The 121,896-nt window shown below is 37.5% G+C and overlaps 1 protein-coding gene and 1 non-coding gene across 5 annotated transcripts; both read left to right on the plus strand.

Annotated features, from left to right (window-relative positions):
• The first annotated feature begins 4,680 nt into the window (after positions 1 to 4,680).
• Positions 4,681 to 102,854, plus strand: TNIP3 (TNFAIP3 interacting protein 3). 4 transcript variants are annotated; one of them, XM_055273952.2, is made up of 14 exons: positions 4,681 to 4,743; positions 15,592 to 15,677; positions 49,472 to 49,592; positions 68,903 to 68,989; positions 72,398 to 72,478; positions 74,932 to 74,997; positions 76,412 to 76,561; positions 78,972 to 79,100; positions 83,715 to 83,831; positions 86,742 to 86,867; positions 91,205 to 91,255; positions 92,067 to 92,165; positions 95,285 to 95,345; positions 101,305 to 102,854. In XM_055273952.2, exons 1-14 carry the CDS (start codon positions 4,741 to 4,743, stop codon positions 101,334 to 101,336), a joined length of 1,209 nt encoding a protein of 402 aa, XP_055129927.1. In that variant the 5' UTR covers positions 4,681 to 4,740; the 3' UTR covers positions 101,337 to 102,854. The 4 variants fall into 4 exon arrangements, with proteins under 4 accessions (XP_055129927.1, XP_063494012.1, XP_055129928.1 ...); XM_063637942.1 differs by lacking the exon at positions 101,305 to 102,854 and adding an exon at positions 95,951 to 97,078; XM_055273953.2 differs by lacking the exon at positions 95,285 to 95,345 and having other exon boundaries at positions 101,305 to 101,806.
• LOC129481406 (U6 spliceosomal RNA) lies at positions 39,058 to 39,164 on the plus strand. Its single transcript, XR_008657409.1, has one exon. It is a non-coding gene; the product is annotated as a U6 spliceosomal RNA (small nuclear RNA).
• Positions 102,855 to 121,896: the final 19,042 nt, after the last annotated feature.

A 121,896-nucleotide genomic window follows, 5' to 3' on the forward strand; every position in this document is an offset into this window, starting at 1 on the left:
GTTACATAATCTTTTGGGTCTTTTGGGATAAAACAATGAGGGCTCTTCTCAAACTTCAGCTTAGTGAATGACTTTACCTTAAAATATCCATAAACTTAATCATTTTAGTAACTGTTTTTATAGTTCCAGAGTTCCTGTCTATTCCCAAGTGCATGAACCCCACAATACCGTAGAGCTGGAGTGAAGATCTGAAGATCGTATAAAAACAATTGACTGTAAATGAAGGTCATAGAAGGTGGAAACCACAGCTTAACATGAGAAGTTATTTTTCCATTTCAGGTTTTCAACTGAAAACAAGAAACTGCTATAAGAAAAATGTCCCTTCAAATGTCTCTGTATTAAAAACAAAAAAGGATACAGATATGGTGAGAGTAAAAGTCAAAGGGCCCGAGTGTCAAAGAGTTCTCTGGGGACTTCTCTGTCAACACCTGGGATTGCCTTTTAAAGATCACCATGTCTTTTGGGCCTGGCTTACAGTGATAACTGGACTTTGGTCCCAAACAGCTGCATTTCTGATTTATCTACATCCATGGTTCATCTCCTTTTTTCATCCTCTTTAGTAAGGAGATTTATGCCCATCCTCTGTCCCAATAGTTTACATGATATATCCTCCTTTTGGCAGCATTTTACAGAACAAAAGTTGACTACAGTTTTTAGGAAAAAGCAGAACTGTGATACTTTAATGATTTAAATCATGTGTTGTTTGCCCCTTTGCTATCCATATCAGAGTAAAGACAAAAGCACATATACAGTAATGGAAGAGAATGTAGCAAAAGTGCATTGAACAACTCATTTCTCTAAAATAAGAGTCATCAGATATTGAAATCAGCTAGCCATACTTCCAGTTGTGATAGGAGTTTGCATCTGTGAGAAAAAAATGCCACTCTTTTTTATGAAGAGCAGAAAGCCCAAACTAACACTAAAGTTTGTTCCTAATAAACTGAGCCAGGAGAGAGTAGAACACAAGCCCATATTACCCTTTCTAGTTGGATATCCAGTCCAGCTGAGGCTTCTAGCACAGCCACCCTCTGTCCTTTAAGTAATATTACAGGTGATGTTCTGAAGTTGCCATGGGAATATACTCTCTAGTTTGCCTCTCTCATCAAAACAATAAAGACCAAAGTTTGGCAAGAGGCAATGGCCTCCGTCTTGAAAGACCCTGGAGGGTCATTAAATGTCCCTAATCCACAGAAAGCTCTCACCTAACAGACAAAATCTAGCATCGAACACTTCCTGAGGAAACTGTACTTAAATGGGACAAACATTGCCAGGTTGGCATTACCACACTTTGTAGAAAAACCCTATGGTGGTGAAGACTTTTAAAATAATTTCCTCAACTGTGACAAGTACATTTATTGTCTCCACTCAATCTCCATTTCTTACCCATGATTTGGAACTTGGATGTTGGGAGGCCGAGAGGGAAAGCAGCCTGAGTCTGTGGTGGAGAGGGAGGGAGGAGAGTGCCTGGAATCTCGCCAGAAAGTAAGCATGTGGAAGCACTTTGCCTGTCTTCTCGAGGACACCTGTGGACAGCCTACACACGAGGCACGCGGTGAGGTCCATGGGATCTTACTCTTGAGTGACGCATTCAGCTCATCTTCAGAGACAAGTTGGATTTGCCCTTTCTCAAGCCTAAAGCTTGGAAATTTTCTTATCTTAGGCTCTTTAATACTCTCACTGAATAAAAGAAGAAACATTGAATATGACTGCTTTTTTTCCCCCCTAACTCTAAATGGCCTTGTCTTACTTCGCCAGTCTCATTTTCTCCTTTCCTCCCCCATTTCCTTCAGACACTTGTACCCTCAGACATGTGAAATTAATTTTGGATCGATCACTTTCGACACTGGTCTTCAAGTTTTATTATTTTCCTAACTCATTTCCTCATTTTTCCCTGAAGGTAAATCACTAAACAAAATACTCTATTGTGAACAGTAAAAATCATTTAGTTGGCATATTGCCAGTTTCTGCTCACAGTTGATGTCAGGTGGCTTAGATGTATACATGAAGCAATACAGCGTTTTATGTACAAATAATGCATTTATTTCATGGTGGCATTCAACAGAGTCCAGTTTCCCCTCTACAGTTAGAACGGTGAGAAGCAGTGATAACAACATCTGTCTTTCTGTTTTATAGACGCTTCTCCTCCCCCAATAACAGTTCCAAGAGGTAAATAAATATGGTGTCTTTCTACATTTTCATTTGACTAGCATTACCATCCTCACCATCCATCTCATAGTTTTCGTTTTGTTTGTTTGTTTGTTTGTTTGTTTTGGAACGGAGTCTTACTCTGTTGCCAGGCTGGAGTGCTGTGGTGCGATCTTGGCCCACTGCAACCTCTGACTCCCTGGTTCAAGCAATTCTCCTGCCTCAGCCTCCTGAGTAGCTGGGATTACAGGCAGGCGCCACCACACCCAACTAATTTTTGTATTTTTAGTAGAGATGGGGTTTCACCGTGTTGGGCAGGATGGTCTCGATCTCCTGACCTCGTGATCTGCCCGATTACAGGCGTGATTTTTTTTTTTTTTTTTTTTTTTTGGAGACAGAGTCTCACGCTGTTGCCCAGGCTGGAGTGTAGTGGTGTGATCTCGGCTCACTGCAACCTCCACCTCCTGGGTTCAAGCAATTCTCCTGTCTCAGCCTCCTGAGTAGCTAGGACTACAGGTGCATGCTGCCATGCCTGGCTAATTTTTTTGTATTTTAGTAGAGATGGGGTTTCTCTGTGTTGCCCAGGCTGGTTCTGAACTCCTGAGCTCAGGCAATATGCCTGCCTTGGCCTCCCAAAGTACTGGGATTACAGGCATGAGCCATCGTGCCCTGCCACGGGTGTTTGTTTTTTTAGAGACAGAATCTCACTATGTTGCCCAGGCTGGACTCGAATTTCTGGGCTCAACAGATCCTCCCACCTCAGCATCCCAAGTAGCTGGGTTATCCCATAGATTTTGATGGAAATAACTTCTTACTTGGATCAGTACTCTCTGAAATATGCTTCTGTGCTCTCTCTCCACACTTTAATTGATGTGATCCTCAAATGAAAAGACATGTGGCTTAAGACGAGATCGTCTTTCAACACACTTTGGGAAAACTTCAGTTCTAATAATAGCAATCACATTGTGAATTTGCATAGCATTCTGTAATTTTAAAAGTACTTTCAGGAAAGAAAGACATTAGTTAGATCTGAAGATTCCAGTCTGTAGGGATGGCTTAACTTTTAACCCCCTTGCTGTTGGCTGATTAATTTCTCCTTGTTCTTTTGATATTGCACTAAAATAGCATATTCTTATGAAATATTAAGTAATTAATTTTCTCACATTGAAAGAAACTAACAGGGTAAATGTCATTTTGTGTTCATTTAAAAGGCTTTTTAAAAGACATATTCAAAATGCTTTAGGGGACCTTGAAACAATGGAATTTTCATACCAGATGTATTTAATTTAATAACTCAGGTTAAGGATGGACTGTTGACTTCCTAAGCTCTGTTTTGATTTTCTTTTTCAGTTCACTGCATATGCAAGCTATATCATATAATAGACTATTTTTTAAAACTTTTGAAAATACAGAAACATAAAATACAGTACAGAAAAAGAAAATACAGTAAAGAAAAATGTAAGAAACAGTTACGGCTTTACCAACCAGGATTGATACTTACAGCATTTTGTAATGAAAAAGATAATGTTGAGGCCCCCTTTGTCTCACACTTCCCAAGGCATGTCTGTAGAAGTGGAAGTGTAGAAGGGGCTCATCATTGTCCATCTGCTTTTCTGGAGTCTCAACGCCTGTTGTGATGAGAGTTAAAGTAGAGCAAACAACCAAACTCTGGGACAATGTCTCCTCCAGCAGATCGCCAGTATGCTAGCTGCCATTTTCTTAATCTTACCGTGCCTATCTGAAAAATGAATACTTCAATATAAGCAAATGGTATAACTAATCAATAATAATCACTATTAGGCCCTTCATCAGCAAACATTTTATTCCCAAACTGGTACAAATGTCTTTAGCACTTTGGAGAGGTTTGCCACTACTAATGATTATGCAGACTGTTTTCTGGTATGATAAGAAAAATTCACATAATTCCTAATGATATAGTGCCAGTGAAGCCACATAGAGACTCTAAATATAATTTCCCCTCTAAGTAAGAAAACACTCAGCAAGTCCTATTTTTAAAAGGTAACCAGCTTATTTCTAAATTACTTTAAAGGGTGACTGTTTAAATGTTAACCTGGGTGCTAGCTCTCTCAGGGAAAGAAATAGGAAGATGAAACACAGGAACATTCCTAGAAATGAGTGTGTGACCTATGTGGTCCTTACAGTAAGTTATACTAATTCTAAATTTATGTTTATGTGTTGTGGCCCTATTAAGCTGATATAACTTTTCCATTAAGTGGGCAGGTAGATTTCCTGTAGTACCCCTGATTGCCTGAAGAGGTATATTGTTTTCTTGTGTTTCCATTACAACACAGAGACTAAGAGGGAATCCTCTGTGGTATTTTCACATAGGTTGTGAATCTTTTATCTGTAGGTTGTATTTGTATCTGAGAAATGAATATTAATAGCCTCTTGGCAGCAGAATGACTTTCTTAAAAAAGGGGTTTCCCTGTGTATGGGTGGATTAACCTTTCAAAATACATGTTTCTACTTAAACCACTTAGTTACTGTTTGATTCAAAGAGTCTTAAAGACAGGTCTCTGTATTAGACCTTGTAGTACGCTTACCTAGATCTGAGAGGGACTTTCAGGATAGAACATGGTGAGTAACATAATGTCTTGTGCCTTTACTTTCATTTCGCTTACTTACCAGAGTTGGTTGTAACTTAATTTCTTTCTTAAAATGCATAAAGTTCTCCTATTAAAAAGACATATATAACTGATCAGGAGCTCAGTAATATTAACAATTAAGATAAGGTTTTATGTGTTCCCGGTGAGAAATAAGATAGAACTTGTTGTAAATGTAATAATGTATGCTGTTTCCTTCAAATTTTTTTATTTTAGAGCTTTTATCAGCCCCTTTGTGCACATCAGATAAAATAAGCTTTGGAAATGACACATTTAACTATGTGGATGTTACCTTATTTGCTTTATTACTTCTAAAATTCCTATAAATAATAACTAAATGTAAGTACTTATACGAATAATTATGCTTTCCTTCTTGGGATATTACAGGGTTGAACAATCTTGATTAAGCAATGAGCAGAGCCAGCATACATTTAGTGTGTTCCTCTGCAGGGGACATTTTTCACCGTGTTCTTCATGGTGCTATAGAATCACATCGATGGGGAGCATAAAACATTCTAAAAGAATGTATTTCTGAATGGAAAGTTACCGGACTGTTTTATTTAAACAGTCAAATTTCCCAAACGAGATTACAAAATAAACTTCCCTAGGAATAATTTAAGTGTGAACAGTTAAACTATCCTGCAAGGAAGGTTAGTTTTAAAAGCCAGCAGTAGACAAAGGTAGACTAGATGCTTACAGGCGCAGTGCTGGTATCTCTTGAATCTGATAACATTTGCTTTCTGGCTTAACCACAAACTCCCTGCTGTGAAATGCTGAGAACTTTGTTCTTCTTAGGAATCTCGATCGATGCCCTGTGGCAGAGACTCCCAGAGTGTCCTTTCAAGTGGCACTGCATGCATAGACCTGTCCCCACAGTGGAAGGCCTGAATCGGGCCTTAACCTAATGAGCAAAAAGCAATTATTTGTGGAATGGATCAACGTTAACAAACTATTTTCAGATATGATCTCAACTTTTTTAGTCTATTTTTTATATCAGAATTTTAATGAATTTTTAAAATCTAGAAGAGAAAATTATGTCTTTTCATTTTCTCCTTTCCTTTTCACTCTGTCTTTCTTTGTGCCTCTGTGGCTATCTCTCTCTGTCTTTCCTACGTGTACCTCTGCCTCTGTCTCTTTTCCTGTCACTCTCTGTCTCTGTCCCCCTTTGTCTGTTTCTGTTTCTCTCTTTTTTGTCTTGATCTCTCATTGTGCCTCCGTTTTTCTGTCTCTATCTTTCTGTTTCCCCTTCTGCTTTGTCCTACTGTCTCTCCAAGTATATATTTAATTATCATTGGCTTCCAGTACAATTCTCTCAATGAAATTTGCAGTCATTATACAATTTCCCAATTTTAATGACATTAATGAGGCATGAATGAGGAAGAAATAATTATTTTTAAACATGGGAAACTGGCTGTTAAATACAATTCCTCCTGTTAAAGGAACCTAAAGCACATAGCTGGTAAAGAGATCTGTGGCACAGCGTAGAAGAGACAGGCAAAGTTCCCATTTATTTCATCAATCAAAGTCCCTGATTCCTCAAAAGTCTTGGGGGCCTCTTTGTCCAGGTCGGGGGCAAAGGTAGAGAAGGTGTGAGGAGGGGAAGGCAAAAGGTGCTTACTAAGTTTCTGGTCAACTAAATACTTCCTGCTGAGGATAAAACCTTAGACCTCACTTTAACTGTTAACTTTTAAAAATTGCTCTTTAACACTTTATTCTTTAGCTCTTTTTCTAAACATTGCTTTCTTGTTAAGGTCAGATAATGATGAATTATTAGAGGAACACCTATTAGTGATAGTTGTACTCCCATCTGTTTGGAGTTGTGACAGTTTGGATCTTTCAAATATTTATTTCATGAAGGATAAAGACCTTAGAACAAAAAGAAACCTCACTTTTCACATGTACGTCCACAAGTCTTAAACAAAAAACCAAGAATAAAAAATGCCTTTCTCACGAAATTGCACAGAGCATGAGTAAAAAATCAATTATATTTGAAAACACGGCCAAGATTAAGTATCTCCCTCGTTTTGAAACAAAGACATCATATGGGGGGAAGATATTCTAGTGGTTGCAAAGCACAATCCAAACAAATGAATCTCTTGATTAATCTAAGTATGTAAAAATCCTTGGATGACAGTCACAAGAGGCAGTTAGTGCATAGTTAATAGATGATTGTGGTAAGTAATAAAAATTAATCATTCTTTACCATTGCTAGTCTAACATGTATGGATTCTGCAAGAAGAAAGGATATAGGATGCAATGTAGTATTAAGCAGTATAGTTAATAAAATACATTTGAAGGCAAATGATCCCTTTCTCAGTTTTCAATTACATCTTAAATTTCAAATATGGTGAAATGTTTCCTTTGGATGTGAATAAATATAGATACATAGATTACAGCCAGATGACTCTCAGACACAGTGTATGCAAACACACTATATTCAGTATGCTGTTCAGTATGTTGTCATTTTTTTTTCAATATTAGAGAATATGTTGTCATTTTCCCCTAAACTCTTTACTTAGAAAGGTGTTCAAAAATCTTCTAGGAAGATAGTTCATGTTTTTTAAATTACGAAAGGCAAAACAATTATAGATATTAAAATAAGAGAAAAATCATTCAGCTTAACTTTAAGCTATAAAAATCAAACTTTATTTATAATGAAAAGAAATACCTAAAATCATTTAATAGAAAAAAATGAGTAGAAAGATTATCAACTTTAAAGAGTTTAATGTAGACAAATTAAAACCTGCCTAAATATGGGTGAAAACAAAAAGATGAATTTCTAATTAGAGAGTGTTCTGTCACTTGTTTAAAAGCAAGAAGAATATCAAAAAACATAACCATGAACATGAACATTAAGATATAATTAGTCTGAGACGATCTTGAGCTTTACAGGTAAAAGCCGAAGTGCGGATTCTGTATCGGAAGTCCAGTGCTCAGGGATCAAGTCTCATCTCAACTTTTCTTTTTCTTTTTTTCTTTTTTTTTTGAGACAGAGTCTTCCTCTGTTGCCCAGGCTGAAGTGCAGTAGCATGATCTCTGCTCACTACAACCTCTGCCTCCTGGGTTCAGGTGATTCTCCTGTCTCAGCCTCCCAAGCTGGGATTACAGGCGCCCACCACTACACTCGCTAATTTTTGTACTTTTAGTAGAGACGGGGTTTTGCCACATTGGCCAGGCTGATCTCAAACTCCTGACCTCAGGTGATCCTCCCGCCTTGGCCTCCCAAAGTGCTGGCATCTCAACTTTTCATTATCAGCGGAGAGTACTAATTAAAATCACAGAGCTGAGATCATTCATTATTATTCATTATTATAATTGAGCAGTCTTCCATTTATTTTCATTTGAGGAATTGAGACAGCATAGTTCTTTGTACTGATGTTTGTTAATCTGGGGATAATCACTGTGTAGCCTCCGGTGGTTAGATTTAGCACAACTGATTGATTTTAATAGTAATAATATATGTTTTTTTTGAAAGAACAGTCTCTGATATGGCTTCTATTGCTGAAAATTTGATGGAAATCAGAATTCATTATACTCTTTCCTCTTAGTTGCTAATGATCTGTTGACAGGAGTAGAAAAACTAGTATTACAATTATGCATATACCTACTGTGCTAATGGATAGGAAAGCTAAGAAAGGTGTTCAAGGACACAGCTCTGGCTTCTGCTCTTTATGCTCTGAATCTCATTAAGCTATGATGAAATGCAAGTGTGATAATGAGGCATTTTACCTTTTCTAGTTTCTGTGGAGCCTTGTAAGGTCTAAATAAATGTGGTGGAATTTAAATCTTGTTTGATATTCAAAACTCACTGGAAAGCAAGTAGCAAAAGTGATTTTCTTATAGGACCTGAATATTATTGTGTTATTATTTAAAACCATCTTTCAGCTACTTTACCATGGAAATAATGAGAACGAATCCAGCATTAAAGTTTGAATTGTTTTTGTACAAGACCAGGTTTAAGTTTGGTCATTGCTTGCTAAGCTGCATTCAAAATTAATGTATAGCTATAAAACAAAATTTATTACTTCAGAACAAAATCCTGGTGTGCAAAGATTTCTGATAAATTGGCTCAGGCTATCCTTTACTTCCCTTTCAAGCGGGTGAGCATCTGCCTGGAGGAACTGGTACAGTTAGCAGGAGGCTAAGGATGGGCCGAGGCTGGCACACCTGTAATGGAACTGAAAGCGATCCATTACTAGTTTCACCTGAAGCATATTCTCATAAAAACACACACACACGGCTGGGCACAGTGGCTCACGCCTGTAATCCTAGCACTTTGGGAGGCCGAGGTGGGCGGATCACGAGGTCAGGAGATCGAGACCATCCTGGCTAACACGATGAAACCCCGTCTCTACTAAAAATACAAAAAATTAGTCGGGCGTGGTGGTGGGTGCCTGTAGTCCCAGCTACTCGGGAGGCTGAGGCAGGAGAATAGCGTGAACCTGGGAGGCGGAGCTTGCAGTGAGCCAAGATTGCGCCACTGCACTCCAGCCTGGGTGACAGAGCAAGACTGTCTCAAAAAAAAAAAAAAAAAAAAAACCCACAAAAGAAACACCCTCAGCTCCACATTTTCATGATTTTCAGCAGAACAACCAACTATTAATAACTAATAACATATATAATAACATTTATGTCCCATAAAAATCACTTTATCTATAGGCTTTCCAGTGAGTTTTGAAGATTAAACAAAATTTAAATTCTCTCACATTTATTTGGAGCTTACTATCTGCCATGCAACACTAGAAAAGTCATCTTATAGTGCAACTGAGGTGGAAGTTGCTCGCAAATGCAGTATCTTGTTTAATCATTATGGACTTTTCTCTGAAGAGGGAAGTATTATCCTTACTTTGTAGGTGAGGACAGTGGTGCTTAGAGTATTTAAATAATATGCCCAAAGACATATAGGTTGTTAAACGTGAGAGACAGATTGGAATACACATCTTTTGACTCTAAACCCAATCATCCTTCCAATACACGTTTGAAAAAGCGAATTTGTAATTTGGGGTGCTTTGATGAAATTTATCAGTAGAAATCCGCAATGCAGGAATATTCCCAAATAGAGCTGAATAAAGACTCAGAACAAGGATATGCTCATTTTTATTTCGAATGAAGGAACATTCTATGAAAAACTAGATCCTCTTCGCAGGGTAAAAAATTCACTAATATTTCACTAAGCCTCTAAGATGCATCAAGAGCAATACAGCAACATTGCAAAAATCCTAGGATGACCAGTTTTCATAACACTTAAGTATTAGGAGCACTCTTAGCTACTATAATGTACAATCTGTTCTCATGTCAGAGCCGGTGATGGACATTCAGGGACAAGCAAATGTAGTGATAGCCCTGGTGACAGACAGAATCTTAGTCTCCCGACTCCTGGTTCAGGAACATTTTTAGTTTCAGTCCTCAAATGTCAGTTTCGCATACAGAAGAAATGCAGGTGTTCTGATGTGATTGAGCTGTAGAGAATCTGTGGTGGTAAAAAACTTTATTGCTATAAAACAAAAAGACTTCTTAGAAGGAAATAGATGATGAAAGTCCCCTGATTTGACACCTTTCTCAGAAATATGAAAAGGAAAAAAAAAATAGTTACAGCTCTTTTGGGTAGTTCTTTCTTTTGGTTTAGCCAAACGATGTGTAGCCAAAAATCTCTTTCTTGTTCTCAATTTCCCTTGAGCCATTACTGTAAATGAGAGTGGTGTGTAATTTTCCTCTCCTCCAGTTTCTTCCACACTGTAATCAAAGGTCCTTAAGTACCTGTTGGGTATAGGAATCTTATTTGCTAGAGGAAATAAATGAATTAAAATGTGTAACATATCCTTTTTATGAATATCATTATCATATTCTTAAAAACACTGAGCATTTGCCTCATTTTGCATAGAAATTATCTGAAATCTTTTATTGCTGTTTTAGCTTTGTGCTTGTAAATTCAGGTTAGTTTTCTAGTCACGTGATCTGCTTTACTGTTCCTGTTTCTAGGCTAAGTGAATTCCTGTTTCTTTTTTAATATTTATGGAGATAAAATGACTGATAGGGAGCTTTAAGGATAAAGCTTCTTGAACATACAAACTGGCTATTTTGTATATTAAGAGTGATTTAGACTGAATATTAAAGATATTATTAGAAAAACATAACCAAGATTTTATACTAAAAATGTTATAGTTCTTTACATTTCTTTCTTACCAATAATAGCAAGGATCTCAAAATGTTGTTCATTATCATCCACGTATTGGCAACAAATATCTCAAGCTTTGGAAATTACAAAAAGCCATGAGAATTGCTAACAGTAAACCAAAAATTTTTAAAAAGCATTGTGTTTTATTTGTTCACATTGATTTTTTTAAACAGAATTTTAATACCTTTGGGGAGGATATTTCTTCACTTACTCACCACAGCCCCTACCACCACTTGTCACCAATTTATGTCAGCTTCCTGACTCTGCAGGCATTTTCCCACTCTTGACTGAACCTATTGCTCTTTTTCATCCCCTACTCAGCCAAATCACAGCAGGAACGAATCCTGCTGTCCATTAGTTCAGTAAAACACACAGACTGGCACTTAAGGCACGCTGAATGCTCACAGCTAAGGACATTCACCTATTTCTGACTCTAAAAGTTAAGTGGTACATTTACCTAGGATCATCTTTGTTTATTCCCCCACACTATTTATGACAATTTTACTGTTTTGCCATTACATATTTAAATAAAATGCATATAAGCCGATGATACATGAGTACCAAAAGGTTAAAAAAAATTGTTTCAATACAAGCTGGTTTTAGCATCTTGGAAACATCTAGTAAAGGTTAAGTTACCAAATTTGAATTGGATGTTGGTGAGGGCAAATACAAAAAAAAAGTAGTTAATTATCATAAAAACCTAAAAGCATTCTATTGAGATTGCTTTGTGTCTTAAAATTTTTGCTCCCTTGTAAAGAAACCAAAACTAGAATTCACCGAGGATTTATTGTGGGCCAGAAGAGACATGTGGACAACCATTAATAGATCTCTCCTTAGAAAACAGAGCTTAGCAATGATGTTCACCTATATATTTTCAGTGACATTAAATTAATATGGTATTAATGTACTATTCTTCATGAGTCCCAGCTTTGATCAATATTTTGATGAACTGACTGCCTACCTGTAGGTCTCTCATGTGATCAATAAGAAAGATTTTCACGTATTCTTAAATGGTATAACGTCACTTCTAAAAAATTAATATAAGTGCTTTTATATCTGTAAGCATGTGAATGTACATATATGTATGGTTTTCAGCCTATTACTTTATAGAATCTTTATTATTTATTATATATGGATACAAGGATAGTAATTTTCATGATGGTTTAGTACCTGATGAAGACATTTTATCCTAAATGTATTGAACCTGGTTAACATTTAACGTTAATTTAGTAAAGATAGTGAAATGAAACAGTTTCCGGGAAGGTATTATGAGCTGTAAATTGTATGACCCAGAAAGAAACACATTTTATATAAATAAATATGCCTTGTCAGCTTCTAGTCCTTTCTACCTTAAGTGAAGTTTTCATGCCTTTGATTGTATATAAATTACATTTGGACACCTCTCAATGTATAACATAGACTTGACCAACATAAATGTAAACAATAGTATAAGAATTCATTGGTAATGTTTTATATAACATTTTCAAGGTCTGTAAAACCTATCTGAGCAAACTTTGACTGTAACTGGTAATACTAACACCCTGCCCTTGAATCTGACTTTAGAAATCCAAGTATCTTAAAAGCTGTCACCAGAAATGTCAAAAAGCTCATAAAACTTGGTTTACTTCCAAAAGTAAGTTTATCCTTCAGAGTTGGGTTATTTTGGAACTAGGGATTGTGTAAACTTCTGCTTAAACAATCAAATAGCTTATGATCTTCACTGATGGGCTGAAATGAATACAAGAATAGAGGACATCTTTTGGCTAAGTTAAACAGAAAGCAACAGCTGCTTCTTTAGCAGTATAGGAATTCCTAAAAAAAGGGGGAAAGGAGGAAGAGGGAGGAAAAAGGAGAAGTAATCAAATGATGGAAACAAAGACATGTGTTTGCTTTTAGCTTCAGAGGATGATCAGCCAGTTGGGTACTCTTACTTCTCTGGGTTTTTTGTTTGTTTGTTTTTTTGTTTTTTTGAGATGGAGTTTCATTCTTGTTGCCCAGGCTGGAGAGCAATGGTGTGACCTCGGCTCACTGCAACCTCTGCCTCCCTGGTTCAAGTGATTCTCCTGCCTCAGCCTCCTGAGTAGCTGGGATTACAGGTGCATACCACCACACCCAGCTAATTTTTGTCTTTTTAGTAGAGACAGGTTTTCTCCATTTTGGTCAGGCTGGTCTCGAACTCCTGACCTCAGGTGATCCACCTCCCTAGGCCTCCCAAAGTTCTGGGATTACAGGTGTGAGCCACCATGCCTGGCCACTTCTATGGTTTTTAATTGTAAATCTTTTTGTTCCCAGAAATTGTATGTGGCTGTATCTAGGGAAAGTAGTGCACACCTGTAGTCCCAGCTACTCAAGAGGCTGAGGGAGGAGAATTGCTTGAGCCCAGGAGTCCCAGCTACTCATGAACCTGAGGGAGGAGAATTGCTTGAGCCCAGGAGTTCAGAACTATAGTGAACTATATAATGGTGCCTGTGAACAGCCACTGAACTCTAGCTTGGGCAATATAGTGAGACATCGTCTCAAAAGAAAGACAGAGAGAGGGAGAAGGATAAGAAGAGGGACAGGGAGAAGGAAGAAGGAAGGGAGGGAGGAAGAAAGGAAGGAAGGAAAGAAGGAAGAAAGGAAGGAAGGAGGGAAAAAAACTATTGGAAATTATAATTATGCCTGGGATATTGACTTTTCTGATTCTCACTGGTTAATATTTTTACTTCCTGGATAGAATAATAACAAATGAAAAATTCTAGCCTAGGAAAAGGCAATTTAGGAAGGAAATACAATGTTCAGTAAACTAATTAATGTCTTTGAGACAATTTCCATCTTGTCTGTTTCCAGTGCCTCCAAGATATTATTTGTAAATCTTAAACTGTACAATATTAAGTCTGGAGATTTCCCTTTGCACAGGCCATTTTTGGGGTGTTTACTACCAGAGTTCAAATAATACAACGCCATTACCTAAGAAATATAGTTTTATGGGTTTGTATCTGTAATGTAAAAATTTTGTGGGTTAGTTTTAAAATATATTAGTATTAAAATATATCAGTACCTAATTTTATTTTATTTCAAACTTAACATTTCACTTGTATAATTTTCAATTATGGAACAACAATAGAAGATCATGACTAGGAGTCAGATGATTTGGTGTCTAATCCTAGATCAGTCATTAATTAGCCAAGTCATTTGTTTTCTCTGGACTTGTGTTTCCTCTACTGTAAAATGATGGCATTATAATTCTTAGCGTGTTCTCCACGGTGTCAGATTCTATGATTCCCTGATACTCCAGGACTCCATGTGTAATTTCGCATATGCTTGGAAATTAGCATTTTAAAGGTAATTTTTGAAATAGTGAAAGAATATAAGACATTTTAAAAACCTTACTACAAATTTGTTTATTAATTAAATATTTGAGACTTCATGTTTCAGAAATGGGCACTTATTGTAGTCACTCTATCAGATGGTTACCACTTGGTTTCCTCTTCAACATATTTGCAGAATTGTGTAATATCTCCAGCGTGCCATATAAACAAGATGGGCAGTTTTGCAATTTTGCATATTTAAAAGATAGCTGTACTAGTTGGTGGTCCAATTCCTTCAACAGTCCAGAAAGGCATTTGCTTTCATCTAGTAACTGGCTACCATGGTGGTAACAGACGATTTTTAAACAGCTGTCACAAGCTGAAAACAACACAAAACAAAATAAAAAGCCACCCTCCCACACTATGTACAGCCAGCTTGCCAATAGCTGAAATGAATCTTTCCTGGAGCATTTTAATAAACTTTTTTTTTTGGTTGTTGTTACAATTAAACAGAAACACATGAAACTCAGACAAACTGGCTTCATGTTTCCCATGGGCCTAACTCCTAGATTTTCTGATGGGGTCACAACAATTGGTGGTTTCCAGATGAATTTAAAATGTGTTAATTGCCTGCAGGAATTGGCTTTTAAAGCATACACAAATCTTCAGATTCTTCAATCTCAAGATTCTACTGTAAGTCCCATGACGTACTATGTAGTCTGTATAATGTTTGTCCACAGTTTGGTGCTTAAGTTGCACTAAACTTAAGTGAAACTTAATGATAAATTTAAAAAATGAGAAACAAATTCTGTTGCAAGTGCAGTTTTTTTTTCTTTTTTTCATTGTCCCATTACCACTTCCCTTGTTACCCTGAAAATCATAGAAATAATCAATAACTCCTATTGGAGAAAAAGCTGGCATGAGTGGTCTTCCTAGAAGAAAGCTGCTGGCGTCCTGGGGTCAGTAGGCACTCCTGGAGAACTCATTCTTAGACTGGGGTTAATTAAACTACAAACATGTCAGTCTGACAACTTTAACCGTTCATGCTGTATGTATTAGAATGTCTAGCTTTCTTTTACTTGCTCCTGGACAATTTCTCCCTGTCATGAGATTCTTCCTTAACTCACTGAGCCTGTGTTTACACCCAGTGTTTTACCTTTCATTGAAACTCGGCAGAAGGCAGGCTTGTGGTCTGTCTTCTCACGTCTGGCAGGGCTGAAAACAAGACATGAGAATAAAAACATGGCTTTTGATGAAAAATGCATTTAACGGGTGGTTTTCTCCTTTGGTGACTGACATAGTTAACTTCCCTTGAGGTACATCTGAGCCTCATGTCCTTCATATTTTTTTCTTTTAGATTCCATGTGGATGGCTCATGAACAAAAATGAGAAACACGATGATAAACTGGTAATGTTCACCAATCAATCTGAAGATTCTGAAAGGTAATAACAGTTTATTTGGAGATTATATGCTTCTAATACTAATATTCTAATGAGAGCACTTCTGCTCTGTGGCAATGATAGTGTATTAAGAGTAGAAGAGAAGCTGTCTGAATGGAGCTATACAGAATAGAAAAGGAAAAGAGGATGGGTAACAGTACAGCCTATCTATCTGAACATATTTTCTTTTATTGCTATCCAGAGGGCAAAAGTCACGGTAGGTTATGAAGATTATTTGATTTTTAGAGTATTTGTAAATTTCCATTGACAAGCCTTGGTGGATGGTTTCTCTGTAATTGCACAAATTTTTCTCCTAGGAAACAACTGTATTCCACCAGTAAGGTGAAGGAGTAGCTGTATATTTTCTCCTGATTTGCTTAATCCTTAGCTCACCTGAAGGAGGGTGAGAAGTTTACTAAGTTCCTTATGAAAAAAATTCCTTACTCAGGCACTTTCCACATTCTATCAATCTTTCAATGTTTTTTTGAAGTCTCATTCTATTCGTTGGTTCATAGTTATTTCTTTCTTTTTTAATGTGGCACCTTTTACGTGCAAGATATTGTGCTTGCTCCTTGCAGAAGAGGAATCAGATTCAGACCCTATCCTCAAGCTGCTTGAAGTTTAGAAGTGAAAAGCCATGCAGATGCCTAAGCATCATATATGGTAGGATGTTCTGCCTCATGAAAGAGGCACAGATAAACTGTTCCTCAAAATCTGAGGAAAGTGAGATTTCCAGAGACTGGGATAGAAATACACAAAGAAACCTAATTTCTGGCAAAGAGAAACTGGGGAGAAAGATGGAAAAACAGAAGGAAAGGCTATTCCAAGCTGAAGGCAGAATGTGTACAAAGATGTGGTGGTAGGAAAGTCGTGTATTTGTGTCTGGATCAACTAACTGTTCTGGCTTCTGCAGGTGGTGTGTAGTAAAAAGAAGGAAACTCAGTTGATATTCTCTCTCGAGTGAGAGTAAATAGCTGAGAATTTCTTCTACAGGCCAAGATTTCTGTTTATAAAGACAAAACTCCTATTTTGTGATACCTTTCAAAGGAAAGATAATTTCAAGAAATAATCAAGTTCTTAAGTCGGTGTTTCTTAAACTAGGGTTCTGAGATCCTGTGCATCTGGAGTCATATTCTCAGATTCTCTATGAGAACCTTTTCATTAAAAGAGGCCCATCTGTACTTTCAGTGTGAAAATCATGACTGGACAACTGGTACCATTAAAAATTTTGAGCCAAGGATTTCCAGTAGGCCTACTCTAACAATAGTGTTTAAAATTAATTGGAAAGGGAAAAGATCTGAAGTTCAAATAAATATAGAAATATTGATTTCTCCCATTCACCTCAATCAATTACATTCAGTATCTTTAACAAGAATTTTAGCCTTCAATTGTATATAATTTAGCATTTTCCTGTGCACTATATTATTCTAGAACTGTGCTGGGTCTACAATAAGCATCAATCTATTTTATATACATTTTAATAAAATATTAGTAAAATTGAAATTTACATCACAGGAGTCATTTGAGGATGAAGTTATTATACTGACAACCTCTAAGATACTATAGGCATTACAGAAGCAAAAAATATATGATGTGATGTTGAACAACTTCTAGGAAAGATGATACCCATCCTCCTTTGGTAGCAGAAGCATATGCTTGGCAAAATTTCACCGTGTAGACAAGAAAGAAAGGAAGGAAGGGAAAAAGAAAGGAAGGGAGAAACCTATTATTTCTAAGAGATAGGGGCTATCCTCACCCGGCCGCCTCTCCACATTCACAAGCCATTTCCTTCCACATGGAGGATTCTGAGGACTTTGTGTGAGCTCCTGAGTCCCATTCTCTTGCCTCCTTTCCACAGCCAGCAATGCATTTGACTGTTTAGTTCTATTTACCAATGATGAAAATTATGCAGAATTTAGTAGTTAACATTTTTTCTACAGTGGCTAAAAATTTGTATTTCTGAAAGAAATAGATAGGGTTAGGTTCTTTGATAGTAATCTAAAATGTTCAGAAGATGGTTTTCAAGTTGCCTTCTAGGGCGTATATGCCCGGAAGTGCAGAAAGAAGGATGAGGGATGAGGCAGTGAGGCAGGGGCCGCAGTCCATGTCTTTGTCTGAGGGAAGTGAGAAAGAAGAATAAAGAAGAGAGGTGAGAGCGAACAGGGCGGGAAGAGAATAGCGAGAGCCTGAGTCATCTTTCCCTCTATCACTCCTGAACTGACTCCTTTCTCATTGAAGTGCTTTAGGTCCTACGTATTGATGTTATGGTTGCCACACCAGGTTTCCTTTCAAAGGAAAATAAAGGAGCGGAAGAAATAATTTTGATTGTCAGTGTGGGGGATTATCAAAGTAAACATGGTGTTTTATAGTTTTTATATTTCCCTTTAACACAGTTTTGAAGCATATTGTTATTATAAAAGTGGTCCCACTCAACATGTATGATCCTGGGGTCATCCTTTTTTTGAAGTACTCTTGTAATACCAGTTCCTCATTGTAATTTTTCTAAAGCAGATGCTTTCCTGTCATAATATTGTAAGAAGAATGTCTTTTTTTTTTTTTTTGAGACGGAGTCTCGCTCTGTCGCCCAGGCTGGAGTGCAGTGGCACGATCGACTCACTGCAAGCTCCGCCTCCCAGGTTCATGCCATTCTCCTGCCTCAGCCTCTCCGAGTAGCTGGGACTACAGGCGCCCGTCACCACGCCCGGCTAATTTTTTGTATTTTTAGTAGAGACGGGTTTCACCGTGTTAGCCAGGATGGTCTCGATCTCCTGACCTCGTGATCCACTCGCCTCGGCCTCCCAAAGTGCTGGGATTACAGGCGTGAGCCACCGCGCCCTGTCAAAGAATGTCTTTTTTAAAACAAATGGATTATGCATTCAGAAAATTGTAATTATAACCTCGCAAGAAAAACGACTACGATTCATTTTAGCCTGAAGTAGAGCTCATCTCAGAAGAATGAGATGACTTTATGTTCTCATGAAGTGACCCTTTTACCTGGCATTAAACTCATTCACAACAGCAGTCATTCAACCTAATATTAAACAGGATCGAATGCCATGAGTTTTTCATGACTTCTGGTAACGATATAGTGGATTTCAGATGCACTTAAGGAACTCTGCGTCTTTCTTCATATTCAAATCATTCAAATGTCTTTATGCAAAGCATTGGTGGACATTAAGAAAATTAAACAATACTTTTGTCTTTTTTTCTCCATGTGAGTAGCATACTCTCTTCCAGATGCAACATTGAGCAGCCAAACAGCTGCTGGCTATTAAAAGTCCCTTAAAGCTCTATAATTTTTTTTCTCATAAAAGGAAGAGAAGTGTAGGAATGTTTATGGGGTGACAGGCAGATGTTTTAGTTGTACTGTTTATGTGGTAAGCGAAAACTAAAATGATCTCTTTTATGATATCGTCGGCATTTTTACAATTCTTTAGGCCTATTTATTTTTAACCCCCTTCTTACCTGACTCTAAATTAAACTATTCTGGAAAGGCAGAAGAAAGAACCATTTATACAATTGCTGTAAGTTAAGGATATCTCACACCTTTTCATAAAGACAGACATCCCTGAAAATATATCTTCCGTCCATTCATATTGTTTTGGTAGGTAGAAGAGAACCTTATAGTTTGAAGGGCTAAATAAGAGTATTTTTCTTTTCACTAAACAAGCAGCAGCACTGATGAATAAGTATTTTTAATGACAAGCAAAACATCATAGACCAATCATAATTTTTTAGTAAATTTTACTAATTTATTTATTTGCAATTCAAATTTGTTAGTTTTTCAGAAATTACGTGTCTTCAAACTAATAAACATCAAAGTCACATTGGGTTTCTGGACAATAGACTAAGTTTCTTCTCTTTCCACACTAAGAAAGCAGTCTCTCAACCTTATTTATTTATATGTAATATAGTAGATGAAATTAAGTTTTATTGGATGGATAAATTCACAGAGATTTGTGACAAGGAGCTTTGGGACAACTTGTGCTTTGAACCAGGCTCTGTAAAGCACATTTCAGAAAAGAAAGCCTCTTCCATGCAAACAACGCCCATGGGATAAACACAGATTTCCATATTCTGAGGACTACCTTATCCAGAAGGTCCAAGAAGATATTTAGAGTACACCTTTTGTTCTGTCTGCCTTTAATACTTTATGCTTGCATAAACTCTTTGATTCAAGGTAGAAATCACTTGTAAGGCTATTACTGTATGCTAGAAAGTGTTTGGGAGATGTTGTTGAAAAGAATACCAAATTAGAATTTTCCGAAGAATCAACTTAGCATTTTTCTGGGACGTACTGGTACTAGCATAAAATTTGTGTGTCTAGAGACTGGAAATCACTCAGCTTTTACCTCCGTGGAAATGTCTTTGATAAAAGCTGTGGTGGCACAGAGCTTGCTTGGAGGTCTGTACGAGGCCCCAGGCAGGCCACAACCTGCAGCCAGCTGAATGAATTTTAAGTCTGTACTTTCTGTGTGTGGCAACTCTAAGGAGTTGCTCTCTTTTTGCAGAAGGCTTCAGAGTTTATGCTGAAAACATCTCCTCCGAGTTGATAATTCAATATACAGACCCTCCATGGCAGTACATTCCATTTCTGTGGCTTAAATTTGAAGCAGTTTCAAAGCCAGTTAATATAATAGAAGGTATTGCATTAGCAAAATTCTAGTTTTCAGGGCAATTTGGAAATACCAAATTCACAACTCTGTCTGCTACTCTGACAGGAATTTGTGTAAATGCACTAAGTGAAGAAATAATGGGGGAAATGAAGAGACTAGAGTTTGGAAAATTCAATTTGGCTTTGGTTTGAATCTTTTTGTTTTTATTCCTTCACATAAATTGAAAATTTAAATGTAATACCCTCAGCGAGTTGGGTTTTCATCTCTCGTAGGCTTCGACTTGGGATACTACTTATGTCCCTGCTCAAATACGAGTTTAGAGAGTGGGCAGGTTATATTGAGGATTTGTTTCAAATACCTTTTTATTCCTCTTTTTAGTATTTTATATCATTTGCTAGTATTTATATTGACGTAAGACTCTAGCTGTCACTTCATATTCTAAATATTCTTCTTGGTTAGTTAAATCGGATCATAATTATTTAAATCACACATCACCCCTCTTTCCAAGCCAACTGAACTAGAGAATCATTTTTCAGTTTCACATCTAGGAAATATTTCTATGCCAGGGGCATTTCTGCTTTCCAAGCCCAGTTGTTTTCATTGTTCTAACCATGTAAGTTCCTTTATTTTCTTTATATTACCAGATCAGGGTTTTCAATTATGGCAGAAAATACCAGCATACTAAAATGCAAAATAATATTTATTTTAAGATCCAAACCATTTGATGATTTCTCTTTTTTGTTTTCATTTTTTGCTGTGCTACATCATACTTTGTTTTAGAACACAACAGTGGGACTGAATTGTGTCCCCCTAAATTCATATGTTGAACTCCTAAACCCCAATGTGACTGCATTTGGAGATAGCGCCCCTAGGAGGTAATTAAGGTTAAGTGAAGTCATAAGGGTGGGGCTCTGGTACAATAGGATTAGTGCCCGTATAAAAAGAGACACCAGAGAGCTTGCTGTCTCTTTCCACACGTGCACAAAGAAGAGATCATTTGAGCACACTGCAAGCCTTGAAAAGAGGCCTTAGAATGAAACCTACCTGCTGGCACCTTGCTCACAAACTTCCCAGCCTTCAGAACTGTGAGAAATAAATACCCACTGTTTACACCCAATCTATGCTGTTTCCTTATGGCAGCTCAAGAAGACTAAGACACCTATTTATGCTACAGGTACTTAATAAGGATTTTATTTGCTTTTCTTGTTGATCTATAGTGATTTCAGAGGCTGTGTGAAGGAGTTTGGCTTAAGCAGCTATTAATATCTAATAGGCATCTAGAAGTCCAGGCAATATATTAGAAGATATTTCCTTAGGGGACCACCAATACTTCTGTTATTCAAGATCTCATTACTAAACCTGATTCAACTTCAGGCTATTAAAAAATATTCCAGAGAACAAGGACTTATTTTATCTCTATGTAATAGTAATTTTTCCTTTCTTTATTATAAATTATGATTCATTAAAGGATGGTGAAATACCTTTTCATCCATGGGCTCAGGGTACCTCATACCTACCCTTTTGAACAAAGCTGATAGCAAAAGTTCTTATTTATTTAGAAGTGAAGAGCATCCACTATCTCAATGACACCATTTAAAATCAGTATTGTGGTTAAGAGTGTGGTTTCTTGAGTCAGACTCCCTGAGTTCATATCACACTTCTTAGGTAAGTCATTTACTCTAAATCTTTAAAAATACTTCAAATTTTAATAATTTTCTCTTTTCTTAGAAGCACTCGTGTAAAATTCAGCAAAACTCTATACATTACCAAAAAAATGTGCCACCAACTAGTTTTTTACAGTAAGAAATATACTATAAGAAGTACCTAGAATAGTTCTTGGCCTGTAGTAAACTTCAATAAATATTTGTTGAGTGAGTGAATAAAAGCTGCATAACTAAAATGATCAATAAAACATCAATAAGATAATATAATTGATATTTATCTCTTCCTATTTGGAATAAAAAAATAGAAGATCTTGAATCTTCTGTATTTGTTTAATGGAGCTTCAGAGGTACAAGTATGTGTGATATTTGCCATAACTTTATTGGTCTGAATTTACAAGGCTAATCTGGAGCCTAATTATTTCCTCTGGGCTCACTATTCCTTCTAGGAATAATGCTGCTTGCTTGAGTTCATTTAAGCATCCATTATACCCAGTGTGAAATTTTTTTCATGACCGCAAATGCGTAGTTTTTTTCCCACAACTCTCCATGCCAACTACGTGTCCAATAATTCAATTCGGTTTTGACACTACCAGAAGTTAGTACAGACCCCACATGTTAAGGCCTCAGTCCCACAAGACTGCCTGCACTTCAGAGGCCAGTTACAAGTCCAGTCACCACCCATACTTCTGACCAACATGCTACAAATTCAGAGGTTACCACAACCCCGTCCTCAGGTTTGGTAATTCATGAGAAGGACTCACAGAACTCAGGAAACACATGTTGCCAGTTTATTATTAAGTTACAACTCAGGAACAGCCAGATGAAAAGAATCCAAAAGGTGAGGCATGGGGATGCTGTCACACAGCATCCTTGCCCTTAACAAACCTGCCATCTTCCCAGCACATCAATGCGTTACCAACCAGGAAGCTTTCCAAATCTCCTTGCTCAAGAGTATTTATATCCATACTGAACCCAGTAGACACAAAATTTTTTAAAAGAGTATTTACATCCCAATGTCCAGCTCTCTCCCCTTCCTGGAGATTGGGGAATGGGGCTGAAAGTTCTTACCTTCTAATCACAAATTTGATCTTTCTGGTGGCCCCGCCCTGAAGCTCTCCATGGACTCCACCCTGACAGACTTCATTAGCACAAACTTAGGTGTAGTCCAGAGGACTGTATAGTTAACATAACAAGAGACAGTCCTTCCTATCACTTAAGAAATTCCAAGGGTGTCAGAAGCTCTGTGCCAGGAACCAGAGACAAATAATATGTTTTTTATTATATCACATCCACTTGTAACAGCCCAATGGATTCTCCTTGCCTGTTGCCTAGACAAAACCAATTTATAAAGACAGAGGAATTGTAATAAAGAAAGGATTTATTTCAGGCACAGCCAGCTGAATGAGAGACCAGTTTTATTCTTACTCAAATCAGTCTCCCTGAAAACTCAGGGATCAGGGCTAAGGATAATTTGATGAGTAGGGGATTGGGACGTGGGTAGTGCTGATTGGTTAGGTTGGAGATGAACTCATAGGGATTTGAAGCTGCCCTCTTGTGCTGAGTCAGTTCCTGGGTGGGGGCCACAAGACCAGATGAACAGTTTATTGATCTGGGTGGCTCCAGCCGACACATTGAGTTCAGGGTCTGTAAAATATCTCCTCTTGGGTTTTGCAATAGTGATGTTATCCCTAGGAGCAACTGGGGAGGTTTCGAATCTTGATGTCTCTGGCTGCATGACTCCTAAACCATAATTTCTAATTCTGTGGATAATTTATTAGTCCTATAGAGGCAGTCTGGTCCCCAGGTAGAAGGGGGTTTATTTTGGGAAAGGGTTGTATATTAGTTCATTTTCCTGCTGCTGACAAAGACATACCTGAGATGGGGAAGAAAAAGAAGTTTAATTGGACTTACAGTTCCGCATGGCTGGAGAGGCCTCAGAATCATGGCAGGAGGCGAAAGGCATTTATTACATGGCGGCAGCAAGAGAAAATGAGGAACATGCAAAAGCGGAGACCCCTGATAAAACCATCAGATTTCATGAGACGTATTTATTACCTCAAGAACAGTATGGGGGAAACCACCCCCATCATTCAAATTATCTCCCACTGGGTCGCTCCCGTAACACGTGGGAATTACGGGAGTACAATTCAAGATAAGATTTGGGTGGGGACACAGCCAAACCATATCAGGTTGTTATCATCTTTGTTTCAAAGTTAAACTATAAACTAAATTCTTCCCAAAGTTAGTTTGGCCTACATCCAGGAGTGAACAAGGTCAGCTTGGAGGTTGGAAGCAAGATGGAGTCAGTTAGGTCAGAACTCTTTCACTGTCATAGTTTGCTCAGTTACAGTTTTTGTAAAGGCAGTTTCAAATTTTTGGTCTCCTTGTCTAAATTGCTCTCCTCTGTGTGGCCGCCATGCCCCAAATCTGCAGGCTTATTGTTTTTATTAACGAATACCTTAAGTCAGTGTTAAAGTAGTTAAATAAAGCATTTAAACATCACTGAAATTATGAAATAATACAGAGAGTAAGATTTAAAGATATAGCATCTACATATAATTAATTGCATAATCCATTAACATTTAACTATTATAAATCATTCATTGACATATCCTGGTTTCTACAAAACTTTAATAGATTTAAACTTAATGGAATTTTCTTGATTTTCCTGGGACTTGTTAGTTGCTCTTTTTAATTTACAAGTTTCTGCTTTACAACTGTCAATGCTTAATGTCTATTTTATGCTTTGAGTTAAAATATGTCATTGATCATTGTTTATTACTGCTCTTGAGGCTTTTTTTCTGTACTTCTGAACAATTCTCTGAATATTCAGGCTTCCTTCCTCTTTCTTCTTCAATTTCCAGTCATTAACAACAGCAACAAATAAACAGCAAACAAAACAAAACAAGGAACCCCAGATCACACATACTATATTTTCACTAATGTGATCTTCCATGACTGTTTTTTTCCAATGAAAACATTTTCCTCTACCTGATCACATTTTTTTGCCTTAGCTGTTTGCCCTTTGGAGTCTACATCTGAACTTATTTCTATTTTAAATGGAAAAGTTGACCTTTGAATTCATGTACAACTCCCATGAATTCAAAATTAGATAGCTCTGTACCCTCAGGAGCTTAGTGCAAGAAATAAAACATGGCTGGGCTCAGTGGCTCACACCTGTAATCCTAGCACTTTGGGAGGCTGAGGCAGGTGGATCCCGTGAGTCCAGGAGTTTGAGACCAGTCTGTGCAACATGGTGAAACCCCATCTCTATTAAAAGACAAAAAAAGAAAAAATTAGCTGAGCATGGTGACATGCACCTGTAGTCCCAGCTGCTGTGGTCTCAGTTACTCAGGAGGCTGAGGTGGGAAGATCTCTTGAGTCTGGAAGGCTGAGGCTGCAGTGAGCTGTGATTGCACCACTACACTCCAGCCTGTGTGACAGAGGGAGACCTCAAAAAAGAAAAGAAAATATAACACACACACACACACACACACACGAAATGTATACAAATGTAACATCTCAACACCTTTAAATACATTTATATTTTAAAAGTCAGAACAATAAATTTATGATAAAATTCCTGTGAGAATAATGAATAATTTATAGATTATTTTTAAGGAACAAGTTGATTATCATCAAATTTAACTTACCTGAGGATCAGGGAATAACAGCTCCTTCCTAATTGTGTTAAGGTGAGGATTAAATGAGATAACACATGCAAAGTGTTTAGCAAAAGGTTCATTTTGATTAAGACTTGTGTATTCATCTACCTAATCAACATGTCTACTTGAGAAGTCTAAAAGACATCCCAGGTAAGACTCTCCTAAGACTAGTCTCAGTTCGCTCTTCTTTTGATCTTCCCTGTCTGATATTGTTTGGCTATGTCTCCACCCAAATCTCATCTTGAATTGTAGTTCCCATAATTCCCAGGTGTTGTGTGAGGGACCCAGTGGGAGGTAATTGAATCATGGGAGTAGTTACCCCCATGCTGTTCTTATGATTTTGAGTGAGTTCTCATGAGACCTGATGATTTTACAAGGGGCCTTTCCCCTTTGCTCGGCACTTCTCCTTCTTGCCACCCTGTGAAGAAGGTGCCTTTCTTCCCCTTCGCCTTCCGCCATGATTGTAAGTTTCCTGAGGCCTTTCCAGCCATGCAGAACGGTAAGTCAATTAAACCTCTTTCCTTTATAAATTACCCAGTCTCAGGTATTTCTTCATAGCGGCATGAGAACAGACTAATACACTGTCTCAATAAAGGGCAACTTTATTATTTCCAGTTTCTTAATCTGAAAGAACTTGGAGGCATCCTTGAACTTTTTCTTTCTTTCCCTTTTCCCTCCTACTGGCTAAATTCAAATTACGCCCAGAATCCCACCTTTTCTCTCCACATCCCTCACTACCATTCTGTCCAAACCACTAGCATCCCTAGCCTGCATAATTTCAAGAGCTTCTTAAACTGTCTCAGTACCTTTACCCATGCTTCCCTACAGGCTGTTCTAAACCTACCAACGAGAGTGTTCTTTCCAAACTATGTCACATCATATCCCTCCTTTGCTGAAAACCCCCATCCACTCAGAGTAAAATGCAAAGTTTTTACAATGCCCACGAACCTCCTTGAGCTGGCTCCCTTTTACCTTTCTAGTGTAATCTGCTACAACTCCCCTTCTCACTCCCCCAACTCCAGCTGTATTTTCCTTCTTGCTGTATGTCGGAAAAACCACACAAGCTCTAGCCTTACAGATTTTGCATTGGCTACCTTTACAGGGAATGTTGTTTCCCCAGTAAGCCACATGGCCCATACTACACCTCTTTCATGCCTTGCTTAATTGTCACCTTTCAATAATTCCCACCTTTGATCACTCCATTTAAAATTGCAATTCCCATCTCCCCAGCTAACACCTCATAACCCTGATTCCACTTACATTGCTCTATATGTCTTCTATGACACCTATTACCTGTTAAAATGCTAACTAGACAAAGAACTACTACAAATGGGAAAGGGAAAAGACACCCATAACGAAAAATCAGTCAAGAACCAGAACGAACAATTATAGAAGAGAAAAGCAAATGAATAATGAACATACTGAAATATGATCAATATCACTGGTAATTAGGAAAATACAAATTAAAACAACGGAATTCTTTTGGTTGGCAAAAATACCAATAACACCTAGGACTGACTTCAGTTGTAGGAAAATAAGAATTCTTACACATAGCTGATAGAAATGAAAATTATTGTAACCAATTTAGAAAATAACCAAGAAGGACTATTAAAAGTTTTAATGTCCATACCCTTGGACTCAACAATCTAACATTGGTAAATTTATTCTATATAAATAAAATACTAGTACGTAAGACTATATCTAGACAGGTATTTCTATTGTGCATTAATTGTAGTGACATCAAGAGGAAAAAGTAATTAGAAACAACTTGCTATTCCAGCATAGAGAAACGATTTAAGTTGTGAACCCTGAAAATCTGAGACAGGTCTCAGTTAATTTAGAAAGTTTATTTTGCCAAGGTTAAGGATGCACCCCTTAGGAGGTCCTGATGACATGTGCCCAAGGTGGTCAGAGCACCGTTTGATTGTATACATTTTAGGAAGATATGAGACATCAATCAATATATGTAAGACAAACATTGGTTTGGTCTGAAAAAGGCAGGACAACTTGAAGCGGGGAGGGAGCTTCCAGGTCATAAGTAGATAAGAGGCAAATGGTTGCATTCTTTTGACTTTCTGATTAACCTCTCCAAATGAGGCAATCAGATATGCATTTATCTCCATGAACAAAGGGGTGACTTTGAATAGATTGGGAGGCAGGTTTGCCCTAAGCAGTTTCCAGCTTGACTTTGCCCTTTAGCTTAGTGATTTTGGGCCCTAAGGTTTATTTTCCTTTCACAAAGTAAATTTGGTCCATTCATAATTTTCAAATATTATTTGGCTATTTAAAATAATTAGAGCAATATGTATGAACTGATGGAATATTCAGAGATGTTTGCATAAATGCAAAATAACCAAATAATTAGCAGAGTTATATATAATACAATATTTGTTTTAATATTAAATATTTAATTTATAAAATATATATATTTTAAAAAGAAAAATATTTTGTGTATTATATATATACATATATTGTATATATACTCTACTTATATTTGTATAAACACAGAGACAAATATGGAAGAATGATGTTAATACTAATTATCAGAGTAGAGTGGAACTGAAGGAAGCATAAGAATATTGTTAACTTTTTGTGTTCTCTAGTGTTTGCTTGTTAGAATGGGTGTATTTCTATAATGTAAAATATCCATTAAAAATAAAACAGGCTACTATTTGAAAATACATGGTCCAATAACCTGATAAATAAGTGTATGTATTATATCAGATGACCTAGATTGTTTTGAATGTTTAATTTTAATTTTAATTTTAATTTTAATAGGTTTTTGGGGAACAGGTGGTGTTTGATTATATCAGTAATTCTTCAATGGTGAGTTTTGAGATTTTGGTGCACTATCACCGGGGCAGTATACACTGTACCCAATGTGTAGTCTTTTATCCCTCACCCCTGTCCCATTCTTTCCCCTGAGTCCCCAAAGTCCATTGTATCATTCTCATGCATTTGAGTTCTCATAGCTTAGCTCCCACTTGTGAGTGAGAACATATGATGTTTGTTTTTCCATTCTTGAGTTACTTCACTTAGAATAATGGTCTCTAATTCTATCCAGGCTGCTGTGAATGCCATCATTTTGTTTCTTTTTATAGCTGAATAGTATTTCATGGTATCTATCTATCTATCTATCTATATCACATTTTCTTTATCCACTCATTGATTGATAGGCATTTGGGCTGGTTTCATATTTTTGCAATTGTGAATTGTGCTGCTACAAACACGCTTCTACAAGTATCTTTTTCATATAATGACTTCCTTTCCTCTGGGTAGATATCCAGTAGTAGGATTGCTGGATCAAATGGTAGATCTACTTTTAATTCTTTAAGGAATATTCACACTGTTTTCCATAGTGGTTGTAGTAGTTTACATTCCCAACAGCAGTGTAAAAGTGTTCCCTTTTCACCACATCCACGCCAACATCTATTATTTCTTGATTTTTTTGATTATGGCCATTCTTGCAGGAGTAAGGTGGTTTTACATTTTGGTTTTGACTTGCATTTTCCTTATAATTAGTGAATTGAGCATTGTTTCACGTTTGCTGGTCATTTGTACATCTTCTTTTGAGAATTATCTATTCATGTCTTATGCCCACTTTTTGATGGGATTATCTGTTTTTTCTTGCTGATTTCTTTGAGTTCCTTGTAGATTCTGGATATTAGTCTTGTGTTTCATGCATAGATTGTGAAGATTTTCTCCCACTCTGTGGATTGTCTGTTCACTCTGCTGATTATTTCTTTTACTGTGCAGAAGCTTTTTCGTTTAATTAAATCCCATCTATTTATCTTGTTTTTGTTGTATTTGGTTTTGGGTTCTTGGTTATGAAGTCTTTACCTAAGCCAACGTCTAGAAGGGTTTTTCCAATGGTATCTTCTAGAATTTTTATGGTTTCAGGTCTTATATTTAAGTCTTTGATCCATCTTGAGTTGATTTTTGTATAAGGTGAGAGATGAGGATCCAGTTTCATTCTTCTGCATCTGGCTAGCCAATTAATCCAACACCATTCGTTGAATAGGGAGTCCTTTCCCCACTTTATATTTTTGTTTGCATTGTCAAAGATCAGTTGGCTCTAAATATTTGGCCTTATTTCTGGGTTCTCTATTCTGTTCTGTTGGTCTATGTGCCTATTTTTATACCAGTACCATGCTGCTTTGGTCAGGTCACTATGGCCTTATAGTGTAGTTTGAAATTGGGTATTGTGATGCCTCCAGATTCATTCTTTTTGTTTAGTTTTACTTTGGCTATGTGGGCTCTTTTTTTGGTTCCATATGAATTTTAGGATTGTTTTTTCTAGTTCTGTGAAAAATGATGATAGTATCTTGATTTGAATTGCACTGAATTTGTAGATTGCTTTTGGCAGTATGGTCATTTTCACAATATTGATTCTACCCATCCATGAGCATGGGATATGTTTCCATTTGTTTGTGAGATGATCTAGATTTTTATCTCAATGCTTCAAAATAATGTGACATGTAAAATAAATTATATGATTTGAATGTTGGAGTTTAGGCAGTTTCCTTGATTTACATATTAGGAAAATGAGATCCTCACGTACTGATACATAGCAGATTCTTGGTATATAACTGTTGAATAAATGAATATGTGTGTATTAATTAATATACAAATGAATGAGCTAAGTAATTGCCCAAATCATATCTAGTTGGTTAATCTAGAATACAACTCTTCTGATTCCAGGTCCAGGGCTCTTCCCATCATGACACAAGCCTGGGAGAACAACATGCAGACATGTATTGCATGAAGCTAGATAGGTTTAGCTAGAAAACTCTTACAAACTTTCTAGCTCTAAATTTGCCTAAGGCAAAAATCATGATGCTCATGCTGTAGAACCATATTTATGTCTTCTTAGAAAACCTATTGTCTTTTATTTTGGGAGTTTTGTTTGATTTTGAGACATACAATATAAAGCTTAAAAACTAATTTTAAACACATGAGATACAAAACAATGCCTAGTAACCAGATGTTCCACTCTGGAGCCTGCTGCTCTGTAAGAAGCCAGCCATTGACCACACGCCATCTTGCATAGAATGTCCTCATGGTTTCTGCAGTAAGCCCTCCTGTGGTCCTTCCAAGCACTAAATAAAGCATCAGTATGGCCACCCAGTTGTCCCCTTTCATGGAACATTTGATTAGCACGTTTTCTGGACTTTCCTCATACCTCAAAACTTTCTTTCCTGCCCCCTACTCATCCAGACTCATCAGAAGCATCCATTTACATAGCTTAGAGTCCATTCATAAATTAATCATGGTTATTGCAGCCACCAAAGTTCCCCTTGACCTTCAACTCCTACTCTCTTCCCCAGCACACAGTTCCACTTTTGCTAATATTCAGAGTATCTTACCAAAAAGTGACCTTTACTTTCACTCTCACCAAGCAGATCCAAAAAGCCAGTTTCATTTTGTGACACTTCCCTCCGGGTTTATTTCTACCCATGATAAGTGATTTTCCAGTACAGTTTTGTTTGTTCTCTTAACAGAGCCTGAACAGAGGACTTGAAATGGCCAGCTGAGCTGGGATTCCAGAAATCTGCTGGATAAAAAGGAACAAAAAGCTCTCTGAGGAAATTAAAACAAAAATAAACAACAACAAAGAATCTGTTGAAAAAAAGGTAGCCAAGGTGCCTGATTACTGGCAGTAACTTCAGGATTATTAAACCAATAGCTTTGGCAGTAAGTGTTTGCCACAGTTCTCTTTGAACTAGATTGTTCTATCATAGGAAAAGACAGCAGTTTGTTGGTGATTACTAAAAGCACCACAGGAGTCCGCTGGGCAGGGCATGTGTGCTCAGGGGTCCCTATGAATCCAGAGACTGCCAGGGACCCCACAGCTGCCAACTGTCAAAGCTCTGCGTAAAGATGAAAAACGTTGCTCAGAAGTGTGGAAACCCCCTCGGCCTGACAAGTTCTAACTAGGTACAGTTTTGAGACATTGTGTCTAAATAAAGTCTACTAAGGTCCCTACTATAAAGTTTTTGAGAAATCTTGGACTGTAAATATTCCTCTTCTTAGTGGATTATGCAAAAGGGAATTTGTAATTTTGTAGCATCTCTGTTGAAACTCTTCTGCAGTTGTCTCAGTGAACCCATTGTTCAGCATTCTCAGGGGTGGTTGGTGTTGCCTATTTGGGTGAGAACCAAGGCAAGAGGAAGCTCCTTTAACATGTCTGTGCCCATTTGGGGGCAGTAAAGGAACCGAGTGAACGTGGTCACAGTGTTGCAACATACAAAAGAAAGAAATGCCAAATGCCATCTCAATATTGACAGGGAAGGGCTCTGCCTCTGACCGTGGTTTTTGAGGGGATGCAGTTCCCAGGGCAATGCTAGCTTGCGTAGTGCCTTTGTATAATTGAGAAAAAAGCACTCTTTCTTCTGGGCGTATGCAGCCCCACACGAGGTCTCTTGGCTGGGCAAGTAGAGAATGGGCTGTATCCCAGCCTTCGCTCCTAAGCCACGTGCTCTTACACAGCAACCTACACAACCGTCCTCAGGTACCTACCCTGACAAGTTACCTACTCTGATGCCACTTGAAAAGATTAGGCTTCCTTGGTTTCCTTTCTTATCTGAGGGTACCAAAAGAATGATGCCTCTCTTCTGGGCATTGTGAATTTGTGTTTACATGATCAGCTTTCTCTTCTCCAGGCCATTCTTCTTAGGCTGTTGAAGCTTGGCGCATACACTATTCTTGATTCCAGTGAAGAATAGAGGAATGTGGGAGATAAAGATCAATTCAGTGATAAGCTTAATCTCAGATCTCTCAGCTTGTCATGAGATGAAATCTTTAATCAATAGTTCCCAGGCATCACTTCCTCCTCCCATTCATTGATCCCTGCTCATAACCAGGGCCTTTGAAGACCTTGTTTTTCCTGCCCATCTACGTCTGCCAGAAAGGGGTATTTCTGGGCTAGAAACATAATAATATTGTTTTCTTATAGACCTCATGTCCGACTTCTTTTAAGTGCAAACTGCTGTCTAAGTAACAACTAGCTTTATAGGTATATCTTGAAGCTTAGTGTGCTGCAGATATTATCAGTACTTTACCAACAGTTTCCCAGCTCTAGCATCCATCCCTTCCCGGTTCCCTGAAGTTGTATCGCCACCATTTCCATGAGTGTGTCCCAGGTTTCCCTAAATTTTCTGGTTTTGTTTTGTGTTTTGCTTTGTTTTTTTGTTTCGAATTATCTGTCCCCTCTTTCTCCTTGCTCAGTGCTTTCAACTGAACCTGCCGTGTCACATCTGAGTTTTCTCAAGTCCTTTTGTTTGTTTGGTGGGTTTTAGGATTTCACTAAACTTCCTCTTAATTGTTTACAACTTTGTATCTCTGGCCATCAAAGAGGATCTATACCCTTTTCAAAGATCTCTTTTAAAGGTTTACATGTTAAAGGCAGCCTCTTTCTCATTATCCTCTCTAATTCTTCATTTTTCTTTAAAAATTTTAAATACCTCAGAGCTATATGTATACTTTATGACAGCTCAGGCCATCATTACTTTGAAAGAACAGCTTGTTCTCATAACATATTCCATGATTTTGTTAACACTCTCTTTGAACTTATATTTTCCAGACACATAAACCAACTTTTAAAAATTTTGCCTTAAGGCAACCCATCTTCTTGATCAGTTGAGTTGGCCTTCACTAGATCTTTCAAGCCATGTTTATTAAGGAAGTTGAGGGTAAATTCACTATAACTTTGTTTAGAGGCAAAATAATGCTATAGTTTTTGTTGTTTTTAACAGAAACCTTGAAATGTAAGCTCCATGAAAACAGGGATTTTTTTTCTGCTTTGTTCATTGACATAATATGCTCACCACCAAGAAATGCATCTGGCCCATAATAGGTGCTCAATTTTTATTTGCCAAATGAATGATAAAATCTAGTCATTGAGAAATTTTGCACTGTAGCTCTGTGAGAATGATTTCATAAGCAAATAATCTAAATGCCTTGTAAAGCTCTTTGCACCAGAAAGTTTATGCTATATATATCAAATCCATATGTTTTGGGTTATTTTCTTCTCTAAATGCAATTCTTTACAATGAAGGTCATGTGCTACTTTTCAGCCTATTCCTATAAATTTGTGCATTGTCTCTGTAGCTTATTCCTTTTGCTTTAGCATTTTGGTTTGAAAAGTCCTAAAAATGTCATTGCTTACTTTCCCTTACAAGTAATTTCTAAAAAAAAACAAGAATGAAACTTCTCCTAGCCAAGGTCCTTAAGAGAAAACAAATATTTATACTCACACAGAAACACGTCTATTATCCTCATCCTCTTGTTCTTTTCTAGGATCTATTTTTAAAAACATGACAAATATTTTCATAGTTACTCAATGTTTAAAATTGCCTTTGCCTGTAATATCAGTGAATCTTTCATGTGTGTGTTTATTCAGTCAAGCAAGATTTGTCATTAAAGAAACTTTTCTTTCCATAGTGCAAAACACTTGAATAGTGGTGAATCTATACCATGATATTCCACTGCTCACTGATAAGGGCTTTGACTTTCTTATATGGCTCTCCTTATTTACAAGAATAATACCAACAAATCTTCATTTCTCTTTCATGGTGGCTAATGTATTTAGAGGAGAATTTCTAAATTTGCCCCCAAATTTCTTCAGAATTCTTGAGTAATTCCCAGTTTTTTGTTTATGTTTAGTTTTCCAGCTGGGTTTGGAATTGATTTACATGTTAAAGATAATCTCTTTCTCATTGCTTTCTTCGATTCTTCATTTTTATTTAAAAAATTTAAATACTTCAAATGTGTATTTTAGCTTGAACTTAGGTGTTCTTTTTTACTGAGACAGAGTCTCGCTCTGTCACCCAGGCTGGAGTGCAATGGCCTGATCTCAGCTCACTGCAATCTCTGCTCTGCCACCGAACTCAAGCGATTCCCCTGCCTCAGCCTCCCGAGTAGCTGGGATTACAGGCGCCCGCCACCACACCCAGCTAATTTTTGTATTTTTAGCAGAGAAGGTGTTTCACCATGTTGGCCAGGCTGGTCTCGAACTCCTGACATCAGGTGATCCACCCGCCTCGGCTTCCCAAAACTCTGGGATTATAGGCATGAGCCTCCATGCCTGGCAGGACTTAGGTGTTCTTAAAGAGAGCATTCATGTAAGAACATCCAAAGTCTTTAACAGTTAAGCTAAACAACAAGTTTCTTAACTCTTAGCAGCTATCTACTTGTTATTTATGAGTACAACTTTTATATTGCACTGATAAATAGCCCACTGCTTTCTAGTTGATTTTTTCCCATTTTTGATGTATTTAACATATTGTGTTTAAGTTCATTAAGACTTTGAGTCAAGTCTATTTGTGTTTGTTCTTAAATGCTTTAAACTGAATTCTTATTCTACCCATGGTTCTTTGAGTAAAAGAAGGAGAATTTTGTTTCTTATTTTTTTAATGACTGATGAAACACTAATCAGAAAAAATAAAATATAAAACACTTTTTATCTCTAATCTCAATTTTAAAAATACATATATAAATAGAAAGGAAATAGAAGCAAATCTATCATAATTTTATTTTAAATTTTCTACATTGAAATTGTATTATTATAACAATTATTATAAAAATCTTTATACAAAAGATTAAAGTACTTGTTTTTTCTATTTATTTATTTATTCAGCATTTGTTGAGCCTTTGCTAAATATTTATAGTTATCTTTGGTATTAATGTATATTACTAAGCAATTGTTAATTTTTTTCATCTTCAAAGCTGTATATACTTTATGTCTCAGGTAATTTGTAATTCCATTAAAAAAATAAATGTGACAAATTCTTTGGTTTCCCAAACTGGGAATTTCACATTTAATTGTTATGATTTCTGTCACATAGTCAACCACACACAATTACTTCCTATACCAATTGCAGAATTTTAGCTCTTTAGAGCCAAATATTATATTCATCCATTTATTTTCTTACTTAAAAAAAAAACTATACTTATTACAGGAAAAAACTTATTAAAAAGACCTACCTCTACCATTATCACTAGTTGATCTGTCTTAATTCTTTACCTTTAGCAATTTACAAACACAGGTTTAAAATGGATTTTTATCACAGTATTAGTTTTAGACACAAAAGCTATAAAAAGAAAGTATTGTGGACCTTGTCAATTTATTTCTGAGTACAGAAAATGGATCATTTATTCCTGAGTAAATGCAGTGGTTAAGAGCTCACCGTGAGCAAATTACTTAATCTCTGTGAGTCTCAGTTCCCTCAACTCTAAGAATAGGGAGACAGTTTCCACCTTAAGAGGGCCTTCTGCAGACTGAATAAAATCAAGCATATGGTGTTTAATGCAGTGCCTGGCTCCATGAATCCTGCCATCACTGTGACTAGTCTGGGCAGGAGGTCTGTTTGTTTGTATGTATTTCTACAAGCATCAGCAACGTTGAGTGTAAATGTCATTTATTTAGCAGAATGCTACTGCTTCCCATTCATCCTATCGTCACTCACAAAACCAGTTCACTTCACTCCCTGCTGGTCCCTGTTCTTACTACCGAATGCTATCAGCCCTGGTCAGTTTATTTCTGAAATGCCAGCTATAGTGAGACTTGCCGTTGCTGCCAAGTAATCTAACTTACCCAGTTTTAGGAATTTGTCTTCTAGCCTTTGTATAGCTGCATTACAACAAATACTAGATTTACTTTTATGTCAATCATATAAAGAGGATTATGAAGAACAACAAACAATTTTATCCAAATAACTTTTAATTTCCTGGTCTCTTACATTGTCATGACCCTTGTTAATTCCCATCTGAATTCGATTGTTTGACATGTTATAATAAACAAAGAGAACCCAATGTTTTTGACATTTCACCTGTGAAAAAATGGTCCACTCTCTATAATCAAAAATAAATAAACAAGGTCCATAATACTTGGGTTTTACAACTTTTCTAGCTAAAGGTAATGCCGTGATATAATTCCATTTTAATCCATGTAATGCTGTCTGATGTCAAGGCTCATACCACTGTTGTTTAAAGAATAATTTTAAAAATTCTTCATTTATATGCACATTTCTTCCTTTTGTAATCCCATCTAAAATTATGAGCATACTGACAGTTGATTTTGAAGGTGTATGGGGGTTACACAAAGAGGTTTTTAAAAAATATTTGTTGACTTAATTGAGAAGAAGTCTTTTTTTTTTTTTTTTTTTTTTTTTTTTTTTTTTTTTTTTTTTTTGCTTTTTCACCCAGGCTGCAGTGAAGTGGCACAATCTTGGCTCACTGCAACCTCTGCTTCTGGGGTTCAAGCAATTCTCCTGCCTCAGCCTCCTGAGTAGCTGGGATTACAGCCACCTGCCACCACGCCAGGCTAATTTTTGTAATTTTAGTAGAGATAGGGTTTCGCCATGCTGACCAGGCTGGTCTCGAACTCCTGACCTCAGGTGATCTACCCATCTTGGCCTCCCAGAGTGCTAGTATTAGAGGCGTGAGCCACTGCACCCTGCTGAGAAGAAGTCTGTGTGTGTGTACGTTTTTTTTTTCTATTGTTCATGGATATTAGCACTGACTCACATTTCCAAAGGCAGGTTTCTATAATCTGAGGATTCCAACAGAGCCTATTTGTCTATTATGAGAAGTCTGCAGGGAGGTGAAATGCCAGCCATTAAGCAGAGCAAAGATGAAGACACTCAAGGTTTAGGGGTTTTGTTTATTTTGTGTTTTTTACTATTTGAACTTTAAATATTATAGTGAGAGTATTTCATTTCATTTTCTAGAATCCTTGGGCTAGAATATGCCATCACAGTAATACGATGCACACAAATGCTCTTCCTCCACATCCTTTTAGAAAAACAAAACAAAAACTAAATCATCTTAGTTGCTTTGGTTTGCACTAATTTCGTAAACCCCAAGAAAGATTTATTGGTCTGCATCTTAGTTCCCGCTACATAATGAAAGGCTAATTTCATTTTTATAAAATAATTTCTACATTGAGCAAAAGATAATTTTAAGATCAAATCAGATCTTATTTTTTAGGTTTAATATTTTAATTGCTTTTTTGCACTTATAAAATAACTTTAAACTTATCAAAAATTTTTAAGAAGTGCACAAAAATATTTTTTTCCTCAGCCATTTGGAAATAAGTTACCACTGGAAGTTTAAAGTCTGCTTTGTGAGAAAGAAAAAAAATTTAAAAAGGTACCACTGGATGATTTAGTATGCATATCCTATAAACAAGGACATACCACAAGATAACCATCAAAATCAGAAAATGAACATCAATACAGTACTACATCTAATCTTCAAACCCCATTCAGGTTTTGCCAATTATCCTATTAATATCTTTTGCATAAAAAAGGCTCCAATCCAGGATCTTACATTACATTTAGTTTTCATAAATTTTATTCTCTTACAATCTGGGTCAGTTTCTCAGTCTTGGCTTAACTTTCATGACCTGACACTCTGGAATATTATAAGCTTGATATTCTGTAGAATGTCTCTCATTTTTCTTTTGGCTAATGCTTCCTTGTAATTTGACTCAGGTTGTATAATTTTGGCAAGAATATCACAGATGTGAAACTTTTTTATGCATCTTGTCATATGATCATAGTTTGGATTTTTCTCATCACAGGTGATTTTAACCTTGATCATTTGATTAAAGTGGTACCTGCCGAGATTCCCCAATGTAGCGTTGTTCTTTTACACTTCCCCTAGTATTCACTACATACTTGGTGGTGGGAGTATGAAATTATGTAAAGATCCCATTTCTTATCAAATTTTCAGCCACCAGTCTTAGCATCTATTGATACTTCTTACTGAGATTATTACTATGACGGCTGTCAAATAATGATTTTCTAATGGGATAATGTTCTCTACACTTATCAGTAGGCATTCTAATGTAAAGAAAAGCCTTTTCTTATCCCCATTTATGTTTATTTTAACATTTGCATCAGTATAGGTTAGTAATTCCTACTTTATTTGATGAATTATCATGTATTCTTACTGTTACATATTTTGAGATTGAAAGTATGCCATATTTGATCAATTCTTTGAATCCTACCTAATTTCTGGCACAAAAAGAAATTCCAGGCTCATCAATTTCACATCCATATGAAGATCACAGAAGAAGAGAATGAATATGAATTATTGCAATTTTTTATAAAAATGAGCTTACATATGACAACATAATGTCTCTTCTCATCTCTGATAGCATGTCCCAATCCTTTTGTATAGCTGATAAAGCAGAAGCCACTTTCTGTCAGACCCCTTGCATTAGTTTTGTTAGAGATGATACGACATATTCTGAATCAAATCATGATCAGTTGTTATTACGTATAGGGTAATTCTACATATATATAAAATGAGAACTGTTTCTGAAAAGCTTCTACAGAGCATATAGGAGGAAAGTTATTGGATGTAAGTCTATTATATAAATGTCCAACAATGATTGCAACTTAAAAACCAATTTATTAAGGAATAAATAATTGTGCTCACTTCAGCAGCACATATACTAAAATTGGAAGAATACAGAGGCAATTATCACGGCCTACATGAAAGGATGCAATGCAAATTTGTGAAGCATTACATATTTTTTTTAAAAGTTTTAACATAAATGAGACAAAGGAAATGAGCTAAAATTATTACTCCCATGTACACCACAAATTCTCTACACCCATACCCCTTCTCAGGAACTCAAAATTCAAAATGAAAACCTTGGAGAAAAGCGCAAGCAATCTTAGAAACTATTTTCGACCTGAACTGAGTGCAGAGTGCCCTCTAGAGGCGTCATTAAATCAATGCACTCTTTCCAACGGCAGATGAATTGTTTGAAGCTTTTCAGAAGCAGTTCTCGTCAAATAGGTAGAATTACCCTACACATAATAACAACTGATCATGATGTGTTTCAGCATATTCTGTACCATCTCAAACAAAACTAATGCAAAGGATCTGACAAAAAGTGGCTTGCGCTTTATCAGCTACACGAAAGGACTGGGAACGTCTCATCAGAGATGAGAAGGGACGTTAACGCTGTCCTATGACATTTTGTAAGCTGTTACGACGTCTTCCAAATATTTCACGCAGAAAGAATGTCTTCAATAATTTACTCCATTATTTCTTAACATTCCTTAATACCCAGAGACAGTTCAGGCGTCGACTGAGATTGGCAAACTGCTTCAGCGGTCAGACTTGACTTGGCCCGGCGTCTCCTTTCTGTATACACACGAACTCAAAAGACTCTGGTGAGGTAGAATCAAGACTTGTAATCATGTCTTGAAAGGAAATTCCAGTACAGATGTGAAAAAAATGCACATTTAAACTGTTGTTTCAAATAAATGTTATTTAATGATTAAATAGAAAGGTAATGCATTTCTATTATACAATTTTTAGACAGCTCTTAAATATATGGTATCTAAATAACTTAATATGCCAGATATACTCATAAAAATTATGTCTTTCTCACCACCTTTGTCATAATTTCCAAAGATTTGAATAAAATTATTTTTATCAATGGCTGTGTCTTTTTTTTTTTTTTTTTTTTTTTTTTTTTTTTTTTGAGACGGAGTCTTTGCTCTGTCACCCAGGCTGGAGTGCAGTGGCGCAATCTCGGCTCACTGCAAGCTCCGCCTCCTGGGTTCACGCCATTCTCCTGCCTCAGCCTCTCCGAGTAGCTGGGACTACAGGCGCCCGCCACCATGCCCGGCTAATTTTTTGTATTTTTTAGTAGAGACGGGGTTTCACCGTGGTCTCGATCTCCTGACCTTGTGATCCGCCCGCCTCGGCCTCCCAAAGTGCTGGGATTACAAGCGTGAGCCACCGCGCCCGGCCAATGGCTGTGTCTTAAAGAAAAAGTCCTTTCAAATATTTGTCCCAATGAAACTCAGCCTTAACAATATTGGTTTGGGTTGAGAGAATAATTTTAAGATAGTAGTGTCTTGTTATATGATAATAATCTTTACTTAAATACATAGTTAATAAATAACAATGAGATACTTGGGAAAATTATTAGACGTGACTCAAAATGTAGTCTTCTCATATTTCTAGAGAATGTCACAACTTGGAACTGTACCTGTCTAAAATTCAGGTAGAGATTTGAGAGAAACATTTTGATAAGTTAAAGGACAACTATAGTTGACACAGGATGTGGTTACATGAGGTGAATGTATCAGACATAACTTATATACTCTACTTCATTTTGCAACGTAGACACAACTGTAAAATACATCATTTAAATGTTCTTGTTGAAATGCCTATTTCCAAGAACACTAACAATAAAATACATAATTTTTCTGTGCATGTATAGCTAGTTTAACTTTGTTCTCTTCCAGGTGTTTATCAATAAACCCATCTGAGTGTATTTCTACTGTAGAACAATGGTGCAAAAGCATTAACAGGTGATACAAATGTTAGATCAAATGCCAAGTTTTTCTTCACCTAAATATAGGGGCTCAGCCTTGTTCATAAAGTTGATTAGGAGCCAATGTTTCCTATTCTCTAAGTCTTTGATTGTGCATTCCTTATAGTCTCTGCTTCTTCACAAAAATAGAATTTCAAATAAATAAAAATAACCTTAATGATAGCATGCCATACTAAAATAATAATAACAACAAAAACAAGGAAGCTTCCCTCTGTTGACCCAAAATGCTATTAAGCTATGTTCTTCCTGTGTCCCTGTCAGAGGGTAAATTTTGTGTAATTTTCAACTTTGGAATAAACGGTAGTGAGAGTAACAGTGTTTGACCCTCTTCTTAGTTTTGTCCTTTTTCTCTACTAGGGTCCTGGCTCCCTGGGTAGAAGATCACATCTTAGCATAACTTGGTCTTCCAGGCTTACCTTACCCATGAAATCTAATGTGACATCATTTTTCTTTGAGCTTTTATGAAGAAACTCTCTGAGAGTTTGTTTGGGGAGTATTGAGCTCAACACTTACCTTCAGTTAAGGTTCTACCCTTATTCATATTCATTTCGAGTATTGGCCTGACTACAGCTTTAATTCCAGGGAACTTGGAAAGGACTTCTCAACTCCAGTTTACCTCCAGATCCCTGTTCACTGACATTGACATTCTATGGCTTGTAGCAGACAGGTGTGTCCCCTGTTATGCAACTCAACTGTTAAGCCTTTGTCAGCTCCTTTTTCCAGCAGTGGATTTACTGAGGCTGAGAAGGAAAAACATAATATGGATAACGTAGATAGAGTGCATCTGAAGAAGACAGGGGACCAACTTGCACAGGACTTTTTAATGGGAGCTTCTCCTCTTCCAATTTAGATCTAGTTATTCTTGTCAATTTACTCTCGTCAAATACTTAATAAGTATGTGAGGCTCTGAAAAATACAATGATTAGGCTCTGTGAGGCTCTGAAAAATACAATGATTAGCAGGCTAAACCTGTCTCTGCCTTCGTGAGGTTTATAATCCAAAGGATACTAAATATGAATAAACACACCAGGAAAAAAGGCCAAGATATGCATGTATCAGAATATCTTCTGTTAAAACACTGTGTTTTCAAAAGCTCTATATTCTGTTTTAATCTGTCACTCTGTTTTGTGAATGAGATTGTTTCACCCATGCAGAGCAGTCCCAAGAAGAAGGCCAAACCTATGTCAGCAGGATGCCTGTAGGAGGATGTGGTTTCTACACAACTCTGTTCACTCCTAACCTCTCACTGGGGCTAGCACCAGCACCTGCAGCCGCACTCTATCTCTGCTCCAAACTGGCTCCTCTGCCTGCACGGTCCTCCTGGGCACAGCCACAAGAGGTTTGGACCAGGTTTGTGGCATCAGTATAGTGAGCTGGCACATCACAAAAGCAGAGAGGAAATAAACAGGGAGCTAGCCAAGAATGCAGATTGAGGGCAGTAACAGAGCCCAGGTTGATAAGAAACATTCCCCACCCCGTTCTCTGGGCTTTCATTTCAGACACGCAAATACAATTCTTCGATATCTATTTACATTTTTAAACCACATAGCCTTGGGTAAAACTTTAGAAATGTTCCTTCTTGTCCGAGGAAAATGTTACTTTCAAAATTCTCTCAGCAAACCCTCTCTCTTCTACTACACTCTTAAGCCACAACTGTTAATATTTCCAATTACTCAAATAATTAAGACACCTGAACTCAGTCATCTAAAACACACATACACAGAGTAATTTATGAGTCACTTGTTTCTTCCCAAAATCACCGGGAGCATACTTAGAGTAAATCATAGTAACAAAAAGTAAAACCTAAAAATTGCTGCTTGATTAGCATATTTTAGACAACACTTCTCATTCTGGGTCACCCAGATTCCTGATGTTTGAACATCTGGAAGCATTTCCATTACAGAAGAATCCACTGTCAATTCTTCCTTTTCTCATATTTGAAGATGAGCTTTGTTCTCCAGGGTCTTTCTTGAAAATAATGGTTTATGACATAAGATCAAAGCAGAAAATGTGACCTTGGTAATGGACTGGAAAGAAATGTGGCATTTGAGGTAGGTGAGTGTGTGGAGGAAGAAAGAACACTAACATCCTAAATTCTTATTCTGGCTTTGCTGTCTATCACTTAGCCCCGCTGAGCCTCATTTCTTTGTTATGTTAATGCAGGAGGTCAATTAAGTGATTTTTGAAGTTATTTCTAAGACTGTGGTTATGTGTTTTTCCTATTGAATGTAATTATTTTCCTCTAGAATTTACACTACTTGCCAATACTAATGAGGCAACCATACCATGCAACCATAAAAACCAAGTCTGGTGGTTTGGGGTTGCATGCTCACCAGGCATCATTAGTGTCAACTCGAAGTTCAGTGGTCTTAAAGTACTGATATCCAGGAGTGTTAATGTATAATTTACAAAAAGTTAAAAACATGATGTTCACGCAAACAAAATGAACCCATGTCCAAGGTTTTATTAATGTATTAATTAATGAGGTATCCTGAAACATGAGACAGCTCATTTCAGGAGCATTTGAGGAGCTGGGTATTTATACGCAATTTAGTGGAGAAGTGTTAGAATAGGATGATTAGATACAAAACTGCCATTCAAGGCAGTAAACCATAACTTTTAGATTATCTTCTCTACCAGATAGGATTCTACAAGTTTAGAATCCTATTGATTTAGGTTCTAATCAACTAGTAAAATTTAAATAAACAAACTTTAGATGAGCTCATTAAACAATGACATTCAACAACATATTGGACCCTTTAGATAATTTTTTGGAGACTTCTGTACTGGAGACCTTTGAATAAGTAACAAAAATATGAGGGCTCCAAACACCTGAAAATCATTGATCTCTTCCTGTGTCCTCTCTGGCTGCTCACGGAGATTTCAGGGCAGATTGTTATTTCCCAATGTTAGTCTGGGAAAAACAGTTCACAATAATATATAACTTAGGGGAAAGTTTTTTTTTTTTTTAAGTTTCATTGTCAAATTGGTGAAACCTACTATCCTATTGATAAAATCCAATTCATATTAATATCATTTCTATTTAATTTCTATGTTGATTTATTCTTGTGAGTGAAGGGCAGGAAGGAAGGAGGTTTCTGTCCATGTAAGTTTAAAATAAGCTGTGAAGAAGCCAAGACCCAACAGGTATTTACTGAATTTCATTTATTTCTGTCACTCTCACCTCAAACTCTTAGCCTAATAATTTTGCCTCCATAATTCTCTGTTCATTTATAATTTAGTCAAGAGGCCCCCTTAAATCAAGATTTTAGTAATAGTATTTGGTTCAAAGAGTCATTTCTGAATTTTTATAATTCCTGCATGGTTAAAAAAAAGGAAAGAAAGAAAGCATAGTAAAAGTGTACTCTTAGACCAAAAAGAGTAGTCACCTGTGAAAGTAACTAAAGTTGGGTCAGGGCTTTTAAGCTTTTGAGAGGTCCAGAACTTGCTAGAGACCCTATCTTCAGGAAGAGACGATAAACACATAGCACACATATTATTTTGTATTTAATTTGATTGAATCCCATCCATGGACTTTGGTCAAAAATATGGAAGATAGACTTGATCCCTATATGTTATCTCCCAAGCCTCTCTGAACAGCTGACTTTACAAATCAGCTACATTTCAGTTGGAGGGACCTATAGTTATTTTCTTTAGAACTAGAGCAGAAATGCCTGTCAAAATGGAAAACCTAAAACAAATTCTTTGGAAATAACATAGCCCTCCACGGTCCTTCTTTATTAACAATGGCTGAGGTCACTAAGATCCCAGATGTAGAGTAAAAAGTCACGAGCATCAGCATGAACTCTTACCCTGCTCTTCATGAGTCAAGTGACCTGGGAGAAGGTGTCTAGCCTCACTGCTTAGCCGCGCTGACGCTCAAGCTTCCTATCTGAAAAATATGTATGAGTAAGAGGTAGGGCCCAGAGCAGAGATCACTGGAGCCATAACTCTCAATCAGTTGAGCAGATTCTTGGAACAGATCCCAAGGTGGGAACAACTATGTACCCACAGAACTAATGCAAGGATTATATAGGATCTGTTCTATTGGTGTGTAAAAATTTGGTAGGGTGTTTTTTGTTTGTTTGTTTTACCCTCGGGTCATAGTGTTGTATTAAGAACACAACACTGTTGGATGCAATTATTAAGTGATCTCAAGAAAAAAGGAGGATTTTTCAACTTTAATTAATTCTGCCTCTCAATTGTCAGAATGTTGAGCTTTATAGGAAAAAATGAACTTTGATAAGCACTTTCTTCTGTGAAATAAATCTAGGACAAATCGAAATTTATGAAACATAATTAATTTCACTAATTCAAAAGAGAATGTAAAATATTTTCATGTACAAATTCCTACATTAATTAAAGAATAATCTAAAAGATTTCCTAAGAATGTTATAAAGCCCAAGTTGGTGACATAATTCTCATTTATTTGAGGTGTGACTAAACTTCTTGAGAATATTTTGAACCCAACGAACATTTTTTTGTGCTTTTCTTTTCTTTATGGTGGTATACTAAATTTATGGCTCCTACTTTCTAAACTCGTTTGTTAGAATGTTTGGTAACTATTCCAGACCCTCAGAATAATAATGATAGCATCAATCACAGAGCATCCATGGCATGCCTGGCACTGTGCTAAGCATTATACATATGGCATCACTAATCCTACTGTCAGCATCACAATATTACATTGTCTTCCTCTGTTTACAAAACAGGCCAAAAAGGTTCATAGAAGCTAAAGGACTTACACTAGGTCCCACTGTTATGTTCAACTCTAAAAGCGTGTTGATTTTCTACTGCATCACAATGCTTCTTTCAGAGGGTTCATATGCAAGTTCTGAGGCATATTCATTATAGTGACAGTGACAATGTCAATCATATTGGCAATGAGAAAAGACAGTGAGTGCAAGTCCTTACTGTGCTACAATCCCTGGAGCTCCACCCCTCCTGTGTCCTTTCAGTTCCCAGCTGGATTCCTGAGTGCTCAAAACCTATCCCTCCCACAGTGGTCAACACTGACACCCACTCTCTCCATAGGTGTGACCAAAGCCCCCACGTCTGGTCACCACCATATGGTTCTCTTTTTCTTTGCTGCCACTTCTCCTCCTTCTGTAGTGACTGAAGTTAGTGAAGCTGTAGTCACCACGCTGAGTCTCACTGTGCGCCAAGCCCAGAAAACCACTATCCTCTTGAGGGCCCGTCCCTCTTTGGTTGTGGTCCTGAGGGACGTGTGCTGAACCAGGCTCATGTGAGAGGATGCAGGGCCTCAGCTCTGAGGCTGAGCCTTCACCACTCTGTCCAAATGAAGAGGGAGCAGTAACTGCTGGCTTCTAACATGCTCGCCACTGAAGTTGAAACAATTTTAACAGTGATGACTGCATGTGATTATTTCTGTGAAAAGTCAGTACCTTGCAATAATGGATACTCAATTGTTGTTTAATATCAAAGAACACATATAATACAAGTGAAAAAGAACAAGGCAGCCATGAGGGCAACACCAGCTGAGCTCGAGTGTCCTTTCTGAAGCTCCTGCTAGTGTTTCCTTGCTTACTGATTTGTGTTTTGACTTTATCAGTCCTATGAGTTTGAGTTTATTTACATACATTTTAGATAAGCACTTAATTTATTGGTTAGATTTGAGTTAATAATTAGGTATTTTGAGTTAAATCTCATCCTGGAGTCATATTTATTCAATAACAAACCCTTATTGATGTCCTACTGTGTGCTAAGAGACTGAGCAGTGAATAAACACAAAGGACTTTCCTCTTTCCTGGGACATAGATGGGGCAAGGGAGGAGAAAAATAAATAAGAAATCAAAATAATAAAAAATTCAAAGAAGAAAATAAAACAGAATTAAGGGACAATAGTGATGGGGCTGAGAAATCTAGTTCAGATAGGTTAGTCAGCAGAGGCTTTCATGATAAGGTGACATTTGAGCCAGCACTGAATGAAGTGAGAGAGCAAGTTTTGCAGAGGAAGAGCAAACACCAAGGCCTGGAGTGGGAACTGCTTGGTATGTTCCATAAAGTTTGATGATGCAAACGTGTCTGGAAGAAAAAGAACAGGAAGGGAGTAGAAGGTGAGACTAGAAAGATAGCAAGAAAACGAGATCATTTGAGGACTTGTAGATCATGATGAGTTTTATCTCCAAATGATCCTGCCTGGGATTGAAGTGGCTCAGTAACTTTTCTGTCACAGAGGAAGGTAGGACCAGAAAGTCTTGTGACATCTTGGCAGGCAAGTCTGGTTCAGAATAGGTCCGAAAGCTGCCTCAAGAGCTTAACATTTAGACTAGTCCAATTCTGTTGCTACTTGGGAATCTAATTAACCTGAAGGATTTAGGGCAGTTAGTAAACAAATTTTGTGGCTTTCCCCCTCACAGGTTTGTGGAAAAAACCTGAAGATAGGTCCAAACTCATTGTTATGCATATGCCACCTTTTGCACCATGAAGGATTTACCGTAGACCCAGCAGCCCATATTTTACAATGGGATCATAAATGGCACATGATGTACAGGTATTTCACAGCCTGAAAGAAACAATATAAATATGAAAGTCAAGGTGCATATATAGGGATTTTTGATTATAGATAACAGAAACCAAGCAAAGCTAGCTTTAAAAATAATGAGAGCGAATTCATTATAATGACATGGAGTGTTTCACAGAATCTAAAAGTTGGAAGGTAGTCAGGCCTTAGAAGGGGCTGATTCTGAACTAGAAAATTGTCAGGACTCTCTACATCTCTCAGCTCCGCATTTCTCTACCCATATGCTTCATTCTCAGCTCGCTCCAGACACAGAGGAGAATCCCACTGGCCAAACTGGGATCAGTTGTTTACTCTTGGTCCAATCAGTTATAACCAAAAGGCAAGTTCAAGTCATATCAATGCAAACATGGCTGTCAGAGCCTACTCCTGTGAGCTACTCTCAACAAGGGTGGTGGATTGAGCAGACAACACTAGCAACCTCTGCCATACAGGCATTTGATTAGGCCATCCATCTAGTTATTTATTTTATTTGGAGACAACTTTGAGAAGTACTCCTGCAAGAACTCCTCCCTCAATCCAAGAGGTTATTTTCAGGGGGTGAGATATGATGAGGCAGGCAAAAAATATATATACAGAGAGAGAGAGAGAGAAAAAAAAATATCACACAATTAATTCATTTTTCCTTGTGAGTTGTGTTTTTAATGAGAAAATTTCTCCATTATACCAACATCGTATAAAGCAGTAGTCCCCAACCTTTTTGGCACCAGGCACTTGTTTCATGGAAGACCGTTTTTCGATGGACTGGGGCAGGGGGTAGGATGGTTTCAAGCACATTACGTTGACTGTGCACTGTGTTAGTATTATTATTATATTGTATTATATAACGAAATAATTATATAACTCACCATAATGTAGAATCAGTGGGAGCCCTGAGCCCTGAGCTTGTTTTTCTGCAACTAGATGGTCCCATCTGGGGGTGATGGGAAACAGTGACAGATCATCAGGCATTAGATTCTTATAAGGAGCAGGCAGCCTAGATCCCTCACATGTGCAGTTCACAATAAGGTTCACACAGCCTAGACCCCTCTCATATGCAGTTCGCAATAGGATATGCGCTCCTATGAGAATCTAATGCCACTGCTGGTTTGACAGGAGGTGGAGCTCACAGGGTAATGTGAGCCATGGGGAGGGGCTGTAAATACAGATAAAGCTTTGCTCACTTGCCTGCCTCTCACCTCCTGCTGTGTGGCCCTAACAGGCCCCAGACTGGCAGTGGGGGTTGGGGACCCCTGGTATAAAGGAAAAATAAAAATTTGATTTGAGTAGGAAGCTCTGGTTTAAATCTTGGTGTTATCAGCTAATGGCCATGTGACTGTCAGCAACTCCCTCTGGGAAGCAGCTGGACTAGATTCTCCTAAGGGGGCTTCCAGATACTCTTCAGCTGTAATATATTATTTCCATTTGGTGGCAAGTAGCTGCTTAGGGATTTGTTTTCAGGTTAATTGAAGACATACAGCAAAAATGGTTGAGACAGACTGTGGAATTCTACAGGTCTGAGTTTGATCTTGGCGCTGCCGAAGTTTCAGTTTGACTTCACTTAAGTTAGTAAATTAGTTAACTTCCTAAACTCAAGTTTACTTACCTGTCTAATGCCTGGAACAGTGACTACTTTAATAGGTAGCTGTGCACATTGAATAAGAAAATGCATGAAAGAACCTGGCTCACTCTGAGTGTTCGATTCAATTCTTGCCATTGTTCTCGGACTGAAAATTCCTAAACTTGTCCGTATCTTCCTTTGTAAGGGAAAATTAAATTCGAATGCTCTTTCAAAGTGCTCTCATGGCATGGACTAATGAAAACATAATGAGATTAGAGTTTGGGAGATCGTAGAGAAGTATCATACATAAATAACACCTCCATGTCATCCATAAACTCACTCTACGCCTGAATAATTTTTAATTACCTTTGTATAATGTAACTTTCCCATGTCTTTCTGGGCAGATGTGAAAGCATGGAGCTGGACAAAAGAATCCAGGATCTGATTGAGAGAAATGCTTCTCCTCATCCAAAACGGTTCACCCCAGAGGCCATGCCAACTCACAGAAATCTATGTTCTCCAAAGGTAAGAAAACACCTTTTTTCTCCTTATCTCGATGTACCCTTCAGCAGTTTATTCATCAAGAAGAATTTGTGGGGACAGTCCCCAAGTCATTTACAGTCAGTCACGTACTTCCTTGTCAGCTGAGAGGATAAAGTGAAGCAGTATAAAACTTCTCTCACACAGCCACTTCCTGTTACTAAAGAAATTCTTCAGCAGAAGACTTTGCTGGCACTTTCCAGTTTAAAGTGTCCAGGCAGCTGTGACTACAAGAAGGTGAGGAGATCATGCTACTAGAAAGAATGTTTAATGCAGGGACAACTCTTTCCTGGGAAGAATTAACCCATTTAAATCGGGTTACCAGAATCAGCACAACTCATGTCAACGATTTTTTGGAGTTGTTTTTGTTTCGTTTTGTATTTTTGTAAGAAAAAGCAAGGTTTCACTGATTAAAGGAGTGGTTTGACTTTGAACTTCCACTTGTTTCAGGGTATTTGTCTATGGTGCTTTATATAAGCAAATAAAATTCAAGGGTAGCCTCAAGCTAGGAATTTTACAGATGACTTTCTTGACATGCATCCTATGACAACATGAACTCTTAAACTCTGTAATCCTCCCAATTAAAAACTATCTTTCATGATTCTTACTAAAAAAAAAAAAAAAATCTAATGTGAGTAGTTTGAGAGCATGGCCGGCATTTTAAAAAGTAATTTATACTTCTTTTTAAAAATAACATTAGTTCTTCTTTCTAAAGAAGTTCTTACTCAGTGTTGAAAACGTATATGGATAAACACAGAGATAATGGAGATAATGGAGCGTGGGCTCCCTTAAACAAATATTTACTTTTATAACTAATTTGCATCCATAAATTTATTTCTTTTTTCTTTTAAAGGAAATCCCAGAATTGTATAGGCCTCAGGGTTCACTAAACATAGAACTGCCTCTGAAACCACCAGTAGGCTCACCACCTACAGAGACCATCTCTTAGCATTTGGGATACCTCTGTGTTTACACACACACACACACACACACACACCTGTCTTGTTAACTTACCCTCTTCACTTAATATGCTGTGGATACTCCTGTACCTCTTTCTTTCATTCATGTCATGAACAGTGTTGTGTGCTTTCTGCATTTAGTCACTTTCTCCTGTCTAAAAACTCACTTCTTCCTGAACAGGTTGTCTTTATTTTTGGAGTTACAGATGAATGTGTACTAATGGTTAAGAGGTCAAATAAGGCCTCTTTCTTCTGTTTTCTTCTGCTCTTCCCATCCCAACTCCAAGCCCTCACATATACACCTCTGACTCCCAACTAGAAATTTATTCCTTCATGGAAATGTGTGCTTTTTCCAGCCACCTTCTTGTCTAACCACAGAAAGAAATTTCATGGTGATAATATCAATTCCCTCTGGTACCCTCATCCTCATATCTCCCATTATCATTCTCTAAGACCCATTTGCTCATGACTGACCTTCCTTGCAGTTCTGTTCATTCGTCTTCTTGGTCCTCCTTTACATGGCAAAAACCTCTTCTACATCCTTATTACCATCCTCCCAGCTATAGATTATGTCTCCTTTTGGGACTTCACTGAAACTTGTGTCTCTGTCTCTAAGACACTGATTCTCCTATGACCTCATCGAGGAAATTTGCTCATTCTCCTGCACTTCACACTTCCGGTCAAAGGGCAGCAGATTCTTAGCTGATGTTTTCTATTTTCTTTGTGAAGTGTGAGGTAAAGACATCTACAGAGACTGAGAGGGTAAGAGGTGAGACCCAAGGCTTAAGGGAATTGGGGAAGATATGAAATGACTGTTGGAAGGCAGGGAGACAGAATAGATAAGTAAAACGAAAATGAGTTGCAGAGTAGTAGTGAGGACGGAGTTGAGTTTGAAAACCACCACTGTATAGGACCAATCACTTAACAGTGTGGGGGTTCCTGTATCTCCAATCTCTCCATCACCTCTCACCAGCTCAAAATATGTACCGTTCTCCTCCGCTTCAAACATATATGAGACCCCCTCTTCTTTGATGGGTAATGTTTGAACTCACTCTTACACAACATAGCCAAGCTCATTGATCACAGCATCCAAAACTTTCCCTCTCCTATCATACCATTAATAACCTCTATCTGGATAAATCCAATGGTCATTTTGCATTTTACTTTTCACTTGTCTTCTTATTTGCATTTGACACTATTTAGTCATTCAGTTTTCTTAAAATGTCTTACTACTTTGACATCTATATTTTTTTTTTGAGGCAGAGTCTCGCTCTGTCACCCAGGCTGCAGTGCAGTGGTGCGATCTTGTCTCACTGCAAGCTGCACCTCCCGGGTTCACGCCATTCTCCTGCCTCAGCCTCCCGAGTAGCTGGGACTACAGGTGCCCACCACCACACCCGGCTAATTTTTTGTATTTTTAGTACAGACAGGGTTTCACCGTGTTAGCCAGGATGGTCTCGATCTCCTGACTTCGTGATCCACGTGCCTCGGCCTCCCAAAGTGCTGGGATTACAGGTGTGAGCCACGGCGCCCAGCCTGACATCTATAATATTAATTCCTGGACACCCTCACCACCCCTTCCTGCTTTTTTTCTCTGGTCTCTCCTTCTCACTCACCTTCACTGGCTTCCCTTACATCACCTGGTTGTGCTGCATTAGTGTTACTTAAGGATCTGTCCTGGGCTCATTAAACTACAAACTATATGACAATGACTCCAGACACATGCACTTACTAAACATGGAGTGCTTTTCTACACGTACTTTCTTTCCACTCAGTCTTTCCTGAAGTGAATTCAATATATTTCCTGCTTATCTGCTTGTCATCTCTCCCTCACCCTGGCCACCACACACACATTTTCTATGCTGGTGAATGAATCACTAGGCACCCAATCATTCAAATTTGGGGGAATCCTGGATTCCTTCAGGGCCACCATGCTGCACCACTCAGGTGGCACCATTCACAGAATAGTGCCGTCTTTCCTTCACTCTGGACCTTTCCTAAGGGAAGGTCTAATCTGACTTTATTATATCTTTGGACTTTTTTCCTTTTCTTCGTTCTATCAACATAGATCTTACTAATGTACTTAAAGCCTAAATGTGCTTAAAACTTAAAAGTAGATCTCTTTACACACATCATTGAAACCAAATGCCTTTGCATCATATATACATTCCTCCAAGATATAGCTTCTGCCACATTTAGAACAAAACAGTAGAAGAAGGATGTAATACTTGTTGGGGTAAATACGTATTGGGGTAAATATTTTATTTTGTTTTCTACCTACAACAACACTTAAATATGACTGTCTTTATCCATATTTTCCAGATGAGGAAATTAAGGCTCATAGAAATTTTAAAACATTGCCTAAATTCACAAAGTTGTATCAGCATAGAAAGCCAAGTTTGTACATATTTTTCCTGTAGTGTTTTAGTGTCTTCTATATATTCTGCTATTTCCCAAAGTGCACCCTGTGTTCTAGCTACCCATAAGCCTTTAACAAACCATGAAGTTTCCTGTGCTATCATTTCACATGCTGTTTACTCTTTCTGGAAATCCTTGCTTCCTTGCCCATTTGATGAATTGCGTTTTTTATCGTAATTCAAACCTTTCTCATTTTGAGACCTTTTCATCCTCTCTAGTCCCACATGGCGTTACTCAGCCCCCTCCCTGCTTTGTCCATCTTTATCTTCTTTATATGTCATTTATAGACTTTATCACTTTGTTTTTTGTGATCACTTATGTTGCTATGTGTTTTCTCTCATATGGATTATGAGGTACTCATGGATTTCTTGAGGATGGGGTATAAAGTGTTCCATGAAGGTATAAGTATCACAACATAGAATTTTCTAGAAAGCAACAGTAGTAAACAATTTGGTTTCATGAGACATGGTAACACTGAATATACAATCGATTTATCCCTATAATTCCTCTACAAATAGTTCTCAGAGTCTGCAGAGGAGTATCAAATGTACACTCTTAAGGTTAATCTCTCAGTTCTTGTATGGAAGCTACCATTTGGTCTTACCCATCCTGGTGTCATGAAGTTATTGACTGCTGAAAGTCTTCCAGTGCTCAAACTGTCCTTGCTTCTCAAAGTTTGCTGTACCACTCTCAGGAGCACCATTAGGTACCACTCACTGTGCCAAGTGTGCTCAGTGTGGAATATGTCTTTGAGAACTCCAAATGCAACCAACTACTATTGCTCTTGCAACCGAGGTGAAGAGACTTCTTCTTTTCCAACTTTAGCTTGCACTTCCAGTGTTTGCCAGAGGGTCACGGTCCTTTCAGTTTGTCGTTGTTCAAGTTTTAGCTGCTGTGTATTGAGCACCTACTCTTGGCCAGCATTTTGCAAAGTATTTCTATTCATTAGCCCATTTCATCTTTATCCCTCTACAGATGGGGAAACTGGAGTTCAATGTGGCTAAACAATTTTCTCATGATTGTACAGCTAATGGGATTTAGATTCTGGACCTAAACTCAAATCTGTCTAATGAAAACAATTGCCCTGTACTTTCTACTTTTAATTTTCCCTCTCTCACATCAGAGTTACTTGAAGACTAGATCAGAGCTCCAGCTGGTGTCAGGAATGATACTGTCATCAGACTAACTCCTCCTCTTTGAGCTAAAAGCACCACACTTGGATCAAGCCACTATGACTTGATTCTCTCCCCCAGGTAAATTCTCCCAGAACAGCCCCCAGGAGTCTACATTCTTTATCCCAATAGACCACTGGCATATCCTCCTCAATTGTCCTCTGCAGGTATTTCAAATATTTGATTCTTTGAGTAAGCATGGCTTAGTTTCCAGGTGGAATCCCTGCTGAGCTACTATTTACACAATAGCACTCTGCAGAAAGAAACCCTATATTCAAAACAAAACAAACACCTTCACATTTTTGCTGAGATATTGATAGAAAGGGAAAATATAAGAAAATTTCTATTTGGTTAAGACAAGGGTGAGCCAATGAGAGGGAATGAAGAAGGCTTCTCTCGTTTTCACACTGAATGAAGTTAGCCTAAGAGCAATAAGGTAGATTCCCTTTCCAGGAGCAGGAAATTGGTTTCTTTATGACTTTATGGGATGTGACTGAATAAAACAGATATTATTTAGTGAAAGAGCCTGAGATGTATGTCAAGTTCCCTTTTTGTTCAACTACTATTGCCAAGAATATGTAAAGAAGAATAATTACTATAAGAGAAATGAACAGAGACTGACTCACTGCTTTGAGGAAACAGAAAACCACTATTGATGAACATGAGGAACTCCATGAGCATGAAAGTATGCTTTTATATTCTGGGATAGTTGAAGAAGTAGAAAGTTAGTGACCAAAGATCATTTAAAATCTTGTAGGCAAAGGAAAAATAACTGCCTAAGTGAGAATGACATTGAGATTCCAAAATGAATGTTAAATGAAAGTTATATATAACCAAGTTATAGTCCAAGTACTATGAGAAAATTATGAAATAATATATTAACCTGCAGTCATATATCTTCAAATATAAAAGAAAGGGACAGGATGCTTGAAATGTATTTCTTGGATAAACAAATACAGTTCCAATAATGCTTGAAAACAAGGATGAAACCTGAGAGTGAAAGGGAAAAGCACCCAAATTTTAAGCAGACCCGCCAGAATTGAATTTGCCTAAAAGTCCCATCCTGTCTTTGGATTCCATTACTTCTGATTTTAACTAAGGGGCAGAACTAGAAATGGGCTTTTAATGACTTTTGATACAAGTTAAGGGAAGAACTCCCAATGGCTGGGGACAAGTTCTAGACCTGGACACTCTTCCCAAGGTAAAAAGCCATGAGAAATTGCTTTGGTTGGTTCAGAGATTAATATATACTTATGACACTTCAAATGATTGTGAGGGAAAAACTTCTTGCAAACTACCATAAATTGACACATGTTTTCTGTAACCACACTGTTGGGGAAAAAGAATCTGGCTTTCCTTTTCTTATTTCCCTTTTTTTGAATGCTGTTTTTTTTTTTAATCAAAATCTTGTTTTCTTATCAGTACAATGGGTTGTGTTAATTATACAAAGTGAGAGAAAGTGCACTCTGTAAATATAAAGTGCTAAACCAACACAACACTATCATCATCATCATCATCATCATGCTAGTAGGATGAGCTTGAGCCTCGACATTCTCTTTAATGGTTTTCTCATACAATAACTGACTTCCTCTTTGAATCTCATTATCTAATTTCAAAGGTTGTAGCTGTGGAATGTTTTGATCTATTTTTTCTGCTAGAAAAAAAATGTTGCTTGAGATCATTGTAGATTCTGGATATATGTTCTCACTCATAGGTGGGAATTGAACAATGAGAACACATGGACACAGGAAGGGGAACATCACACTCCGGGGACAGTTGTGGGGTTGGGGGAGGGGGGAGGGACAGCATTAGGAGATATACCTAATGCTAAATGACGAGTTAATGGGTGCTGCACACCAACATGGCACATGGATACATATGTAACAAACCTGCACATTGTGCACATGTACCCTAAAACTTACAGTATAACAATAAAAAAAAAAAGAAAAAAATGTTGCATTGTTGTGTGAGGATCTGTTTAGCTTTATTGGGAAGCCTTTGGATAGCTGGCTGAAAAGCTCTGCCTGCAAGTTCTCAGGCAGTGAGGAGCCTGTCAGCTCAGCTGCTGCACCTTATGGCATTTGAAGCTCATTACTGGCAACATGGGTGAAGTTATTTAAATGAGTCGTGTATCTTTCTATTATCTCTAAAGCTTGGCTATTAGTATTTAGTCTTCTGATTCTGAAAGTATTATAAGCCCTCCAAATTAAACAGATTAGTGGATAAATAGGCCAGGTTGTATTTCCCAAAATATCGCCATAGAGTTAATTTGATCCCATGATTAATTTATGACATATTTCTCCTTCCATTCATTACAAGGATTTTTAAAGGATTCCACTCTACATGAGTATCAGGCATACATCCAGATAAGGAGATCTCACTGCATATGCCCAGCTTGAACTCTATTTTCTAATAAAGTGCACCACCAGACAACCCAGGAAAACAGAGACATAGGTCTGTGAACTAAAATTGGTTCCTAAGATAAAATAATTAAAACTCATAAAAATTAAGGGAGAGAAAATATTTCCCTAATTTTGAAAGCCACCCACCTGTTGGGCAGAAATTTCTATACAGGACAGAAGTGGTGCAAGGGGGGATATAAACTGAGGCTCCATTCTTGTTGGTAAGACATGCTTTTGAGTAGGATGCTTTCTATTTACTCAGAAGTCATCTGTTCTATCACTGGGAGAATTTGTCCCATGTTCCACAAAAGAAAGAGTGACAGAAAACTGGGAGACGCAGATTGTCTTTTGGAAGATGTAAGCAGTAGGTAGAAGAGGATTCTCTCTGCCTCAGTGAACACAGCAGTCCTGGCAGCTCCAGTTTGGGTCAATGGGGTGGGCAGGGGAGAAGATGACAACACTGGGAGGCTTGGTGGGGGAAGCAACCAAGACTTGAAGTGAAAAGTGGCATCTGTGTGGAAATTATAAGCATTAATTAGAAGAATATAAGTCTTCCTAGAACCCTACAAAGAGAAGAAAAAGAACTTGAGGTCTCAGGGTTTCTACTGAATGGACACTTAAAGCCAAAGGTATTATCCTTACTTTTAGAATTATCACTCCACCTTTGTCTTCTTCCAGACTTGCATGACTTCAGCAAGTAAATCTGAAGAAGTTTTGGATAGGTATTCCTTTTAATGTAAGAAGAAGAACAGCGTAAGCCTGTGAGTTAAGAAATGTGTTAACTCATGACAATGTTAAGGAAACAAAATATTGGGCTTGAGAGATACCATAGATAACATGTTCATAAGAGTTGTTTAGCAAATGTGTTCATTATGTTCTTGATCTGTTTAGCTTTGTGAGAGGATGTGGATGTCTCCTAGGGACATCTCAACCCAAGCTGGGTTTTGGAATCTAACGCATCAATAAGCCTTCTTTCTCAAGTAAATCTTCTTGTTTCTAGTTTGATTGAAAATATTTTTGAATGGGCATGGGAACAGTATTAGCAAAATGGACACTGTAAGCTCTTGCTGAAGAATGTTCATATCATTCTCATGTCCACCTTCTAGATGAAATGTAATAAAAACGCTTTTTACTTTATTTTGTACTTGTAGGGAGAGTGAGGCATAACTCACAAAGTATGTAAATATGTTTTCTTATGGGACTCTAGAATAAGTAGCAAAAAAATAAGATCAATTATTCCTTTTTTTATCCAGTGAGGAAGATAGCTATTCTGATTTCTTTTTAAAACAAATGTTGGTCATTAAAACTGAGTTAGCAAATGTTTGCAATTTTTTAGGCTAGCATATTGGGAGATTTTTTTGAGTCAGGCTTATTTTCAGACAAAACACTTCTGGTATGTATTCCTTGTATCACCCATGTTTTGAGTCCTTACCATAGCCTTTCCATATACCTACATCATCTTTATATGCACATGTTCTTTCTTAATTTTTTAATTTTGTTTATTATTATTATTATTTTAGAGACAGGGTCTTGCTCTGTCACCTAGGCTGGAGTGTGGTGGTGCAATCGTGGCTCACTATAGCCTCAACCTTTTAGGCTCACGTGATTCCCCCGTCTCAGCCTCCCAAATTGTTGGGATTATAGGTGTCAGCCACCATGCCTAGTCTCTTAATTTTTATAATTATAACTATAGGTATTTAAAAATAGTGTCTAAATCTGTAGATATGGTGTTGAATTATATTGCCTCCGGAAGAAGGTAGTTCTCTTTCACCTGAAGTGTCCAAGCTAATCTGGACAACCCCTTGGCAGGAATGATGCAGAAAAGATTCCATCATCAATGGAGTGGTCCCCTCTAATGCTCAGATTTTATATTCAGAAAACAGAAAATACAACTGAGATGTGCCTTCTGCTCATCTTCATATTCTAGTACTTAGCACAATACTTGATCCACAGACAATAATCAATAAGTATTTAATATAAGAATGCATACATTGGTCAGGTGCAATGGCTCACGCCTGTAATCCCAGCACTTTGGGAGACCGAGGCAGGTGGATCACTTGTGGTCAGGAGTCTGAGACCAGCTTGGCCAACATGGTGAAACTCCACCTCTACTAAAATTACAAAAAAATTAGCTGGGCGTGGTGGTGCACACCTGTAACTCCAGCTGCTCAGGAAGCTGAGACAGGAGAATTGCTTGAACTCGGGAGGCAGAGGTTTCCGTGAGCCAACATCTCACCATTGCGCTCCAGCCTGGGCAACAGAGCCAGATTCCATCTCAAAGAAAAAAAAATGCATACATGAATGAAGGTGAAGTCAACACATGAGCAAAGTACAAGAGAAAAACAGAATGATCTGCATTGCTATAAAATGATCAGCAGCTAATTTCCTTCCAGAGAAAATAATTAAAAAAAAAAAACTCAAACACAGATTACAATTTTAAAAGGCTGAATTTCTCCTTTCTAACCACTACAGTTTTTGAAGTCTGAATTTTCTCTTTTCTGACTACTACAGTTTTTAAAGACTGAATTTCTCTTTTCTGACCACTAATTTCTATTTTGGAAATAGAAATTAATCTCTAGGCATGCCATGGTGGGAATTTGTTAAGATTTTGTTTGGATACAACGTCAAAGGTCAAGCCACCTCATATCTATCCCTCAAAAACGCTTAATTCCCATAAAACTTCCCTGAATCATATTCCTAATGGCTTAGGCTCCTGCATTGCTTTTCCATCATTGGTAAATGATGTCTCCTGCTATAATTTTTAGGTGTGTTATTTATGTCTACCCACATAGATAAAAGGTTCTTTGGGGGAAGTAAACCAGGAAGACTAAATGAGCTCTGATATGGGTTCAGCCACCCACTTGTCACATCATAATTGTGAGCAAGTCATTTGCCATCTCTAAATTCAACTTTGTCCTCATTAACATTAAAGCTGCCTCTTCTTATGGGGCTGTTATGAAGTTCAGATTGAAGCAAATAAAGTATTTTAAACCACATAACTCGTTAGTACAAAATAGTAATTTTCTTTGTTTTCTAAACTAAATTTAGTTCCATTCTAGGACCTCTAGCTTGTCCTTTGGAAAATAATTTATCTAGTTGACTGCAGAAAATTTCAGTCACTTCAGTGTTTTCTCAGGCAATTTATATTTTCTGTGCAGTGGTATGCAAGAATTATCCCCTGTCCCTTGACATAATGGTACCTAGGGATTTGTGGAACAGATTTTGTGAAATAATCTGGGTAAAATAGGGTTGCCAGATGTAGCATATAGAAATATAGGATGTCCACCTAAGTTTAAATTTCAGATAAGCGGCAGAATATTGTATGAGACAAACATACAAAAAATTGTTGTTTATCTGAAATTCAAATTTGACTGGATATTCTGTATTTTTCTGGCAACTTTGGGGTGGAGGCATCAGGGTTACAGTGATCCCCCATCTGACACTGCCATTGGCACTGATGTAGTCTATCTCTTACGGGTTTTTTCATTGGCCTATATCCTCACTGGCAATCGCCAAAGCTTCCAGGTCACTCAGTACATCTCTAGTCCTTAGGGCCATGTGGTAAACACTACATCCTCCTCAGTTTGACTCTGAGGCCTCCTCAAACCCTCAGTTAGCCACTCTTTCATCCTTCCCAGGAACATAGGAAATTTCTGGCTCTGCTTCCACACCACTCTAAGGTTGAGTTGTCTCAGGACCTCTCTATTTAGACAAATCCTAAGGCCATGTCACAGCCGTGTACCATGGTGGTATGGAGAAATTCTCTTCAAGGCTTGCACCTTCCCTGGACTTAACCCAGTAAGGCTGGAGCTGACTCTGCTCTTTGATGTTCAATGTAATCAATTTGGAAGATGACAGATGAGTACCTAGAAGTAGGGGAATAGGGGCCAGGTGTGGTGGCTCATGCCTGTAATCACAGCACTTTGGGAGGCTGAGGCAGGCGGATCATTTGAGGTCAGGAGTTCAAGACCAGCCTGACCAACACGGTGAAACCCCGTCTCTACTAAAAATACAAAAACAATAGCCGGGCCTGGTGGTTCATGCCTGTAGTCCCAACTACTTGGGAGGCTGAGGCAGGAGAATCGCTTGAACCCAGGAGGCAGAGGTTGCAGTGAGCCAAGATCGCATCACTGCACTCCAGCCTGGGTGACAGTGTGAGACTCCATCTCAAAAACAAAACAAAACAAAACAAAATGTAGGGGAGTAGGGCTCCATTTCCTCATGAGAACTGAGAAACATCCAGGCAGTACTCTTTTTGCCTGATTCATTTTCATTTTCCTGAGGCATAAAACCTTTCTCTTCTAGGGCAGATGGTGAAAGTGGTAAGGACAGGTTACACTGACTCTTCATCTACTCATTTGTTTTATAGTTATTCTTGGTATAAGTTTTTATGCCTTGATTCAGACTTTTCCCCTAACATTTTATCATGAACATTTCAAACATGTAGGAAAGTTGAAAGAATTGTATGGTATACACATACACCCACCATCAAAATTCTGCCATGAACATGAACATTTTACTCTACTTGTTCACCATCTATTCATCCATCTATCCACCCCTCTTTTAATCCATCAACTCATGTAACTTTTTGAGGCATTTCAAAATAAATTGCACAAAATAAATTAGCCTAAAATCTTTAAAAATTGTTTTGAAAACATTAGCTCTTGAAATTCAAAGGTTTGATTCTCCAGATGGTGTCTAGAGTTTGGAGAGTCTATTGTGAAATGCAAAGGCCAAACAGGGGCTGTTCTCCTCTTTTTATTCTATGACAAACTTAATCTGACAAAAGATATCCCTTACTGGCAAGGCATGGTGGCCCACGCCTGTAATCTCAGCACTTTGGGAGGCCGAGATGGGCAGATCACCTGAGGTCAAGAGCTTGAGACCAGCCTAGCCAACATGACGAAACCCACTAAAAGTACAAAAATTAGTAGGGCGTGGTGGCAGGCACCTGTAATCTCAGCTACTCGGGAGGCTAAGGCAGGAGAATTTCTTGAACCCGGGAGGCAGAGGTTGCAGTGAGCTCAGATCATGCCACTGCACTCCAGCTTGAGCGACAGGGCAAGATTGCTTCTTTAAAAAAAAAAAAAGGTATCTCTTACCGAGCAAAGAAAGAATTAGCTACATTAGACAAAAGAATAGAGTGTGTTTTGGGGGATCATCAGTTAATACTTCAATATATTAACTTATAAGATCTTAGAAAGCACCATGAAAATGTGGAAAATATCATTAAAGACAACAGTTCTGCCTTTTAAAAATTTTCCCATAGCATATCTAATTATTTATATTATTTATTTATTAAATATTAATCAAAATCAAGTAAAAAATTTTAAGAGGAATTTGTATGAAGGCTAAAGAATATTGATCATGTAACCAAAATAGGATAAATTAAAATATTTGCCTATAAAATGAATAAAAAGAAAATACATGGAAACAGGCCAGCTCTTTAAACATGTGTTAACCGTCCTACTGATCATTTCTGGTTTGGAGGCAAAGCCTATAACTTTCTGTATCTCTGTGGTCATTGTGTGTTCTGGACTGTGTTCTGAAAAGCAGGGGTGTGCTATGATGAATCTTGTACAATAGATTCATACATAAACGGACTCATTCAATAAAAATGTATTATACTACTCTGTACCTTGAAGGTACTGTGGTAGTTCCTAAGGCTAAAATGATAAATATCGACCTCATCTTCAAGAAGTTTATAGCATCTCAGAGGCGAAAGGTACATCAAATTAACAACTGCTTTACAATAAGTGCTAGAGTTGATGCTTCACAAAGCACCATGAGATCATAAAGAAGGAAGTAGCTAACTCCACTCTGGAGGACCAGGGGAGCCTTCACAGAGGAGCTGATGGTCAAGGTGGGTCAGATTGTTTACTGCTTTGTGGGGCACTCAGAAATCTTTAAACATGGATTTCATGAAGTCTGCAGTTTTATAGAGTCTGCAGACTGGTCAACAAAAGCCAATTTGCCTTCTTATGTATCTGATGTGCCCTAAAAACTAAAAGTGTATAATCAAGACAGACTCCAAACAACCTCACTATATTGCATAGGAGCGTTGTTTCAGAGTTCCAACCAGGAGGGGCACAAGCGTATATCCTCCAAGAGGCTATGGAATCTGTGACACCCCATCCCCTGACTCTGCTAGTTCAAAACCAGGTTTGGGGGATCAAAGAGAGGTGATTTACTAGTTGGAAGCCAAAAAGTTGAAGTTTCTGATCTTTACATCCCATATAATCTCTTGAGAAGATGTATGATTTGGGAACATTATACATTTGTTTTGGGGTAAGGAAGGCAATTTGTATGTGTCTGAGTCCCACATGAACATGCACAGGCACTAAAATGGCACTACCTTGGGCTTGAGAAACACAGAGTGAACACAACACACGAAAGTTGCTATCATGGAGTTTACAACCTAGTGTTGGGAGGCAATCAACAAAAAGAAGAAAAAAATTTAGTGCTATGGAAAAATAAAGCAGGAAAGGTGAATGGAAAGTGCTGGGGTGGAGAGCAATTTTAAATTGGGAGGCCAAGTAAAGACTCAATAAACAGATGTCACTTACACCATTACCTGTCAAAGGTGAGGGGATGTACCATGTGGACATCTAGGAAAAAGATAGTTCGAGGCAAGAGAGAACTATCAAGGGGCAACAGTGTGGTCAGGACATGGTGCAGAATGGACTAACGGAAGGATACCGAGAACGAGGTCAGAGAGGCCTGGGCTAGATTGTGCAGGACCTTGCCACCATAAAGAGTTCTGCTTTCACTCTGAGTGACATGGGAAACCACTGAAAGGTTCTGAGCAGAGGAATGACATGAAATGACATTTTAAAAGCCTCACAATGACCCCTGTGTTAATAATGGGGAGGGGAGAGTAGAAGCAAAAATAGAAGCAGGGAAACCCTTAGGTTATTGCAGTACTCCAGCTAAGAGATGATGGTGAGTTGGTGTCAGTGCAAAAATGTCAATCATCTTGCCCAAGGTCACATAACTAGCAAGTGGTGGAACTAGGTTTGACACACAGTCAGAGATCGGTCACTGCTGGACACGCTCTTAAAAATGTTCCTATGAATAAAATCAGGAAGCAAATATTAAAGTCCTCATTTTGAAAAAGTTATTAAAAGGCATTTTTTTTTTGAAAAGCTGTGGTGGGAGGATCATTCAAGGCCAGGAGTACAAGACCAGTGTGGGCAATATAGTGAGACCACATCTCTACAAAAATTTAAAAGATAAAAATAGCCAGACGTGGTGGTACACACCTGTAGCTACTCAAGAGGCTGAGGCAGCTGGATTGCTTGACCCCAGGAGTTGGAGGTTACAGTGAGCTATGATTGCACCACTGCACTCTAGCCTGTACTACAGAATGTAACTCTGTCTCTTTAAAAAAAAAAAAAAAAAAAGAAAGAAAGAAAAAGGCCAGGCATGTTGGCTTATGCCTGTAATCCCAGCACTTTGGGAGGCCGAGGTAGGTGGATCACAAGGTCAGGAGTTCGAGAACAGCCTGGCCAATATGGTGAAACCCTGTCTCTACAAAAAAAATTAGCCAGGCGTGGTGGTGCCTGCCTGTAATCCCTGCTACTCGGGAGGCTGAGGCATAAGAATTGCTTGAACCCAGGAGGCGGAGGTTGCAGTAAGGCGAGATTGTGCTACTGCACTCCAGCCTGGGCAACAGAGCGAGACTCTGTCTCAAAAAGCAAAAACAAAACAAAACAAAACAAAACAAAAAACAAAAAAAAAGAAAGAAAAAAATGGTAAGTTTATTTCACCTTGCCACTTGCTTATTAAACTGAGAAGTCTCCAGGCTTTTGTGGCAATGTGCTACTTCCCTGTCTGGATATATTTTCAGAAAGCCTACAAAATGTTCAGATAGATTGGATACAGGATGTAAGAGAAAGAAGAGTCAAGTATGATTCCAAGATTTTTGATCTGGAGAATAAAAGGTGTTATTAATTGTAACAGGGAAGGCAAGTTTTGCAGGGAAAATCATAAACTAAGCTATCATGATCAAACAGGTCAGGTGAAGAAGGAGGTAACTATTATGCATACAAGCAGAGATGACAATTAAGCAATTAATACAGGAGTCTCGAGTCCAGGAATATGGTTCATTCCTAGTGCCCCTGGTGAACTGATTGCTAAATATTCTGATTGTCACAAGCTGTTAAAATAAATATTTTGAATATTACTTTTGCTAATGTATATTAACTGCATTGCAGTTTCCAATCTCTCCCATTTAATATATGAAGAACTAAAACCAATTTAAAAACCACTTTGATCATGTAATTCCTTTGCCCAAAGGTCTTTAGTAACTCCATATGGCCTATAAGGTCAACATTTCTTAATCTGAAATTAAAATCTTTTATGATTTCATCCAAATAAACTTTGAAAATACCACATGGACCCTACTCTAGGTAAACTGGATTTGTCAGAATCCTTCATAATTAGGTTTGCCCAATTGTATTCTGTTTCTTACTTTGCTCCCTTTACAGCATTTATAGCTCAGCTTTCACTCTCTATCAAAATCCTATCTACCCTTCAAGGCCCAGCAGAAACTCTGACTCTTTCCATAGCTATTAAAGGTGAGAATGAGCACTCTCTCCTCTGAATTCTTACAGGCCTTATTGTCTCTATGATTCATTTCCTGGTTTTCATTTACTGTTTAGTTTTTCAAATACATATATATATATATTGACATACGCACAGCCACACACACGTATGTATGTGTGTGTACATTTCATCATAAGCAGGGAATTTTTGCTTTTGTTTTCCTTTGGAACCCACACAATGTCAAGTACAGGGTGAGTGATGCATAAATTGTGGATTTCCCTTTCCTTTTGTCATATTATTTGTTTCATAAATAATTTGATTGATGGTCCTATCTTTAAAACCAAATTGTTATTACTATATAAGCTCAGATAGCAACCCTAGGAGAAGGATACTATTACTATCCCATTGTATAAAATGGAAATTGAGCCTTAGAGACCTTAAGCATCTTAGATGACCAAAGGCACAAGCGGTGAGTGGCAGAGCCAAGCTGTGGGTCCAGATAATCTAATTCTAGAGCTAGATCTTTTAGTCATTAATAATCCTCTCTTTCCTACCTACATAGCATATACACTTAAAAATTCATGCAAATAGATTCAGGAAACGAAGGTTTCTCAGCTCCCATTGTAAAAGCATAAAAAGGAAAAAGGCATGTTTCTTTTACCTGCCAAAGAATGCCTCCAATAACTTATAGAAATATGGTGTTCTCCTCTTGGACTAATTTTAAGATAATTATTGTCCACTAGAATGATGGTTATAGACCAGTGACTGGTAGTCCTTGTTCCTTTACCACATTTCCTTTTGTTAATTTTAATTTTAATTTTCTTTCCTCTGTATAATATTTTAGTGACTTCAGAAATGAAGACTCTTCACAACAGATTTGGAAACATGGAATGACACCTCTGTTTCTCTGAAAGTGATTTCAGCTAGTGAGACTTCTCATGAAATAAAGCTTGACTAAATGCCAGACTCTTAAAATATGTGGCACAATGTGAGAGGGATGGAGGTGAAGTGAACAGAGCATATGTAACAGAAAAGACCCAATTAATTCTTAGGGATGGCCTATTGAAAGTCTCATTTTTCTGAAACCAAACTTGTGGTTCTTCAGAAGAGTTATTTCTTATTCATAAATAACCATATGGCTCTCTTGAGCTAATAGAAAATCTGTTTGTTGTTTATCTGCATAGTAGAAGAGGCAAAGGAATTGTAATGAAAGATGCAAAGGTATAGAATTTCCATTTAATAGAAGCCGTCGCACCTAACAATGTATGTGCATCAGGATATTTTACAGGGGAGATTCAAGAGGCACATTGCCAAGGATGGTACATTTCCTGGCAAGAAAGTGTTCTTCCCACCCACTTTTCTAGGTCAATGTTACCACATCCCTAGTTTATTACTACCAAATACAAAGTTAAAGCTGAAGAGAACCTTAAACTATATAGAACTATGGAGTGTGTATGTGCATGGTATGTTTCAGAAGAAAAATATTTTTACAGTAGAGTTTTCTTTTTCTTTTCTGATGAGCAGATTTTAGTGCTGATAAAGTGTCAGTTCTGCTTTTATACTCTAAAGTCAGATCTTATGTGAGTTATAAGTCTTACTTTCAGAATCCTGAATGAACAATTTGATTCCTACCTGTATTTTTGGATTTTGCCTTAAAGCATCGTCACTCCCTTTCGCTCAAGCGTAGACCCAAACATAACAAGAAACCAGAAGAAAGTAAACACACACACACACACACACACACACAAACTAGCAAAAAGTTCATTGATTTGGTATATCATTATATAGATATTCATTCATTTATTCATGTAGCAAAATGAACGCCTGTTGTGTGCCAGACAGCTCAGTGCCTGGGTGCGTGGACACAGAGATGAACACAGGAACATGGAAATATGTAATCGTAATGCATGGTGAAGTGCTCTTCTTAGCTGACTAGAGGAGGTCAAGAGAAGATCAGAAGGAAAGAGAGGCATTGACTCTAGGTTTTCCCGGTCACAAGGCTGGATGGAGGGCCCAGAGAGGAGACATCTGAGGTGGCAAGAACAGCATGCACAGAGCTCAGGGGGGGTAGAACCACCTCACTCATTTCAGGAGAGGGAGGTCAGTCAGGATGGTTGGAGCACAGGGGAGAGTTGGAGAGTAGGGGGAGATATTCAGGAGAAATGGGAGGGCCAAATGTGGGACACTCAATCACTCCCTTTTGAATTTTAGGAGTTTTAGGCTTTATCCTTTGGTGCTTTCTAAGATCTTATAAGTTAATATATTGAAGTATTAACTGATGATCCCCCAAAACACACACTATTCTTTTGTTTTATGGAGCTAATTCTTTCTTTGCTCGGCAAGAGATATCTTTTTTTTTTTTTTTGAAGAAGGAATCTTGCTCTGTCGCTCAAGCTGGAGTACAGTGGCATGATCTAAGCTCACTGCAACCTCTGCCTCCCGGGTTCAAGAAATTCTCCTGCCTTAACCTCCCGAGTAGCTGGGATTACAGGTGCCTGCCACCACGCCCTGCTAATTTTTGTACTTTTAGTGGGTTTCATCATGTTGGCTAGGCTGGTCTCAAACTCTTGACCTCAGGTGATCTGCCCATCTTGGCCTCCCAAAGTGCTGAGATTACAGGCGTGAGCCACCATGCCTTGCCAGTAAGGGATATCTTTTGTCAGATTAAGTTTGTCATAGAATAAAAAGAGGAGAACAGCCCCTGTTTGGCCTTTGCATTTCAAAATAGACTCTCCAAACTCTAGACACCATCTGGAGAATCAAACCTTTGAATTAAATATATGTGAATATCTCATAGGCAGGTTAATGAAGTTAAATGATTTTCTCTTTTCTCTTTTTAGTTACACATTCTTTCCTTTTTTGTATTCCTTGCCTCTTTTTTTTGTTCCAAGTCCGAAATGAGGTCTTCTGTTCCATCGCAGTCCATTTATGTTGCTGCAAGTATCTGCCATTTCCATGCTTTTATCTGTACTACCCAGTAGTGCTCCATTACCTCAAGTCTCCTAAAATGACAGCAGTTAACTAATTAAAACTAAAATGATTCTCCATGAGAAGATTTCACTTCAAATGAGTCATGGAGACAATCTGGACTTGATTTATAGAAAAGACAGTCTTAAACTTGAGAGGCGAGTTTAACCTTTCTGCCAATATAAAAGATTAGATTTGCAAACAATGCCCATTTTCTTTACAATGAATTATTTTCCTTTTTATTTCTATAAGGATTAGTGGCACTTATAGTATTATTTATTATGAATTATGTATGACTCATTAAGTTCTACCAAGCTATACTCACATTTAGAAGGCATTGCCAGAAAATCCCGCCTTTAGGGAAACCGAGCTGTCAAAAAGTCAACAGTTACCTAATTGCTCTGGGAAATACAATGCATTTATAACAGTTAGGCTACTGAGGAAACACTTGGATTGCCCAGGCTTTCTGTGGTGGAGAACTTCCTCCTCCAGTGGGAGAAACTGCCAGTAAAGGAAGAATGACGATTTACATACCATAGCAAGGCTAATCTGCCCCAGGTCTTAGTCACAGCCTGACTATTTGAGACATCCTGGGAAATCCCTATTTGGAAGCGAAGAAAAGTTAAAATCCCAGTTGCAGTGCTTATAACTTTATTCTGTGTAATTCCTATCCACAGTCACTTCTGTTCATGTTTAATGAAACCCTATTGCTGTTATTTTCTATTATGAGTTAATGGTGATGTGTGTTTTTTAAATTTTGTATACTTACTCTCACCCTAAAATATATTGTAAGAGACTTTTTTCCCCTCTTTTTCTTTCTGCTTTCCAAGACTCCAGGAAAAACAGCTTCCATGGCACATTTTGTACAGGGCACATCTAGAATGACTGCTGCAGAAAGTTCTACGGGGCATAAAGAGGTAAGAACATATTTCTAGGAGATGAGTTGATCACATCTAGCATTGATGGCATTTCTAGTGGTTAATTGTGCACTTATTAGCAAGAACAGAAATGGCTAGTTTGCTTTCTTTAGCCAAGATTTGCTCTATATTTTTAACCAGTATTATGTAACATAGAAAAAATATCTAAGTAACCAGTACATTGCTTTTAACCCACTGGGCTTAAATTCCTTTCAGCCTTCCAATTCTGTGGGTTCCTTATTTTGTCCTTGATTTTTGTTCTATATAAAATCTAAAAAGAATACTATATTGGTGTGGGTAGAAATGGAACATATTGTAACAATAGAGTATCTGTAGTAACATTTTTATATATTTACAATTGGTATCACAGATTTTGTTCAGCAACAGAGACTACTGCTAATTGAATGAATGAATTCAAATATTTTCTAGTTTTCTTTTACAGGTAACCAAGGTATAATGGGAAACTAAATGGAAACTTCTATTCATTTAAGTTTTTAATTTAGTAGCATCAGACCTTGAATATACATTGGTAAGGATGTTATCATAGAGAAAGAAGTGCCCAGATGCTTTGAACACAAATTCTACTTTACAGGGAATAATTATAGGAAATTATTTATAGGGAATAACTGTTCTGTAAGCAGCCCTTACTAGAAGCAATGACTGAAAATCTTTGTAGTTACTGCAAATCAGATGCCTTCATTAGCAACTGCAAAGTAAATACTAATGAAAATGTCCCCAAAACCTTTGTATTTGATTAATTTCGCTTTATTTTATAGAAACCTGAGACATATGAACTATAACAAAATGTTGATTAATCTCCAGAGACAGCTCTGGTGATACATTTGTAACTTACATGCCATTCCTTGTCACTATGTTTTCTATCTTTCCTCCCTCCTATCCTCCCCCACTTATAACTAAATATTACTCGTGAATTTCAAAAACTAGTGCTCCTGCAGTTACAAATAGAGCCTCTTGCAGATTTGGTATCTAGATTTTCAGTAATTTTTATTTATAAAAGAAAAATCAAGGGTGAAATGTATTATAATTTTCTTCCAGAGAAAATTGTTTATGGGGAAACAAACGAAAAGCATACCGTCTCATTGTTCCACATCTGGGATCCCAAGGGCAGGGACATACAGATGCTTGCCAGTCACAGATTTTTGTCTACATCACAAACAGAGAGGAGCCATTTTTGAGGACCCATAATTTATTCCCTAGAATGGGAATATGTTGAACTTTAGTATGAGTCAAGATTACCTAGGAAGTGTATTAGAAATAGAGGTGACTTGGCTGCTCTTCTAGAAATTCTGATCCATTGTTCAGGATGCTCTATGTTTAGCAAGCTTAACGGTGACTTTGATGTGCTTTTGTGGTGAGAACCACTGTTCCAAAATCCAGTCTTGCTGTGCCGTTACTTTGCTGATGACCTCAAGATACACTAAGTAGGGTTGGCTCACAGCATTTTCCAGATCAAGGATGCTTACTAGTTAGTCTGTTCTAACCCAGAATGGGTCCAGTTTCTTGGAAGTCTTCCCCAAAAGAAGAAGGTCCAATTATGGGCCCCAACATACTTGACACTTGGGTTTCAGTGTCACTTTTGGTGCTCAGCCAGACCAGCTTCTTGAGGTCAAGAGCAAATATAATCATTCAGAATTTATTGACCCACAGAAGACTGTCTCTTTTTAAATGTGGTCTTAATTGTAACATAGGTCTAAATAGGAAGAAGCTAAGGAAATGAGAGCATCTATGCTTACTTAAAATACCATCAAACCCTAAAATGCTGAAACATAAAGAAACAGAGAAAAGATAGAAAATACAGTTTTGTAAACAATTTCTGATGAAAAAACGTGCTTGAAATCCCATGAAAAAGAACAATTTCCTGTACACATTTCTTTTTTTTTTGGTGATGATATAAATGGCAATTTAATGAAGAGAGTAATAAAAAATCAGATATTTAAGAACATATTCCTGTAAGCCTGTGACAATGTTCCAATATGAGCTCTCATGGTATTGATTAGAAGGAGAAGCTTAGGGCTACATCTTGAAATATCTTCTGTGATGGCAAAGAAGAGTGGCAGTAGGGAGAATAATTCTGAGCCACATGAGAGCCTGGGCAAAAGTGGAGATACCTGTGCCACGTGGAAATACATTACAAATGGACTATGGCAAAGGGTCTGGCCAGAGTCTTTCCTGACACAGGTCATACAAAAGCCTTCAGTAGTTCACCCTAAGAAATAGCTGGTCCAGGCTATAGATGAGAGGCACTGGACAGACAGATCCACACCCGCCTCCTGAGTCTCAGAAGTCTGGTGTGCATCAAACATTAAGCCCCTAGCCTACTGAGACTTCACCTCCTAGCTGGTCTTCTACCATCTGATTCTTGAGCCCCATCACGTTAGTGTCATCTCCATACTGGAATTGCCAACAATGTTTGATGGAGGGTTTCACCCTGGGTATTTCTGGCAAAGACCAACAACATGTTTTGAAAATATTTCTTAATTGTTCACGAATAACTTTAAGCAATTTAGTGGTCCACAGTAACTATTAAGCCTGAAACTGATTACAGATGTAGGAACTACTCTCATCACCCGATTCATCGTATTCCTTATATGACTCTAAGATGAGATAGTAATAAGACTATTGAATTATTATAGAGGATCCAGTCCTTTATTTAAGTAAATGTTGTTCTTAGTTGATTTAGGCAGATGGTAGACAGCTTCCACAGCGTTTGTGTTATCTTTAAATGAATACTCTCACTCCTGAAAAAAAATAACTGAAAAGAAAGCTGGTAAACTTTTCATTATGCCAGTAATTTATTATTAATCTAAACTAGTAACCTAGTGACTTTATTTAAGGAGCTGGCTAAAATTACACAGTAATTACACAGTAATAGCTGTGTGTGTTTGTCTTTATTCTCTATGATTTTGTCCTTCCTCTGACTTTTACTGGGTCTACTTTTCAGAATATTACTCACATACATGTTCATGGGCAGAGTACCAAAATGACTTTTTTGAAATGTTTACTATAAAAATACCTAAAATAGATCCATGAAACTTACCTGATTTCTGAATTGTCATTTTTTTGGAAAAGGATTGAAATCCAAATTCATAAAATTTTAATCTCTGACTTACCTGTTATAGTATACAGATATATTTATAATTTATTAAAGAATTATTTTGGTAACTAATTTATATAAAGTATTCTAAAACATAATATGAAGCTGATTCATCCATCAGCCACTATGAAGGACTTAGGGTGTAAGGATTATTACTGCTAGAATCAAGTATTTTTATAAATTGCAACAGGAGAGTTGGCCAAATGCATGGGGTTTGTGAGGAACAATACTTCTGTTTATTTTGTAAACAGCTTTGTTTCAATCTTCTTCTTCTTCTTTTTTTTTTTTTTAAGTGTGCTGAATCATCAACAAGAAAGAACTTGACGAATTCTCTTGAACAAAAGATAAGGTGTTTGGAAAAACAGAGGAAAGAGGTAACTTAGAAATATTCACTGAAGCCACAGGTGCCATGGATTAATACTGAGGATAAAATAATGTATTATCCTTGTGCCTTTTATTTTTGTTATCAGGTCACAGTATTTATCTTTAAGATACTGGACTGCACTATTTTGAGAGCAAATGCTTTTTTCTTATTCACTTGTATGTCTCATACTTGTCTCAGTGTCTGCGCAGTGACGAATGAAAAATGAAAAAGTCATAAGTCTGGTAATATAATCCTAATTTTCTCAAAACTTAGATGTTTCCTCCACACAGACCAAGTGACTTTATCCTTTATGCCTTTATCTTTTGTGCCTTATGACCTTTACCCTTTATGCCTTGCAACTTGACACACCTTGAAACTCAAGGTTTCTTGAGTTACTTGAAAAGTCTTTAAGTATAGTTGATTTAGGTGCTATGACTTCATGAATTGAGCATCCAAACACATGGGAGTTAAAAAGCATTATCATAAGTAAAGTTTGTTTCTAAAATGTTCCTGGGAATTAATGGGTATTATTTTGAGTTTTATTTTTCTGAGCTTAATGAATGTTAGAACCTGTTTACTCTTCTTGACAGAGGAAGTAGTTAAAAGTATAACAATTTTAGCACTCTGTATACTGTCAATTTTGTAATTCCTTTTTTTTTTTTTTTTGAGACAGTGTTGCTCTGTCACCCAGGCTGGAGTGCAGTGGCACGATCTCAGCTCACTGCAGCCTCCGCCTCCAGGGTTCAAGTGATTCTTGTGCCTCAGCCTCCCAAGTAGCTGGGATTACAGGTGTGCATGACCATGTCCAGCTAATATTTGTATTTTTAGTAGAGGTGGGGTTTTGCCATTTTGGCCAGGTGGGTCTTGAACTCTTGTCCTCAAGCGATCTGCCCACCTCAGCCTCCCAAAGTGCTGGAATTACAGGAGTTAGCCACCATGCCCAGCCTGTAATTCCTTTTCTAATTCATTCTGTGTACTACATCTTTCATGTTCTCTTCTATGGTGTCTTCTGCTATTCTTTGATACTTGAAGAATATTGTGACCTTCTGGAAAATTACTGAACTATGGCAGAGTAATGTTACTATAGTATACACATGGGAATCCCTAAAATGCCAACAGAGTAACTTCCGATATAATAATATTATACAGTTTCATACTAAATAATGATATGTATTTTCAGCATAAGAGTTACCTAGTAACTGCCACTCTGGATTCAGTAGTTTGCTTTTTAATTAGGAGAAAGTTTCGCTACTTTTTAGTCATTACGACTATCTTCTCAGTGTCTGTTCCATATAAATAAGTGTTGGAATTTCTCTTAATGCAGAAAACTACAAACTTCCCCCTAAAAAAGCTAACCACATATTACAGCATTTCTTCTGTCTTCTAATTAGCAGATAGTTTTAAGATCTTTAAATTATTTGTAGCCTAAAATGCATCTAAATATTGTCTTACGACAAAAGTATAATTTCTTGAAAATCTATATTTTCAAAATGGTGATATTATCTATTTGTTGAGTATTTATTATAAATCATGTGTTAATCTTTTAAAACACATTATTGCAAGAAAATCATGATCAGTTAATGGATCTTAGGCTTTGTTAGCATAAATTCTGCTTTAAAAGAGCTGGAAAAAATATTTCATTATAATCAGTGTAAGCACATAGAAAAATACGAAAAAGTTTGGGAAAAGAACCTTCATGCATTAAGAAATCTTACAGACAATCATCAATACTTTTAAATTTTTATCAGATTGTGATTGGATTAAACAAAGAAAATGAAAATTCAAATAACTAAAAAAAGTTAAAAGTTACTGATAAACTGTTCAGCTGACTTGTCAAGATATACCTAAGACTTAATCGTTTTTTTCTTTTCTTTTCTTTTCTTTTCTTTTCTTTTCTTTTCTTTTCTTTTCTTTTTTTTCTTTTCTTTTCTTTCTTTTCTTTCCTTCTTTTTTTTCTTTTCTTTTCTTTCCATGAGATGGAGTCTCACTCTGTCGCCCAGGATGGAGTGAAGTGGCACAATCTCGGCTCACGGCAACCTCCGCCTCCTGGGTTCAGGTGATTCTCCTGCCTCAGCCTCCCGAGTAGCTGGGACTACAGGTGCATGCCACCAAGTCTGGCTAATTTTTGTATTTTTAGTAGAGACGGGATGTCACCATGTTGGGCAGGCTGGTCATGAACTCTTGACCTCAAGTGATCCCACCTGCCATGGCCTCCCAGAGTGGTGGGATTACAGGTGTGAGCCACCGCACCCGGCCAATAGTTTTTCATATACGAACCAGTTATGAAAAGGTGAGAGTGCATTCAATTTAATCATCCCAGCCCAATCAGAACTTGATGGAAAAAATATTGTCTTCATCCATGACTTCTAAAATCTTAATAAGCTCAGAAAGTAATTTCTTTTTGACCAAATTTCCAAATGGGCAGAAATTCTTTGTTGATTCACCAAATTTTAATAATTTCAGCTCCTGGAAGTTAACCAGCAATGGGATCAGCAATTTAGAAGTATGAAAGAGTTATATGAAAGAAAGGTAAATACCTCTCTCTATTTGGTATTTTCTTTAAATCCATTATCCTGGTGGGGCCAATTGTGTGAAGAGTCTCATTCATTTCAGCTACAAAGAGCTTTGTGGATAGCCATCTGTTGGAAAATGATGGGGAGGGTGCTAAGTATAGTATTGGTCTCATGGCACTGAAGATTAATGAACGGTATCAGTGAGTTGTCTTGAGCAATAGCTGAAGAAAGGTGCAAAAATGGCCCCCAGTGATGTCTCAAGAGTTCTTGTGCACATTTATCATGGCTCACAGAGTATCCCAGCCTTACCTTTGTCACTAGAAGCCACAAATACACAAAGTTATATGTGAGGTGAGATATGGTTTAAAGTCCGTACTGTTTACGCCAGGTGAGCCCTAATTCTTTAATTAGCTAGCATGAGCTATTTTCCACAAATAGAGAAACAAATGGTGGTAACAGCGAAAATGTGAGTAAAAATGGGGCAACCTCCTCTTCCATCTAAAGCATATTTGCTCTCAAGAAGCTCTGGTGAGAAAGGAGCTTTTGGAAGAAAACCTCCTTTAATACATAAAAGACAATTTATAATTTAAAATTATTCTATCTTCAAAAAGAGATAAAAACAGAAAATACTTTCCCCTAAATAATTCAGTATTAAGAAACTTGACCATGAGTATTATAATACAGCAGCATTGTTCCTTTCTTCCTCATTTTGTTACCCAGAAGTATTGAATTTAGAAGGTGCAGGATAATGTTCCCGCTGCACCAGGCAATGGTCAGGCAGCCTTGCAATATCCCTGCTGGGGCAGTCCGGGTCTATAAATGTTAAAGATGATGATCCGGGAGAGAACGCTTAAGCTGCTTTCTCGAACGGCTTGCAGGTGTGTGAAGACAGTATTAGTGATGGCTATAATCTCCATCTTGGAAGACGCACCCATCTCTAAGATTCTCTCTCTGGACTGTGGCCACTTTGAGGACCTGCCACTCTGTCATCAGAGTGATTTGGCGCCTAGTAGGAGGTCAAGTGCTGCAAATTACTGATAAATAAAGGCCATGTCTGTTTTTCTCTGGTGTAGGCATATTCTACTTAACCTGCTGCCCCTCATTGCCTTTTCCAGACCAGGCTAGGCTCACCTGGAGAGTTGAGAATAGAATGACAAACCTACAGAATCCCCTGGGTATGGTCTAAGTCTTTTATCCCCTCTGAAGTAGGGGTGGTTTGGAGAAAAGAAGGCTGCTTTGGTGCAAGGCCAAGCTCCCTTTGAAACTCGAGTATCCCGATCTGTGTTAGGGACGGTGGGAACTAGAACCTCTCCTTAGGGGACGTCCTGGGGTGGGGCGTTTCTGTCCAAAGTTCCTAGCCTGGGAATAAATCCAGGGGCTTGTGAGTTTCAGAGAAGGTATCTGCAGCTGTCTGTGAACGACCTCCTCAGGTAGCAGAGCTGAAGACGAAACTGGACGCCGCAGAAAGATTCCTCAGCACGCGGGAGAAGGAGCCGCATCAGAGGCAGACGGAGGACGACAGGCAGAGAGAGGACGACAGGCAGCGCGACCTGACCCGGGACCGACTGCTGCGGGAGGAGGTGGGCGGCCCCGGGTCCTCGAGCCCAGAGGATCCAAGTAAAAGCAAGGGGGCGGGGAGATTTCCTGTAGAAAACCTACCGTTTTATTAAAATCGACTCACTACTGAGCAACGACCGATGCGCAAGGGTGCATGGGTTACGCAAGTCCCCAAGAGCCATGAACAAGGGTCACTTCTCTAGAATAAGAAGGAAGAGATTCTCAGCCGGCTTCCTCCTGGTTTGCATAAATAGGCAGACAGTCATTCCCCAGGTCCTTCCAGGAAGAAGAAAACGGATCCATAGATTTGCTAACTGTCTAGGGCATTTCAGCGTAGGAGAAAATTATTTTTTTCTTTTGCTTTTATTCTTATTTATTATTTTTATTAGTAGTGTTCATAATAATAATATGGCAATACTTTGTATTTGTGCAGTAGCTTTTCAAGCTTACAGAGAGATTTATATATGAGGTTTTACTTCTGTAACCAAATATTTATGACATTTTTAAAAGCCTTCATCCTCATTATCTCATTTAACATTCTTGGCCCACCTGTGAGCAAGATATTATTTTTGCTATATTAAAGATGAGAAAGCTGAGATGTAAACAAATTTAATTGCCCACGTTGATAAAAAGGGACTTGAACCCAACCTCCAGATTCTAAATCTCCATCAGTCCCTTGCTGAGAACTGGATGGTGATAATTGAGATGACAGCTTTTCCTAAAGAACACTTTTTCTTCCTGGTTTTACTTTCAATTATTGGACTTCATGAATATTGTAGAAAATGGGAGGAAACCTTAAACTCTAATAGCCCCTCGTTATTTTAGGTATAGTAAGAAAAAACAAAGTGTAAAGACACTGAGGGGAAATCTTATCACTGATATCGTGAGGCATTGGCAATATTTTAAAACATGTACGAATCTTAAGGCAATGTCTGAAATTAGCGCAGACAATGCCAGTCCAGGTTTTCCTACCTTGCTGAGGATGTCTTTGTCACAGTGAGTCAGGAAAACAGAGTTTAGCAACACTCCCTTTCTGCCATGTAGCAGTCATTTCCTTTTCCAATTACACCCTAGCCAGGAATCTGAGTAATTTTTCCCTCAATGCAGTTGGGACCATTTTCTCATTGGAATAATTTTCTCTTAAATTATGCTAAATTAGAAAATAATTGGCTTATTTTCTAAGTGTATATGTTCATTCTATTTAAATAAAAGCAAATCGAAATATTTTCCCTTTTAAATAAAATGAATTACCTAAAGTGGATTTCTTAAATTTAATAATCATATTGGGAAATATTAGTTACTCAAATAACACACTTTAACACATATATTAGCTATTTTTGCATGTCAAATTACCTATTTTCTTCAATATTTATTTTACTGGGTTAAAATCTCAATCTCATTAAGAATCCAATTTACTTCACAAAATGTTTGCTATCTATTATACAAAATTAAGAGGTAGGAGATATTGTCTGAATCCAGAGCCTGTTGATGTTTAAGCAGCTAACCTTCAGTTGTTTAAAACACTGCACTTCTGGATGACAATTTTAGATTGTCGTCTAAAATTGGAAGAGTGGTGGCAGTTGGACTAGTTGATTTCCACCTTTTAAAAATAATAATCACAACAATAGAGTGCTTTAAATAATGATCTGTAATGAAGGGTCTTATTGGCCTAAAGACTATTCTCTTTTCCCTCTTTCTAATACAGAATGATGCAGGAATGAGCTTTGAGATATTTAGTATTGTTTTCTTACAATGAGAGTTTTTCTTTTTAAGACTTTCAGCTATTTTTCTTAATCACTTATCCATCACCTAGTAACAGTATATAGGGACTTGCTTATCCTGCAGACCCATTTATTTGATGACTGAAAGTAAGAATTGGGAATCCAGCACTTTGGGAGGCTGAGACGAGCAGATCACGAGGTCAGGAGTTTGAGACCAGCCTGGCCAACATAGTGAAATCCTGTCTCTACTAAAAAATATAAAAAATTAGCCGGGCGTGGTGGCAGGCACCTGTAATCCCAGCTACTAGGGAGGCTGAGGCAGGAGAATTGCTTGAACCCGGGAGGCGGAGGTTGTAGTGAGCTGAGATCACACCATTGCACTCCAGCTGGGGCGCCAGTATGAGAATTCATCTTTAAAAAAAAAAAAGAATTGGGAATTTTGATTTTTTTTTTCTGGGGTCACAAAACTTCTGAGATACTTCAGTAAATTCTGATAAAAGAAAGATTCCTTCAATCCTAATTCTAGTGTGCATCCAAAGAATATTGCTCAAATGGAATATTAAGTTTAAAGTCTTGCAGGTCCTGTTTTTATTGTATTTCAGAAGGGTGACCCCTCAATCTGCCTGCCATGGCTGATATATCAGAATTCTTAGAATATCATCTCATTTGACTTGTACTGATTTTTATTTTCTTTTCTTGGTCTTAACTTCAGAAGGAAAAGGAACGCCTAAATGAAGAAGTACATGAATTGAAGGAAGAGAATAAACTTTTAAAGGAAAAAAATACTCTTGTGAACAAGGAGAAGGAACATTACGAATGTGAAATAAAACGCCTCAATAAGGTATCAGTCAGGTCAAGCATGGGAGATTAAAATGAGAAGTCCCTGCATAAAACATTCTTACTGAGAGTCACAACAAAATCTAGGCTGCAGTGTGCGTCCCAGCCTTGGAGGCTTGCACAAGAAATTATCTGTGATTTTATAAATCACTCCTAGCTGCAGCTTTCAGCCATACTTGGCTAAGGAGGCTTTAGGGAATTTTTGTCCCTGCAAAGATTCATCATGAAAAAGAGAAATGAGGAGGAATTATAGAGACAGTAAGAACATTTCTTAGTTTGAAGAACCACATAAAGCAAGTGGGTGTTTGCGAACAATAACGTATCTCTTGGTCAACCGCAAAAGCTTCCTCAGGAAACAAACGGCTCTTTAAAATGATCACTATGGAGTTGGGTGTGAAACACACTCTAAGGAAGCATGCTAAATGCCGAATCCAAGGCTGAGATGATAGCTCTCTCAAGTGCAAGCCTAAAACCTGTTTTAAACCTACTTTAAAGTCAGAGAGAGGAAAGGTGTGTGTGTGTGCATGCAGGTGTGTGTGTGTGTGGGTGTGTGTGTGTGTGTTGTTTTATGGACTAGTTCGTTCACATTTTGGAGGAATGGGTCGCTAACTAGTTCAGGAAAAATAATCCTATACTGTTGACTTTTCCAAGAGCCAACCCATATGTGGAACATAGGAATGCTCTAGCACATGGTTGAGTTGAGATATGCCTCTCTCAACTAGATATTTCATGATAAAAGCAACAGAAATTGTCTTCTGAAACAAGAGTAGGTGATTGGACTTGAAACAGGTGCTCAACCCCTGTATTTTGGACCACATGCCCATGGTTGTAGTTAACTAGTGTTCAGAGATGTCATTTATTTTTATTTATTTATTATTATTTTTTTTTTTGAGACGGAGTCTCGCTCTGTCGCCCAGGCTGGAGTGCAGTGGCGCAATCTCGGCTCACTGCAAGCTCCGCCTCCCGGGTTCACGCCATTCTCCTGCCTCAGCCTCTCTGAGTAGCTGGGACTACAGGCGCCCGCCACCACGCCCGGCTAATTTTTTGTATTTTTTAGTAGAGACGGGGTTTCACCGTGGTCTCTATCTCCTGACCTCGTGATCCGCCCACCTCAGCCTCCCAAAGTGCTGGGATTACAAGCGTGAGCCACCGCGCCCGGCCCCAGAGATGTCATTTAAAGATCCTCAAAGTATTAGTATGTGCCTGCATAGTTGATAGGATGCTTTGCAAATGTGATCCTGTAGTAGATCTGTTTGTGGGACAAGCTATTCTTCAGGAGTAAGTGGCAAAGTGAGGATAAACTTCATAAACAATATACTTTATCCTCTAAGACAGAAAAACCATGCTCAGACATACAAATGTGGGGCAAAATCTATCTTTTCCCTTTTATTCTCTTCCAGAAAATGTCACACAAATGCATTAGAGGAACTATAAATAATTGAGATTATATTTAAAATCCTCCCATTTTTGATACCATATTACAAGCTTTCTTACCTTGTTTAGTTAATTTCCCTAAATGTAGACACAAAGATATAAACCTTCTAGATACTAGAACAGCCAAGAACGCTGTATTTTTGCTCATGTCCATGTGCACTCTTCATGTTTGTGTATCCATATTTGTAGTTCACAGAAAATTGTTTTAAGTTAGGAAAATATAATTTTTCATCATGCAGGTGATTATATAATTTAATAACTCTACATGAAATTTTACATTTTAAAATTTTATGATTTTATAATTATAAAATCTCAATGAGAAAAAAAATTTGAGTAATATCAGATCTTTATACAAATGTCACCTCTCAAAGATGACTTTTCTGGCTATCCTAATTAAAATTACATGCTATACTACTGGTGTTTCCTGGTTTAATTTTTCCTTGGAATTTATTACTAATATTTATCTAATATATATATGATGTCTAACTTTTATGACTTTATTTGTTTTCTAGCTACTAATCTTGGTTGTTAGTCCATGAGGGTAGGATTTTCATGCCAACCCCTCCATTAGGCACCAGAGGCACAGTGGCCAGGCCTATAGTACTGGTAGGGACCCATAAGTATGTTTATGTTTAATTTCTCTTAAAATTAAAAGAAAAAATAAACTTTGGGGTTGAAAACACATTTTCATATATTATGTATCCATCTTTAAAACAAAGCATTTGTAAAATATCATTTTAACATGTGTTTTTAGGGAGGGAGGGACTCAGGCAATGTCATAATGTGGTTCTGAATTTTTTCTGTCTTGTTCACTGCTTTATCTTGAATACCTAGAACAGGACCTTGCTCAGAGTAAGTTCTTAAATATTTATTGAATGAGTGAATGGATGAATTTAATTAGCTAGTATATAATATGTTTGGTAGACAATTCTGGACCCAGAATTCATGCTTTAACAGGCATAATACATTACTTATGGGTAGTGAGCAAAAAATAAAAGGGTGCTTAAAGCCAGAAAAGATTTCATCCCACGTCTATACTTTAAGCTGTCCCTTAAAAATATAGATATAAAGTGATGAGTTACGACAGTAGATTTTTGTCTTATTTAAGATGGGTATTGGTACCTAATGTAAGATGTTATTGTTCTTCTATTTTACAGTGAATATTTTTCTTTTCCTTCTTACCAATGTGATAAACAAAAGTTACTCAAAATGTTGATTTTGGTAGCTGATTGTGCACACCATCCATCACAGCATGGAATCCAGGGCCTACCCTCTATGTACAAGCTGAATGCCTGCTGACCCATTCACTCAGAAAAAATTTGTAATATGTCAGCTTAGTAATTAACATACTGTTTTTAGAAGTTCACACAATTATGTGTACTCAATTCAATTTATTTGCTTTGAAGAAAATACCTAGGAGTTTGTTTTTATCAGGTTCCCGAAGCCAGATGTTTAACCAAAGTGAAAACAATTACCTAAGGCTACTCAGCTCGTGCCACCCGTGGGCAAAATTGATTTGTCTAACATCTCAGTAGATCTGTTTAGAATATCTGTACTAATCGTAAATATTCTAGAATAGGTTATAGGTGTTTGTTCAAGGAAGTTGGGAAAGCCCCAAATGGAATAAATATCTGTTAGACTCATCTTTCATTTACGACTCATTTACAAAATTTCTAGGATCCCAAATAGCATGAAAAGTAGATCAGAAAATTCAAATAACAAGATCTACAAAAGTAGTCTATTCCCAGGTGTAGGATAAGGAACCAGCATATTCAATTGCCATAATCCATTTCGCCCACTCACCCCGGATTCTCTTTACTACTATTCACCAATCGAAAAAAAAATTGAACTATTCTGACACTTCCTAGAGCTTAACACATATCCTCACAAAACATAAACTATTAAACTACTTTTGTTGTTTCTTTAAATTCTCCCTGAAGGATGAAAAAAGCTCTTTTTTTCTCTTAGAACTTCCTGAAAAAAAATGATATTCATATCAGGCTAGACAGTATTTGTATATTCTAAGACATTCTATTAGGAAATTCCCAGTCTGTTCGCATACTCAAAACCACACATTTGCTTTTCTTTTCCTACCTTTATGACCATATTATACAGTAATGCAGTGGAGTAAGTTACCACTAATATCACCAAATAGACACTGTTGAAGTTACTAAAGAAATACAGAAGCAAATTATTCTTAGATCTCTGAAAATGAACCTTTTCTATTTGTGCAGAGGACTCATTTGATAATGAGCAAGTAGTCATTTTGTGGTCTCTGAGGCCACACCAGGATGAGAAGTGTCCTGTCACAATGTTTGAAAGTCATTTTTATTGAACTTATCATGAACCAAAGGTCTTCAAAATAGAGGCAATGTCTTTTATATGATGTTACCAAACATAATGTAATGGTATGCCCATCATGAGCTAACGACTAAGGATGATAATCATTCTGGTGAATACAGGTATTTCTTCTTTCTTTCCTCTCCTCATGCCATGCTAAAAGCATCAACTTATACTGGATGTCAAGAAAGCAGGGAACTCTCTGCACTCGGTAGTGAGTTAATGAAAGTTTTAACAGAAAATAAACAGGACTGTGGCTAGGCCAGGGCAGAAGAGCAGCGCAACAGAGCTAACAGATAATGAATCTGCATGGGCTTTCATTTCTGTGGATGTCCCTCTCTCTTGTTGGAAGCATGCCATAGTTATATAGTAGAATATTACTCAAAACATCACCTGGGACCAGCAGCATACCCTCCAGCCTACTGATTCATAATCTCTGGGAGTCAGTACCAAAGGATGGGCATATTTGCTGCCTCTGATTTTCCCTAATGGCTAAACATCATTGAAAGGGTATACATTTGACTGAAGCAGAGAATCTGGAGAAAGTCTATAGATATAGATTTTGTTTTCATAGTTGGCTAGGTGGAGGAGAAGGGTCCAACATCAAAGCCTAAATAATAATGAGGATCGACTAACATAAGCATCATCATGGAGAAAAGACAGAGATTCTGGAAAAAAAATACATATATGAGAAAATCAGAAAGAAGAAAGTTACTTGGTTATATGCAGCGTTAAATATGAAATGCGTATTTGCGGGTGCATTTGAGATGATTGTAACAATTATAAAAGAATTAATTCCATGTGGTAAATCTTAGATCAACAGTGTACTTATCTTATTACGTAGGCTCTTCAGGATGCCTTGAATATCAAGTGTTCATTTTCCGGGGACTGTTTGAGGAAGTCTCGAGTGGAATTCTGCTATGAGGAGATGAGAACAGAAATGGAAGTTCTGAAGCAGCAGGTGAGAAGCTGGAAGTGGCATGATCCTGTGGAGAACACACTGCCCACTGTTCATGCTTCTTCGGGCATTTTTAGATGTCTTGCTGCTAGAAATATGTCAAAGGTTTTTGCATTTATTTGAAGTAGAATTATATAATTTTCAAGCCTGATAGAAAGAATATAGATCAGCTAGTTCAGTCCCACCATTTAGAACATAGGGAACTTAGTTTCAGACGGATTAAATGCTTACCCAAGATCACACAATTAAAAGAGGGGCATGTCAATTAATCTTTAGGTGAGGTTTTATTAGCATTGGGGCTAGAGAGTTCCACGTAGACATGGTTTTTGTTTTTGTTTTTGTTTTTGAGATGGAGTCTCCCATTGTCACCGAGGCCGCAGTGCAGTGGTGAGACCTCGGCTCACTGCAACTTCCACCTCCCGGGTTCAAGCGATTCTCCTGCCTCAGCATCCCGAGTAGCTGGGATTACAGGCATGCGCCACCATGCCCAGCTAATTTTTTGTATTTTTAGTAGAGATGGGGTTTCACCATGTTGTCCAGGCTGGTCTCAAACTCCTGACCTCGTGATCCACCTGCCTCGACCTTCCAAAGTGTTGGGATTACAGGCGTGAGGCACAGCACCCAGCCACATGGTTTATTTTAAGAACACTATTAATCCCAACTCTGGACCTTTTCAGAAAATGGTAGCAGCTGAGTGGTGATTCTGTAGTTGCTAGCCTCTAGGCCTTCGCACAATAAGAGCAGTTTTAAATAAAATACTTTGTACTTATTATAATCACTGAAACCAGGTCTGCTCAGCTAGTCCCGTGTATGGATGGCACCACTTAGCAACTCACTGATGCACAAGAGCATTCTCCTCTCCACTCACCTAACCTCACGCACTATTTCCAAGTGGACAGCAAGAGTAAGGATGCACTCTCTACAACTTCTGCATGTATCTATTGGCAGCATAGGGCTGTGAAGATACCGCACTGGTTAAACTACTTGTGTCTAAATTTAATCAATCTGCTGAAATTCACTTAGCTGAGGGGCCGACCATGCATATCATGTCTCTTTTTATGTGAGAGGTTAAATTAATGTAGAGAAAAATCTGGAATAGTTCATGGCAATAATGATAAATATAGGATACATAAAGGAACCTCAATCCCTGAGGCACACATTGTCAATGGGAGACAGGGTGTCATAGAACAAAGGGCTGGAAAGCATTATTTTTCTGATGTCCCTGGGTATGATTTACTGACTGCTTTTGCCCTGAGCAAGTACTAATTACAAAGATTTTTGTTGCAATACATGGAAAAATTGAGCAATTGTGTTATTATTGTTGCTATTTACTTTATTGTTATTGCTACATATGAAGTAGCCTGTGAATAGATCTAAAAATTTTATAGCATTTGATGGTGAAGTTGGATTTTCTCTTCCGTCAGTTTTACTTGAATAATCTGCTTCGTTACATTCAGGGTAAAATACATAGCCGAAAAATAAACCAACGAAGAGAATAAGGGTAATATGCACAGTCTTAAAGCTCTGTCAAACTCTCAATCCCTAAAGTACTGTTGGTGCTAGCCAGGATTTCTTCAAAAACTAAAAGTACTGCTTACGTTCAAACACTTGACATCTTCGGAACTCACATATAAGGTATACCACATGCAAGAGTCACTTCTACACATGAAGTTTATAATAATGGTTTGGTTCATATTTGTTACAGTGACAGGTATTCTTTTCTCATAATCCCTGTGGGAAGACCAAAATCCATCTCCGTAGTTTTGCAGTGTCTCTACTGCTGACTTTCTCCATAAATATTTTAACTGTGCACGTTTCTAATCAGGCACCCACAATCATTACATCACCAAGTGCCACACGAAACACTAAAGGGTTTAAATGCACAAAGAAACTGAGTTAGAATCTTGGCCCCTACCTGACTAAAGTTATGACGTTGCCAGTGTTTAATTCTAATCAGATGGGCTCCTCCCATTTAAAATGCCTCTGGTAATTGTTTACAGAGCATTAGTTTAACTGTCTCTGGAAATGAATGTCAGTTCTCAACCAAAAAAATCATCAAAATGTCAGTGTGGCTGGATGTAGTTTCCCTTCAGTGCTTCTGGTGAATAAAGCCTTAAAAATGTAATATGTGTATCTGCATGTAGATCTATACAAAATGTTTAATTTCTTCCCTTGCATATTTTGTTCTATTGCTGTCGACTTAGAACAATAAAATTGATAAACCTTTAGTTAAAATTTGTTGGGCTCTCAGTGATGAAAGTGTAATGTGCATTAGTCTTAATAGATAAAAATCTAGCTACTAGGTTCCAATATAAGTAGTAATTTAAATCAGAGTCTTAGAGGAATGTTTTTCTCTAACTTTCATTTGTTTTCATAGCTTATATACGAGTCTCCTAGCCTTCAGTCAACAGTAAGTCAGTTGAAAACAATAACAATAATTAAACCTGGTTTTGTTTTTAGTTTAGTCACTTTTCGCAAATATTTGGAGTGCCTCTCAAGAGATGTTCCACTCAAATATTACTATTATTTATCATATACATCCAAAATAACCTATAAAGGGAAAATTTGTGAATACCTTTTAACAATCATGCTTTGCTTTTCCACATATGTAAGGGTTTCATTTCTCTTTTGCATTCAACATATAATTTGTGTCTGGAAACTTGGGCATGTCAGTATTTATGGCATCACTTAACAGCTATTGTCAGTAAACTGTCTTTTAGAAGTTCAAGCAGTATTCATACATCAAAGCCCTTGTGTTAGGGATGGATGACTTGCTCCAAAACAGTGACACTGAACACTAGTTGGGAGGGTTCTTTACAATAATGGAGTAGGCAGTAGTCATTTAAAATAAAGTCATTTAAATGGCTTAAGTGAAAAGGAAGCTAACAGTAACAGCAAGTTAATATTTCTTAGGTGCAAATATACGAAGAAGACTTCAAAAAGGAACGATCGGATCGAGAGAGACTTAATCAAGAGAAAGAGGAGCTACAGCAAATTAATGAAACTTCCCAATCCCAGTTGAACAGGCTGAATTCCCAGGTACAAGTCAAAACAAAATAATCTTTGCCAGCATGTATGTATTTCTTTTTTCATTTAAAAAATTCAAGACTTTCGGACTTCTGTTAATTGACATTGAATTTTTTTTAAAGGTCAGCACCTGGGATGAAGTCATTCTTAAACAATCTTGTAAAGAGATGAAAATGACTGGAGATTTCTTTTAACTTAAGTATATTAAGGAATTGCCCAAGAAATTGGATTCCAAAGTTTTTTTTATAAAATACAGTCCTTTTGATCTTTTTCTCATAATATTTGTCTTGGTAGAATGAGCGTTGAACTACCTAGTACTCAAATAAAGTGAAATAGTTTTAAAAATTCTTGTCATTTTCTTTGAAGGGCTATGTTGGAATGCTCCTGTCTGCCAAAAACATACATATTTCTAAATGCCATTTATATGTGAGACTGAGGATTTTGTTCAGTGGTTCCCAGATGTAATGTAACTGGAGTACTTTCAAGGAAGCCAGATAATGGTCACCAGTTTATTAAAATAGAATATATTAAATGTAAGCATACTAAAATTAAGTGTAATTGAATATATTAAAGTAGACTCAGGAAGTTGCCATGATGGGTAAATAGTGATGTTAATGAAGGAAAATATAGCTAACATAATTTTGCCTTAAAAAATAAAACAAACTGCACCTTTTTTTTGTAAAATATTGCAATACTTTTAAATAAATAGAAAATTGTTATGGGAATGCTGTGGCAGCTCTTAGCTTCAAGATTCTTAGTCATAAACAAATTTAAAACAGTTAGTCATCATTTTCTTCCAAATACAAAGTGGATTGTGAATTAAATTTAATTTTATCTCTGATTTTTTTAAGATTAACTTGAAATTCCTAATTTTACATGGAAAAATTGTTTTGCAGAACTATTTTCTCTGTAAGAAATTAGAAAAAATAAAATAGTAGTAAAAAATCAAATAATTTTATGAAAGTAATTCAGGCAACCTAATCAATAATTCATACAATAATAGGTAAGACAATGTTCTGATTACTCTTGGTAAAAAAAGAGTATATATTATGTATTCTCTCTCTCTCTTTTTTTTTTTTTTTTTTAATGAGATGGTGTTTTGCTCTTGTTGCCCAGGCTGGAGTGCAATGGCATGATCTCGGCTCACTGCAACCTCCACCTCCCAGGTTCAAGCTATTCTCCTGCCTCAGCCTCCCAAGTAGCTGGGATCACAGGCATGCACCACCACGCCCAGCTAATTTTTTGTATTTTATTGTAATTTTTTTTATTTAATTTGCTTCTTACATGCCCAACTACCCTAATTTCTTTTAAGTTGTCTCTGCACAAACTGTTTTACTTGGTGCCAGTGAAACAGTTTTAGAACAAAAAATAATTTGTTTTTTAAAGCAATTTTAAAATTTGCTGCCAGTAAAACAGCAAGTAAAACAACTTTAATTTTAAAACAATTTTTAATAAATTATTTATTTTTATATGACAAATTATATATCAATATATAATTATATATAATTAAATAATTTTATTTATTCTACTATATTAAGATTGGTGATAGACTGGCAATGTCCTTGCCATTATAAAACTTTTAGTCCAGTCAGGAACGTATATCTATCTACTTAACATTATATACTATAATCCACAAGTCCTTAACTGTGTCACCTGTAAAGTTGATTGGTATCAACAAAATAAATGTATTTTCTAAATGCAGTATGGTATAATTGTGCCTAGAACCTAAAGGACAATCTTAATGATATCTAAAGTGATAGCTTAAAGCTATGAAATTTTTTCTTTAAAATAATGAAAGCCCAATCATTTTTTTAAGTCTCATTTACTTAATAGGAGAATGATAGAATTCACAGAGATGTAATAGATGGTTTGATGATCTATGTTAAATGTATTAACAGCAGATTAAATGCTATGATATTTTAAAAAGAACTGACATTACCTTAGTTGAATAACATACTATTTGTTGTCCAAGTGGACTTTTAGAGGAATATTTAGGTCAAATCATTCTGGCATTCTGAGTTGCTTTCTTACCAGAATGTATTCATTCTATCACTGAGGATGCGTTAAGCCAGTGAAAATAAGTAATGTGGTAAAGTGAAAGATACTTAGGGTACTTAGAAATAGGAGAATTTAGGGGAAAAAGACTTAGTGTTCCTGCCTGCTCTAATGTTCCATTGGTGGTAAACTTGAACCAGTTATTTAACTTTTCTATGCTTCCTTTTCTTCATCTGTACGACAAAGTTGAACTAGATGATCTCTAAAATGTTTCTTATTACTCTAAAATCTCGCTCTAAAAAATAAGTTACCTAACCTAACCTCTTTTAGTATACCTGCCTGTAAAATATAGATAATGAAACCTACCTTGTGACTTCACTAAGTTGTTCTCAATGTTAAGTGAACAAAACAAAAACAGGCCAGCTGCGGTGGCTCATGCCTGTAATCCCAGCACTTTGGGAGGCCAAGGCGGGCAGATCACCTGAGATCAGGAGTTTGAGACCAGCCTGGCCAACATGGCAAAACCCTGTCACGTTTTTACCCCGTTTTGTAAAAACACAAAAATTAGCTGGTCATGGTGGCATGCGCCTGTACTCACAGCTATTTAGGAGGCTGAGGCAGGAGAATCACTTGAACCCAGGAGGCAGAGGTTGCAGTGAGCCGAGATTGGGCCACTGCATTCCAGCCTGGGCAACAGAGTGGGATTCTGTCTCAAAAAGAAAAGGAAAAACAAAAAACCCTTTAGAAAACATTTCGCTCAAGTCAAGTCATGGCTCAGAGGTATTTTATAAATTATTTTAGTCTATTAGAAGAGGGGGCATGTTTAATGGTTTCATTTAGTTTATAATTAGCATGCTACTTTCAGTTCCCTGTAATCTAATTTTGATGCTTTCTTTTTGCAAGGCATTCTGCTATATGCTGTGAGAAAATGAAAACTGGTTCTTTCTAGTAAATAACTCACAATATAGTAAAAGAGACGTGTACAGTCTATCCTCATCATCACAAATTCTGCATATGTGAATTTCCCTACTCACTAAAATGCATTTGTCATTCCCAAATCAATACTTGTGGTGCTTTGTGATACAGCCTTACATATGAGCAGAGCAGCAAAGTTGTTTCCTGACATATACACATTCCTAGTGTTCTTTTTGTGGTCTATGTAGTGCCATGTTTGCTGCATTTTTGTGCTTTTTGTTGGTGATTTCATGGTTTAGAATGGCCCACACATATATGCTGACATGCTCTCTAGTATTCCTAAGCATGAAGGATGTGATGTGCCTTATAGAGAAAATGTGTGTTAGAGAAGCTTCATTAAGGCATGTTATAGTACTCCTGACCATGACTTCAGAGTTAATCAACCATACATATTAAATAAGTTGTCTTTAATCAGAAACACACATGAAACAAAGTTATGTATTAATCCGTTGACACAAATGTTGTGACAAGAGGCTAGCAGAAACTTAACCCAACTTTTCTCCTAGGAGAAGTTGTTCAATATTCACTAATTCAGTGTCCGTGGTGACTTTATGGAATATGACCACCACAAGCAGCAAGAATTGCCTGTAAATAGTACAAATTGGTCTAAAAAATCACACAGTAAATGTACAACACTACATAAGAGGACAGAATAATTCTGATGAGTGGGACTTGGAAAGGTATCATTCAGAAGGGGATATTTGACCATCCCTTATGGGAATGTGGGACATGGAGTGTAGGAATGACAATGATGTGAATGAACAGTCAAGGAAAAGCCAGCTTTCTCTAAGTGCGTCTTAAGTTAAGGGAACCCAGGTTAGGTGATTCATCTAGATGAGGCTGAGCCTTAAGTAGTGAGAAGCCGTGGAATATAGCAGTGTGACTTTGAACAAGTTACTCAGAATTTTATGTCTTAGTGTTCTCATCTATAAAATTGAGATAATATTAAGTATCACATAGAGGGATTTGGAGGATTCAGTGAGTTATTGCATGTAAAAAATTTAGGTAAGTTTCTGACATGGATTAAGTGCATATATAACTTCTAAAATTTATTGTGGAAGCCTTTGAATGTCAGGTTGACAATTCCAATGTCATTCAGTAAGCAATGGAAATTGTTTCTATATCTGTATTTAAATAGATCTACCTAAAACAGAATTGTAATGGCCTCAAAAAACTGGAATAGCAATTTAAAACTATCACATTTTTCAAACTTCAACTGGAAATTTTAAGAATCAGTGCATGTCTGCAAAAATCAACCTGTGGCTGTTTTTGTTGGTATTACTGCTGTCAATGCCTGACACTTGAGTAGGTCAAGAATAGCTTGGGAATTAATGATTTGAACTTGTCTTGATTAACAAATGCCTTTCTTTTGTCTTTAGATAAAAGCTTGTCAGATGGAGAAAGAAAAACTAGAAAAGCAATTAAAACAGGTATGTTGATCTAATTTTCACGCATACATTTATTCCCACGTACAGCATTTCTCATTGTCCCAATTAAAGACATATTCAAGCTCTGCTACAGGTGGCCTACAACAACCCATGCTTTTCATTACTGACTACAGCATCAACGGATAGGCAGTGCTTAGGCACCACCAAGGCCTTTCAACCCTAACACTCATAGAAAGCATATGCTTTATAGAGCATGTTACCAGTAGCACAAGCCTTAGTGCTCCTTATACCCATAAGGACCTGGAAATAGATTTCATTGGTACTTCATGCAGTTGCTCACACAATTAACAGTAGAAGACTAAATCAAATATTGCCTCTTTTGAAAAAATAACATGCCTTCTTGAGCACTGAAGCATTCTATCCCATGGGTTCTCTAATAGCCTTAAATAATGAATATTATTTGTCTTAATTCCTAATTTCCTTTCTGGACTTTAGTTTTCCCTGGCTACAATTTACGAAAACCTATTTTGTGACTCAACGGATAGATTTTCTTCATTGAGGGCCCTCAATAAAGATAACTCAAAAACATGAAGTTAACTCTATGTACTTCTGAAGTGTGTCTAATTTCTTCAGAATGGAGAAATGATTATAGTTTCACCTTAGGTAAAACTTGACCTGTGAGCCTCGTCTGTATCGATCCTGAGTCTATTGACGTGTTTACTATTTTGAGTTATAATTATGCCAGATTAAGTGGAACCTCAAGATTGAAACCAAACCTTTTGTATAAAGCAATGTCAGTGCGACTCCTCAGTCTCTCCCACTGGTAGTGAACCCATAGCTTTGTTCTCCTCAGATGTATTGCCCAACCTGTAACTGCGGCTTCGTTTTCCACCTGCAAGATCCATGGGTACCAACAGGACCTGGAGCTGTGCAGAAGCAATGGGAGCGCCCAGTAAGTAAGAGTGCATTTGAAAAAGTGCTTAGTATACTGTTTTGGTAGAAATTATGTGCATCTCTGGAATTTCAGCATATTATATTATCTACAGCAAGAGCCTCTGTTTTCTCTCAGCCTCTAACTTGAAAAGTTGGAGTGGTCAATGTACATTAGAATTATCTTTGGGACACTGAATCCACAGGACACATAGATATGAATAAATTAACTGAAAGATATTAAATTGGGAATAATTCCCTGAACAACATATAACATTTTCAATTGGCATACTTCATTCTACCCAAAGGACATTGTATGTATAAAGTGTATTTATGTATAAAGGAAAGTGGATATGGCAAAACAAGAAAAATGAGATGCTTTTGTTCTGTTGTAAATTTATATTGAACTACTACGGATATTGCTACATATGTGTAAAATAGTTTTTGACATTTTCCAATTGAAAGGATTTTCTTAAAGGATCCAAGAAAAAGTGACCCACTTAAGTTGTGCTCCATGGCTGTGTCTTCCCACACAAAATGAAATGCAGAGTTGAGCAATTATTTGTGAGGGGAATTGATTTGGACAGTCAACCTGAATTAGTGAGGCCCAAAGCACCCTTTTTTTCCTTCTCAATAGCAGTATTCCACCCACCCTCCTCTACCTTCTATTTTGCCTACATAGATGGAAATTTATCCAGGAAAAAAAAATATGCATTTTCTGCATCTTGGATTTACCCAGACAAATCCTGCCACCCTTTAGGTTTGATTAATTGTGTTTCTCATGGTGAAAAAATCTAAGATTTTTAACTGAGATTTTCCTACCAGAATGCTTACAGAGAGCATGATTCTCTTGGCTTCCTGAAAGTTCTCATACTTTTGTTCGAGTGTGACTCAATACCCTTTTCCCAAGGGAGGAGATAATGACTCTTTGGGTGGCTGAAGGAATGTGAGGATTTAATGAGCATCTCTTATTTGACCCTGGTATGACATAGCACACTGCTAAGAATTGAGTCTTTTCATGTTATTGCTGGTTACTAGTTCTGTCTGCTCTCCCTCCCCCATTTCCTTTTTTTTTCTTTACCTGTTTGCTTACTTTTCAGTCTTTACCAATAACATTAAATTTTTTTTTTTCAAGAATGTAGAAGTCAACTCAGATTGTGAGAAACATAAAGAGAAATTTACTGTAGGAGTGAATTAACCTATAGGAGTTGGCTTCTACAGGTTGGGGGATTGGAGAAATAGTCTTATGAAAGGTTAACTATAAAACCAATCAGTCATTCACATTTACCTAGGAGTACAAATTATTGTTTCAGTCAAATCTTTATTTATGGAAAGAAGGAAGGAATTCTCCTACTACAGCTCATCAAACAGTCCCTGTCAATTAAAAAAGGCAAGGCAGTCCAGGTCACATAAAGTTGTCACCAAATAAAGGCCTATATTTGAAAAAGGACTCCAAGCCATGTAGAATGGCCTGCACTTTCTTTCTTTTTTTTTTTTTTGAGAAGTCATCTCGCTCTGTCGTCCAGGCTGTAGTGCAGTGGTGCGATCTTGGCTCACTGCAAACTCCACCTCCTGGGTTCAAGCAATTCTCTTGCCTCAGCCTCCCGAGTAGCTGGGACTACAGGCACACACCACCACACCTGGCTAATTTTTGTAATTTTAGCGGAGATGGGGTTTCAGCATGCTGGCCAGGCTGGTCTCAAACTCCTGACCTCATGATCCACCCACCTTGGCCTCCCAAAGTGCTGAGATTACAGGCATGAGCCACTGCGCCCGGCTAGAATGGCCTACATTTTCACACAGTAGTCAGATGAAAAAAATCTCAGCATAACAGTAGAGTTTACAACCAAATCTTTAAAGTTAATTTAAAAATAATATTTCATGTTTCTTGTCTATATTGAAGGCTGAACTAAGTCACATGCTATAGTGTTGGTAACATTACAGGATATTTACCTTCTTTTGGCAACTCTCCTGGAATATAAAACTGAGGCTCACGTCACTTATCCTATGTGCTATTTGAGACATCTAAAAATAAACGAGAAGATAAAAAACAGAGGTGATCTCATTTCCTCTTCTAGCTTTTTCATAAGCCAGAGGAGCCAAGGGCCTAGGTGTCTAGAGTAGGGGTACAGTGGGGTCAAACTGCACTAAAAGCAGCATTTCTCGGTGTCTTATTGAGTAATTGAACTTTCTAGGCTACTTTCAGTGGTCTGGCAGCCTTGTAAATGCTCTCTGTTGGCTCATGTTAGAAAAATTTTCCTCAAGTTATTTTTAGGAGATAATTGAATTACAGAACAAAAAAAAATCTATATTCTCTGTGTCTTGTGGGGAAGTAGGAGGCAGGGGTGAGCATTCAGAGCAGAAAGACAGACCTGCTTTGTGGGCAGGTAAAGCTGAGATTGCTCCATTCCTAGGGGTTAAATACAGAGGTGCTGGCCTTGGAGACATCTTGATAATTCAGGCCTATGGGTTTACTATTTATTCAATGCAATTTGTTCGACATTCAATATCTAGCTGTTCTTAACTGGTGTAAACCTAGGAGAAAATCCCAAGAGAGTCTCTGTAGACTAAACTATATGAGCAATTTAGAGGATAGGTTCTGCTGGATCGGTTCTTCAGAACAGCAAAAAGGGAAAGATTTGCCCTGCTTCACCATCCTGAACTTCTATCAATGCCAAATCCCCATTTAATAGCTTAGATTTCTTCCTTAAACCATTAGAAAACTTGGATTAAACTTTTTTTTTCCTGGCCTTCTCATTGCCTCTAGTGTGAGGGTCTCAAAAAGAGTATTTGTTGATGCTAAGTTGCTTTGTTTTATTGATGGGCTGTAGTAAGTTTTACAAGTGTTTATACTTCTGCAAATATTCAAAACACATCTGTTTCAAAAAAAGAAAGAAAACATGTCACAACCTCAAAGTAGTAGGAATTCTGGCCAAACACAGAGTGGATTTAAGAGGGGATAGGGAGAGATGATGGCAGTGATGGGGGGTAAGCAGGACGAGTGAGGTTGGCAATAGGTTTGGATAGAAATTACTTTTGTGTTGCCTGCTTAATAAAAGCCACATAGCCTAACTGTATTTTTGACATGCCACTATATTTGAAGTCCATATTGCTATAATAATGCTGTATTGTTCCACACAGCCAGACTATCAGTGGTATGCTTTTGACCAGCTTCCGCCAGATGTACAACACAAGGCAAATGGTAAGACCACAGCTGTATTGAGCATTCTTTCATGTTTACATCTTAATGGGATCTTTTTGGGATGTTTACTCAACATACATTCATTCGTACTTGGGGAGGACTTACTATAAAGTTGTGTTACATACATAACTTTAATTTGATGCCCCTGGGGTTAAATTGAACTCCTTAAGACAAAGAAAATATGCAAATGCAGAAATGCATGAATCTCAATTCTGGCTTCTGTTCCTTTTTCAGTCTCAGAGTCAGAATTCCATCTGGGGTTAGAAATGAAAACTGTAAGCAGAGCTGTATTATAACAACAAAGCTCTGCAATTGTACTACAAAGCACAGATGCACATCCACTATTCCAGGTTGAGTTTGCTAGACAGATGTTTTAAATGTCACTGGCAGACAGACAGAGGAAACCAAAGCCTCAGAACTGTGTTGCCTTATGACTAAATGTCAGACTCCAAGGCAGGGCTCTTAGTTTAGGCCAGGGTTGCCCACAACGCCCACCTCAAAGTATGCTGGGAAAAACTAAAAGTCACTTATGAAGTACTCACAACTAAGAGTACTTTTTTCAATCTTATTTTTTATTGATTTAACATTTTCTGTTTTCTTTCTAGACTCTGCTATACTTTCTACTGCTTGTTTCTATGGTCTTGTGAGGCCACCCAGAAGCAGGCTGTATAAACTGAGCTGTAATCAAAATCCCACTTCTAGTCTCATCAAGTATACGTAATCAAAAGTTAGAAATGTCTGCTACATGTTTAAAGTCTCATATGACACACACCTGGGACTCTAACTTGTTAATTTCCAAAGATTGGAATCTATCTAAAAATGCTGAAGATGAGCTATATAGTCTAATTTCAGGCCATTTTTAAAATGTGATCTCGTTTGAAGTCAGAGCTGAGATCACAGAAATCTAGTTTTTAATACAAGGAGTCTGTTACGGAGTGTAAATAGGGAGTCAGGGATACCACATGTAGTTTTGCAAGTTGTGAACTTTACAACTCTGAGGGGCTCATCATGGTAGTCTATGTGAATGGAGCCTGCTGAAGTACAATACGCAATCTGGACAGCTGTACCCAGCAGCAATGGGAGTGGCAAAGGCCATAGATTACAACAGCATCATAGAAAAGGAATATGAAATGTGAGAATTCCATAATAAAATGTCTAGGTATTTATCAAAACACTATAGGACTCTCTTTTTTCTTTGCTTTCTACTACAAATACAGCCAGTGGTTTTAATGAAGCTCTTGAGTTCCAACAATAATGGAGTTCTTTTATTAGAAAGGCATACCATTAACCAGAATGAGTGTTGCATAATATATGCAATTTTAAAATCTATTATTGTATAATAGCAGAATTGCTACCCAATTATAATTTTCCATTTTATATTGCTCTGGAATGACTATTAAAGATATTTTCTTTCTGAATTGGAGTTTAATAACTGGAAAATAAAATTACTTAGTACAGAATTTGGTAATACCATAAGGTCATTTATATATCATTATTAGATTCTTGCTGGACCAATATTACACAAGCTAATGATTACATAAAATAGAAATGAATTGTGATGACATTCAGAAACTAAATAGAATATGCAATAATGAAATATTGTAGTCAGTGTATGAGACTTACTGATTTTTGTCTAGCTAAGGAAAAATGTAGTGAGCTTTGTGATGTATAAACATACCATGTAACAGTGTCTACAGATATTAAACTACAACAAAAAAACTCCATGATGTACCAACATAAGCTTTGTGTTTTTTTTGTTTTTGTTTTTGTTTTCTGAGACCATCTTACTCTGTCACCCAGGCTGGAGTAGTGCAGTGGTGTGATCATAGCTCACTGTACCCTTGAACTCCTGGGCTCAAGAAATCATCCCACCTCAGCCTCATGAATAGCTAGGGCTACAGGCGTGGACCACCATGCCCAGCTAATTTTTATTTTTATTTCTTGTTCAGATGGAGTCTTGCTCCACCTCCAGTCTGTTGCCAGGCTGGTCTCGAACTCCTGGCCTCAAGTGATCCTCCTGCCTCTGGCTCCCAAAGTGCTGAAATTTCAGGTGTGAGCCACTACACCCGGCCTGTTTTTAAAGTATTATTTCAATCTTCACAACAATGCCATAAAATAGGTTTTGCTTTGCACTATTTAACACATGAGGAAACTGAGGCTTAGAGAATTTAAGTAACACACCTAAATCACACAGTTAATAAAATTTAGCATGGGGATTAGATTATTTGATATACAGGATTCTAAAACATATGGTTTGAATTATATAGTACAGTGCCCCTCTTACTGTACCCCTCTCACTTTATTAACATTTTCTGAAATTGTAGATACAAAAATGAGAAGGGGGATCTAACATAGATAATGACTAGCATTTAACCCTCAATAATCTCATCTTTGTATGAACTCACAGCATGCTACTCATCTGACATTTAGAATATCACCAGTAAAAGGCACAGTACTATGTAAGATTAAGTGTGTAATAAATATGTTATGAACTAACCTGTGCATGGACATCCCTGGTGGAACCTGACCAGGGATATGTTGTCGTTTGAAACCTATCCTTTTCCATACCAACACAGCTCTGCAACTAACTATGGCTGGCCAGCAGCAGGGAAGAGGGCTGATCGTGGTTAGGGCACCACCAAAAAATTCCTTACTCAAACATCTACCTGTTTGGGATTACTATGCCTCCTTTACTAGCTTCCACAGTTGATGTATTTCATAGCTCAAGCCATGTCATAAGAATTGGCAGAACTCTGAAATCACTCTTGTCACAAATGATGGATGTGTCATTATTTAATTTCAGTAGTGGTTCTTGCTGGTTTGGGGTTCATTTAATTAAAAAGGTCCTTTTAATCTGTTGGTGTAACTGAATTGCTCAGAATTCTCATAAAATAATTTTGTGGTATTGACTATTAAGAAATCACTGGTTTAAGGCCAGGAGTGGTGGCTCATGTCTATAATCCCAGCGCTTTGTGAGGCCAACGTGGGCAGATTTCTCGAGCCTAGGAGTTCAAGCCCAGCCTGGGCAACATGGTGAAACCCTGTCTCTACAAAAAAATACAAAAATTAACCAGGCGTAGTGGCATGTGCCTGTAGTCCTAGCTACTTGGGAGACTAAGGTAGGAGGATCACATGAGCCCAGGAGGTCAAGGTTGCGGTGAGGTGAGATCACACCACTGCGCTCAAGCCTGGGTGACAGAGAATGACTCTATCTCAAAAAAAAAAAAAAAAAAAAAAAAAGAAGAAGAAGTAATTTCATGCATTCAAAAAGGTATGGCAGATAATGAGTGGTTAAATTTCAATGATACCACTAAATCCTCCTCTAACATTTCTGGGGCCTGGAGCAAGAATAAGTGGAGAGCTACATCCTATCTGTGTAAATCTCATGAATCAAGCAGAGAAACTGTTAAAGTATAATCTATCCTCCTACCTTGATAAACATACATGGAAAACCAAAGTAAAATTTACAATGCTCAGTTTCAAAACCAATCTGTGACAGGACATGGTGGCACAGGGAGACCTAAGCCCTGGCCTCCTGCCTGGGCCCCTCCACCTTCTCTCCCCACCCTCCCATCATAAGGACTCTTGAGTGCAGACTTGAAGACAGCCCAGCTGGGAGATCCCACCCTTGTCCATACACCCCTCACCACTCTACACACAGCACTCTTTCGACAGCCTTCAGCCTGGGAAGAGGACCACATGAGTCTTGGAAGCAGGCCCAGAATCACCTGGGCAGGGACTTCGGGGGTGTGCATTTGGGTGCCAGGAGCTTGTTCTGGAGGAAAGATCGCTCACACTGTGAGGAAGGGTGTGGCTGGAGGAGGGCCAGAGCAGAGTCCTCTATAATATGGGGACACCAGTAAAGGGCTTCCTGACTAGGGACTGAGGGTGGTAGGTGCTAGGTACCACGGTGCACAGCCTTCCAGTCAACTAATTTCCAGCTTTGCTCTCAGTTACTGTCTGTGGTTATTTCAGAATGCTTTGGAGACACATTGAAAATCAACCCTTCTTTCAAAAACTACAGATTTTAAATGAAGGGTGTCAAATGTTTCCAAGTCATTTGAGACTTGGCTTTCTCTCTGTATAGCATTAAATTACGATTTTTTAATACATTGAAGTCCACAGATATTAATGAGTTACAGCTTTTGTTTAGAAACGTAATTTTACAAAGAACATTTTCATCTTCTTTCATCTGTTATCAGAACGAGATGCAAAATGACTTCCATGTTTATAGAACAATTATGTCATAACAGAGTTAGTTTAACCTTGAAAAACATGTTGTTTGTTTCTTCCTTTCTGAAATGTCAAAAAGCTATGGTTTCTGATTGCATTGCATGCCAGTCACTTCTGTACATTCCAAATTTTTCATAGGGTATAGAGTTATGCTTTGTCTAATAAGCCAGAGCTGGATTATTAATGTATCTAGAAAGGCATAAAATGTAGGGATGTGAAATTGTGTTGTGAAATTATTTCTTTACAATATAGAAGATCAAAGCCTAAATATTATGATTAGCTTTTACTAATGTCTAATAATAACCAATTAAACAAATACTGACTGGATTTGTCTCCTAGGATTGCCATAACAAAATACTGCAAGCCGGGTGGCTTAAAATAGAAAAACTTTTTTTTTTTCATAGCTCTGGAGGTTCGATATCCAAAAATCAAGATGTTGGCAGGGTCAAGCTCCCTCCAAATCCTCTGGGGAAGAGACTTCCTTGCCTCTTTCAGCATCTAGTAGCTCCAGGTATTCCTTAGCTAGTGGCAGCATCACTGCAATCTCTGCCTCGGTCTTCACATGACCATCTTCCTTCTGTGTCCAAATTTTCCTCTTCTTACACGTACAGCAGTTACAGCGGATTAAGGCCCTCCTCCTACCTTCACTGTACATTTAGGGAAATTCTGCCATCCCTTCAAGAAACTAAAGACCTATCTTTGTTTTTGTTCAGATTTCCATTCTGCCATGGATTATCTCATTGGCCACAGCCTCTCTCCATCTAAAATGTCAGGCTATTGATCTTTAATTCTATACCTGTTTCACAAGAGCACTGTACAAATTGAAAAGGAGTTAATTTTAAAATATTTAAGATACCTAGGGAGAGGTATCATTAGTGGATTAAATGTTAACTTCAGATTCGTTAGATCAATTAATTTACGCTTCTGAGTTCAAATTTATGTTCTCAACATATTAGATACCTTTTTAACATAGTGAACACAGTCCTCAGCAACATAATTTTTCAGCCTGAAAAAGTAACATTATCTCCCTTTTTGCTTTTTCTGTTACCAAAATGTTAGTTTAGCACGTCTTTGGTATACCAAATGAGGACAACAAGTACAAAACATTCAGCATATTTTTAAGTTATCAGGGATAAGGATAACACTTTGTTTCTTGGCATTTCTATGATTATTTTTTCCTGTTGCCATGAGTAAACTTATTTGACTTTGTCTTTCATGTAGTATTCATTATCAAATAGTACTCAATCAAAATATTCCAGATTTTTCATATTGGTCTTCATGATATACCAGCAAGTCTTTCTATATGATATTTTCTATAGCTTTGGCAATAATGTACCCAGTACCATATATTAAAAGATCATATTTGGCAAGTTTTCTTTCTCTGGGGTAAGTACTGAACCTAACCTAAGTCATATATATGACTTACTTTCACTTGCCCAAGCCAAAATGCCAGCAAGAGTGAGAATTGGTATAGAACATTCCTCTTCAGGCATAATTAGAACGAGGCCACAACTGATTTCACAAAATGGTAAGCATATGTCAATGCTTAAAATAATAACCCTCCATTTCCCGCTTCTTGATTTCTCAGGGTAAACTTGTGGGGAGCTTATGAATATAACATAACTTTTTTTTTGCCATCCTGAAACTTTATGTCAGCCTTAAGCCAGAAGAAGAGAAATGAAATGTTAATTTTTAATCTAAAACATTTTCCTACTGTTTTCCATAGGTTTATCCTCAGTAAAGAAAGTCAATCAGTAGAAGTACACACTAACAGAGAGGGACAACAGGCAACGAGGGAGCGTGGCTGAGGACCCTCTTCTTTGTTTATACTGAGGCTTGTTTCTGCCACAAAGGCACATCATCTACCCTGTTATTTGTGCCTGGTCATGTTTTCCTTTGGCATGAATACAGGAAAAGTCTTCTGACAGCTGAGATCCTGATCAAATCGGAGGAGCCAGTTATTATACAACCAAATACAACTTCCAGTTTCCTTGAAATGAGACTTGGCAGATGGATGATGCACGACTCCCTGAAAATCTCTTCAGCATATTGCTGTTGGATGCACGAAAATGATTCTATGATTTAAGCAACTCAGTGTTTGCTGCAGGGATATTGTATGTTGATTTGAAGTGCGTATATACGTGTGTGTGTGTGTGTGTGTGTTTCCTGGGGTAAAAATTTCTGCAGTTGTAAATTTTTAGCATTGCTCCCAATCTTCTTCCACAGGGCCTTAGTTCTTTTTTTTTTTTTTTTTTTTTTTGAGACGGAGTCTCGCTCTGTCGCCCAGGCTGGAGTGCAGTGGCACAATCTCGGCTCACTGCAAGCTCCGCCTCCCGGGTTCACGACAGGGCCTTAGTTCTTTTTTTTTTTTTTTTTTTTTTTTTGAGACAGAGTCTCGCTCTGTCGCCCGGGCTGGAGTGCAGTGGCGCAATCTCGGCTCACTGCAAGCTCCGCCTCCCGGGTTCACGACAGGGCCTTAGTTCTTTAGCTATTTGACTACATATTGTTGACCTCAGTGATCCTAAACGTAGAATTGAAGAGGTGTATATACCTCGTTAAATTAAATAAGTGGTTCAGTCTGAATAAAATGGTAAATTGGAAGCTATTCCTTAGACAGATCATTTCTTTAAGATGGTGAGAAATTGTGGGCCTGCTTCACAAGAATTGATTATGAAAGATAAAGTCTTGGGCTGGGTGTGGTGGCTCATGCCTATAATCCCAGCACTTTGGGAGGCAGAGGTGGGTGGATTGCTTGAGGCCAGGAGTTCTAGACCAGCCTGGTCAGCATGGTGAAACCCCATCTCTACTACAGATACAAAAATTAGCCAGGCTCGTGGCACACACCTATAAATCCAGCTACTCAGGAGGCTCGAGGTGGGAGGATCACTTGAGCCCAGAGAGGCAGAGGTTGTGGTAAGTTGAGATCGCCACTGCACTCCAGCCTGGGAAATAGAGTGAGCAAGACTCAGTACCCCCTACCCACCCACTCCACACCATCAAAAAAAAATAAAAAAGGAAGACAAAGTCCTGATGGGATGATGATGGCTATATGGCTATGCTGTGTCCATATATACTTACAGAAATATTTCAGACATATGGATTATAGTTAAATCTGTGTTTTTCCTTCCTATGGATTTGATTAATTTTAATGAAAAACTTAATTCTGACTTCTCAAGCCAATTAAAATGAAAATGGAATTTATTGAAATTTTATTGCAATTAAATCTTATAGTGGCATGACAGATGTCTAAAGATTAAGCAGATTTAGAAGTATTAAGTTTATCCATTTAATAAGAATTCTGCTAGGACTAACTTGAGATCCTCTTCATGATCCTCTATATACATATATACATATATATGTGTGTGTGTATATATATATTCTCACAAATATGATCTCAAATTATACATTTATATGTATATACATATATATATATATATACATATAACACGAAATGTGAGATCCTTGGATATCTATGCTTCTAGAAGTAAACCTAAAGCAACTGCAAAGCTGAAAATGCAGTTGAAGAAAACAATCCAAACATACTGCTAAAATTATCCAGTTTCAGCTTCCAAAAATTATGCTACTTTATTCCAGCTCAAATTATTATTATTCCAGTATCTGGATACACCTGAAGCTCTGTATAATGGGAAGATGAAAGAGCCTTAGGAAAATAAATATTTTCAGATTCAGCCCTTTGCAACCCTGGAACATAATTCTTGAGAAAGAATTATCTTTGTCTTACATTAATTTTCTGAAGCTTGTTTCTGCTACTATTTATCAAAGAGACAAATCACTCTTGGATATTACTTCAGTATAAGTGTAAGTATAAGTCAGCTGCTGACTTGTTAACTGTTGTTTTCCTGATTCACTTATACTGAAGTAATACCCAGGAATGGAAACATTTTGGCATTTCAGATTAGTGAAAAAGTCATTGTACTGTCAATTTCTTGTGATGGATTTAATTTGCCAACTGAGGTATGCCCACTGGAATAAAAACTGAATGAACACCCAAGAAAGTACTCCTTGAGAGGCCAGGCCCAGGCCTATTTAGCAGCAGGAAAATGTGATTTAACTCTCCAGTCCAAAGTCATCCTCTTACTAATTAGCAAGTTGCCAAACATTGGCAAGATTGTGGAAATGCTAATGTAATGGGAGAAAATCCAATTTAAGTGAGACCTAATTTAATTTGAACTCCAGTGGGGGACTACAAATGTGGAAAAAGGACCCCTTGCTCGGGGCAACTGCCGTTCCCAAAAGTTGGATTTCACAAGCCTGTCCTGAGAGTGACCCAGCCTCTCCTGTGTCCCTCTACCCACACCACTTGTTTGCGGACTTTTCTGCTTCAACTCATTATAAGAGTTATACCCTGAGCTGTGACTCTTACTTCATTATTAATAATACACAACTTGTGGAAATTGTGTGAAGAATAGCTATGTCCCTTTGAAAGGAGAGGAAGTCACATGATCTGTTCTTAGGAAATGTAAAACTAAGCATATTTTAGGTTGTTGGTAATCATGAAGATTTTGATCTTTGATTGAAGGTCTCACATGAAGAGAAAGATGTCTTTACTTTGTCTTGGTTGTGATATGGTTAGGTGAAAACCTTCCTTCAGGGTCTGGTTAGGACTGGGAGTTAGGCCAGCCTCTACTTCTCTTTGCTATGTTTTGTTTTGGGCTCCACTTTTCTTATCAACAAAAAGAATATTTTGGACTATATTGCTAGTATTATTGAGCATGAACTAACTTGTAGATGATCTCCCTTAGTTTATTTACTGAGCTTTCTCACCCAGCAGGAGAGGTATAAATACCATGATTAATCAAGAACACAGAGAGATTCAGTAATTTCCCTAGGTTCTTATGGCAAGTAAATGGTAGAGCCAAGATTCAAAACTGTCTTGAACCTGGGAGCACCCAGTTTTTGGCATGCTACAATTCTGCTTTGTAGATTTCCTTGGCAAGCTCAACTTATTTTTATGATTCTTTTGGGTTATCATCAAGTAGCATTACAGGAGCACACTTCTCAGGAGAAAATATTTTGATTAAAAGTACTATAAATTGAATGGGAATTGTAAGTTGCCTCCTGAATTAAGAGAAGTAGTATCTCATTTGTGCTACTACGTGGGAAAATAAAAGTGTATACTAATGTTAAAGTGCACTAAAATAATGCAAGCATGGGCATAAATGGTGCCTTCATGTGTCAACACTTTTAATGTGGCTAAGTCGCTAATAGAATCAAATCTAAAAGACGTATGACCTCCCAATTTTGTAAATCAATTTAACAATTATTATTTAAATACCTACTTATTTCTAAAAATGTCTAGGCAGCCCACATCTCATACTGCCTCTGTCTCTATGCGCTGTGCTTGGTTGAATGCACACTGAGAGCGGAGGACAGAGTTGTTTACCACACATTATTCTGCTAACTTGAAGGTCCCTTTGCTCTTTTTTTTATTTCTGCTATTTTTCTTCCCATCTCCCTGGGGAATCCTAACTAGATTACATACTAGAGAGATAAAATCCATTGCATTGCTATTGTGGCCGCACTATGATCCTTCTTTCTCTGGCTCCAATTTGCTGAAGTCCCAGTGACACAGCACAAAAGAGAAGAAAATATTTGCTATAATCCCTACTTTTCAATAATTTTAGAAATAATTCCTTTTCCTAATTTCTTTCCTACATATCTACCTCTTTACTTTCATCGATCTTTTGCTCCAAGAAAGAAAGGTGTTATGGGGGACAGTTATCCTCATTATCTTTGTGATTCCATAGAAAAGAAAAGGAAGCTCCTGTCAGCACACACACTCCACATATTCATACACACCACAGACACAAACCACACTCACCACACATGCTCACACACCCCACATAAACACACCAGGCACATACTCTGCCTCTGCCTCCCCAGTCTTGAAGGCAACGCTACAGGGTCCTGGCTTCTCCATTTGTGACTGGAGAAATTGATTCCAATTGAAAAAATTGCATAATAAAGCTAACTTTTTCTCATTTTGTCTCAAATCCTTGTGTGTATAATATATTGCCGAGAATACTGACTAACTCCATGCAAAGATTCCTTCAGGAAGTAATAATGTGGAGATCTAGAACCAATTAATTTGGCCAGTTATAGCTAAGTAATGTGAGGGAACTTTTAATGTTTGGGGGTGGGTGTGTGTGAATCTCACTGCTTTGTGTATTGTACTCAGAAGCTAAAATAATTTCCGTCTGCCCTCCTTCCAATTTATTCCATACTAGTATCAGACGGAAGAGTACAATGAATGAGGCTGCTGACATATTTTGGTAAACCAAATCCAACCCTTGGGGCTTCCTAATGTACTTAACTTACTACTTAGGATTAATTTTCTGGAAGACTCCATCTTATTAACTGCTGCTCCTGAGTCTGCTCTTTGCTGGGTATGAGTATGCTTCAGTGAAACTGAGACTCCATTTCCACATTTGTAGGAAAGCCTCTTGGCCACAGGATAACGACCCACATCCGTCCACCACAGCCACACACAGAGCCGGCAAGAATGCAGCTCCTCACTCACAGCGGCCTCTGCATGCAGGGGGCAGACGGCGCTGAAGCAGAAGAAAAATGGAAGAATGAATCAAAAGAAGAAAACCTTTCCCTTAATACCTCCCCGCAAACCTGGTTCATCGGGCATTTAAAGGAAGACAACACTCAGCTGGCACATGCAGCATCTCACAGGAACAATTAGGCTTGAGAACAAGAATGGGGGAGTGAGAATCGTTAGTGCAGCACCCTAATCCTGACGTATTCTTATTTGGAGAGGATTTAGGAGGCATCAGCGCTGGCTATGCTGCTTGGTGGGTCTCCTCTTGCTCGTTTGCCAACCTCATGGCTCTGTCCTGGCCCTGGGAAGGGAAACTGAGAAACAATGTGTGTGAGATCTCAGGGTCTGGCCTAAGCAGAGGTATTTTGCGTTTATCTCTAGGGGTTCCAAAAATTGGGCAAGATGTGGCAGGTCAAGAATGAGAGTGGACACTTTTCCTCCTTTGATGCTGTTTAAACCATATATTTTTTTTCCTCTGTTCTTGGAAAGGAGGACCTAATATCTTCTCACTTCCTGACCTCTCCTGAATTCTTTAGACTGAAACCACATGTCTTTCCCTTTGACCTTTATTTCTTTGTTCATACTGTCCTCATATTCCTTTTAGGTAATTGAAGGTTCAAAAAGGCAAGATGGATGTTAGAATGGATGTAGACAGTATAATCTCAAAAATATCTCAGGAGATGTGGTAACTTATTTGTGATCTCCAGATTCCCGTTTCTCAATCCAGACCTGTCATGATTCCTAACAGAAAACTCAGTGTCCCAAATGGAATTTTCCTTCGAAACTCATCTGCTCTGTTGTTTATTCACTCTTATTATGTACACAACTGCCATTTACCTATTCCTGCAAACTAGAGACCTATGAGAGAGCACCATCTGGCAGAGGGTGCCCATTCTGGCTTCCACATCTCTTGAACCCCCCCGTTCCTCTCCAGAGCCTTCACCTTGGGCATGGTCCATGCCTGCACCACCTTCACCTCGCCCACAACTGTAGTCCACATGCCAGCTGGGTGCCCTGTCTTGCACCCTTGCAACTCTCTCCAGGAGTGGCTTACAGTGTTCCAGAAGCACTGGGCCCTGAACTGCTGCTTTTGCTGAATGAGTTCAGTTTTGCAGATGATCTCAGTGCTGCTCTGGCTCCACACTGAGCTGCTCCAGCAATGGAACCCAAATTCTTTTCTCGACCATCCCTCATGCAAGATATGTGTATGCAGTAGAATACTTGGAGAGCTCACTATTCTAGTATACGCTGAAGAAAACAATTGTGTATAACCAAGTTTCTCTGTAATTGCTTAGGCCTTTTAAAGGGATAGTGGGCAGATACAAATCATGTTGTTGAAAAGTAAATCCCTATACAGATGGAATACACTCACAAAGAAGAGCAAAGGATGGGGAAATGGAAAGAACAAAATTCAAACCAAGAATCAGGTCATTTATGTTCCACCCTTTGGCAGCCCAGTAAAGCTGGCAGAGGCAGGCTTTTTTGTCCTCCAGCGTGTGTAAAGAGAAGGCCCCAGAAGTAGTCCAAAGAGCCACCACCAGGGGCAATGGAGAGTTAAGTGCTCAGGGCCCTGGTCCTCTACCTAATTCACAGAGAAGCTCCTCTTTCTTTCTCTTTCTTTCCCTTTCTTTCTCTTTCTCCTTCTCTCTCTCTCTTTCTCTCTTTCTTTCCTTTTTTCTCTTTCTTTCTTTCTTTCTTCTTTCTTTCTTTTCTTTTTCTCTTTCTTTCTCTTCCTCCTTCCCTCTCTCTTTTCTTTCTTTCTCTTTCTCTCTCCCTCCCTCTGTCTTTTCTGTTTCTTTCTTTCTTTCTTTCTTTCTTTCTTTCTTTCTTTCTTTCTTTCTTTCTTTCTTTCTTTCTTTTTTCTTTTTCTTTCTTCCCTTCTTTCCTTCCTTCCTTCCCTCCCTCCCTTCCTCTTTCTTTCTTTCTTTCTTTCTTTCTTTCTTTCTTTCTTTTTTCTTTTTCTTTCTTCCCTTCTTTCCTTCCTTCCTTCCCTCCCTCCCTTCCTCTTTCTTTCTTCTTTCTTTCTTTCTTTCTTTCTTTCTTTCTTTCTTTCTTTCTTTCTTTCTTTCTTTCTTTCTCTTTCTTTCCTTCGTCTCACTCTCTCTCCCAAGCTGAAGTGCAGTGCTGCAATCTTAGCTCACTGCAACTTCCACTTCCCGGGTTCAAGCGATTCTGGTGCTTCAGCCTCCCGAGTAGCTGGGGTTACAGGTGCCCTCCATCATGCCCGGTTAATATGTTTTTTTTTTTTTTTTTGAGACAGAGTCTTGCTCTGTCACCCAGGCTGGAGTGCAGTGGCGCAATCTCAGCTCACTGCAAGCTCTGCCTCCCGGGTTCATGCCATTCTCCTGCCTCAGCCTCCCGAATAACTGGGACTACAGGAAATTATGTTTCTCCACTGGACCCAGTTTGATCCAAAGTACTGTCTACCCTCTCCTGGTTTCCTGGGCAAAGGATAAACCATGTGATCCAAACCAGGCCAACTGGACACTCCTTTGCTGGAACTGGAACTTCCATTTGGCAGAGCACCTTGGTAAGGTAATGGTTGCTACCTAGGCCCCTTAAGATGCACCTTGTCCTACAGCTTCCCTGTCATCTCTCAATCAATCAGTATCTCTTCAATCAATTATTTCAGTCAGAGAGTTAGTTTCTCTACTTTTAAATGAAAGAATCTTGATTAATCAGAAATGTGGGAGTTAAAGTTCAGAGAGTTTATGTCAAGGATATTGTGGGGAATATATATAAGTGTGTGTGTGTGTGTGTGTGTTGTGTGTGTCTCTGTGTGTGTGTGTGTGTACTTTTTCTTTTCTTCACAATATGTTTGAAAATGGAAAGTGGAACTGGAGGTAGCCTTATAAGAATATAATCAGATATGATATAATCAGATGAGTTAAGCAATTCAAATGTTATGATTGGCAGTCTTACAGAATATTACCCTGAATCATAGTGCAGTAAATGTTAATATATTTTAAAGTGTTAAACACTGTAATAAAGAATAAAACATGTTTCATTTGAGTTTTCTCTGAAATCTAACAAAGCCCCTTAAGAAGATACTTTAATGAAGCAAATTTAGAAAAAGTTATAGTAAAGTGAGACCACCAAAGCCCATGTCTAATTTCTTTATTTCTTTTTCTGAAGTGCTTTATTGCATATAATTTACATTTTAATCAGTTATTAATAAATAAACCATAGGAAATGGAATTCCTTTGTGTAAGAACTATACCAAACGAATTCTGCTTTAAAAACCAGTGGGACGATGGTGATTCTTTCCAGCAAAATTAAATTCCAGCATTATAAACTTCCAGTTATTCTGTCATAAAATGTTAATTCAAACACAGAGCAGCTTCTTAATGAGAGGTTAAGATAAAATTCCTCATGGCTTCAAAATATTCTGTAAATTAGCACCTTTTTGGACAGTTGGTCAATTCTACACATATCCTCTTGGTCACTTACCTATTTTGGATCTTACTGTTTGTCAATATCATTTATTAGAAGTTTCATTTTCAGAAAACTATACTGTATGTACAGTGATGGGTGATGAGAAAGAAATAGAAATACTTCCTACATTTTCTATTGTCGGAGGAAAATTATTAGCAGCCATGAGACGATGCAACGAAGCAAGGGGAGACCGAAGCTCCTTTTAATTTGCAATATATTCCTCGGTCTTTCAGTGCCTCTAGTAGTCTTGCCCTCATTATATAAAACACAGTAGATAAGCTGTCACAATTTGGCAATTTAAATTAGGGAAAAATATTAAAATTACATTAAATTTATGTAAATGGTCCCAAAATATCTTAATTTATGGTAAGCAATTAGAAGTACCTTATTTCTTAGTTACTTACTTGCACTTTAAAAAATACATCAAAGTACTACCATATCTAGGGTTAGTTAGAATGTAGCAATGGTACATTCAAGGAGTCTGCCTCTCTGAGGGTTTATCTTTCAATTTTGAAATTCTGAAGATTTATCAGTTTCATATTCTACAGGCCACAATTGAAAGCTGAGGACCACTTGAGTCAGAAGTGTTTACTTTTGAAAACTAAGAGCATTTTGCCTTTTGACCATTACACAAAATCCTTTTTATAATTTTCATTTTGCAATTCTGAAGAATTTTAAGTAAAACTCTGATTCCAGTGTTTTTAAGATTATCTCCTTTAGAAAAGCAAATTATATCACTTAAGGAGAAGCTAAATCACAAATGTGGTTATAATGTTAGCAATCTAGCAGAATGACAGCTTTTGATCTCATATTATAATTTTTAGGCATCCTGATGAAGCCTAACTTACATGTTACATAGAGAAATTTTGAAGGTCTGACAATATTTCAGAGTAAATTAGCTTCAGGAATATTCCTGATATTAAGGCCTGCAAAGCACCTACAATTTTCAAGAGACAATCAGGCTGTCAATTAGTTTTCACAAAATATGCATCTCAGATCCTAAAAAAATGGAAGTACAAATATGTCAAAAATATACTTCAAACTGTTGTTTAAGTGACAGGAAATTACTGATAGGAAGTATATACTCCAGGTGTTCTTTCCTTTATAGCTAAATCTGTGAAAACTTTTATAAACCTCACAATTTTAAAACAAACATTCTACTTTGTCTAGTAAATCCTAATTTCACGTATTTGTTAAATTCTAAGTATACCATAAAATAGTCACACGGACAATTGAAGTATTCTAACAGAAATTTGACAGTGAAAGAACTAAGCTTATGATAAAAACAAATTTCTTCAGATAACTTTCTGAAAGTGTTTTCGCACCTATAAACATGACATCTAAGTGCATTTCAGATTCTTTATAAAAGATATCCAAATTCACTGCTAAGAATATGGCAGCTTGGAAAAGTTAGCAACAGCCAGACAGGTGTGGTATTTTCATGTTCTTGCACTGTGGATTGCTAGAATAAGAAACTGAACTCAGAATGTAATAAGCTTAAAAATAAATTCTTTTTCTCCTCCTCTCATCTAAGCTGGTCTTTTCACAATCTCCTGTTTTCACAAGTGTCTGGAAGTAGGAGGAAGAGGGAGTAGGCAGAAAGAGGGAAGGTAGGAGGTTGATTGGTAAGGTGGAGAAAGGAAGACATCAAAGAACAGTCATCACCTGTCACTCTGTGAGCAAAACCAATTAGCTTCATTCACTGGGAACCCCAGGAATATCTCAGCCAGAAACCAGCCTTAGTGTCAATGTCTTTGGAGCATCGAAGCCATCTTTGGTAAATTGGCAGCCACTCTAGCTGCATCATGACCCTCAACCAGGCCAGCAAAGAACACTTTTCTGAAAATTGCCATCTATTATGGCTCTTCCTGGAGTAAGAGTCATTAAGTTATTTTCTTGAGTTTCTGGATCTTAGCACATAGTTCACAGCAGAAACAGCTTCTCTGTACAGTATTCTTCAATTGCATCAAATCAGCTCCAATAGCCCACAAGGGAAAGGGACTGTCTTTGCTTTGTTATGCTCCTGGCATTCATCAAAATCACTGCATTTGTTTTTTTGCTCTTCACAAACTTTCCTAAGATAAAAACCTGCTTTTCCTTCTTCCTTTTCCACTGGCAATCACTGCCTTGGGTGTTTTGAAGATTACACTTCACGTGGAACTCCTCTTATTGATCCAGAAGCAGTGATGTTGGACTGCACAGCCCTCACAGGGCCAGGGATGCATCACTGAGCCTTCCACATGGAAACAGCATCCCTGTGTGGCCAGACTGGCTCCCAAAAGTGAGGGAAAAGTCCCATAAGGTTTTGCAGAAAAAATATTGTGAACCAATGTACTTGCCAAAATCTTGTAACATGTGTGAATGCTCTCTCTCTCTCTGTCACACACACACACACACCCACTGTATATAGGAGCTCAGAAAATATATCACTCATGTGAAGTTCTAAAAAAATGTTTTGAAGATACATTGTAGTTGAAGAACATATTATAGATGGACTAGATGGTAAATTAGAAACATAAAACCCTAGTGGCTCACACCTGAAATCCTAGCATTTTGGGAGGTGGAGGCAGGCAGATCACTAGAGGTTAGGAATTCAAGAACAGCTTGGCCAACATGGTGAAACAGCATCTCTACTAAAAATACAGGAAAAAAAAATAGCCAGGCATGGTGGTGCACACCTGTAATCTCAGCTACAAAGGAGCAGGAGGCTGAGGCAGGAGAATCGCTTGAACCCCGGAGGTGGAGGTTGCAGTGAGCTGAGATGGTGCCACTGCACTCCAGCCTGGGCAACAGAGAAAGACTCCATCTCAAATAAATACATAAATAAATACCTAAAAGCTATATTTAACATAACATAAGAAAACATCAATAAACTTGATCCACAAAATGTAACATATATATGTAAATATAAACCAGAAAAATAAATATGTAAACATCATAATAACTTATGTGATATTTACATGTATGCTACATGTAAATTTTTTTAAACAATATAATATATAAACAAGAAAAACAAATGCATCAAATATGATAAACAATTAGCTAACATGCTTAATATGCAAATTATTCTAATAATTTTTTAACACATTTAAGAAATATTTGGTAAACATTCACTCATATCTACTATCTAAAATGAGCATGGAATTTTTATGTACTGTTGATGACAGTGTAAATTTGTTCAACTTTTCTGGAAAGCAATATACGTCACATATCATGTCTTAACATGTTTCTATTCTTTGACCCAGTAAAGTCCTCTTCTAGAAATCTAAATTAAAGAGTTAATAATATGATCAAAGATTTATGCCAAAGAATGTCTAATAATATGAGAAGTTAAGAAAATCAAGAAACATGAAATGAACTATTTTGTTATTATTAAAATTTTTTACAAAAATGTATCTTAAGAAAATATTAACATAATGCTAAGTTTTTTAAAAAGCCAGCATTTTAAAAAATGTACTCAGGTTCACAATTTCTTATCTGCAATTCTGAAATCCAAGAAGCTTACGAAAACCAAAAAACTATTCTGTAACTATAATTAAATGGCAAAACATGACCTTAACTAATTTAAAACTATAGACTTTATTCATCTTATTTATTGTGAACAGCTGAACATTCCAATATTAATGTATTTGATTATACAGTCTAACCCCAGATTATACTGAAGGTATCATACAGTATACAGTTTATCAAATTACCTTTTTATATTCAATCATTTCTCAATTCTTAATCACATTTGGTTCCAAAGGTTTCAGATAAGAGATTGAGGGTTTAATTTTCAAAAATGTTATCCATTTGTATATAATAATCCTTAATTCGATCTAGGTAGTTAGAAGGGTGGGAAATAGAAAGGCAGAGAAAGGAAAGAGTGCGGGGATAAAGGAACGGAGGAAGTGGTCTAGAATATTAGTAGTGATCTATGAGAAGTGGAATTACAGGTGATTTTTGTTTATTTTTCAATATTTTGAATTTTCTAAAATAAACAAGCTTTTAGAATCAAGAAAAACAAAAAATACTATAAAAATGTCATTTTAAAGGTCATTTTACACCATTAGAAACTCTTTATGAAAAACACAAAGAAATGCTTAACCAAGGTTGTATTTAAATTATGACAAATTTAAACTTAGTGGAAGATATACTAATGGATTTTAGTGTAAAAATATATATATACACATATCTATGTAGTTGGTATTTATTTCAATTTAGCTTGCATTTCTGTACCCATGTAAATGCACACATATATGTAAATATTTACACATATAAAGTATATGCATGTATGTAAAACTTTCTCAGGTCTAGTCTGTCCATCTCATTTAAAAAGGCAACATCGCCTATGCTCTAGATTGTCTGAGCCTGCCCTATTTTTCCCCATTACTCTTACCACCTCTTATCATAGTATATTTGTTATTTATTTATTCATTCATTTATTTTAATTTCAATTTTAATTGATACGGACATAACGATGTATGCATTTTGGGGGAACATGTGATGATTTGATACGTTCATATCATGTGTACAAATGAAATCAGGATAACTGGGATATCCATCACCTTAAATATTTATCTTTTCTTTAAGCTAGGAACATCTGACTTAGTTTACCTATTTTATCATAGTATATTTATTAATTTATTATGCTGATTGTTTATTGTTTATCTTTCTCCCTGTAGGGTATTAGCACACAAGGGCTTGAAATGTTTGTCTATTTTGTTCACAAACATCCCAAGCACCCAGAACAGCTTCTGACACATATTAGATATTCAAGAAATATCTGTTGAATTAGTGAACACATATAATTTTGAATAATACTCAATAACATAGAGAAGAACACACATTAAGTGATTCATAGAATCTCTGAATTTTCAGGATCATAGAATATCAGATCTGAAAGAAGCCTGACATCTCTTTAGTCGAACTAAATATGGTTTATCTAAATGTGACTTTAGGCCATTAATTACTATTTGATAGGATATCCAAGTACGGTATTTCTTTTACACTAAGAAATATTTATAACCAGTTTTCTAGTAAAAAGTCTTCTCAAAGTTTGCCTTTTTAAAATGTTTTTCATTTCCAAAGAAAAGATTAAGGACTCCTCTTAATTATTTTGTGATGTAATTCTGGTTTAGTGATTTATGAAAATAATATTCCTTTGACCCCTTTAATCTTATTTGAGAAAAAATATCCATCATCTAGTTTCTGAAGATAATGCAGAACATTATAAGAATAAATATGCAATACAGACAAAATTATCTACATAAACTTCCATCATATTATTTACATAACCTACATTGACAGGGCCCTAAGTTGAACTCATTGTACCCAAAGAGCTCCTCATTCCTCCTGGGAACAAACGCCTTCCATGGCCTCCTCTCACAGGATAACACAACTCCAGAATCAGCCACACAGCAAGGTTAGATACAGCCTGCATGCGTTGTGTATGTGTAAGCATAAAGAACCCACAGAGTTATGGTGGGGAAAGAGGTAGTCAGAACAAAACCCTTTTGCTCTCCCAGTATTCTGCAGAGCAAGTCATTATCATTCTTATACTTTTGTATACACTTCTTGTGAAAAGTGGCCCTAAGATGTTGGGCTGCCATTGCTTGGGGTGGTCTGGAGTCAGAAATGAAGTTTCCAGATACAGAAGGGTTAGATGGGACCCTTCTTCTGATGTTTTTCTTTCCTTTAGCCCCTCTAAGTGTGTTTCTTTTTCATTTATACATTCTATTTAGCATGGTATCTTCCATGCTAACAGTTTCTCTGTTGGCCTTTGGTGATGTTAATTTCTGTTGCTTTATGTCGTGCTGTGTAGCAGACACTTGGTTTTCTTCCCAAGGAGCCACTTTCCTTACTATAGAACTTATATTTGATGCAGGTATTATTATGGTTCTTAGAGAACACCAGTCCTGCTTTAGTCTCAGCCCAGATGGAACCTTAATTATCCTCTACCAATCATAACACAGTACAAGAATTGCATTTCCCTTGCCAGTTTGAGGTTGGGTTGCAAAGAGGGTCCTGATCCAATTCTAAGTAGTAATACATGAGTGGACATTGCTATATATGGGGTATTTTTTTGGGAAAGATTCCAAGTTCTTAAAAAGAGATGAGAGAGAGAGAGAGCACCCTTTTGTTTCTTTGTTTTGTCTCTGGACATTGATGTATGAGGATGTAAGGTTTGGAGATAAAGTCATTTTGCAAACATGAAAAGGGGTAACCAAAAGAGCAAGGCTGAAGGCTGGTAGAACAAAAAGAATGACTGTGGATACTTAATGACATTCTTGATTTGCTGAATCAATCAATCCTGGAGCCTCCCTACATCAGAAGCCCTAGTTATGTGTGACAATAAAGTGTCCATGTTGGCCAAGCCATTTTGAGTAAAAATCAAAAGCCTGCCTCTTCAACAATATGATAGCAGCCAATTTGCACATTTTTAAGTCAGGCTTGGTTGTTTGCTGTAGTAATGTATCCTTAGATGTTTTCAGTTCTCACTTTTGCCAACCTCAGTCTATGATTTCAGTTTGAGCAATCATTTGGCATTTTTGAAGTGGTTTGCCTATTGATAGGCTACATCTTAGTCCCTTAGACCCTCAGATTCTTAGACCCTCATCTGTGGTCTTATTTCAAAGCTATTCTTTGAACCTTAAATTTGGCCTAAATTTTAGTATCTTTATTATATGAAATAAATGTATTTCAGGATGTTGACTGCGTTATAAAGTTAGTGTTGGTGATTTATCTGTTGTCTTATATGAAGAAACTAATGGTATATTTGCAATCAAGAGTTCCTTCAAGTACAATTGAATTTTAAAATATTCCAGCAAAAGAGATTATCAGGTTCACCAGTGTACCACTGGATGTCATTCATAGTTGTTTGAGAACTTGCAAAGGTTTCTCAGATAGAGTATTTTATTCTAGCTTTGCTATCAATTTTCAGGGTCATGGAACTTCTTACATTCCCAACATCCTTTTGAAATGTTTGCCATATCCCAAATTTAACATTTTCTTCTAAGTTTCTAATTGACATTCAATAGTTGTACATAGTTGGGGGTGCATGTGATATTTCAATGACTGTATACAACGTGTGATGATCAAATCAGGGTAATTGGGATATTCATCACCTCAAACGTTTACCTTTCCTTTGTGTTGAGAACATTGCAATTCTTCTCTTCTAGTTATTTTGAAATATAGTATACAAATGAAAATCCTTTGATTAATTCTGATGAAAAGAATATAAAAGTTTGAAACTCTATCTTCTCCGAACCTAAGCCCAGACCTAGAGCTGGAAACATCATTTCCTTATCTTTCACACAAGAGAGATGAGCTACACCCAATATTTCTAAAAGTTTTCCACTGGAGAACCTCTAATGGCAAGATGATAATGAATGTGTTAAGAACATAGACTCTTTTGGAAGATCTCCATCATAAATGAAAAATTCAGGCCAAGTTTGCAGTCAAAGTCATGATACATATTTGCTATCATACATAAATATTGAATAAAATTGAGATGCCAAAAAAATGTGCCACGCATATTCTGTGGCTACTTATACTTCAGATACACCATTTTACTCTAGTAATATATATCTCGTAATTTTATAATTTGACAGAACAGTTTCTATTCTAAAATGTTAAGAATGTTTCTGATGACATTAGACTGCAATATCATGTGTCGTCAGTAGGTGCCACCACTTAACATAAATTTTCAGAATATGAACATTCCTTAGTTCAATGTTCATCACTAATTAGTACATTTAACAATTAATGTCATAAATATAGGAAATGCATAGTTTTATTTAAAATAGAAATACTTTCCATTAGGAATCTAGAAAAAGTTAAATTCTGTAAAAAAAAATGCTGTAAAAAAAGAGGCTATGTGAAATTTAGTGAAATCTACGGAAAAAATGGATGCAATCCCTTGGAAAGGCATCCATTATCTCACTGGGGTTTGGAATACCAAACTTCCCATTATAATAGATCATGCCCTTGGAAGTTTTCAAAATAAAAAGATAAGCTTGTTCACAAATATATTAAAACAATTCTCTCTTCTTCTTAAAGAAAAAAGATAATAATACTAGCAATACTAGCAAAGAGTTATGGTGGAAAACACATGGGATTTGTAATTGAACAGACCTGTTTGATCCTAGCTCTTCTACTTACTATTTGGACCATTTTAAGCAATTTTATTCAATATTTCTCTTTTCTTTTACAGACTTTTTGAAAGATTAATAACTTTTGTAAATCACCTGGCACATAGTAGGCATTGAGAAAGAGTAGCTATCAGTAGCAGTTATGTTTCAGCTAAGTGTAGCACCAGCATGAATAAAGCACTGCTAGGCATTGGTTCTCGTGTTAGTTTTCTAGAACTGCTGTAATACTCCATCCAATAGTCTTCTCAGATGTCTTTAGAAATGCTTTAAAAATGGGCAGGGCATGGTGGCTCATGCATGTAATCACAGCACTTTGGGAGGCCGAGGCGGGAGGATCACCTGAGGTCAGGAGTTTGAGACCAGCCTGGCCAACATGGTGAAACCCTGTCTCTATTAAAAATACAAAATGTGGGCATGGGGGCAGGAGCCTGTAATCCCAGCTACTCTGGAGGCTGAGGCAGGAGAATCGCTTGAACCTGGGAGGTGGAGTTTGCCATGTCAGATCGTGCCACTGCACTCCAGCCTGGGTGACACAGTGAGACTCTGTCTCACACAAAAAAGAGAAATGCTTTAAAGATGAATGGTTAATATCTCCATGCTTGAAGTATAATTTTGAGGCATGAAAGCAAAAGCCATGTGCATGCCTTACAGGATTTTATATTGTTCTAGGTTTTGTGGGAAAAAAAAAAGAAAATTTTTTTTTGGTGTTTTAAAACAAATTCTTTCTTTCTAATTCTTTCCAGAATCTTCTTATTGGAAGACCTTGTTTATTTTTAGCTCAGTATCTTGAAATCTCCCCATTCCCCGTCCAGTGTCCTGGTGGTAGTGGTGGTGGTGGTGCTACTGATGGTGGCAGTTTTTGCTCTACATACACTTAAGTTTGTCTAGAACACAGTTAAAAATTATGCCTGGGTCTTGAGAAGCAGTCCACCTGGGCAATGAATAATGTCATGGTGGCTGTGACTCAGTATGTTTCTTTCACAAAAGAATTGCACATACAGTTCTCGAGACTGGCCAAAAAAAGGTTAAAGGTTGTTTAACAATTTAAATAAGCTACCTTGACAATAAGCTTTGCATTGAAATACAGTTGAAATGAAAACAGGAGATATACTTTATATAGCTAGACACAATACAACCCAACAAGACCAAGATCAAGACCACAAGAGCCTTGTAAATGAACTGGCATCAGATCATGGAACTTCTGGCATGATTGAAAACAAAGAGAAAAACTGTTTTACAAATGCCAAACATACAGCAAGAATTCTTGTTTGGAAAATTGAAGGGCCAGTGTTAGTGTCGATAATAGATATTCTAAAAAATCAGCTGTCTTGCTTTGATGCAATAAACACATCTCTTTAGAAATTGCTTCAAAGCAACACAGTCATGAGGTTATAAAGGTAGACTCTGAAAATCTGCATCGCTGTTTGTGTCATTTCTGGTCCCCAGGATCCTTATCCTGCAGCTTTTTCTCCAGGTCCTTTCCCATTGGTTCTGCCACACTTTCAAGACATTGTTGGTCTAAAAGGGAGAATCAAATCCACGCATGACATTTTAAAACTTGCCTCATGACAAGAGTTTTGCAATAATTACTCTCAATTTTGAGTATGATCTTTTCCTCTGGCTCACTTTCTGAAGGCTAAGCAGTAAGGAATAAACTGTAGGGATCAAGTTATTCTCCATGTTTGGAAAGTCCCAAATACTCACAAGCACTGATACCATGAAAGTGCTGAACTCAAAGTGTGTTCTTAAAAGAACAGTAGCTGCTTCAGCGAAGTGGGCTAGAGTGAGTCTTTCCTGATCACTCCATCTGGGATTTCTGGTTACCTAGGTCTACCCCATATTCAGAGAGGAGAATGGAGCCATCAGAATACTGACATCACGGAAAGAGGGCTAACAGAGGTTCCTTTGTGTGTATGGTTAACGTTCTACATTGGTCTTAGCCTTTTGCATTTATATGGGCACATTCAAGATACTCACACCACACAAGCATGGCACATAAGCAGAAGGGGAACAAACAGATGATTTTTTTTTCCCCCCTGGTATGACAGGGCCATAACTAAAGGGTGCTGCAAAAGCATATCACACTGATCTCAGCTGGTCTTTACTTTAGCATCTGGTTTTTCTCTAGGGCTCCTTCAAAAGGGATATCCCTAACTAACCCATCAGGGCCTTCTCTCCCATACATCAGTCCATGTAGAAACAACAAAGGAAGTCGATTGTGCTAGTTTTCTGTGTAAGCCCCCACACCAGGCTTGTTAGCAGAAGCCTCCTCCTTCACCCAGCCTGGCTGGCTTCCCCTTCTCAGTCAGGAGTCTTCATTTAAGTCCCTTTTAATGAGAGGAGCTGAGAGCTAACTCAATATTCCCAACCTTCCTCTTAAAGGAACGAGCTCCACCCTCCCACAACAGCTACTTGCAACAGCATTCCTAATAAGACTCTGTAATGTTTTCCTATGATACTTGTTCAGTGCCCACACATTTTTATTTTCAGAACCAACAGTGCTATTTTTCAGAGAAACAGTGAACTTATCCCATTTGTAAGAGGACCCTGTCACCTACTGCTTTCCCAAATGAGCTTACAGGCTGAAGGTTACCTATTAATATACCAATCTCCATGAGTAATGTAGACTAATGAAAAGCGTGGTCAATCACAGATAAATATTGAAAACGCCTTCATCAGTTTGAGCTTATTCCATCGGAATTCCGAATCCATTATTGCTTCATGAGTTGAAACTTGTTTGCTGAAGAGAGGTGTCTGGCACTCAAAGAAGGAAGGATGGCGTGCAAGGGCTATTTCTGCTTCCAATTATTTCAGTGGTTTGTTTGGGGCTAAGTAAGCCACTTAATCTAGAAATGCTTAAATAATTGCTTAAATTGTGCCTGGGTGAGGGGTAGCTTGCTGAATCTCAGTGGTAGTTCTTTTGATTTGAGAAAGATTTGTACGGGTTCCCAGACCTGCTTGTGGACATCACCAGGAAGTCTATTCTGTGCTATTCTCTGTTTTTGTTTCCAAATGACAGAGTTCTTCAAATACAGAGTGGCATGTTCATAGATATATGTAGCACAAGTATCACTTTGATTCATTAATATATAACCTCAAATTTACCTCTAGGAAATTTTAAAAAATTATTTAATAGAAAAATTTTAAAAAGTCTATTTTTTTCCTCTTCCATTTAATCAGCCTGATTCAATCAGCCTTGTTTAACTTTATAATCAGCTCTTTCACTGAGGTAGAATTTTTGAAATGCTGCTGTATTGCACCTATCATTTTGCGTATGAAATCTTTGGTAAGCAGCAGGGGCAAAATTGGCAATATCTCTCAGCCGCAGAGTGAGAGGTGCACACGTTTACTCAGGTGTTGCTCTTCACTCATGGGCTTTATCACACAGCTTTGGGAACTCTCCAAAATCTGTGACTTTTGCCATTTTAAACACTGATTTCCTATTATAAGAAATGAGATGATTCATGTTTGCAAACAGTGTTTCTCAAAGCATAGTCCTCAGATCAGCAGCAGCAACATCAGCTGGGAACATGTTTGAAAGGCAAATCCTCAGGCCACACCCCAAAATTTGAATCAGAAACTGGAAGAGTGGGGGCCTACTAATCTGTTGTAACAACCTTCCCAGCGCTTCATTGCACACTGAGAAATACTTAGCAGAAGAGCAGATTTTACCTGCACACTAGTTGGATAACACAGAGGAGAAGCTCTCCTGTGCTGCTGAAAGTCTTAACAAAGCACTGTAACATTCACTAAACAATCTCCCACTTGCTGTGCATTCTTTTAATCACAACCCCAAAATACCGTGGTCAGTATGATGTAGAAGACCTTAAATAACCAATCCTTTTAAAGCCTTTTTGCCTTTACTAAAGAAATGCTGAAATTTTTTGTTGTTCTCACCCAAATCCATGTACCACATTAATCATATTCTTTGAAGTGGGAGGCCCTGTTGAAAAGAAGAGAATGAACAATTATGAGGCCAAAAGGCAGTAGAGACACCACAGATATGTACAGCAGGCATGGTTCCCATGAAGTAACCCACAGGTTATGCCTGTTTTAAATATTTTTTAAAAAAGAATCTTCATCTGTAAGATTTTTCTCTTTCTTTAGTACTGAAGCTAAATCTCTCGTTCAGAACATTGTTATCTTGCTTGAGAACTCTGTAGCCTTACCCTAATCGGCTTTC

The sequence above is a fragment of the Symphalangus syndactylus genome, chromosome 4, assembly GCF_028878055.3.
Source record: "Symphalangus syndactylus isolate Jambi chromosome 4, NHGRI_mSymSyn1-v2.1_pri, whole genome shotgun sequence".
Lineage (NCBI taxonomy): Eukaryota > Metazoa > Chordata > Mammalia > Primates > Hylobatidae > Symphalangus > Symphalangus syndactylus.

Excerpts from the sequence above, each read along its gene's own strand:
- TNIP3 (XM_063637942.1), top strand. Across the intron at positions 49,593-68,902 it reads GAAATCTATGTTCTCCAAAG|ACTCCAGGAAAAACAGCTTC; the intron begins GTAAGAAAACAC and ends CTGCTTTCCAAG. Across the intron at positions 86,868-91,204 it reads TGAACAGGCTGAATTCCCAG|ATAAAAGCTTGTCAGATGGA; the intron begins GTACAAGTCAAA and ends TTTTGTCTTTAG.